Source organism: Stenella coeruleoalba (assembly GCF_951394435.1).
Source record: "Stenella coeruleoalba genome assembly, chromosome: 3".
Classification (NCBI taxonomy): domain Eukaryota; kingdom Metazoa; phylum Chordata; class Mammalia; order Artiodactyla; family Delphinidae; genus Stenella; species Stenella coeruleoalba.
The window spans coordinates 63,280,921-63,402,816 of NC_137148.1; the positions used below are offsets into that span (position 1 = coordinate 63,280,921).

General features: G+C 44.2%; 1 protein-coding gene across 1 annotated transcript; it reads right to left on the minus strand.

The window, feature by feature from the left end:
- Window positions 1-23,436: 23,436 nt before the first annotated feature.
- Window positions 23,437-110,507, minus strand: SERINC5 (serine incorporator 5). The gene is made up of 12 exons (XM_079916160.1): window positions 110,339-110,507; window positions 72,548-72,715; window positions 53,348-53,526; window positions 52,797-52,879; window positions 51,263-51,356; window positions 45,453-45,664; window positions 43,826-43,921; window positions 41,214-41,340; window positions 34,643-34,709; window positions 31,703-31,742; window positions 30,892-31,036; window positions 23,437-27,512 (listed from the first exon to the last, which is right to left on the minus strand). Exons 1-12 carry the CDS (start codon window positions 110,363-110,365, stop codon window positions 27,365-27,367), a joined length of 1,386 nt encoding a protein of 461 aa, XP_079772286.1. The 5' UTR covers window positions 110,366-110,507; the 3' UTR covers window positions 23,437-27,364.
- Window positions 110,508-121,896: the final 11,389 nt, after the last annotated feature.

Genomic DNA, 121,896 nt, shown 5'->3' on the forward strand with positions numbered 1-121,896 from the left:
CCCAGCTCAGTCCTTTGTAGTCAAGGGACTGAGATCCCCATTCCCTTGCTGGCTGTCCACCAGGGTACCCCTAGTTCCCAAAAGTCTCTCTCTGGGCCTTGCACATGGGCCCCTCAGCACCAGCAAAGAGGCAGCAAACACTCCTCACCCTTGGAAGATCTTCTCTGACTTGGCGTCCTCTGCACCTCTCTGACCAGCTCTGACTTCCTCTCCTGCTTGATTCCATTGGGCCCACCTGGCTAATCCAGGCTGATGTCCCTGTTTTAGGTCAGCTGATTAGTTACCTTAATTCACCTGCCGAGTCCCTTCCCAGCTGTACTAAATTGATGCTTGATTGACTAACCAGGGGATGGGAGAATGGCTCAGGGAAGGCAAAGGGATCTTTGCAATTCCACCTACCACACAAACCCTGGGAGGGCACCCGGGGAGGGATGCAGTGCGGCCACCCTGCATGGCCACTGAGACGTCACCTGCCCCCTCAGCCCACAGCCCCTGGAACACAAGACCTCCTTTCAAGGTCATGGTCCTCTTAAGGCTGACGCTTCGCTGCTACTCTCATGGCCATCTCAGGAAGGAACTTGCTATGCTCTGAACCACACTGGGATGGGAAGCTCTGGGGGGCCAAGGTGTCACTTCTGCCTGAACACACTGTACAAGCCACTTCCTCTTTGGGGTCTCCCAGGGCTCTTTCTAGTTCACAGGACATAGGACATCCCCCCCACCATAGGAACCCCCATTTCTGTACTGTCATGGCTTTCCTTCTTCCTCCCTTCCCCCATCCCAGAGGAATCTTTTCTCGTGTTTAAGTGAAATCATCCTCTCACCAAACCCCCCAAATCCCAGATGCTTTGGCTACATCCAGAGTCCTGTCCATTCAGGAGCGGCTTTAGGCTTTTAGAACCGGAGGTCCAGTCCTGCTTTCCTCTCTGTTACGTTCCTCACCTGGGGCCAAGGGGCTGGAAGATGGCTGCTTTAAAGTTCAAGTTGCCGGGGTAGGAGGCGAAGGGAGGGAGAGGGACGGCAAAGCAGGGAAATACTTGAGTTAATATTTCAAACATGTTTTCCCGCCACTCTCCTGACCTGGCCTGTTCTTTAAAATGCCCTTGGCATGCGGCCCATCACAGGAGTCCATCCTGGGGGACTAAGCTGGAGCCAGCGTCTCCCCAGCCAGGCTGTGCCAGGCCAGGAGGGGCTGTGGGCAGCTTTGAGGCCTGCACCTTCTTGTCTTTTTTGTTCACTCTTTGGAGCCTAATTCAGAGGTCACCTCTCTATGCGGCCTCTCCTTCCCTTCAGGTAAGTGTAAGCACTCCCTACTCTGGGCTCCCAAAGCTCTTTGACTTGTTTTTGACCACACGGCCAAGGGGTTTGGCCTGGGTTAAATCAAAACCAACCAAGCAGCAACCTCGGAGCAGACTCCCTCCACCGGGATTACAACTCTCAGCCCGTCTCTGCCTCAGAAATGCCACCACTGCTTCCTTTAGGGGCTCCTCATCCTCTTTGGTCCCCTGAGTGTCTCCCTGCCTCCCACCCTGGACTCCTGAGGCTCTGGCTGTCCCACTCGGCTCCCCCCAACACAATGCACAGCTGCAAGGGCTGCCCCTCACGATGGAGCAGAGGCTGGCATTCCAGACTCCAAGGATGCCATCATCATAGTTCAAACCAGACACACTCCTAGAAGGGCCTGCAGAGAGACCCACGGTGCCCATGGACACTGGAGCAGAACTGGGCTTCTGTGACAGCTCAGGCTCCAGGACCTAGAGATGGTTTCCAGGAGGGGGTAGCAAAAGGCCCTGCAAACCAACCAGGCCATCGCTCTCCCCACCCCACTCAACACCCATAGAGGCCTTCTCCAGAGCCAAGGGCTTCTTGGATATCTTTTCAAGGTCATGGCAACGCACTCCACAACCAAGAGGGCTTGTTCTCAGGATCAGATTGGAAGGGCAGAGAGATGAGGTCACAAGAACCTGCAGCCTCGATGAATGCAATGCTGTGCCCAGACCCACCTGGAAGGACCACATGAGGCTCAGCCTCTCACCCTAACCATGCCAGAAAGTCTACGGGCAGAAGTGAACAGGAAGGGAGGAAAGTTCTTCAGATCAACATGGTTTTACTGATCTTCTGACCAGCACTGGGCAAGGGCCAGTGGAATTTTTAAAAGGAACATAATCCTGGTCTTTGCCCTCAGGAAGCTTATGATTACTGAAGAGAACCAAGACTGTCACATAAGTAAATTAGGCCAGACACCGTTGGGGGACGGAACAAGGCCTTGACCAAGTCAAGTCTGTGTGTAATGGAAAGTGAGCTGAGCAAATAAGGAGAGAGAAGAGGTAGGGGGTAGGAGTTCCCACAGGTGGGGAATCCATTTGCTAGGGCTCCTGTAACAAAGTACTGTCAACTGGCTGCCTTAAACAACAGGCGTTTGAGGTCTCCCAGTTCTGGAGAATTGGGTTTGGAAATCAAGGATCCTTCCGAGGGCTTTGAGAAAAGGATCTATTCCAAGCCTCTCTCCCTGGCTTGTCAATGGCCATCTTCTACCTCTGTCTCTTCACATCATCTTCCCTCTATGCACATCTGTGTCCAAATTTCCCCTTTTTATAAGGACATGAGTCATATTGGATTAGGGCCCACCCTTATAACTTCATTTTAACTTGATGAACTCTGTAAAGATCCTATCTCTAATAGGGTCACATTCTGATGTACTTGAGGTTGGGACACCGATATGTCTTTTTTAGGGGACACAATTCAACCCAAAATAGATGGCTTCAGGGAGGACTTAAAAGACTCAAAAATTTGCCCATTTGAAGGATCAGGTCCCCCAGCACCGGTGAGAATTTTATGATTACTGAACAATCCCACAGGGAAGTACTTTCAGGATTTGGAACTGAAATCCTGTAGGAACATCAGGACCAGAGGACACCATGTTGGGCAGGCTTTCTTCACGCAGGTCCCGAGTCTGGGGGCAACAGAACCCTGGCCCCAGCTGTGTGCAACGGCTGAAGCCAAGCCTTTAGATTTTCCCACCAAAGGGGAAATCTTCTGGGATCCACATGAGGACCACAGTGGAGACTGGTTTACAGGGCAGCAAGCAGCCAGAGTAGGCCAAGGGGGAGGGAAGAACCTTTCTCCCTGTTTCCACCCCCGCATACAAACACAGGAAAAGTCAGACACCTCCTGCTGCCCACTTGGATGGTTTATGGGTCCAGGACACAGACAGGGTGGAGGAAGGAGGGCCACTGGGCCTGGGTCTTACATTCATGAAAGGGCTTTATTTTAGCCTTTCGATGTTATTTCCAAATGTCTGTTACGAGCTGAGTTGTATTCTCCAAAAATTCCTAACACCCAGGACTTCAGAATGTAACTGTATTTAGAAATAGGGTCTTTAAAGAAGTTAAGTTAAAATGAGGCCATCAGGGTGGGCCCTAATCTAATATGACTGGTGTCCTTATAAGAAAAGGACAACTGCACACAAACACACAAAGAGAAGACCACGTAACAACATGGAGAGCAGACGGCTAATCTACAAGCCAAACAGAGAGCCCTCAAAGAAGGCAACCCTGTAGACAGACACCTTGATCTCAGACTTCCAGCCTCCAAAACTGTGAGACAATTTCCGCTGTTTAAGCCACTAACTTAGTGGTACTTTGTTCCGGCAGCCCTTTCAAACTAATACAGTGTTAAATCTATATTCACATTGTCTGTGTTTTTAAACATTAACTTTTTTTTAAATGTTATTTCCAGTGTACTTTTCTTTTTTTAATTTATTCATTTTTATTTTTGGCTGCGTTGGGTCTTCATTGCTGCAGGCAGTCTTTCTCTAGTTGCGGCGAGCAGGGGCTTCTCATTGTGGTGGCTTCTCTCGTTGCAGAGCACGGGCTTTAGGCGCACGGGCTTCAGTAGTTGTGGCATGTGGGCTCAGTAGTTGTGGCTCATGGGCTCTAGAGCGCAGGCTCAGTAGTTGTGGCGCACGGGCTTAGTTGCTCCACAGCATGTGGGATCTTCCCGGACCACGGCTCGAACCCGTGTCCCCCGCATTGGCAGGTGGATTCTTTTTTTTTTTTAATAACATTTTTAAAAATTAATTTATTTTTGGCTGCGTTGGGTCTTCATTTCTGTGCGTGGGCTTTCTCTAGTTGTGGCAAGCGGGGGCCACTCTTCATCACAGTGCACGGGCCTCTCACCATCGCGGCCTCTCTTGTTGCGGAGCACAGGCTCCAGACACGCAGGCTCAGTAGTTGTGGCTCACGGGCGTAGTTGCTCCGTGGCATGTGGGATCCTCCCAGACCAGGGCTCAAACCCGTGTCCCCTGCATTAGCAGGCAGATTCTCAACCACTGTGCCACCAGGGAAGCCCCGCAGGTGGATTCTTATCCACTGCGCCACCAGGGAAGTCTTAAACATTAATTTTTTAAATGTAAATATATTTTTTAAACACTATAACATTTAACCTGTTTTTCCCCAGCATTTGTAATGTATTGGAAACTACCACCACCCCTCTTCAAAAAATGAAAGCGGCCCAGGAGTCTGTAGCTCTAGGCAGCCCCTGAGAGAATCCAGCAGCCCAAACAGCAACTCTCTGGAGATCTGGAAGGATGGTGTGTCTGGACACAGCCTTCATATCTGGCCCGAGAGCCAGCTGGCACTGCTAGGCTGAGGAGAGAGCTCTGAGCTTCCTCAGTAGCTGGCAGCATCCCCGCCTGCCTCCTCCCCACCACCCACAAACCATCTGGAAAATGAAAATAATGCCTCTGCTTCCTACCAGGCTCCAGAGACTGCGAGAGACAGGGAGAGATTATCCACTAAGCCCCCCACATTCCTGGAGAAGGTTGCCCTGGAATGGGCTCTTGCCCAGCCGCCTTCGCCCTCAATAGCAGAAGTAAGACGCTCATCAGGGCTCTCGCCAGCTGCCCTGGCCTGGCCTCTGGAACCGCTTCTGCTCGGAGGCCACCCGATTGAAGGCGAGGCTTCCCACCGGCTCCGCTCCTCAGGGGTATCCTCTTCCTACCCCGCCCCTCTTCCCCTGCAGCCTGTCTGAGATTCAGCCACCTGAGAGGTGACTCGGGCAGAGCTATGCAAAGGTAGCTGTGCTCTTGAGTCACCTGCAGATTTGTTAGGATGCAGAGTCTGATTCAGCAAATCTGCCCCAAGGCCCTGAGCTTCTGCCTTTCCCCCTGGTGATGCAGATGTCACTGGTCAGAGTGGAATAGCGCTAGACAATACAGCAGGAGGGAATTATAGTCTCCAACGCATTCTGGCAGAGGCCAGCACTCCCAGTCAAGAAGCTTGACCACTGTTAGGAGGGAAACGTGATGCTCTCCCCCGCAGCTCCGAGGGGGATGCAAATCCACACAGGCTTCTGCCCAGCCGCTTTTCCTCGCACTTCCAGGTGGGCACATAGCCCCCAAGTCAAAGCAGCGTTTCGCCAGCTGGCAGTCCAGCACCAGCAATTCATCTTTAAGTTAGGAACCTGGGAATCAATAGGCGGGTGCAGCTCAGTTTTGGGGTGTCCCTGAGAAACGATGCAGCCCCTCTCCAGATGGGCTTCTCTGCACCTTCCCTCCCTCCAGTGGGGGCTGGCCAGGCCCCAGGGTGGATTCGTTCTGGGTAATTGCACTATTCCTGGCAGGGCTTCCAGGCTCATGAAATTTATCTCTTGCCAAAGGCAGAGGATCAGCTGGCAACAGAGAGCACGGGCTGCAGCTAATCAGGTGCAATCGTTTTTTTAATGACATCTTTTTCCCTCTAATTATCAAGATCATGCAGCAACTCATTTTAGAAAATTTAGAAAACATTGAAAATAGAAGGAATAAGCCTGCAATTCTACAATTCTAAATTAATCCATTTTAACATTTTGAAAAATGTCCTTCCAGTTCTTTATGTGCTTAAATGTCATCGGCATGCAGTTACGCATTGGGCTCCCCAAATTCTTTGAAAGCGTTTTTTTTTTCAAATGATTAACATTTTATTATAGAAAAAGCATCCCAAATACAGGATTTTGTAAACACTTTAAAAGTAAATACAAAATAAAGAGGCAAAAAACCTATAAGCAGTTTGCCTTCAAGAAAAAATGTAATGTTCTCCCGCAGAGCTGATCCCACCCAGAGCATGAATGGGGCTCCAACCCCCATAAAGGCATCAGGTGTACTTTCTGAACTATGCCCAGTTTATCAATTTCAAAATGATGGCAAGAAGTGGCATTGAATAAATCACTAAGACAGTTGCTTAACTTTCTACTGATTATTACTCGATAAAAGCTTCCCATCACACTTTGACAATTTAAAGCCTGTGTTCTGATTGTTTTTACTTACAGAAGGGCTGGAACACTATCCATCCTTCCTGGGCTTATTCCACAGTATTTTTCATAGATAGACCTGTGTACATTAGGTATACAGAGATCAGAGAACTAAATTCCAAGAGAACAGAGATCACACTGTTCTCTTGGAATTTAGTTCAAAATAATATTGGCTATTGCATATCGTGCAGTAAATTCAGCTACTTTCTAGCTTCCTTACCTTTTTCTACTGTCATTCTTTTAATACCTTTTCTCCACTTTGGAGAAACCATTAAGTAATCTCACCAGAAAGAATGATTTTCAATAGCTGCATAATAGTTTCCCCAAATAGACCTTGAGCAAGTTGAAGGCAGACTTGTTTTTTTCCATATTCCTAGAATTTGACAAACAATAGGTACGCAACAACACTTTGTTGAATAAATGAAACTTTCCTGAGTTTACGTTTACCGCATAAAATTCTATACATTTTTGCTGTCTTACATTTACTTCTTTTAAGGTATCGATATGCTGAAATTTGGTAAATATAATTTCAATTCCACTTGAATCCCTGAAGGCTAGGTAAGAGTATTACAAAAAATATAAAGTGCACTTACCGTCTGCGAGCAGGGCCATCTAGAACTCTTCTATGGCTCTTTAACAAACCTTCAGTGGGATTCCTACCTCCACGGACAAATGGGGAAAATTCTAGAAAGGAGGGAAGTCTTTTTGATTGGGATGCTTAACAGATTATTCACAAAGTTAATTCAACATTGGAAGGATAGAAGATGTCAATTCCACACAAATGTAGAAGAAATCAACAGTCTGGCCTCATGAAAACCCATGCTGGGGAAGGTGGGGGCAGATGGGGGAGGAGTGTAGGGGCAGAGCAGAAAGCCATTTCTTGGCTGCAGCAAAATGCAAAATCAGGCCCCTTACCTTTGGCCCCTCCAGCACAGCACTCCGTCTTGTCTCTCCGCTACTTGGAGAAAAGCAAACTGTATTCAATCACCTTTTCAAATTCTAAAACCAGGCTTTCCTGTCAGAATCAGGCCCAGGAATTTTCCATTCCCTCTTGCACTGAGGGTATTTTACCTGGGTCTTAAGTCCATAACATTGAGAGCTTCTGAGAAAGGAACAGAAATGAAAATCCAGCCTCGTGTCCCTCTCCTCAACTGAACAGAGGGTGGGACAGGCCCAGTCAGTCCAGATCACCACCAGCCCAGAGGAAACTTCAGTCCATATTCCCTATTTCCTTCACTGGGATTTGCATGCTATGCCTCCCTCCAGGCAGTGAGAGGCAGCGCTCACCTGCTTTCTCCCCACCCCTGTGTGCAGCAGCTCCGTAACTGAATGCAGAAACCGGTGGCTCACCTCCAAGAGGATGCCATACACTTCTCCAAGGGCCCTGTAGCAGCCAGAGATCAGCTGGCATCCCGTCCTATTACATCTCACTCATTAACGAACATCTGCGGAGGCACGCCTGCTGTGGCCTGGAGGGGCATGCCATACACTAGAGGACTCAGGCTCATGGAGCCCATTGCTCCGTCCACCCCTCCGGCTCTGGTCACCCAAAATGGTGGAGCCCTTAACTACAATGACTAAGCATGTAAGAATTTACTAAAAGGGAAGATGGTGTAGGGAACTGCTTAAGCCAAGACTCAGGAGCAACACAGACCTGAGTTCCAGGCCTCCCACTGGCACTTATTCACTGTACAACCACAGGTGGGAAATCACCTTTCTGAGCCTCAGTTTCCTCATCTGCAAAATAGGATAATACTAGTACTTACCTCATAGAATTGATGGGAGTTTTAAATGAGGTAATGCAAGTAAAGCACTTAGTCTGGTACCTAGCGCATATTAAGTAGTCAACAATATCAGAAATGATGAAGGTGATGACGGTGATGATGATGTAAGTCCAACACAGAGAAAGAGACAGGCAGGTACTAACAGATAATTACATAGGGCTAACTGACCCCCCAATTTCAGTGATGTCTGTCTCTGCTTTTCCATCTGTCAACACACAACATAATTCATCCTTGAATTATATGCTCCCTGAGGATTTTGCTTAAAACAAATAGGGTGTATTAGTTTCCTGTGACTGCTGTTAGAAACAAAAACAAAACAGCCGTAGACTGGTGGCTTAGAACACAGAATTTTATTTTCTTGCAGTTCTGGAGGACAGAAATCTGAAATCAACATGTTTTCCATACTCTCGGGGACAATCCATTTCTTTCATCTTCCAGCTTCTGGTGACCATGAGCATTCCTTGGCTGTAGCTGTATCACTCCATCTCTGTCTAGACGTCACATCTCCTCTTCTGTGTCTGTTTTCTCCTCTGTGTGTCTCTTATAAGGACACTTGTTACCCACCTGGATAGTTCAGGATGACCTCCTCACTCAAGATCTGTACCTTCATTACTTCTGCAAAGGTCACATTCACAGGTTCTGGGGGATTAGGATATGGACATATTCTTTCAGCCCACTGCTCAGAAAAACTAAGAACATGAGCTTTAGAATCAAACTGACCTGGATTCAAATACCAGATCCACAACCACCAGCTAGTTGAGTCACCTTGATTAAATTATTTAACATCTTTGAGCTTCAGTTTTTGGAAACAATGCCAACTCCTCAGTGTTTTTTGTGAGAATTAAATAAGCTACTATGTAAACTCCCTCTGTAAATGGTACTGCCTCTCATTAATGGTAGGTTTACGTCACCAGGCTAAAAGCTTATAAGACCGGGCAACATCTTGCTTTGCTTCGTTCATGGGTCCTTCTAGCACAAGTCTGCAAGCAGTCCATCCTCAGTAAAGACAGGGTGAGAAATTGGCTGAACAAGCAACCCAGGCAACCAACATCACCAATGACATGTGATTCTACAGATGATAGGGAGTTGGGTTCATGTTCTCCACATCTGAAGGAGGCTGTTAGAGGAGTCCAACAGTCACTCGAACCTGAGCATTGCAGGGCCAAGATGGGTGGGCTTTAGGGAGAGAATAGGACCATTTGGCAGGCATGCAACTGGCCTCACTCATCTCTGTTGTTACCATTAAAAAAAAAATCCCTCCCCAGTGACATGATTCCTTGGAGTGGGGCAGGGGAAGCTACTCTGGAGAAGCCCCAGAATTTCATAAACAGAATTTCATAAACAATTCCTAGCAAGGAGCACTTTTCCAGACCAGAACTGGGAATTCACCTACTCATGTTCATTTCAACACATCTGAATAACCCAGGGTGCTTAGTTAATGCAGATTCCTACCCCCTCCCCGACCCCAGACTGGCTGAATAAAACTTTAGTGGAGTGGGGCTAGGAACTAAACATTTCAAACAAACCACTTAGGTAATTCTGATTCATTTGGAGAAAACCAGCCATGATAATCAAATTATAATCCAACCAACACATCCCTAAACATGGGCTTGATCTCCAAACGTTCTACCGAAGAACCATTATATGTCAAACTGGGAAGAGTAAAAGTTTGGGAGTCAAATAGGATTGAGATCCTAATGGAGGTGCTTCACATAACAGCTGTGGGACCCTGGGAAAATTATTTCTCTGGCTCTCAGCTCCCAGTTCTGTAAAGCAGACCAATATACCTCTCAGGGCTCTGGTGTTAATTAAATGAAAATTATGTAAGGTGCCAGTACACAGTAGGTTGAAGCAGAGACTGCTACTGTTCACCAATCCATTTCTTCTTCATTAATCTACAGCTAGACTATATCTCCAAGCACCCTGACAGCTAGACATGGCCATGTGACTAGCTGTCACCAAGGGAATGACTGTTAAGTGATGTGTCTTCCACTAGACAAAGGCTTGAGGGACAGATGCATCTCCCTCGTGTTCTTTCGTCTTGCACCAACTGGATGTAGGTGACGGCCCTAGGGAAGCGAGGAGCTACAATATGAAAGGAGATACAATATGGAAGGAGCCTGGGTCTCTGAATCACTGGGTAGAGGAAAGCTACCCACCAACCAGAATACCTGCCTTGGACTTTTTTTTTGCAAATGAGAACTAAGTCCCTATACTTCTGGAATCTATTTTTTACAACTAATGTATAGGTGGTCAGAAGATGTTCACCTTCTTTCTCGGCCTTCAAATAATAATTACACGTTACCCAGAACTGGTTCAAGAGTTTATCTCCACTCGGAATTTCTTCGTAGTAGGCAAATTCTAAAGACGGCCTCTCTGAGATTCCTGTCCCCCCACTCCCCCCACCCCATTATTCATTCAATTAAACATTAATCTAGAGACTTCTGTGAAGGAATTCTTCAGATATAATTAAAGTTCCAAGTCAACTGACCTCAAAATAAGGAGATTATCTGGGTGGGCCTGATCCAATCACAGGAGTCCTTTGAAGGACAGATACGGAAGTCAGAGAGATTGGAGTGTGAGAAGACTCCATATGCCCTTGCTGCTTTGGAGATAGAGCACCATTTGAGAAGGAACTGAGGGTGGCCCCTAGCTGGCAGGCAGCAAGAAAACAGAGACCTCAGACCTACAGCCACAAAGAACTGGATTCTGCCAATAACTTGAAAGAGCTTGGAAGCAGATTCTTCCCGGAGGCTGCAGATAAGAGCCCCGTCTAGCCAACGCTTGCTTTCTGGCCTTGTGATACCCTGAGAAAAGAACTTAGCCAAGCCCACCCAGACTTCTGACCTCCAGAACTGTGAATGAATTCAGTTGTGTTGTCTCAAACCACTAAATCTGTGATAATTTGTTACAGCTGCCACAGAAAACCAATACATTTTCTAAATCTGTTTCCTCACCTATGTCTTTAAGAATTCTGTGGGGTGGTGGTAGAAAGTAGGTTAGGTGATATCCAGGCATCCTTTTAACTTTACATTTGTTCAGGCCCATGTCTCCATTGTATATGAGGGAGCCCCATGGCCCTACGGCACTTGGAATCTGGTGTGAACATGGCACAGTCTGGGTATTAGTTGTAGCTTTATGAGCAGATGATCCACTCCCACTTCACCAGCCCCCAAATCCAAATCTTAAAAGTAGCACTGCTGTCAAAGAAAACAAAGTTGGGCAAAGTGATTCCAAAGCCTACTGTGCTGACCTTCAATCTCCCAGCAGATCTCCAAGCCTGATGAATGTGGAGGATCCAGCCTTTACCACTGTTCTCCAGCTCTGGGTGTCATGAACGGGGAAGGTGGCTTATTCTGATCACATCTCCTGGAACCCTCCTGGCCTGATGCATATATCTTATTTCCATGTCTCTTACCCTAAAACACCCTCCAAAAGCAGAAAGTGTTCCCGCACATATTATGCCCTTGACCAAGATGAATTTAAGAAGTTTTTTTTGAAGTAAAGGAGTTCAATACATACAAGTATCATCATGAGATACTGAATATACAAACGGACAATGGCCAGACTATATATAAAAATAGAACTCTGGGGAATTCCCTGGCAGTCCTGTGGTTAGGACTCAGCATTCTCACTGCAGGGGCCCTGGGTTCGATCCCTGGTCAGGGAACTAAGATCCCACAAACCGTGTGGTGTGGCAAAAAAAGACCCCAAAAAACAAACAAACAAAGGAACTCTGACACACAACATGCAGCAACCAGACCAGGAACCCAAACAACCCTTGTAGCAAATGACTCAAAATGGCCAGGACTTGATTAATAACTGATAGCTTCCCTAATTTTTGCCCCCACTTCCAATTTAGGACTAACCAGAGAAAGCTAAATAGTCACCTTCACCAATCACACAGGATGCCTGCATCTAGTTAGCCCGTTAGCCTGCAAACAGTTTCCTCATGGCAGCAGCTTCCAATAAGAGCATCACTGAAGTCTTCTCTTTTCTCCACTATAAAGCTTTCCCACTCCTTTGTTTTTTTGAGCCTGCCAAGCACTGTTGACGGTGGCTCACTCCCCTGCGATACGGCAAGATCTGGAGAGCCTTTGCTTGTTCTCTTTTAGGTAGTCTTCATTTATGTACTTATTTTTCAAGCAGATTTAGAGCTTTGAGACATAAAGTGACTTACTGATTGTTTTTAGTAGTGTTATGTTATTCACACTAATTCCAATAATAAAAGGAAAATTTCACAGTAGGCTACAGGAGTGTTTACTGGAAACTCAGGGTCAAGAGAGCATCTGGGCCACAGGAAGACCTAGAACCATAGTCTGGAAAAGCCATCAGAGCTCTCTATCTTGCATCTTATCTCAGAAAGTTTCCGCTACCTTATCTTGTTGCAAACAGAAATCTCTGCTTTTCTGGCCCACAGGGCAGAAAACGTGACCATGAACAGGGCCTGTGTTTAATGGTTCTTGTCCAGCCAAGGGGGAGTTATCTGCAGAGAGAACTCCCCTCCCCTCCCCTCCCCTCCCTTCCCCTCTTTTTTCTCTTCTCTTTTCTCTGTCTCGGTCCTAATTGCAAGCTCCAGGGTAAGGGACACAGACCAGGCCACTGGGTCTAGGGCCATCTTAGAACAGTTCACCAACTATTGTAATTCTATATTCTAGGATAAAATAATTCATCCTAGAATAGTCCCCAACCCCGAACCCAGGTGGTCAGTGGCTGTGGGTGGTCTTGTTTATGACCACTGCAATCAGGAATCCATCACTGTAACTGTTTGAGGGGAAGCGGGGGATGGGGACAGTTCCCAGAGAAAATGTACAGGGGCAGACAACCCAGTAGGGGTTCACTCCATTCCTGATGGCACAGGGAGAGAGTAGTTATGTGGTGCTAGATTCTGTGCCTCCCAGTATCACTAACTGACATGGTCTAGTCACTGATTTTCCTTGGGAAGAGATTCATCCATCCATTTAACAGACAGCAAGTGCACATACCCCAGCATTACGCTAGGTGCTAGGTGTACAATGGTGAAAAAACCCATCATCTCTGCCCTCATGGAGAGGAGGATATCACCACATAAATGGAAAATTAAAATACGGTGAAGAGTATTATGCTCAAATTATAACCCAAATCTGATCCGGGTGGGGCTGAGGAGGGAGCTGTTTCAAGAAATGCTTTCTTAAAGAATATGATATCTGGGGCTTCCCTGGTGGTGCAGTGGTTGAGAGTCTGCCTGCCGATGCAGGGGACATGGGTTCGTGCCCCGGTCCGGGAAGATCCCACATGCCGCGGAGCGGCTGGGCCCGTGAGCCATGGCTGCTGAGCCTGCGCGTCCGGAGTCTGTGCTCTGCAACAGGAGAGGCCACAACAGTGAGAGGCCCACATACCGCAAAAAAAAAAAAAAAAAAAGAATATGATATCTGAAAGGAAATCTTGAAAATTAGGGAGGTTGGTAGAAATAAAAGAAGGATGAATGTTCCAGGCAGAAGCAAGTTTCACTGTCAAGGAAGGGCATTTAGGAACACTGAAAGTAGTAATAGTAAGGCTGACACGAGGAGTGTTCGGGTGAGAGCACTGGGGAGGTAGACTAGAGAGGGGGTCAGAGACCAGGTCTAAAGGTGAAACCATGACCCTCAGATTGGGACTTGAAGCCACACTGCCGGGACTCAAACCTGGCCAAAACCCAGACTGGGACTTGAAGCCACATGCTGGGACTCAAACCTGGCCAAAACCCACAGTCTTCCAACTGATACTGCACACCCGGTTTCAGGACTTAATGAAGCTCAGGTTCCTGATGTCTCATTGCAGAAAGAATTCAGTGAGAGACAAAGTGATAGGTAAGAAGCAGATTTATTTAGAGAGAAACATACTCCACAGACAGAGTGTGGGTCATCTCAGAATGTGAGAAAGGCACGAGGGTAAGGAGATGTCAGTTTTTATACAAGTGGGTTATTTCCCAGGCTAATGAGTGGGAGGAGTATTCCAGCTATTTCAGGAAGGGGCGGGGATTTCCAGGAATTGGGCCAGGGCTCACTTTTTGATCCTTATGGTCGGCCTTGGAACTGTCATGGCGCCTGTGGGTGTGTCATTTAGCTTGCTGATGTGAGCATATACTGAAGCTCAAGTTCTAGTGGAAAAAGTCGACTTGTCTGCCATCTTGGACCCATTTGGTTCTAATCAGTTTATGTCATGTCCTCAGGCTATATTATTCTTTCAAAAGTTGTGCCCTGCCTCCTTCCCTCCTGTTTCAAAGGGACTTGAATGCCATAAATATATGACGAAGGCAATGGGCCCCCTTACACAGGAGTGACCTAGATTACTAGATTTACATTCCTGAAAGGTCACCACGGCTGGTAAAGGATTAGGTGTACCTGAAAATGGAGAGAGCCAGGTGGGCAACTTGTGCAGTAACCTTGGGGTTCTAAGGTGAACTAAGACAGAAGGCAAACTGATTCAAGAGATGTTACCACATGGATCAAGAAAAGGCCATGTAGTGGATGAGGTGGTGGGGGGAAGATACATAAATAAAGTTATTACTTGAAATAATGGAGGAAAGTTTGAGAGAGATTGATTCTATCACCATTTATTCGGCAGGATCACAGGCCGAATCATGAGCCTTCCTGCAACCTAATCTAAAGTTTGTTCAGTTCAGAGATTCTATCTGAGCAAGGAGGAGCTAATGAGTCAGTCACCTGTCAATGTGGTCTTGTGAGCTTTCTTGTCTCCAAGAGACAAAAAAGGAAGAGAAGAACACTTTAGGATTATAATTATGAAAATTCATTTAAATATACTGAAAAACCAAAGTGGTGGGGTAGAGGGGAGAACTGAAAATCTGATTTCATCTCAACCACCAAGTAGATTTGGGACAGAAACAACCAATTAGGCAGAAATCCAATTTGGATTACAAAAAGCTAGTTCATCAGTAAGATCAGTACTGACTGTAAAAATCAGAAGCAAATGAAGAGTCAATTAAGCACAAAAGCTTCGCTGTGATAATATGCAAAGAGATCCAAGCTGTACTAACTGTAAGTTTCCTGCCAAAGAGAAATATCATCTTCCCTGGTGGCAAGAGTGAGAATTTCATGACATCAGCCAGATAACCACAAAAGAATGTATCTTATAATACAAAATGCCTCTATGCCATCATGAGACTATGCTCTCCCCACCCAACTAACCAACATTCATCAGTTACTGAGGTATGTATTTAACGAACACATCCCATTTTACAGCCACACTCTTTCTGAGCTGACAGGTTGGATAGAGCGATACCTAAAACACAAGCTCTCCAACATACATTTTTTCCTTCTATGTTGTGAGATATTAAAACACTGTTTTACACACATCACCCTTCCTATATTAAAAACAAGTTATCCACTGCCTTTTCTGTCCAAATAAAATTTATAAATTTTAATCTGGCTATGAAAATTTTAATTAAAACTTAAAATTTTTAATTTGGTTTCAAAATAACTATATATTCATTATAGAAATTTTCGAAGAAGAAAATTAAAATCACCCTAATTCCAATACCCAGAACCAATCACTTCTGTAATTTAAGACACATTGACATCATGTATGACAGGAGAAAAAGTAAATTATAAGAATTTTTAAAAATATCCTTATTCCCCATTATAGTAGGTTGTATTATTGTTCAAAATATCAGCTGCCCCACCCTGGGGGAGGGTAATACTTCCCTGCCTCATTGCATCAGCCTTGGCTATGACTTGAGGCACCCCTCCTTGTGGGAAGATTAGATATCCCCACCCTGTGGATCTCAAGAGTAGCCATAGGACTTGCTTTGATCAATGCAGTGATAACAGAAGTGATGTGTACCACCTCTAGGAAGAAGCTTTGGGAGTCACCATGTGATTCTGCCATGTTCTCTCTTTCTTCCATGAGACCAGTGTAGGGGAGGAAAAATAATTTTCCCTTTACTCTTCTAAGTTCTTAGCTGAGACCTCTGTAATAAAACAGTTAACAAAAGACAAAGACATTTATTAGCATGCATACCTCATGTATACATGAGAGATACCCAAGGGAAAAATGGCTCCCCAAAGTGGCTTAGAACTCACTTAAATACCATCTTAATAGGGAAAGAAGAAAGAGGATGTAGGCCTTTTAGGGGAGAGTAATGATTTTTAGGAAAGATGAATGGACCTTTAGAAGAACAGATGGGAGTTTATGTTGAAGTCTGTCTGGGTGTGGTGTCAACTTCTAGTCTCCTCTGGTTGATGAAATTCCCAGGGAAGGGATCTATGACTACTGAGCTTCTTTTGGAGGATCTGTCTGTAGGCAGGCAAGGGGCATTCAGAGAAAGCTTCTCCCCACTTGCTATAGCTCAAAACAATCAGTATGCCAAAGTGGCATATTCTGTGGTGGCACGTTTTGCTACCCTTCATTCTATACCACATGTATACATGGGAGATACACTGGAAAAATTAGTAGTTCTCAGAAGTAGCTTAGAACTCAGGCTTATATACCATCTTTAGCTAAAGACAAGGGAAAAGTATGGGAGAAGCCAAGTATGAGGAGGTGACCAGGAGAAGCATGGTAAACTAGAGTGTTTTATTATGCAGATTTAAGTCAATGTCTTCTCCATTGATAAGGGTCCAAAGTTGTCCCCAGGTATTAATGTTTGTCCTTACCGGTAGAGAGGGGAGAAGGGATGCTTTTCTAAATTTATGTTCTGCTCTTAGGCAAATGGGGGAGGGCAAGAAAGTTTTCTTGTATCTTCTCAATTGCGTTCAGCTCAGAAGAATTCTTCTTCCAAAGTAGCATATTTTGGAGTGGCAAATTCACCCACCTTCATCAGCAATGTCCCAAATAGGGGCTGCTGTATCAGCCTGGCTCTCAGAGTGAAGAGAACTTGGAGCAGAGCTGCAGACAGCCCACAGCTGAAATGTAATGTGAGCGAGAACTGAACTTTAGTCATTGTAAACCAGAGAATTTTAGACTTGCTTGTTACCACAGCATATCTTAGCCTATACTGACTGACACACCCAAAGTATCAACTAAATTTTTCTTATGTCTGAAGACAGCTTTTATGCATTGAAAGAGTTTCAACTTACATTTTATATAAATTATATGTATTTTTAAAATAATTTTTAAGCCTTTAAACTCATGTCATTTTATTTACAAATTGATTAATTTTGTGTTAATATTATTAGTCAATTTTGTTTTTGATTAATGTCTCCTTGGCTTATAAATGTGATACATACACTCAAATGTTTATCACGTTTTAAAAATTAAGTCTTAGAAATTTCAAAGTACAATCTAATTTTAATACATTTGATTTTCTCAAGCCCTTCAAAAACCCAATAAAGATGATTCACATTAGTACAGACAAAACTCTCTAAACATTTAAAACACATGACACCTAAAAAGTTTAACCTTATGAACTTAATAAACTATAATAACTTAAACATTGGCTTTAAACTTAACTACCTGTATCTTCTTTTGAATTTTTATTAATATTATAAGTCTAATTCATCAGTCTCTTCACTCACTTTCTCACCTTAAAAGGCAGAAAAACGCATAACATACTATAATGATTACAAACCTTATTTCTAGATAATACTCATTGCTAGACATAACTTAGCTTGTCATCAGAGCGTCTTTAAAATTATTCTTGTCTTCTGGTAATAACAAGATATTCCAGACCTTTATATTTCCTGCCCTAACATGTGCAGTGTGCTTCTCTTTAGGGAGCCCTGCACCCTTCCTTGGTTTTCTGTCTGTAATGTAGATAGGATGGATCTGCAAAGCAGTCCCTGGAGTCCACAAAAGAAAAGCCAGAAATTCACGGTAGCCTTTGGCCTGACACTGAGATGCTGAACCAAAATCCCAGGTGTTTATGACACTGAGGTTCACTGTGCTACTCAAATGCAAGTCCTTACTGATATAATCCTTATGCAAATAGAAAAACCAAGAGAAAGCTCTATATGCTAAAAGGAAAAACTGATCTACAAAGGAAACCTTGGGAGGTGGAGAATGGTAAAGAGAAAAGGAGATGGCAAAGATGGGTGAGGTGAGGTGAGATTTGGCAACCTCTGTAAAAACAATTGCATTTAGTAAGGATTTTAAGAAAAGTTCGCCTTTTTCCTTCACGTGTAAAATGAGAATTAGAACAGTAACTTCCACAGGATCATTGTGAGAATTGTACCAGGCATACATCAAGTGCTCAGTGAATAAGAGCTATCATTATTATTTCAAGCTGGGGTTCCAGAACAGAATTCAAGTGGGGAACATTAAGAACACCCTAAGAAATCCAGAAGTCCATTCTCTCTCTCTGCCCCACCCCTTCTCTCTTTCACAACTACCCCTCTACACATCCATTTTAATCCTAGATCTTCCTGCAAATTGGCTTTCTCCCTGTGTTCTAACTAGTCACTAGCAACATCTTTTAAGTTTCCCAACTCCTTGTTTCAAGTCCAAATTTCCAGAGAGGCTGATTGCCCAACTTAAATGGGAAGTCCATTCCTCAATCAATTAACTGTAGCTATGACAATTATGTGGAAAGAAAATAGCTGCTCCTGCTACAGGCATGAGAACAGTTCCCAAAATGTGGAGAGGGAAACACAGAGCGGAGGTGCTGCTATGAAGACAAAACAGAGTGAACACTTTGGGTGCATTTTCTCTGAGCGTGCAAGCATGCATGTGTGTTCTAACCAAGTCCCTCTCCTTGACCAAATAGTCAGGCTCCTCTGAGCTCTCTTCTTGACTAGACCTCAACCTTAGTCTTCCACATCCAGCCTGTCCTTGCCAGGTGGCACAGCCTAGTCTTAGCAAAACTCCCCACCCTTGATATCTGACCAAGTTCTTCATCCCCTCTACCTTTGATGTATAAGTCCTTGTGTTACCCAAAAACTGGGTTCGCCTCTTCATGGGTGTTGAGCCAAAAGACACAACCAAGCCAAAGATTGAGAGAAGGAAGGATTGATTATTACTTGCAGCCAGTAAGGAGACCACCAGGGATCTTTCTCAAAGCAGTGTCTCCCTGAATAGCAAACTTGGGGAAGCTTTAAGCTAAGGGTTCCTGCATATTCATGAAAGGGCTTGTGAGGTATATGCATATTCATTAAGGGGTGTGAGCAGAGAATTCAGCATAGACTTGGAACAAACGTTGACAAGAGTCCAGGCCCTAGTTGACAGAAGTCATGAGGGTCAGAAAATGTCAACATTATCATCCCTTAGGTTCCAGTTAATCTGATGGTTGAGGACTCCAGGGGTTTGAATTCTGCAAAACAACTCAAGAACGTGCTTCAGGGTAATCTTTACCTTTCAAACAGAACTAGTAGTCTTTACAACTGATATATTGTCTCTGATAAAGTTAGGTTATCTCCTTGTCCTGGTAGTAACTGTCTTTACCTTCTTTTTTTCCCTTAATATCACTGACTACTGAGACCTATCCCTCTGCAAGGGCAAGCACTGTGGCCAGGCTTAGATCACAAAACGGCTGAGGCCTAAAATGGCTTCTTATGTTAATAAAGCTAAGTCTGGTTCTTCCTCTGGGGGCCCCCTACCCTACCTGCTTACACTTGGCCTACCTTTAGCAAGAATCTCTCCACCCCCTGAGGTCTCCTCTTATAATTTTCCATCTACTGGACCCCCTCCCTCTGCTTGTTGGTTATCAATCCCCACTGTCCTTGCATTGAGTTAGCCTGATCTCTCTGCCCTATTGCAAAACTCCTATTGAATGGACTTGAATAAAGTCTTACTGTGTTGTTGTTGTTGTCATTGTTTTTTGTTTTTTGTTTTTTTTTTTGGCCACACCATGGGGCATGCAGGATCTTAGTTCCCCGACCAGGAATTGAACCCAGGCTCCCGCAGTGAAAGCACCGAGTCCTAACAACTGGACTGCCAAGGAATTCCCAAGTATTACTGTTTTAACAAGTATGAGAATAATTTTCTCTTTAAGAGTTCACACAGGCAGGATTTGGATCACACTGTATATATGGTTTTCTAAATTACTTTTCATTTAACAACACATTGAAACACATTCAATGAAATATTTTTTCAACAACACTATTTTTTTAACTACTCATCATTTCTAAGATGCCACAAATAAAGTGTAGCCTCAAGGTCAAGATAAAGCCTCTTATTATGACCTCAAAGATTTAAGGAGGTGCGTCTCAAATCCTCCTGGCTAGTGCGTCTCCTAATCTCAGCTAGATAAAAGGGCTTCTGTAAGAATAAGGGTATTGTCACACAGCACTCTGACCTGTAGCCCAAAGCAGAGGGGAGTGTATCTGGAAAAGATTGGTGGGGATGGTTTTACCTAACATAGTGAATCCCAGTAAGAGTCACACAATGTTTTTAAGAGAATTGAACTAACAAAAGCACCACCAGCTTGTACCAATAGGGACAGGGACAGAGACGGTTCAAACTGAAGCCACTGGGCTCCCAACCACTTACGGGCAGGAAGCAGGCTGAGCAAACTATTCAGCTACAAATCAGGCCTTTTTTTTTTTTTTTGCGTTATGTGGGCCTCTCACTGTTGTGGCCTCTCCCATTGCGGAGCACAGGCTCCGGACGTGCAGGCTCAGCGGCCATGGCTCACAGGCCCAGCCGCTCTGCGGCATGTGGGATCTTCCCGGACCAGGGCACGAACCCGCGTCCCCTGCATCGGCAGGCGGACTCTCAACCACTGCACCACCAGGGAAGCCCCAGGCCTTTTTTTAAGGAAAAAGAAGGATGACCCAGAAGGTGGGGCTTAGAACTAAGTCAGGTCCTGTTGTGGATGATGCTTCCAGGGGTGGTTCCTTGGATGTCGTTCTGTGGGTGCAGAGACTGGAAAACTAAAAAGACAAGTTTTTTTGTTTATTTATTTATTTATTTATTGGCCACATTGGGTCTCCGTTGCTGCGCGCGGGCTTTCTCTAGTTGAGGCGAGTGGGGGCTGCTCTTTGTTGCGGTGTGTGGGCTTCTCATTGCAGTGGCTTCTCTTGTTACGGAGCACGGGCTCTAGGTGCTCAGGCTTCAGTAGTTGTGGCACACGGGCTCAGTAGTTGTGGCACACGGGCTCAGTAGTTGTGGCTCACGGGCTCTAGAGCGCAGGCTCAGTAGTTGTGGCACGCAGGCTTAGTTGCTCCACAGCACGTGGGATCTTCCCGGGCCAGGGATCAAACCCGTGTCCCCTGCATTGGCAGGCAGATTCTTAACCACTGCACCACCAGGGAAGTCCCAAAAGACAAGTTATTTGCCTCCCATGATCTTAAGGGCAATGTGAACAGGGACATGATAAATACAATAGACAATTCCTTTCAAAAGGTGGGGATGAGTGTATGTAAAAACCAGTAAAATCTGAACAAGGTTTGTAATTTAGTTGACAGTTAATACTGCCAAGTGCTGGTAGGTCAAGTAAGATGAGGACAATGGATTCAGCAACATGAAGGTTACCAATGACTTTGAAAAGCACTTTCTGAAAAAGGTATGTGTGAAAGCTTTACTGCAGGAGGTTCAATTCAAGAGTGAATAGAAGAAATGACAGAAGCATAGTTTTTGGATCTTCCTGAGTTCCTACACAAAAACAGTGCGAGAGGGTAACACAACCAAAAACCCCATGGAAAACACTTACAACAAAAAGCGGTGAACCTCAAAACACAAACGCCAGAAGACCTGAGCAATGTCAGCATTTATGTGGGAAGAAGTGGTAGAGGGTGGGGATTGGCAAATTCATAGAGGTAGAAAGTAGGATGGTGGGTGGTGGCTGCCAGGGGCTGGCGAGAGGGGAACGGAGAGTTGCTGTTCAATGGGTAGAGAGTTAGGCCTTTGCCAGAGGAAAAGGATCCTGGAGATTGGCCGCACAACAATGTAGATGTATGCCAACTCAAGGTTGGCACCTGCCACCTGCCTCTACAAGGATTAAATCACAAGCTGCTGGGACCGCTGACCTTCAACACCCCCTGAAAGGAGTTCAGGGTGGAGATCAGGAGTGAGGCACTCTGTGCTCCAGGAAGAACTGGCAGAACAGGCCTTCAGATAGTTAGATATTTGCAGGAGAAGATTATGAGCCCAATTCTTGCACCTCCTCATATCTAGAAAAGCACTAAAATCTTTCATGGTGACGCCTGCTCCTGATACACTGACATTCCCCCCCAACCCCCCGCCGCCACCTCTTCGGAACAGTTCCTCGGAGCTGTCTGAAATGCCGTCTCTTGGGCTATAGTCCCCATTTTGCTCCAGATAAAACATAACTCACAACTCTCACGTTGTGCTTTTTTTTTTTTCCAGTCGACATGTATATAACACTGCTGACTGCACACTGAAAAACAGTTAAGATAGTAAGTTTTATATTATGCGACACATACTATTAAAAAAATCAGGATACTAACCTCACATACAAATGAGAATTGGAAGTATCAAGATTAAATCCCATACAAAGATATTTTAATAAAAACAAAAGGATCATTCAATACGGCTAAAGAAAATTTAAAAGGCCTATGTAAATGAAAGATACAATCATACATCAGAAGACTTAATGTTGTTATCATGTCAATTCTTCCTGAATTGATCTAATGACTCAATGCCATCCCAAATCAAGGGAACTGGCAACTTAATTCCAAACTTCAGAGGGAAATGCAAAAGGCCTAGAATAGCCAGATCTTGAAAAAGAAGAACCATGTTGGAGAACTCACACTACCTTGTTTAAAGACTTACTCTAATTCTCATATTTAAGACAGAGTGTCATTATCGTAAAAATAAGAAAAAGGAAGCAGGCTGCAGGGGCTTTCAGAGAGAAAGAAGGCAAAAAGCCTGGGTTTTCCTGTTTGAATTTTCATTCTCTAGAACCAGAACAGACTCTATGAAGCTTAAGAGAGAGCAAATTAACACCTGAAGACATCTTTGGAAAACAGTACCTGGAAGACTTTAATTACAAATGCATTCAACAGAAGGGAGAAAAAAACAACAGTTTTCAATTTTATTAAAGTTAACAAGTTTTGAGTATTCTACCTAGGAAAAGACTGGTCAACTTCGGCTGCTTCATAGAAAAATTAGCATCCAAGATAACAAACATAAATCCATAGTTGCCTTCGTGACTTAAAGGAAAAACAATAACTATTTTAAAAGTTACCAAAACTCCAACCATATCTGAGAGCATTATAAATTTCAAACAGTAGATTTACCACACGTATTACATTTTCAAATTCTAACATAGCAAAACATAACCATATAATTTGGCTACATCTAATTATTTCAGAAAAGTTAAAAAAAAAGTAACAAAGTTATGACTATAAAACTTTTGTAGTTTTTTTTTTTGCAAAGTAAAAAAACCTTAAATCTTTAATAAAGGAAAACAAAACAATCCTTAAATTTCTTATAAATAGCTCTCAAGACATATATTACCCATCTGCTACAAGCTTTCTTTACCTGAGAGAATTTCCCAGGATCCTTCACCACAAAGGATTACCTTAAAGAATTCTTCTAAAAAAAAAAAAAGAATTCTTCCAACATTTTACTCACATAAATATGATTAAACACCTATAGAAGTGGATGTAGACAAATGCATTCTTAATCCACCCTTCCCCAAGTAAGTTTTTGCTGAAAGGATTTTGCTTTTAAAAAAAGAACACCTCTTTGGTAAAAGCCAAATATTTCCTCCTTTCAAAATGAACGCCTCTGCAAATGATTTACTGAGGAAGGGTGAAAAAAAGAAAAAAGAGCGAGAGGTCTTTAGAATGGCTAGCATCAATTCAAAAGATCTGTGTCCTGTGAAGCAGGTCTAACATTAGAGAACGCATTTCTGCCTAAAATGTAAAACTGGATTAAAATATCTGAGGCTTTACAAATATATTAAAGATGGCAGGAAACACAGTTAAGAACAAGGCCAAAGGGATTTAGTAAATTAAGGAGAATACCCTATAGAGAATGCCATGAATCCAGGGGCATTGGCACTGTACCTGATTAAGGAGGGCCCAGCGTGCTCTCTGGACACGTGGGGTCTTGGCCCAAGGTCACAACCTTCTTAGTATAACTAAAACCACCTTTCACTTCCAAGAGGGGTAGGACATGAATACATACCAAGACGAGATGCTCGTTAGAAAGGCAGTCAAAGGAGAAAAAAGGCCTAGGCAGCTTAAATGCACACAGGCTCTGGAATTCCCTTTGCAGGGTAACAGGAAGCACCAATGGTAGTAAACTTCTGGCCAAAATTAAGCACATAATCTTAAAAAGGCAGAAGGTGACAATTTGGGGGGGAATTAGCACTGCACAGAGGTCACCCATAATGAAGGCACCGCTGAGCAACTGGAAATAAACAATGGGGTGTGGGAGCCCCTCTGTTAGCCATTCTGATGGGCACCAGAACCCGAAATCCCCAATAACCCCACCCTCCATCAGTCCACATGCACATGGCCCATCTACTCTACAAAGGAGCTCCAAAGACCTCTGGAACAATTCTTTCAAGCCATTTCCCAAGAAACTGTGAGAACAAAAAAACCAACTAACCAGTATTAAAAAATTCAACCCAGTGAGGACAAAGTAGGGTTTCCAAAAGCCTTTGACAAAAAAGTCTCTGGTCTTCAGTCAGGTGACACATCTAGACATACACTGCAACACTCCCAGAAGAATCCCTTCCCCTACTTAAGTGTCTGTACTCATGAAAATGAGAGGGGAAAAAATTTCCTCATCGGATGAACGGCACAGAGGAAGCATACACAGTTTTAAAATATCTTCGGCTTTCATCACTAAAGGAGTCTGACCAGCAGCTTCTGGGAATGCACTTTTTAAATCATGTATAAAAAGTTGTAGGAAGCAGAAGTCTATTATTTTAAAAAGACTATCAGTGAATTTATCAAATGAACATCATCCTTAAGAGCAACTCAGAGCAATTGGCACAATGTTTCCAGTTTCTTAAAACACAATAGCACAAAAATGTAGGTTTTTTTAAACCCATGAATGTTGACTTATCACCTGAGTATTGTTTATTACAATTAATAATCATTAAAGTCAACTTATTTATATGCCCTCTGTCCTCAGAGAACACCTACATCTCTTGATCATTCAGATAAGCTTGCTTAAATTTTCAGTTGAGAATAAAATCAGAGTGACTGTAACTCTCCTTCTTGTGTCAGACCAACCTTCAGAAAGGAACATTATTAGTCTTAAGCAGCTGGAAAATGGGGGTTGGCTGTAGGAGAATTTGGGCGGCTAAGGAAGGAAGCTCCGAGGGCCTGGCCACTGGCAATGTCCTTTCCTCTGTGTCTCCCTGAGCTTCCTTCGGCACAGGAAGGGCCCAACGAAGGCCCGCTAAGGAACACAGGGCCTGGTCAGCTTGACCTTGACCTGCCAGAAGGGCCAGTTCTAAAGTCACACGGCTGGATGCCAGACCCCACTAGACCCCAGCAGGGAGAAGACACAACGAAACCAGTCACTGACGGCACCCCGGCTCCTGAGCTGCCTCTCCTTTCTGCTTACCCAGAGCCCGTGTCACTGCACCGGCCGCTGCGGTGGCCTCTGCCAGGATGCTGCGACACACACAACCCCACTCCCTCCACCTGTCCGACCCACAGAGCTCACACTCCCAGTGGCTTAAGCTCGGGCTACGCATAGCGGCCATTCATTTTGTGCCTACAGAAGATCTCTGGACCACTGAGCTCAAAGAGCTCCTGGTCTGAAAACAACTTGATAAAGTTTACAAAACAAGGCTCTCACACACACACACACAATGAGCGAACCTCCAACACTGTAAATAAGTTCTTGGAGGAATTCATCCATTGTTTGAGCCCCGCCCCCCAATCTTCTTGAAAGGAGGGCAAAGCAGTGAGTGGAAATGAAGAACTAGACTAATTTCTCAGGCCGGCATTTGGCACACTGGAGGCCAGCTTAGGTGGGACCCAATGCATACAGCAGGGCACAAAAAGTACAGGCCAAATCTTTTCATCCTCAGACCCTCTCTGCCTGGGTGCTGAGAGGATTCTTTCCATCCCGCATGAAATACTAAGAGGAGGGTGCCCACCGTCCTCCACCAGGGTCTCTGATGGACTTTCCACTGCGTAAACTCTTCCCTGGCTGAGAGTATCAGCACTGAAAATGGACGTCTTCTTGGGCAGCTGCCTAGAGTCATATCTTTCTTCAGTATCACCTTAAAAGTATGTATTCTGGAAATTTCTGCGGCTTTTGCTTATGGCTTAGTTAAATACCTCCCCCTCACCCACCCTTTCTTTTAAGTATATTTGGTCACTTGTACAACTTGTATAACTGGAGGCCTTACCTGGTCAGCCCTGTTTGAGGTGTGGCCTGCGGTTCTCACCTCAGCAAATCCACCCCCAAAATCATAATGGACATTAACGGTGTGGTCACATTACAGGTCTGGAAAACAAAAGTCCTTTTGCTTTTACAATTTCGAAGGCCTCAAGTGGAAGAGAAAACTGGCTGACTTTAGTAATGGGAAGAGGGGCGCAGCAGGCTTCAGTCAAGAAGCAACTTCCCAGGTAAGGTCCTAAAGTATCATGAATATCAATCCACAAACAAGAACTATAGCAAAGAAAACAACACGAATATTGTTCTCTAATCAGTGAGTAACACCACGTGTAAGAGTCATAGTATTGCAGTAACTCAGATCAGGTAGTGATAACCTGGTGGGGGATCACATGGGTGGTGATGACAAATTGTGCTTTTTCACATTACAACAAAGATGTTGAACCCAGAAAGGATGAGGGGAGCTCTGGGAAGGGCAAGGACAGAGTGAAGTCTGTGATTCCCAGCATCACAACTTCAAAGGGAAACGTTTGGGGGCTGGGAGGAAACAGCACAAGGGTGGAGTTAAAAGCAGATGCTTCCTCTTGTAGCCAATAAATAGCAGGGAACCAGGAGCAGGGGTCCCGCAGGCCGAGGTGTGGGAGAGGGGTCTGCGTTCTGTCAGGAGCTTAGGGCCCCAGATTCTGTCATGTCTTTCTATTTCAGGGATAGGAATAATAGGCCACACAAGGTAAGCTTTTCTCCCTGTGATAAAATGTCATGTCCCAAACTCTGTTTTGGTAAAAACATACAGAAGGAAAATACTTGCCTAACTACTATCCCAGTTTTTAGGGGTAAGACACATACAAAATATATCACTCAGGATCCACTCGGGTGAAAATTTCAATTTTCGGGGGACAAACTGGTAGCTTCTTTTCAAATTTCAGAATTAAAAAAGATAAGCAGGTGATTTTTTTTCCCCCCTGTTAAGTTTTTTTAGACCCACTCAAGCCAGCCAGGGGGAATGCCAGCTTGTCACAAAGTACCAGTCACTGCTCAGACTCCTGGTACGTTTGTTCAAAGGACGTCACTTCCAGCCTGCAGAACCTAGGAGATTGCTCAGATCCTCACACGGAGAAGTGCGGAGAGGGTCGACAGAGGGGAGCGACCAGCGTTCCCAGGTATAACAGCACACATATCCAGCAGGAAGCCATCTTGACCCAGAAGATGGACCAGCTCCCGCTGAAGAAGGTTTCAATGTTGGCACTTTCATAGCTGCGGAAACAAGAGACCCAGTTGTGATCAGTGCAGGGTGAGAACAGGTGGTGAGAAGGTCTCTTCCACCAAGTCTTGTCTCTCCCTGCTTCCACCACCTCCAGCCTTTCTTTTTTTCCCTGGCAACTCAATTCAGGTGTAATTCACACCCACTTAAAGTACACGATTTTTATTATATTCATAGACTTGTGTAACATCACCACAATCAATTTTAGAACATTCTCATCCCCCCAGAAAGAAACCCTGCACCCTTCAGCGGCCCTCTCATTTCCCTCCTCCTGCCAGCCCCTGCCATGCATTTATCCACTTTCTGTCCGTATGGCTTTGCCTATTCCGGACATGTCACCATGCATGGAATCATGTGGCCTCTTGTGACTGGCTTTTTCCGCTCAGCATACTGTTTTCAGGGTGTATCCATGTTGTAGTATGTAACAGTACTTTATTCCTTTCTGTTGCTGAGGAATATTCCACTGCGTGGATATAGCGCCTTTTGTTTATCCATGTGTCAGCTGATGGACATTTGGTTGTTTCCACTTTTCGGCTATTATGAATGATGCTATTATGAACATTTGTGTACAAGTTTTTACATGGACATATGTGGTTTTTTTTTCTCTTGGTTATATAACTAGGAGTGGAATTGCTGCATCATATAATAACTCTGTGTTCAACATTTTTGAGGAACTATTTTCCAAAGTGGCTGCACCATTTTACCTACCAGGAGTGAGAGGGGGTTCCAGTTTCTCCACATCCTTGACATGTTATTTTCTGCCTCCATCCTTTCTTAAACTTCCGAAGCCAAAATTTTCCAGGAATTCTCCAGGTATCACTGGGAAGCATTAGAGGCTCTAACACCCTCTTCTCCCTCAGGATGTTGGGGAAGAATCTCCTCAGGGAAGCCTTCCCCATCACTCTATTTGAAACCGCTGCCCCCAGCATCCGCGACCCCACTGGGTACTCCTCATTCCTCTTCTTCATTTTTCTCCCCAGTAGTCATCACTGTTTGACACGCTGTATTTGATGTGGATCACCGTCCATCTCCCCTATTAGAATATAGTCCCTACCACCCACAGCAGTGTGGCATGAAGGAGTCACTCACATGTTTGTTGTACAATGAGTCTTAATGTCTATCCTAAGTTATTCTAATGTCTATGTTAGGTATATCCTCAGGCACAACAAATTATGATGCAACAGAAACTTTGGATCGGTCAAAGAAATCTCCAAAAGGAATCAAAAAGAATCTCCATGTAGTGACAGGGAAAGTCAGGCCCATCATGTATTGCCCATCACGTAAGTTAAAAAACAACCCTCAAGGGGGAGAATATGTGTAATCACGTTTATGTTTTAAAAATTATATAGGCTAGGGCTTCCCTGGTGGCGCAGTGGTTGAGAGTCCGCCTGCCGATGCAGGGGACACGGGTTCGTGCCCTGGTCTGGGAAGATCCCACATGGCGCGGAGTGGCTGGGCCCGTGAGCCATGGCCGCTGAGCCTGCGCATCCGGAGCACAGGCTCCGCAACGGGAGAGGCCACAACAGTGAGAGGCCCGCATACCGCAAAAAAAAAAAAAAAAAAAAAAAAAAAATTATATAGGCTTATAAATACACAGAAAAGGAATGAAAGGATACATACCATATAGTTAGCAGTGGTTATGGGGTGGGGGGGTCCATTGTTACTTTTCACACTTTCACCTTTTTTTTGGCTATGCCACGCTGGCAAACCCACGCCCCCTGCTGTGGAAGCAGGGAGTCTTAACTACTGGACCACCAGGGAAGTCCATATGTTAGTTTTTTTTAAGAAGATGTTTCAAACTTTTGTAATGAAAGTGTAAAAAAAAAAAAAAAAAGACAAAGTACAAAGTAGAAAAAAAGAGTATCTTCTCTTTCTTAAAGGCAGAATTCCATGTTCTTCCTCCTCACTGTTACTATGTTCTCAAGACTGCCCACGTGCCATTAACCTCCCATTTTCTTAAAGCTGCAGTAAGTATCACCAACTGCCAGGCTTAAAAGCATGCCAACAGAGGGACTTCCCTGGTGGTCCAGTGGTTAAGACTCCACGCTCCCAATGCAGGGGGCCCGGGTTTGATCCCTGGTCAGGGAACAAAATCCCGCATGCTGCAACGGAAAGATCCCTCAACTAAGACCTGGCGCAGCCAAATAAATAAATAAATATTGTTTTAAAAAGCATGCTGACAGACTGTCAGGAACGCGGACTGTTTCTGTGAAGATGAGTACAGCAGCACTTGGAGAAGAAGTTAGTTGACTCCAAGAGATCTGATCTTCGGGCTGTAAAGAATAGGATGTTTTTAACAAACAACCCAATCCAAAAATGGGCAGAAGACCTAAATAGACATTTCTCCAAAGAAGATATACAGACTGCCAACAAACACATGAAAGAATGCTCAACATCATTAATCATTAGAGAAAGGCAAATCAAAACTACAATGAGATATCATATCACACCAGTCAGAACGGCCATCATCAAAAAATCTAGAAACAATAAATGCTGGAGAGGGTGTGGAGAAAAGGGAACACTCTTGCACTGCTGGTGGGAATGTGAATTGGTACAGTCACTATGGAGAACAGGATGGAGGTTCCTTAAAAAACTACAAATAGAACTACCATACGACCCAGCAATCCCACTACTGGGCATATACCCTGAGAAAACCATAATTCAAAAAGAGTCATGTACCAAAATGTTCATTGCAGCTCTATTTACAATAGCCAGGAGATGGAAACAACCTAAGTGTCCATCATTGGATGAATGCATAAAGAAGATGTGGCACATATATACAATGGAATATTACTCAGCCATAAAAAGAAACGAAATTGAGCTATTTGTAATGGGGTGGATGGACCCAGAGTCTGCCATACAGAGTGAAGTAAGTCAGAAAGAGAAAGACAAATACCGTATGCTAACACATATATATGGAATTTAAGGGGAAAAAAATGTCAAGAAGAACCTAGGGGTAAGACAGGAATAAAGACACAGACCTACTAGAGAATGGACTTGAGGATACGGGGAGGGGGAAGGGTAAGCTGGGACGAAGTGAGAGAGTGGCATGGACATATATACGCTACCAAACATAAAATGGATAGCTAGTGGGAAGCAGCGGCATAGCACAGGGAGATCAGCTCGGTGCTTTGTGACCACCTAGAGGGGTGGGATAGGGAGGGTGGGAGGGAGGGAGACGCAAGAGGGAAGAGATATGGGAACATATGTATATGTATAACTGATTCACTTTGTTATAAAGCAGAAACTAACACACCATTGTAAAGCAATTATACTCCAATAAAGATGTAAAAAAAAAAAAGGATAGGATGTTTTTAAAAGACTTTTTTTTTTAACAACTTCTAAAACATCTAAGACAACGGAGCCACTCACTTGAACCAGTTGGTGACGGTCATCATCACATAGAGGGAAGCCAAGAAGAATACGAAGTGGAAATAGGCATAGCTGTAGACAGTGCTTCTCTTCTCATCATAAATGACCCTCGGGCCCTCTTTCACATTCTGCTGCTCTTCTGTGTCTGTGAACCACAAAGCGAGCACAAGCCCAGTGAGTGAACACACGCATGTTGACCATTTTCGCAAAGCCACACTCGCTAGTTTCCATCCCAGGGGCTGTTGAGTAGAAAAGCTGTCAAAAATCATTTGTACCCTCAGGCAATTTCATCTATGCCATAAGCCCCAAATGCCCACCTCACCCCAAAACCTTCTACAACAGGATGAGTTACCTAATGTCGGTCACGTTTAGTTTAACAGAAGAGAGCCCTTAAACACACAAAACGTATTATAAGCTCAGAAGAAAATGAGAGGGCAGAGCAAGAGTTCTCAAGCCCCTGGGATGCTCTAATTCAAGAAGAAAAGTAAGCTGAACGAAAGAAAATTTCCAAATTATCATTCGTTTAAAAAATGCACCTCCCGCTCCTTGAAATCTCACTGGGTAATGTAACTTATATAAACGCGACCCAAAATATAGACTGTTCTTCGCTTGCCAGAATATCAACACAAACGAATCCCAGCAACCCTTTGGGAAGCATGCGTAAAGTGTAACACATAACGATAAACCAGCTCTGGAATAAAAACGTCCTCTCACCACTCAAGTTATTTGTGCCTGAATCCCAAATGCCTACAGACTAGAGCTACAGGTCTGCAGGGCCGCACGGAGCGCAGAAGGAAAGCTGTCTACTTACCCTCTCCACCAGAGCCGAAGCAAAAACAACACCGGGCTACCTGCGAGGGCAAAACCAACAGTCAGGCGGCTTGCTTTCTGCTTTTCTATCTCCACACTGGTTAAGAACTAAAGGCCACCTATGTGCCAAACCTCCTCCATCTGAACTATATCCCAAGCCCCGAACTGCACGCTTCACTCCTTCGAAAGGTTCTGATCACGTGTGTTCTTCCAAGACGCTCTGGGGGCTAGTGACAGGAAATCAGGACATGGAGGTGAGCCACCCAGATCCCGTTCCAAGGTGCTCCCTTAGTGCTTGCTCAGCTACTGCGAGGCTCTAGAAGGCAGCTCCAGGCTTTGCCCCAGCTGTGGGTTGCCCCACCCTCGAGGGAGCCTATCCTGGGCAACCCACACAGAATGACTGCTCACGGCAGGGCGGTAAAGGCGCAGCCACTGACCCCTGGGGGACAGCTCTGATGGGTCGTGTATCTGCTCCGAGTGCCCGGGGGGTGAGTAGTGGCTCTGTCCAGCCTGCAGTGCCCTTCGACCTCATCCTCTGCCCCATGCTGCCCCCTTCCCTCCTTCCACATGTGTTGATCCCTAATAAACACCCGCATATCAGGCTCTGCCTCGGTGGCTGCTTCTGGAAAACTCAACCTGGAACACAAAGTGAGTGAGACAAGGTCGCCACACTCATGGCGCGCACTCCTGGTGCTTTGCTCTACTTGCTACTTGATGAGATCCTCTTCAGCGCCTGGGGCTGGGATCATTATCCTGTTTACACGTGAGGAAACTGGGGTCCCGCAGGCTGAATAACTGGCCTGAAGTCACAAAATTAGGTGACAGACCTGGGAGAGGAACACAGTGAACCCCAATAAGCAGCACATGGTATCTAGGAGATGGTGGGGCTGACAGACTCAGAAAGGGTAAAACAACTAAGGGATCTGGGGCCAGGAGGCCTGCCCACATTTCCTATGAAAATCGGGCTCTGAGCTGGCTGCCTCATGGGGGCAGGGGTGCTGGGGACAGCGATGGATGGGATGCTTTCCTTTAACAGTCCTTGGTTCCTTCCAAATGTCATGCCATGTTTCTGACCTACTCAAAACAATAAACAATTTAAAAAAAAAATCAGGTTACGAAAAATTACTCCATGATTCCAGAAGTACTCCGGTAAACAGAGTAAGAAATGCTACACACGCCAGGACAGTCTGCGAAGTGCTGGGTCCTCAGCACCTTCCGGCTAACAACAGTTTCACGACAAAGAACACAGAGCCAGGGGCAAGGACGTGGGAGCTTGAGCCTTCGTCCCATTTATACATCTCAAAGCCAAGCCCTTTTTCCTTCGTGCATCAAGGAAACTTGTCATAGAGGGATTGGCTCTGACAGAATCTTGGATCAAGTGATACCGTCTAAGATTCACTAATTCATTCAATGGGGCCAAGACATCGTATGCTGGGGTCCCAGTTCTTTTGAAGCTTAAGTTATAAGAAATGACTAACTCTCTCTTTCAAAGGTATATCCTGTGAAATGTGAAGCAAGGAGTTAGCAAACCAACTTCCATCCTGTGTGCTCTCCAGTTCAGAGGGAAACGCTGGGGCTCTTTCCTTGGAATGCGAAGAAAAACATCCTCTCTTAAATCTAACTCGGAGACTTGCTGTTCTTTGCACTTTAACTGTGTACACAATGGGGATATTGAAGCCAGAGAGGTCCAACCTCAGCAGGGGGTGACCCAGTCAGCGGTGTGAACAACCACTTGCCTTCTAGAGGCCATTCTCTTCTGGAGAATAGGCAGTAACCCATTCAAACTCAGCACAGTTTTCTCCTTCTTCAAGAGACAGAAAGAGCTGGTGAATGATACTGGCAGACTGACAACCCCTCATAATGGTCCACTATCTCCAGGTCAGGTGCAGGGAGGGCCATCCCCAGAGACCCACTGCAGAACAAAGTGCGCATATCTGGACAGACGCCAGGGCTCTTCCTCCATGCAGCCGGGGTTGGACGCCAGGCAGAATCAGCAGAGAGCAGCTGAATCTCGGGCAGTGGTGGTTAGGAACACAGCATAGACTCTGGAACCAGAGGGCACGGTTTACACGCTGGCAAATCAAAAGTTTCAAGGACTTAACTTTTCTGTTTTTCCCCCTTCTGTGAAATGGAGATAAAACGCTCCTTGGGTTTCTTTGAAGATTAAGTGAAGTCACAGATGTAGCGCTTAGAACACAGCTAGTCTTAGCCATCATCGGAACCTCCTGTTCGTTCCATCCTTGGGGTCAGGGCTGAGTCTCTTCCTGGCTGCCTCCATCTGATCAGACCTTTTGTGACCTTGGTGGATGTTCCACTGAGGGCCCCAGAAAAAAGGCGTTTGCACAAGAAAGAAAATGACATTCTGCTGACCGACAGGCAAATGCTGACCAGCCTGGTTCTTCGGACGCCGACTGTTCACCATTCTTCTTCGCCCCATGGGATGGCCCGCCTGCTGGCGCTGCTGCAGTTAACAAGCTCACGTACAGGCAGTGCCCAGCAGGGCGGCACAGAGCGCAGGCGCGTTCCTCCCCTCTCCTTCCCACAGCTACCCTATGACCTCATGGCCGTGCTGTGTACGGAGAGCGCAGACAGGTAAAGACGAGGGGGATGGGCTAGAAGTTAAGACAACCCGCACACATTCTGTTACAACAGAGGAAACGAGCAAAGAGCAGCCCAACGAGCTACCCAGGCCTCTGGTGGGAGCGGGGCGGCCGAATGCCACACCAGAGGCCAAATTTGTTGGAGGAAGATCAAGGATTTATTTTAATCCTGTAGTATATTCAGGACATTTCTTTTCCTGGGCGAAAATTGTATTCCTTCCTGAGGAGAAAAATGGGATCGTGGAATACAGACCACTAAGGATGCAAATAAACACATAAAAAGCCTTCTGAAAAATGGGTCTTCTGAGATGAAGCAGGGCCAGAAAAGGAAATAAGCTTACTTCCAGGTCAGGAGCTGCGTACCGCCCCTGCAGAGCATCCGAACTTGATCTGGTCGTCGATGTCAAACTAAGAGATAAACAAAAAAGGTCAGCAAGGCCTATTGACGTGTTATATCACATAGAAGGAGAGCAGAGTTTCCTGGCGGAGGCTCCAGTGAGAGGCTCACTCTAACCTACAGTCCTGCTTAAATGCAAGTTGTCTATTTTAACAACCCACTTTATTCCAAAATTGCCTGACCTGTTCGATGGCTGATGTTTTTTTCCCATGTTGCATGAGATCATTTTATGCAAAGAGAAGTTTATAGGTTAAAAAAGATAAAAGTCGTTTTTTGATCCTATTATCTTGTTTTTCACTATTGGTTTCCGCTTCTCCTCCCTCAAATGCCAATAATTTTCAGATTTCATTTTTATCTTTCCCCTCCCTTTGACTAGTCTCACTTAGAAGGGATCAAAAGCAATGAAAGAAGCCAGAAATGGCAACAAAACGCAAAGGCACGAAAAGCAAAGGTCATCACTATTTTCTGTGATAATCAGCCTTTGGCAGAGCAAGGTTTTCTGTTTGGAAATTCAGCACAGAGTAGTTATCAGTGTGATTAAAAAACATTCTTCCTGCCACTCTCCCCATGCCTAGAGAGGTAAAATGTTATAAAATTTGGCTTACAGGGGTAAAAAAAAAAAAAAAAAAAGTATTTATTTTTCCTGGGGGAAAAAAAGGACCATTTTAAGCAAATAGAAAAATATTCAATATATATGAATAATCTTTACAGATTGATTTAGCAAATATTTACCGAAGGTGTGCCATGTGCCAGGCCCTGTTCTAAGCACTGGGGACTCGGTGAAACACACAACAATCCCTGCCCTCCTGCAGCAAATGCGCTAGCCTGGGGGCGGAGGGGCTAGTGGAGAGGCAGGAATTAGCAGACCCATTTCAACCGAATAAACTGCAAGACGCAGCACTACCTTCTCTGCTCATTCTCATCCTCTCTCCCAAGGAGAGAAGAGATCAGTGAGATGCAAATAAACAATAAAAAGTTTTCCTCATAAAAAGGTCCTCTGGGATCCAAGAGCATTGCTTCTTTTGTGGTCCACTCAAGTCCAATGGCATCACTTTCACGTCTGCTTTGAACAGATGGATGTTAATGGAGGCCCGCTCCACTCCCACCTCCTGACTTTGAACCTGGTCTGAGGAAGGATAGAAACAATTCCCAATGGCTGTGCACCCAAGAGACACATACACCTTGCTCCTGCACTCAAGGCATGCTCCATTTTGTGCATATGAATTATGATTTCACACAGTACATCGTTTCCATGGAGGAAAATGTAACTTAACTTTAGGAAGAGATCAATATCTGGAATTTTCATCTGAAAGATGATATTTATTCTTTAAAAAAGTTCAAATAAATATTCCATTTCATAAATTCTTGGGAATAAAATGGTTTCAGAAAAGCAAAGCTTTTGATCCTGGCACCTCTGCCACTTTGCTTCCATCATCAGAGAGCACTTTAAAAGGGGAAGCTTTTGTCCTTCTAAAAATACCTATAATCAGTTCATCATTAGTGACATGTGACTTCTATAAGTAGATGTTACCATAAAATAAGGTCTTTATTCAATCATGGCCTTTACCCACAAAACACTCTTCTTAAAATTACTGAGAAAATATTGTTTTTACAAACTCTTTAAAAGCCTAGGAAATTCTTATTGTCTGCACTCTGGCTATTACTAAGACCCATCTGGTCGGCACAAGACAACAATTCCCGGATTATCCATAACCTCTTCCCTTCCAGGGCTAAGGCCTGAGTGACTTTAACCCAGTACTTCCTGTGGGGGTGGGAGGAGCCTGACAGCATTTGGTTGGGACAATGCTTCAGTGGACAGAGAAGGTCTAATCACCTTATTTGTTTACTATCTCGAGCACTCTCTCACCAAAAGCCAGGGGCATCTTGCAGTTGTTGTGACAACCAAAAAAGAAAAACGCCTCCCTGCTACCCCCAACCCCTCCCAACCTCTGTCATGCCCAGAATCTCTTCCATATTGGAAGAATGATTTGCAATGCAGGTGCCCCTCCACATCTGCTTCAGCGGTTCGGGAACTGGCCAAACTCCACTAGGTCACAGAAAATCTCTAGACAACGCGTCCAGACTTTCCTATCGAAGACCACAGATTCTGCCCCCGACAAACTTACAGGGCCCTTGAGAGATCCCGTGACTGTTCTCAGACTTGGTATAATCAAGTTCAGTTATGTTCCCAGTGGAAACCAGAGATGGTGAAAAGGGGTCCTCAACATGTTCCTGATGCAGAGACATGAAAACTTCTAGCTGGCAGGTTAGGCAGTAACAGGATTCCCAAAAGGTACTCCCCCCACCCCCTTCTTAAATAAAAGCAGTAGGTCCAGAACACACCAAAAGAATAGATAACCCTCCTTGATTTGCCAACTTTTCTCCATTTAAACCAATCTCTCCAGTGCCATCTTACCAATCTTGCACCTATTTCCATATGGTCTGCTATAGTGCTGTGAAATGTCCCATTTGGAACTAGCAAGTTGTTTGACCTTTACTAAAGATTCTTAGTTTTTCCAATTTTGTTCTCAAATTCCTAAGACAGCTGAAAAAAGAGTTATTTTTTTCTCTTAAGCATAGCTAAAACTGAAATAGCCGGGGAACATTTTACAGCACAAATGCCTCCTAATAATGCAATTATGCAAGTCATCCAGCTGATTGTTCCACCTAAGTGAAGGACCTTACTCCAAGTCTTCCCAGGGCGTGGGTGGGGGGTGGGGGGGGTGTGGAGAATGACTATGAACCTGTCTCTCCCAATACGCCAGCAAAGGAGATGTAAGGAAAGGTTTCCTGAACTGGGGGAGAAATATAGGAGCAGTCTCCACATCTCAATTTTCCTTATGTGTACAATGAGGGAATTGAACTTTTCTTTTGTTGGGGGGGTGGGGGTGGGGTGCACAGCCTGTGGGATCTTAACTTCCCAACCAGGGATGAAACCCGGGCTGTCGGCAATGAAAGGACAGAGTCCTAACCACTGGGCCGTCAGAGAATTCCCAAGAGGGAATTGAACTTCATCGACTCCATGATCCTGTCTCATCTGACAGTTTGTGAACTTGAATCCAACAGAATAACAATTTCAATCAAAATCTAGAGACCAAGGAGGGACTTAAGGAATAGCTGGGGGAGGCCAGGGCCTATGACAGCAAGGATCCAGGCCTAAGGGGGTACAGGGGCACCCGCTTATAGAAAGAGCCATCAGGGGACTCCTGACGGGGTCCGGGCTGTGACATTTCTTTACAGCATAATGCCTGGGTACAGTAGAAGAGGCTTTGGGAGAAAGGGCAGCCTCAGTTGGAAAGCTGGCGAGTGAGTTTTGGCTGAGCCCTTCTTCCAAGCTAAGACAGCTAAGAGTAAAACATCCTCATAGTGAGTGCCCAGAAGCAGGACTTGGGACAGAGAGCCAGAAAGTGAGACTGGAGGCCATCATGAGAGCCTCCTAAAGAAGTGTCTGAGAGCGAGAGAGTGTGTCGGGGGTGAGGAGACTCCAGTTGGGTGAGAACATAGCACAGCGAGCCTCTAAGATCTTACCAAAACAAGTTAACCCCAATCCCAAGCAATCCTGGACTTCCATTGAAAACAGGTGATTTCTTCTCCCTTCAACGCACACACCACCCAATCTTCTGGCTTCCTACAGAGTCTATGGAGAATTCTAGATATTCCTGCAATCATCTTCAAATGACAGTTTTCGCCCAGGCAGCGCAGCCTCCTTCTGTAGTATCTTGCAATCTCTCAATCCTCTGAGTCTAGGAAAGTCAAGATTTGAAACACTCCTAATTGGGTCACCTCTCACACCTCCCTGTTCAAGGCCCTCCTAGGCTGAACTCAGTACCCCTTGAGCTCCAAGATGCTTGGTATAAAGTTCTCAAAGCCCATTCCTCCTGGAGCTGTGGTGGGTAATCAGAGCAAACATCAGTCACTCAGACACCCTCACCCCACCCTGTGCAGCACTTCACTGACCCCTGAGGAATCACCTGGCATCACCAGTGTGTCCGCGCCATGTGTTACACCAATACCCTGGAGCTGCCTGGCTACTCCTCATCTCCACTCGGTGTGGCTGCTGTTTTCTGTCTCCTCGTTCCTTTGCACACTATGGTTTTGCAGTTTGATCACCAGCATTCAAAAACGTTTGTTGGGCTTCCCTGGTGGCGCAGTGGTTGGGAGTCCACCTGCCGATGCAGGGGACACGGGTTCGCGCCCCAGTCTGGGAAGATCCCACATGCCGCGGAGCGGCTGGGCCCGTGAGCCATGGCCACTGAGCCTGCGCATCCGGAGCCTGTGCTCCGCAGCGGGAGAGGCCACAACAGTGAGAGGCCCGCATACCGCAAAAAAAAAAAAAAAAAAAAAAAAGTTTGTTACTGGCATTTAGACAGATGTTAAGTAGCAGCTGTCAGCTTTGAAATTTGTTATCTTTTGGGAATATCAGATTAGACCTTACCAACCTCCACTAAAGTGCCTCTAAATTCCAAAAGGAGCAATGTTTCATTCATCATTTCTCACTCAAGGGTGGCAGTGAAAATCTAACAGGGTGGAAATTCCACACCACAAACCAACACCACTGGTGGCAGTTCCATCAGCACATTAAATAGCATTTTTGCCATCTTTTCCATTGATGGGCTTATAGCAAATCTATGCCCTATTTTTATCTAAGGGCACAAACATTTTTTATCATGCAGGATTAGGCATTCAGCAACTCAAAAAACACATGATTTTATTGTATCCAATATCTTTACAGCCTTTTTTTTTCTGATAGCACAAACAAAAGAAACACTAGCTCATTGTAAAAAAAAAAAAAAAAAAAAATTTTTTTTTTTTTTTTTTTAGAAAAAAACAGAAAAAAGTTATCCCTAATACCACCACTCTTACAAGCTTGGTTTATCTCCTTGCAGGAGTTTTTCTACATGTGTAAATACAACTATATTTTATTTTAAAATGGAATATTCTACACTTATAGTATAGTAACCTACTTTCTCCTCACTGGATTTACCAATATTTTTTTACATACCAATGCAGAAAAAAATGTGAGTGACAAATTGCAAAATTAGCCATGTTGCTGACACTTCTCCCCAAAGCCCAACAATAACAGACTCAGGAAGGAAAAACTTAAGAAAGGAAGGGCCGAGAATCAGCATTAAAATGTGGGTGGCCTTTATGGCTTTCCTGAAAACATTCATTGATGAGGGCCCGAATCAGTGAACAAGTATGGAATTAATAACGGTGCAAGGCCAGAAACCGGTCACCACAGTCCCTTCTGCTGCATCATGGAAAGGCTGTCACCACATCACAGACAGGCTGAGAGCTTGCACGCGTTTGAAAGCTTGATGCATGACTGTGAACACGTACTTTATAAAACTCAGTTCTCTTGTCTACGTCTGTCATCTGTCTATGTCTGTTGGTCTCTCTCTATGGCATTAGGGGGTGTTAGAAGCTCTAAGAGAAAAAGCCAACATGCTCAGAGAGACATTCTATTTATACAAGCTATCACCACCAGGATAGTACAGTTTTGGCCAGAGGAAGATTACCATGTGCCTGTGACTAGCAGAAATTTTTAGACACTGAAATATAACAAACGAGGGACTTCCCTGGTGGTCCGGTGAGTAAGACTCCATGCTCTCAATGCAGGGAGCCCAGGTTCGATCCCTGGTTGGGGAACTAGATCCCGCATGCATGCCACAACTAAGAGCCCACATGCCGCAATGAAGATCCCGTGTGCCGCAACCAGGACCCGGCATAACCAAAATAAATAAATAAATAAATATACATATATATATTTTTTTTTAATAAAAATAAAGAAGAAATATAACAAACGAAATGTAAAACACAGGAGTAAAACCTAAACATGAAAGGGTTACTGTCAAAGGGAAGCTTGATCATCAGTGAAATATGTACCTGAAGTAAGAAACTTATCATTCCTACTCTTTACTTTTCTCCTTCTCGTATCTTCTACAGATTTTGAAGGTGGAATAAACCTCACCCCAAGCATCTGCAACACAGCCTGTTTATGTATCACACTTACTTTTGGAAGAATGACTTCGCCTCCTTAATAGCAATGTGGGTTTTAGCATAAAAGAAAAGGGATGTTTCCTGTCTTTCCTGGACCAAGCACAAAATGACTGTGCATGGAGTACTTTGTACTCTTTCCATCAACAAGAGAACAAACGATATTTCCGCTGGAGTAGAAAGTTGCCAAAACATTCTGGCACATTCCACCTCTTCCTCACTTTGTGCCCCCTTACCCTCCAAAAATGCTTATGCAAGTAGTACTCAACCGTCTGTTAAAGCATTGCAACGTACCATATATATTTATTTTATTTACCACATAGAAATACAAGTTAGGCAAATGAAGTCCAAACACCTAGATTTCATGCTGTAATACCACCTTTTTACTTCAGGCTACATTTTCCCTCTTCCTCAGATGGTATTTGTTTGGCTGCCTCACACTGCTAAAATGTATTTAAATTCTCCTCTTTTACTTTTAAAGTCTGCAAAGATGGCCTTAGGTAACTCCTGAAACTTACCAGGAATACAAGATGCATGCACACAACAGAGTGGTACCCAGTCCAGCAACCAAGTTTTTGTCTCTGTACAGGTCCTGACCAAAGTCAGGCACGCAGATGGTGACATTCTTCCCATGTTGATCTAGAACTTGTGAAGAAAAGGGAAAGGAATCAGAGCCACATTAGAAAAGCCCGCTGTTACTCAGGGATGCAGTCACTTTGAGAAAATTCATGCAGTGCAGAACAGTGAGACTCAGCACTGGAAGCTTCTCCTCTACTGTCCCACTCGACTCAGACTAGATTGTTACTACTGTGAAGCACCCTCTGCCACCTAGGAAGCCTCTCGGAGCAAGACCCTCGGGTTCCAGTTTAGTGCTAAAGGGATCTTCAGTCCCAGGACTTGCTAAGAGTCGTGCTATTTTTCAGTACTATTGAAACGATAGTAAAGAGTAAACTTAGGTCATTTTTCAGTTGATTGGGCAGTTGATTGGCAGGTAGCGTGCAGCTAACTGAGAGCATCCTCCATGTCTATCCTCCCTGGAGGAGTGTCAAGACTATTACATCAAACAGGAACCTGCAGGAACTGCTATCTGGCCGACAGCCTCCACCCAGATGAGAAGTCATTTTACTGTTGGTAACAGGACAGTCATGACATCTTACGGCTGTAACCTGGGAACCTCCTCAAGTGGTCTAGAGCTTTAAAAAATTGTGAGAGGCTACATAACAAAGATTTGTATCATATTACCATCACTAGTCGTTTACTTTTTATCTATCACAGAGTCTTCAATTTTGAACACCCAAGCTGGGTCTGTTCGCCAACTCTGCCCAAAAATAAGGAACATAAACATAAAATAACAGGCTAGAAACCATTTTACAAACATGCACATTCTAAGAGTTTAAAGTTGGACTAAAATTATTGCTGGTGCTCCCACTTGAAACTGTAAACTGTGTGTGCTGTGGTTTAAGGAATCTTTATTCTTAGGCCAATGAAAATTTTCTTTACAAAACTGACCAAAATATGAACTTTGCTATTTAAGTAGCACCACCCAAAATTAAAAATAAAAGTTTTTTTCTGTATTTAAGTGATACCTGCCATTAAAAAGAAAAATGTTGTAACCAAAAACCCCGTTAAGTTAAAAACAGAGATTAATACATAAATAGTCAAAACACTCATAAAAGTCTTAAATAGAGTAGACTTAAATAAACTTAGAGTCAAGAGAGATTTAAAAAAAATATATCCAGGATAGACTATACTTAATATAAGATGTACAATTATATTTGCATTGTACTATAAATAGCTATAAAGGCAAGACCCATATGTAGTACATGTATATGCTAAAAGTTTCAAATTATCTTTGCATTTGCTTTCTAAATTTAAAAAAGGAAAACAACTTCAATTTTCTATTCTAGAGAAAAGAGAGTACATGTATTTCACCTGATGTATATAAGATAAAATGTACCCAAACATTCTCACATGTATATGAGTATACATTTATATACACATTTACATATCACAAAAGTGATAAAGATGATGAAATATAATGAGTTTGGAAATCAACACAAGAAAATCTGGTCCTTTACTGGGAAAGCTTATAATATAATAGTGCTTTTATAGTTCTCAAATATTCATTGCAACCACTCTACAAGAATAATAGGGCACCCTTTATATAGCACCTACTACATGCCAGGAACTGTACTTATACTTACATACACACACATACTCATTGAAATCTTAAAAACCACCCTATAAAAGAAGAATTTTATTTAATTATCTTCTTAAAATAATAATTAAAATTCTTATTTTAGGGGCTTCCCTGGTGGCACAATGGTTAAGAATCCACCTGCTAATGCAGGGGACACAGGATCGAGCCCCGGTCCGGGAGGATCCCACATGTCACGGAGCAACTAAGTCTGTGCGCCACAACTACTGAGCCTGTGCTCTAGAGCCCACGAGCCACAACTACTGAGCCTGAGCACCACAACTACTGAAGCCCGCGCGCCTAGAGCCTGTGCTCCGCAACAAGAGAAGCCACCACAGTGAGAAGCCCACGCACCACAAGAAAGAGCAGCCCCTGCTCCTGCAACTAGAGAAAGCCCCACATGCAGCAACAAAGACCAGATGCAACCAAAAAAAAAAAAAAAATCTTATTTTAAAGGCGAGATATCTAGGGAGAGAAAAGTGACTTCATACAAGTTACTTAAGTGGCAGAACAACTCCCATGCTCTTTCTACTCTCTGTTACAGTCAGAGAAATGATCACCTAAATAAAATTAATAACCATCTAAAAATAATAATAAAAAAATAGAGCAAAAAATTTTTTCTTGAATATTTTTGATTATTTCTTGAACATTTGAGTATTTCTGAGCAGGAAAATGCAGATTAGGCCTCAAAGCAAACTCAACAGCCCTCCTTAGTTCATGTCTTTCCTGAACAGCAGGAAGACTCAGGAGAAGGAAGTTTCATGTTCATATCCCATGTTGAGGACCTCATTTAATGAAGAAGTCTAGATCATCTCTCTATTTTGATGTGTCGTATCCCTGATACTTAAACGATAGCTCACAGAGACATAGTGCTCACTCCACAAATGACAACATTCATCCTGCAAGCACAGGCTCCCTAACAAGCTGGCTTACCTACTTCTACAGGTTTGCTGGACAGAGCTGAGAACGTGAGATACGTGACGTAGCAGCTGATGAGACCCGACTGCAGTAACCCAGAGTGCGGTTGTCCTGGAGAATGAGAAGAGACAGTGTTTTAAATCAATGATGAGAAAGCATATGTGCCTTAAAAAAACAGGTCTCCCCCAAATGATATCCCTCCAACTTGGAGCCCCACCCTTCAGGGTAAGAAGAGGTACGTAATGTGTTTCTCAGATGACGCCAAAACATTTGGGGAGGGGGCGGGGCGGGGAGTGATACACTGAACCTAACTGCTGTTTTAGAGATGACAAGTTCTACGGAGTTCTCCCCCAACACCCTATTTTGATAATAACTACAGCTGTACTGAAACATATTGCCTGGTCTCCGTGAGGTTCATAACATTAGTTCTTAAATCACAAAACCTCCAAAGAAAATTTACCATCGTTATTTGTGAGATCACATAGTTTAGTGGGGTAAATAAATGATGGATTTTATAGGGAGGGCCTGGATTCCAGATGGGGAGAAAGCTCGTATCTGTCAATGGACAAAAAATCCTTTGGGAATACCAGAGCTGGTCCAAACCAAAGAAGAAGGCTATGGGACTGAGCATTCACTGGGAAAAGGGTTTCAATGTTACAATATTTAAATTAAACTGTTCGGATGGTTGAGAGTAACCAAGATGTGATAAAAGGGATTTATCCTTTTTTTGGTGAAATTTTCAACCACCTGCAGACATAAAAGGATTTAGTTTCACCCAGTCTTCCATTTGATTAAATTTATTCCCAGAGTTATAATTATTAAATTATAATGACCCATAAAGGTAAAAAATAGGCCCTTTCATAATGTTGCTCTTTGGCATGGGAATAAGACTCACCTTAACAATTAATGGCATTAAACCAAATATTTCAAAATATTATAACTATTTCAAAAAGTAGGATTTAACCCAAAGCACATTTTAATCTGAATACTAATGCTTTAGGAAATTCTTAATTGATCAATTAAAGGAACTGGTGGAGTAATAACCATCTCAATTTCAATAATGAACTTCCATCATCTCTTCCTTTTAGCTTTGAAACAACCATGAGCAAGATCAGGCTCACAGGTTTCTGTTGGCTTCGCAGAGGAAGGATTGGGGTGTGAGAACGGTTAGCTCCCGGAGCTAGCTGCTGGCAGAGCCAGGATCGGATTTCCTGCTTCCTGACTCTGGGACCACGCTGTCCTCAATTTGTGGTCCACAGGGGTCTTAAGTGAAAGATGAGCCCCAGAACAGCTCCTTCCGTAGCCCTCTCACTCATTCAAGTTTTACACAGAGTTCACAGGGAAGAGCTAAATATCCAGTAAAGGTGTTTTCCATTGAAAGGCTCCTTGTAGTGCATTATGTAATGGCAACATCTATCTCCTTATTTATTGGCTTCATTACACTCAAATCTTGGACACAAGGCATGCGTGACTATCACATTCGCCCCAATGTGGGGCATGAAGGGGACACTGGGGTCCCACCTTTCCTATTGCTGATCCACCCATGGTAAATTAAGGAATGACCATAATTTCCAAAAAGGGAGGGGTGTTGCTCAAAGACATTTATAATATGAATAAGAATGGAAAAAAAAACTGTGCTTACGATCTTGGACACAGGGTGAGATGGCTACCACTGAAATAAGCAGACACAGGCCTCCGTTTACCCCCAGAAGAATTTTATTTTCCAGGCAACCATCTTTCTGTGTATAAAACACTGCCATCAAAATCAAGCCTCCCGTGGCGATGGAGTACATGATGAGAGTCACCAGGGACAGAGAGGCGTACCACAGCTTGTTGCTAGCTGTGCCTGCGGTCCTGTTTCTCCAGGAAGTGGAGAAGAGGAAGGGGAGAGAAGACAGGTCAATTGATTCTCCGACAGCATCTATCATCCCTCAGGCATTATTCACTAATGCTATCAGGCCCCAGCCCATAGTAATGAGTTATCCAAAGGCCTATCATTTTACCCACTAGAAGCTAGAAGGTACAGGTAAATATGCAAAAAGTTCTTGGCTCAAGGATAGAATTTTTTCTAAACACTGATAAAATTCCATCTTTGACTCAAGTGTATTCATCAGCTAAAATGAATACACCACAGACTTTATTCTAGCTTCCCCGTTCTGGATGTCAATTACCCTGGGACAGGTTTTGGCAGTATTAAAAAGTGGCTCTTTGCTGGAGTTGGAGTTTTCCCCATAAACACAGAGCCTGGAGGTGCCAGTCTCTTAGCCAAGTGCTGCCAGCAGCTCCTGCTGACACTCATCTTCCCTTTAGGGAGAGAGAAGCAAATGAACTTCACCCGGAGAAAGACTGGCTGACCTCAGCTCTTCTGTCTCTGCACTGAAAAGGAGAATCTGTACTAGTTCTGCTTCTCCCAAACAATGCCAGGTATGATTAAGAAGTTTGACATTAGAAAAAGTGAAGACAGGAATTCCCTGGTGGTCCAGTGGTTAGGACTCAGTGCTCTCACTGCCAGGGGTCCAGGTTCAATTCCTGGTTGGGGAACTAAGATCCCGCAAGCCACGCAGCACGGCCAAAAAAAAGAAAAGAAAAGGGGGGGGGGGTGGAGAATAAAATCAGCCGGGAAAAGAGTAGAAATTTTAATGGGATTTACAATAAAGAATCTAAAAGAGGAGGTTAATGTGCTCTCTGATTTATGTAAACATTAATAAAGGGATGGGAGAAATAAGTAGTGATTTAACAATCTACAGAAACTGTTCAGAACAAAGAAAAGAGGGCTTATTGATGCTAAATGAAGAGGACAGAACAACAGGGGGATGGACTGAATCACTGTCATCTGCCTTAGGATTCAATTGCCCTTTGTAACCACACTCTCACAAACCTTCACAGAGAAAGCAACATACTTACTATCTTCACAAAGCTGGAGAGTGTTCAAGCAACCCAGCTAAAATGTTTCAATTATGAAGTTACTGCAGCCCGGAGACAAAGAAAACAGGGAGGAAAGGCCAAAATGACAATGACCATCATATTCCTGAAACGGAGCCAGGTGCTCCGATGACCACAGTTATTCTAACAGGGAAGGCACACAAAGCAAATGAAGAGAAAATGAAACTAGAGAAAGGAAGGAGCCAAATGGTAATCGACGACAGGGAGAGAAAATGGATTAAGTAGAAAAAGGTGAACACTGCTGACCAGTGTGTAGGTGGGGTCCAGCTGTTTCCTCACTAGTCTTTTGGGCTATGTTATTACTATAAGAAGGACTTTCTTAACAGTTAATTTATGCTTAGATTCCCAAGGTTAAATCTTCAACCCTAACCTCTCCTCTCAACTCCAGGCTCCTATTATCCAACTGTTAATGTCTTCGCTTGGAGGTCTAATCTGCATGTCAAACTTGGCAGGTCCAGATTAACTTCCCAATATTCAAACCTCCATCCCCAAACATGCTCTTCTGTGATCTTCCCAACCTCAGAACATGGCAATTCCATTCTTCCCATTAGGGGTGGGGGTGGGGGTGGGGGGAGATTAAAGAACTGCAGTTGCTCTTGACTGCTGTCTTTTTCTCTCCCTGCTCCTCTCCTCTCCCCACCACCATGCCATCCCCAGCAGCAAATTCCACTGCTTCCAACTTCAGACTATATCAGAATCTGACTGCTGCTACCATGTGGTTTGCACTCTTCCCTCACCACTGGGGTCCAGCCACAGTGGATGTCCCTGTGCCCCTTAAAGAAGCCAGCACGATCCTGCCTTAGGCTCTCCCCAACTTCCTTCGTCTCCCTCACACCTCGTCATGAAAGCCTTTCCCTGCTCTGCTCACCCCAACTCCCACACCCTTTCTTTTTCTCCAGAGCACTTTTCACCATTAAACCTAGTACGTATTTGCTTGATTATAAGTTGATTATCTATCGCCCCTCTCCCCAGGAGAATGTAAGCTCCACAGAGCAGGACACGGTTGCATTCACTGCTGCTCTCCTACTGTCGAGTGCCCGGCAAATAATAGGTGCTTAATGAATATTGGTGCAAGGACTGCCAACTGTCAGAGGATAACTGGAGGCAGCAATGGTGGCAGAGTGGCTGTGATTCCTGCTGCTCCAGACTCAGTTGGTCCTCCCAATGACATCTGCTATAGACACCCCAAATAAGTGCTGTGACTTATTATCTTTATACTCTTGGTGCCCGGCACACAGTTAATAGTCCAAAAATTTTGAATCAGTGCTCAATAAGAAGCCCTTGGATGGAGATTAGAAAAAGACCGGGCAGTGGGGAGGAGTGTATGGACACAGAAGCAAGCAGGTTATCAGGTTAGGAAAGATGTCTGGGCTCAGGCTTCGGGTGAGGGTTAGGAGTAAACAAAACCCAACAACAACATTAATTTAAAATCCATAAAATCTAATAAATAAATAAATAAAATCTAGAAAATGGGTCTTTATTAGAAACAACTAAATAGGGCTTCCCTGGTGGCGCAGTAGTTAAGAATCTGCCTGCCAATGCAGGGGACGTGGGTTCAAGTCCTGGTCCGGGAAGATCCCACGTGCCGCGGAGCAACTAAGCCCGTGCGCCACAACTACTGAGCCTATGCTGTAGAGTCCGTGAGCCACAACTGCTGCGCCTGTGTGCCCAGAGCCCGTGCTCCACAACAAGAGAAGCCACCGCAATGAGAAGCCCGCGCACCGCAACGAAGAGTAGCCCCCGCTCACCGCAACTAAAGACCCAATGCAGCCAAAAAAAAATAAAAATAAATTAATTAATTAAAAAAAATGCAACTCCCTCCAAAAAAGAAACACCTAAATATACTGTTTACTTTTTGTTATTTCAGTTTTAATATAGAACTGATGCTTCGAATTATAAAAATTGACCTAGAAAGTGTCAAAAACAAGACAACAGGCTTAGAAAGGAGTCGCTTATGCTAAGCCCCACACCACCAAACCAACACAACTTAGAGTTTCAGCTCTCCCAGAAACGGAATCTTAAACCAGTCAATCAGGAATCCCCTGATTAGCACTAGTTATGTCACCTAACTGGTAGATGCCTGCCATCCCCTGAAGGGAAGTTACCTCACAATAACCAACCTGCTTTTTTGCCTAATATAACTTCCTTGTCCCTGCTCTCTGCTGCCTATGAACGTCTTTTATTTTGTACAGCTCCTCGGAGCTCCTTTCTATCTGCCAGATTGGAGGGCACCCAATTTGAATCAATTTTTGCTCGGACAAACTCTTAAACTAAATTAGATGAATTTACATAAAAATAACAATACTTGTACATTTCCTAGCTTAATCCTAATTTTAGGCAGACCAACCAGCTGTGAGTATGTGGACAAAAGAGATTTTATTGGGACACTGGCCTCAAAGCCGGGACAACAGCAACATCAATCGTTGCAAAGCTCTTAAGCCATTCCTATTGGGTGGTTTCTGGAAAGTTTTTAAAGCAATCAAACTCTTCCAAAATGCCCGTTAAAACTTGGCATCGATAATTAGTCCCAGAAAATGGCTTCAGAATCAATCAAAACATTAAAGTCAGAGTAAAAAAGCACAAGTATTCTCAAGGAAGCATACTATTTAATGGGCAAGTCAGGCACTCAGTATCAAAGATATTAGTATTTTATCATAAGTTCCTTACTCGAAGTTTATTTGTAAAAATTTTAGAAAAAAGTGTGATGTATTCCTTTTGTCAAATAAAAAATTCAGAATGAAAGTACATAAGAATCACCAGGGAATTCCCTGGTAGTCCAGTGGTTAGGATTCCACGTTTTTACTGCCAAGGGCCCAGGTTTGATCCCTGGTCTGGGAACTAAAATTCCACAAGCCACATGGTACAGCGCCCCCGCCCCCCCCCCCCCCGGAAAAAAGAATTATCATCGATGGAAAGAATGGTATTTAATCAATTAAAATGCATTTCCAACTTACTGTGCATATTTCTTCTGTATAACTGAGAACAGGGTCACATAAAACTATAGTCAACCATTTGACTTATCTTTAGGAAAACTTTGCTGCCTCGAAACAAGATCTAGTAGAAGCCCCAAACATACTAGGTTTCAGGGATGACTCAAAATGCAGGACAGCATGCAATAATAAACTTATATATGTATTCAGACCTAGAAATCTGTATTATCATACAGATTAAGATTTGAGGGGAGTTCCACAGCAGTCCAGTGGTTACGGCTCTGCACTTCCAATGCACGGGGCACGGGCTCAATGCCGGGTCAGGGAGCTAAGATTCCCACATGCCGCGCAGCGCGGCCCCCGCCCCCCCTCCCCAAAAATAAAGATTTGAAAAAATACCAAAACACGCCTGTAGCGCTACCTGTATGACTATTCAATGTGCTGCAAACATTTTTAAATTGGTATTTGGGTGCTTACTCCAATATTTACCAAATAATAAAATGTTTAACCTATCTTTTCACTCAGGCATCTCATGATTCGATTTTCAAAAAAACAAGACCAAAACAAAACAACTACTACTACTACCAAGCTGAGGAATATAATCAGGATGAAAAGTGTTTTGAGAGAATTTGGACAGTATATTTTGTTTTGTCCAAAATAAAAAATAAAATTCACATTCATATAGAACTTTCAGATACCCGCCCAAACAGTACAAAATAACATGATGCCTACAAAATCTACAAAATTACAAAAGCCTTACTGGATATAGCAGGCAGTTATTTTCATTCATATTTTATAAGTAAAGTAAGACAGAGCACTTCAGTGCTTTGCCCAGAGTCACAAAGAGAGTCAACCTGGCCTTAGCACCGAAGGAGCTGGACCCCTGTTTAGCTGTCACTTCCTCAATGTGGCTCAGCAAGAAATAAAACGAGCCATTAATAGTTTGGCATTCCCCATGTATTCTAGGATGTGAACTCTATTTTCAAGGCACTTAAAAAGGGTATTTTTTTTAAAGTCGGGAAGGCTTTCTAAGGTAGAACAACAGATCTTCCTAATGAAGGGGTCCTTCCCCTCTTAGGCAGTTGAGAAGGAACAAAAATTTTTTTAAAAAGAAAAGCACTATTTCATTGAATATTCTTTGCAGAAAATGAACCTCCAGCTCCAAAGTACTTTTTTCTTTTTAATCTCCTATGGATGGGAGCCTAAGATAAAGCCTACCCAAATTTTCAGCCACTAACGCAAGCACGGAGCAGGGGCTGTGAGGCGCCAGCAGTGGGGTTGAGTGTGGCTAAGTCTTAGAGCCCAAATGAGAGGGTGCAGGGAAAAGAGAGCCAAAGAGTGAAAAGCAATGAAGTGGAAAAAGGAAAAGTAGAAAGGCGAGAAAAACAGTATGGGAGAGGAGTAAATGAAGAGGTCCAAAGAGCAGGAGGGAAGGGAGAGAACAAGCAAAAATTGTTTTTGGTGTAAGCAGGCTGCTAATCGCTGGCAATACAACTCGGGGTAGAGCTCCTGTCATCATGGGCACTTTCTCTGAGTCAGAGAGTGAGTTCACGTGGAAGCTCTCCATAAAAGCACATACCAGTTCTTGTTCCATTTATGTGCAAACTCCACAAGTAAGAGGAGCTGGATGCCTATGAACAGGAAGCCTCCGACGGCTCCCACATAGCGCCAGGCTGCAAAAGAAGACCGTCCGAAAGGAGATGAGGTGACCGTCCCAAGTGTTTAACTCAAATGAGAGTAATGACTACAGTTAATTTTTACTGCAGGCTCCCTGTACCAGTAACACATTTAATTCCCACACAACCCTACAAGGTGGGTACTGCTATTACACCCACTTTACAGATGAGAAAAACTGAGAGTCTACACGTAAGCTGATAAGGTCCCATAGCCAGTAAAGGGTGGGGCTGGGATGTCAACACAGGCAATCTGGCACCACAGCATCCAAGCTTCACCTCCATGCTATAAATAAATGCCAGATATCCTAACAGATGCAGTAATTCATAAAATCAACAATGACCCTCAATTTAAAAGTAAAATCACACAATGCCAGAAAAACCAAGGATTCAAATTTCACCGGATAGAGACCCACCAATGTCCAGTGAGGAAATGAGGTTCACATGGGGGGCCACGGACTCAGGTTCTACTTCTGGCTCGGCCACAGAGAAGCCCAAACCTTGGATAAGCGCATCACATCTCTGGGTTGTCTATAATACAACTGAGCTGGGCTAGAGGATGGACAGCTAGGTCCCATCCCATTCTAAGTATATTACTCTAATATATACAAGGACCTCTGTGGAGAATAGAAAACTAGTTACCAGTATTTTAGGTAAAAAGACAACTTGGATACAACTTCCTTAAGGAGTACATAAAACCGGTATGACCCTAAGAAACTAGCTGGAGCCTGATATGTGGCTATTTGAGGGACTATGGCTGTTCCTTATTCACAATGTGAGTATTTTTACTATCTTAATAAGGAAAGTGAATCCATTTGGGTCTGAACAGTGTTCTGAACCTCTAAAACTCAGGCTTTTTTTCTCCTCCCTACCTCATATGAAGAAGGGCCCCTTGTTTCAGCTATGATTGAATGCATTATATTAAATAACTTTGGTAGGGTCTATCGATAAGGGATATAATTCAGTGTTGTACAGTTTCACATAAGGCAAGTTTAGAAATGGTCTGGAGGATGCCTTTCTTACCCCATTATAGCTACAGCAAATTTAAAGCTGCTGAGAAGCCTTGGGTTTGTGTGCAGTGCTCAGAAAGAACAAGGTCTCCCTGGGTCTGGCTGACATGCTAAACTAGTTTTCAAACAAGTTTTAAGTGCTTCATTTTCCCTTCAGGCTAATAACCTTAATTTCAATTCTTCAACCGGTAGAGTAACTAAAGGTCCTCTCACCCCTCCCAGGGAGGGAGAAGTGGAGGTGTGGGGTGGGGAGGGAGGAAGTACAGAGGGTGGGTGAAGTGTGGGCAGCTGAGGCAGGATTTTTTTTTTTTTAAGCTACAAGAAAGTTAGTAACCTACAATATCAAAGGCACCCTGGACTACGCTTTCAAACAGTTTTACAAAGTGAATAAAAACACAATAAATAGATACCCCCAATGCCCCATTTGTACCATTTAGAAAGGTCTCCTGATCTGGAATGAAGAAGGCTCCTGAGCACATGGCCCCCAACAGCAGAAGTTTAAAGAACCAAAAGCTGGAGGGGAAGAAAAAACAAAAAAGGAAATGTATTTAAATGATATTCAAGGAAGGACAAAAGACCTCTTAGAGGTAAGCGTGTCAATTCATGATTCTGTTCTCTCCAAATGGAGGGGAAGTAATTAAGTGACTGGAGACTGCCTTTTCCCATAATTAGACAGACTTCGGTGTGGCCTCTGATTGTGCAAGACCATTTTGTTGCAGGGGTGGAAGTGATCTGGGGGAAGCTCCTGGTACAAGAAATAAACTCTTATCTCCAATGCATTTCTCATTATGGTACCAGGTGTTACAAATAGGATTCCAGTTCTTAGGCCACTGTGTGGTAAGTATAAGTTCCACCTTCCCTAAAATCGGTGTCAACAATTTCAACTAGAGGAAAGCAGTCAGAGGGTCTGAAGAGTGAAAGAGGTCCTGGAATGTTGCTCTGAATATAAGGAAGGGTGAAAGGATACCCACAAAGACTCACCCATTGTGAATATAGGCTCTACAACTTTTACTGTTGTTGATTTTCAAGGTCAGGAGGCAGAATATAAAGAAGAAACAGGCCATTCCAAAACAGACTCTATATACCGCAGAATACCCCACCAGCTTCTCACAGGTGTCGCCAGCTTTAATGCCTTTACAGATATCTTCGAAAAAAGGGATCTGAAGAAAAAGAGAAAAAGTAATTTGTTAAAACTAGGAATAGAAGGGCTGCCAATGGAGTGTTCTTTCAGCCTACAAGTCAAAATCCAATGTGAAATACACCATGTGCAGAGAGAAATTAAGACTGAGAAGAAAGTCTCTCTTCCAAAGACCTCTTTCTTTCTCTGAATCTTTCTTAAAAATACAGTGCTCATAACATACCACTCCACCTCCACTTACTCCTAAGGAATTCTGAAATCCAGCATCAGAGTTTTAAAAAATGATACTTATAATACACAGGTATATTTTTCTTTATTCATCCATTCATTTTTGCTGCGCCAGTCTTAGTCGCGGCATGCGGAATCTATCATGCGGAATCTATCATTGCGGCCTGCAGATGTCTTAGTTGCGGCCTGTGGGATCTAGTTCCCCAACCAGGGATCGAACCCAGGCCTCCTGCATTGGGAGCTCGGAGACTTACCCACTGGACCACCAGGGAAGTCCCACGGGTAGATTTTTCTTGAAATGCATAAATATGGAGAATAATTGCACATATGCCATTATTTATATAGGATAAGCTCCTGACCTGGAAATGAAATCAGTGGGTCAAGTAGTATCTACATTTTAAAATTTCAAGAGATAAAGTCAAATCACACTTTTAAAGGCTGCCTTTACATCGTACCAGTAACATTTGAGACTGCTCACATTCCCAACCTGAGCACCAAATTTAAAGGTTAAAAACCACTATCTTGTTTTAATGTCCGTCTTCCTCATTACTAGTAAGGTTCACATCTTTTCTTAAATTTATGGCCATTTGTATTATTCTCTGTGAATTGGCAGTTAATTGGATTTTTTTTCTTGATCCACTGGAGCTCTTTATTTACGGACCTTAATCTTCTGATAAATGTTGATAATGGTTTATTCTAGTACAATTAGAAGGTTTTAATGTAAAACCCACTTACATTATCAGAATAATTAAAACCTTACATTATGAGAACAAGCAGCACGTTTCTATTAATGTCAGAAAATAAAGATTTAGTCAGTGTTAAAAAGAAAACTTGCTTCTTACCAACATCAAAGCTGAACACTCTTTAGAACAGAAAATAAGTTGAAAATCACATTACAGCCTTTACTCACAAGACAGAAAAAAAAAAAAAAAAACAGGAAAAAAAATGACATAAAACTAGAGGTAAAACTGAAGCATGATAATTTAGTTTCTTCTCCAGAAAATATCCTAAAGAAACAACAACAGTGGAGGTTATTAAGATTTCCGTAAACAGAAGGAAGACTACACTTAATTGCAGTTCATCTTCCTCCACTAGGGTTCCCTCCCTCAGAAAAGGGCTGCAATCATTACTACACCTGAATCTCAAACATGCTTTTCCAAACAAAGCATGTTTTTCAAAATTAGTGTCTCAGGCAAAAAAGCATTAATACTGAGACCCTATTAGGATAGCTCCATTTCCATGAATAGCTATAAAAGATTTCATGGGACTTCCCTGGCAGTCCAGGGGTTATGCTCCCCACTTCCACTGCAGGGGACACGGGTCTGATCCCTGGTCGAGGAACTAAGATCCTGCATGCTACGTGGCACAGCCAAAAAAACAAAAAGATTTCATAAAGAAATGCCAAATATTTTGCAGTCAGCAAGTTCCTGCAACTCCAATTTCTTTTTGATCAGAGCAAGAAATAAATGCATAAAGAGAGACACTACTATATTTTTGAGCAAGCCAGGTAAAATACTAAGCCTAATGAAATACAGAATGTCTAGTTAAATTTAAATTTTGGATGAATAATAACTAATTTTTTAATATAACAACACTTGGGACATACTTAGACTAAATATTGCATGGGACATATTTATGCTAAAAAAGCATTCCTTGGCAAGAGATGAAGCTCAAAAGAAGGCAGGGTCTTGGTGGGAAGGGCCAGGTGTATGCCATGCTAAGGAGTCTGGCTCCCACCCTGTAAGGGAAACAACTATTTAAGCTGGAATGCCTTTGGCTGCAGAGTGGAGAACATATGGGAAAGGGACAGGTTTGAGGCAGGAGGATAAATTAGAGGGCCACTGGATTAACAGTCCAGATAACAATTGAAGAAGGTAAACTACTAGCAGAGAAAACAGAAATTCTGTGGCTAGAAGTCATAGTTGGCAGGACTGTGAAGGATGGGGGGAGGGTTCTCTTCTGCTTTATTAAAGCTGTTTGGGGTGGTGGGGGAATAGGGTTGGCAGAGGATGAAGAGTGGAACTGAAAAGAACAGATCGGGAGTTTGCTTTTAACATATAGGGTTGGAAGCGCCTTGAAGCATCCCAGTGAGAACGGCTGGTCTGGAAATTGCTTCAGTATAGCGATAAGGATACAGGATACAGGAAGTGCCCTCACACAGGTAATGAGAAGTCAGGAAGGGCCTTCTGAAGGACCTTGAACTTTTAGCAGTGTTTCACAGTGAGTGAGCAAACTCACATGGTTAAGATCCTCATATACTGAAGTGATGGGGGATGCCACACAAGTGAACGTTTCAGAGCCTCTAGCAGGAAACAAAAGCTGCACCCGTATGAGTGGTACCGATAATAAGGAGGTAACATTGCATTAAATCTGTAAAAGGAGGCGCCATGCCACCTCACTTACTCCTGTTTTGTTCATATGGGATTTACTGTTCTGTAATATTCATGGAACTCTTCTTTTCCCTCCCTTCCGTGTCCCACTCTATCAGCAAAGCTAATCCCTGCTGCACACCACCGCCCTCACTTCCACTGTAACACGTGCATGGCAGCATCCCTTTCGTCTACACCAGCCCATCTTTCCCGATTAGACTCTTCTCCACCTCCCTACCCCACACCCACTTCTCTCTTCTTCTCAGATCAGTTCAAGAAGAACGTTACTGCCAGCAGGCCTGAACGCCTACCCTACCATCCCCCACAAATCCCCCCTCCCCTAAAACCCTTGTTTACCGCCAGAGGCCCTTAGGCTCATCAAAGGGTGAGTATGTGGCACTGCATACTTCATCCAAAATATCAGTAGGCAAACAACCCCCTGCTCCAAATACTAAGACCTGCTTTATGCTCTGTGGGTGACTTAGTCATTTAGCCTTCAGTACGTGGTGAATATTTTTAGGCAAAGAATCTCCGAGTTGAACAAGCTGGCAAGATTTAGTGAGGGGAATCTGCTCTGATTAAATATTTGCTGTTCCAAGCTCCATCCCGGTTTTAGAAAAAGAAAACATTCATTACACACAGATTCCACACCATGGGGTAGAGGGGACAGGCCTGCTAAGGGTGTTACCTCTTATGTCTGGTTCTGGGCATCCAAGGACGCTGCATCTGTGTTGGTTCTGTACAGACCCAAGGGCAACGGTTTCCCCACAAGCCTCAAGCAACCAAACTCAGAGCCACAAATTATCAGGAAAAATAAAAAGCTCACATGGACTTCCAACCCTGAGAATTAAATCGGTGAGTCGTAAAAAGTGCTCGTCACAGTTCCTAATCCATAGTAGCCATTAAGTAAACTTCCTTAACTCTAAGGTACTATTTTATAAAAGAACTTCTCGGGGAGGGAGTTAGGCACATTACACGAACCCCTGATTGGCTGATGCATACTGATTTAAACATGGGGGGACATGAACATCTTAGAACTCAGTAGATGCTCTATTCACTTTACAAAGGATTCATATTGAAAGTTACAGTTGGACCCCCATATCTGCCAGTTCTGCATCTGTGGATTCAACTAACCACAAATGGAAAATATTTTTAAAAATTTTTTTATTTTTCAGGGAGTTCCAAAAAGTGAAACTTGAATTTGTCATGTACCAGTAACTATCTACATAGTATTAGATATTATAAATAATCTAGCGATGATTTAAAGAATATAAGAGGATGTGCCTAAGTAATATACAATGTCATTTTATATAAGGTACTTGAGCATTGGTGGATTTTGGTATCCGATAGCGTCCTGGAACCAATCCCCCACAGATACCAACAGACAACCGTACCGGGTAACTTTCAATAAGATGAATCCTTCCCTGGCACATATATAGACATACATGAGAGATATCGTGGGTTCAGTTCCAGACCACTGCAATAAAGCAAATGTCTCAATAAAGCGAGTCACACAAATCTTTTGGTTTCCCAGTGCATATAAAAATTATGTTTACACTACACTGCAGTCTATTTAGTGTGCAATGGCACTATGTGTTTTTCTTTAAAAAAAAAAAAGCAGTGTATAGACCTTAATTAAAGAATATTTTATTGCTAAAAGAACACTAACCATCATCTGAGCCTTCAGTGAGTCATGGCAGTAACATCAAAGATCACTGATCACATAATAATGAAAAAGTCTGAAATATCGTGAGAATTACCAAAGTGTGACACAGAGACATGAAGTGAACAATGCTGTTGAGAAAATGGCACCAACAGACTTGCTAGATGCAGCATTCCCACAAACCTTTAATTTGCAAAAAACGCAGTATTTGCAGAAGTGCCATAAAGGACAACAAAACAAGGTATGCCTGTATAAGAATTGAGTTCTAAAAAACAGTGCTCACTACCTATCTTTCAGAGACCTAGTTGCCACCCAAAAGAAAACACGTCTGAACTCCCAAATCAGGGAAGACATTTTGAAACATCAACACAAGTATTAAGCTCAAAGAGATGGAAGCTAGAAAATCCCTGTAACTCATCTATATAGAAGAGAGGCTAGCTATGCCTCCAAAACAATTTCAATCTCAGGTAGATAAATATAAACAAACAATAGAAGAGCTACAGAAAGGCTTACAGGTCTAGTTGGCCAGGGGCCCACATGCTGCAAACTTAGAAATAAAGTATAGAATTTGGGAGTGTTTCTTACAGAAATGAAGAGGAAAAGGAGCGGCGTGTTCCTATAATATTAAAATATTATTTGGGAGAGATGAGAACATGGCATATTAGCAAAGCGAATGAGTCTTACATTTCATTACATCAAATTTTTAGGGCAATGAATGAAACCAAGCTGCAGAGAAAGCTTTGGGCAGCTGAGCAGGAGTGATACCATAAAACCTAGAAGAACCACATCTGTAGGTTCTGTTTAGCATCTCTTACTTGAAATGAATTTCAGAATCGAGACCCTCTCTCCTTTTTGATATTCCACTTATTTTCATACTTTCTAAGACAATTTCTTTTTGTCTGTGGAAAAACTCCAGTGTCCATGAGAGTGATGCCTGTCTGTTACCCACCCACGGACAGGAGCTGTGAAACAGGGAACATTAAGATCCGCTTCCATCCTCCCCTCAGTGGCCTCTAGCAACCAAGGCTCATTTCTCTGTAAATTATTACCTTTGAGGCCCTTTTTTTGGGGGGGGGGCTATTTTTAAAAACAGTAACAATCTCACATCTCTTTTGTTCGGGTTTCTAGACGTTTTTACAAGAAAAGTCTACGTTGTGCCATTATTAAAAGCCATAAGGGGAACTAAAATTTCACCGAGCCTGGTTTTATTTGACCCCGCCACCTCTGCCATCAGGAACTTGACATCCCCAAATAGTAACTCCCCAGAATCTCGGAAGCATGCAAGACAGAGACGGCACTGGTGCTCACAGCTTCTCCTCCACCATGAGCATTTCGTCAGGATCAAACCACCCCAAATATGATTAGACAGTTAGAAAACAACTCCAACCAAACTCTAAATAATAAGCTTTCAACCCAAACAAGACAACTTGCAGAGAACTGACTAATAATGATGGCACGAAGGGCTCTTCCTCAGGAGGGAAGCAGGCGACAGCTAACGTCGATCTGCTCAGGGAATTAAGGTAACATGAAGGCAGAATGTACGAGCAAGAATCACGCCAGTTACTAATCTTGAAGGAGAGATAAGAGTTAATCCCAGCGAAAACTCATATAAATCTTCAATTAGGCAATGGCAGTGGGGATTGGGGCTGTGGAATAGACAGGTCCCGTGTGCTGATTTGATGGGGCCTAGGAAGAAAGGCAGAGGAACCCAGAACTAAGATTCCCAGTTCCTAGCTTGGCAGTTGGTTGGATGGCGGCCCAGCAGTGGATAGGAATCACAGAAGAGCGGTTTCAGGATGGAGGGGCAGTCATTCACTTAACGACAGGCGGCCAGTATCCGGGGGAAATGTGGGCAGATGGCTAAGCAAGGGTGCAGTGCTCCAGAAAGACAGCAGGACTAGAGAGAAGGACTTGGTAGTGACCAGCAGAGATGGCAAAGGAGGCACTCAGTGGAGTAAATAAACTCACCTGGAGAGGAATGTGGGTAGAGGAGGGGGAGGGAGACAGGTGGGAACAGCCCAGAATGCTGGGGAATGCAAACATTTGGGGACTGGGAAGAAGGGGAAAAAAAACAAGGAAGAAACTGAAAAGGTACAGAACCAGAGAGAAGTTGAGGGAGGCTTTCAAGAAGCAGAGTGTGTCAAATACCACCAATGCGATGACAGCGCAGATTGGATTTGCCAACAGTCATCTGGGGCAGTGATCAGAATATTCTCTAGAGCAGATGGGGGCAGAAGCCAGACTGATGGCTGAAGGCTGAGCAGAGGAGACAGTCAGGAGGGCTGGGTAGCAGGCAGAAGTGAACCCAGCAGCCCTTTCACCCCTGCTTTCAAGAAATCTAACTGCAAACATAAGAGTCCAAGCATCATTCTAAAATATATTTATTTACAATTATACAAGCAATACATAATTATATTCTTGTTGCCAAAGATAATGTAAATTATAACAGATACAGATAACTGAATCCCCTTGCCCATCATTACTCCAACCCTAACCTGACTGCTTCCCAGAGGGAATCACTGTCACACTTTCATGTGTATCCTTTTAGGCCCTTTGCTGTGTTATTCCCCTCTCATTACGTCTCACAGATTGTTGCATGTTCAACACATAAATCTATTTTCATCCTTTTTAACTACTATACAGAAATCCACAACCCAGACCAATCATAATTTAGTTTCTGTGACGCTAGTGGCAGACATTTACATTGTTTCTGAGTTTTCACTCTTATAAACAATGTACAATGGTTAGTTCCCATATTGTGCATGTCTCTCTCTGCACATGTAGAGCATTTAGGAGGACTGACATCCACAAGATGAATACTGAGTCATAAAACTGGTTAAATTTTAACCGACACTGCCAAACTCTCCCCAGGGAGGGTTTCTGAAAACCCTAGGGTTGGGGGGAACAGGGAGAGCAGGAGAGAGACACAGAGATGCCCACAGAGCCCCCTACACACCCATCTCGGAGCGAGGAAAGTCTCTGCTGCTCCCCCCTAGGGTCAGCACCTCAGTAAGCACTGCCCCCCATAATCAAGAGAAAAGGGGTGGAAACAGGGGGCCCTCTGAGTCCAGAAAACAAATCCACACCTAACCTCAGAGACAAAACTGCAGCTATGGCGGCCTGGACTTTGTTTTAGATGGCAAATACGGTTATTGGCCCACACTCCCTCCCACAGAACGCAGGGTCTGATAGAGAACTCTGTGCCCCCTGAGAGGAACAAGGCCCACTGACAGTTCTCTCTTGAACACAGAGATGCTAAAGTTTCTATTAAGAGGACTGAATGTCTAAACAGGCAGAGCTTTCTAGTCAGACCACTCATCAGTGGGAAGATGTGCTTACGGCCTAAGTGAGCACCAAATCAGCTAGCTTCCTCCTGAACTTGTGAACCCGGAATAGAGTGGTGACATATCAAATGCAAATCCAACTATGCTCATGGCTGTTTTCTGTAAATAATTATTAAAAGCCCAGTGAAAATAGAGTTTACGTGTGTATTCTCCATCCCACACGATATATTATATAACTATACCTAAGCGTCACAGCACAGGGTTTGCTCATTCCCTGACTCATTCATATCTACTATGTACAGGTACTGTTCTAGGATATGGAGATTCAAGCAGCGAATAAAATAGGTTAAAAGATCCATGCTAACAAGGAGCTCCCTTTCTAGTGACATGCTGTACACACAAAGCCTGTGTGCTCTGCTTCATGGATATTTCAGGCATTTTCATGGTTTAATTTCAACTATCCGTGATTTTGCCTTAGGTGGGACACAAGAACCTAATCTCCTCCAAAAGACTGAATCCTACCAAACCTATACCCTCAAGGCTCTGAGAGCCCCTAGTCACTTGTTCCCCAATCCTAGTTCTGAGAACCCGGCCAGGCAGACATTTCAGTTTCTGGTCCAGCATCCTTCCCATTTTACACTGGACCAGGAATTGGGGGCCCCCAGGAGCAAAGCACTGGGGTACCCACACACTCATTCTCTCCATCCCCACTTCTTCCCAGTCACCAAAATGCTTGGCTTGGCTACCTAAGAAGAAGGGCTGATTATTATTATTATTATTATTTTTAATTATTATTATTATTATTTTTTAACCTGTGAATGATTTACCACGTATTTCAAAAGGCCAGGAAGAGTAAGACATCATACTGTTGAACGTGTCACACTGACTGTATCCCTACATTGTTCTTGCCTAGTCAACCCAGTACATACGAGCTCACACAGCCCAGTATTTGCAACTTAATCAGGAGCTCCGGTACCCTCAGCACAAAGTTGAGGCCATTCAAGTTTCCCCTTCAGGGAGAAGGGGAGAATAACTGCATATGACAGGCACAGGGCCACTGAGGTCTACCACAGGCCAGTGAAGCAAAGGGCAGAGTGTGGGTCAAATCCAGCTAGCTCCTGTTCATGTAGATAGAGAACAGAGCCACGCTCGTTTGCTGGCATTTTGTTTTGGCTGCAGAGTTGAGTAGTTGCTAAAGACCACAAGGCCCTCACAGCTGAAATGTTTACTAGCTGGCTCTTTACAGGAAAAGTTCCCCCGGCCCAGGACTAGGAAGCAGAGCTGAGGAGCTGTGCTGAGCTGCTGCTGAAGCATGAATTAGCATCTCAAAGGCAAATGACAACTGGTGATGACTTACTCTACGGATCGTAAGTCAAAGGAACAGCGGAGACGCGACTGGAGGAACTTGTGCTTTGAGAGAATTAAATCGGACGTCTCCCGTATGTCATTTTCAGAGCTGCAGCTTAAGGATTTTAATTTATCTGCCTGCAAAAAAAAAAAGCTTTGTGGAGGAGGTGGTGGAGGACATGCCTGCGAGTTCAATGCTTTTTTTTTTCTGCAGGTCAGAAGCCCGCATAGTAGGAAAAAACCTCACATCTGTTACACAAACATGGCGTGTAGAACCAAAAATAAAACCCACACTGATGAAAGCCGGCATGTAGAGAGATAATTTTAGACTTAATTTTAAGACTGTATAAACAGCTTCACTGAAATTTAAAAACCACACCCCCCAAATACCCAACCCCCCTTGCGATTAAGCTCAACCCTGCTTTAGAGGGCAACACACTCCAGTCCCTTTTACAAACCTCCTACCTCACCTCGGCTCCCAGTCTCCTATGAGGACGGCTCCCAGTCTCTCATGAGGACGGGGAAAAAGCACTCCTGAGTTCTAACGTCACCCCAAAGGTCAACAGAAGGGACAGCTGACACCACCGTCTCCAACAGTTGCTAACGGAATTCAGATTTTTTTTTTTTTTTTGCGGTACGCGGGCCTCTCGCTGCTGTGGCCTCTCCGGTTGCAGAGCACAGGCTCCAGACGCGCAGGCTCAGCGGCCATGGCTCGTGGGCCCAGCCGCTCCGCGGCACGTGGGATCTCCCGGACCGGGACACGAACCCGTGTCCGCTGCATCGGCAGGCGGACTCTCAACCACTGCGCCACCAGGGAAGCCCCAGATTATTTTTAACTATGCAGCCTAACGCTGGGGGCACCTTCTTTATACACTTTCCACCTGAGGCCCAGTTCTCTAAGGACAACTGTATGTTACTCACACCCACACCCCCTGCACCTGCCACACTGCTTGGTACTTACATAGGCAGGAAAGAAAGGAGGGAGGGAGGGAGGGAGGGAGGGAGGAAGGAATCAATTACATGACTTAAAAGATATTTTAAAACATGAACTCAGATTACAGTTTAACCAAGTAACACGATCACCCTTTTAAACTCTGTTATCAAGTATCAAGACTCAACTATTCACAATATTTATATTTCCTGCTCCCAGCGATCTGAGGCTACTGTTGTTTGTGTATTGTGCTATTTGTTCCCTCTGGCTCCAACTTTATAACAGAGCTGTTTCCAACCATAAGCTCTTGTCTGTCCCATTTATCTGCAGAGAGCTGCGTGGTCCCGTCTATGGACAGTTGCTTAACAGGTGCTTTTGATGGTCACAGAAAAAAGGATCAGGAAAACTTCAGTTCTCACATCTTATCATTGTACCCCTCCTACAGTTGGATGGATCCTGAAACAGAGATCCTGTTAACATCCGATGCTCCCCCAAAGCTTCTGGGTAACAGATCCTCCAGACCAAGGACAATAACTATTGTTTCTTGTTTTCTGGCTCCTGGTAAGCTCATTATTACTGGACTAGGATCAAACCTCTTTGTCTTTGGTTCAGACTCAAAAAGGCTCTCAGCAGGGTTTACATTAGTTCAAATCACTGCCTGTAGAACCAGACTATTTCCCACAATCACTCTCCCCGCATTCACTGAGCGCAGGAGGTTGGGGCCTGAGCCATGAGAGAAGCGAGGGATGGGAGGGCTGCAGGGACTGTTTTCTCCAGGTGGTGTTATGCCTGGATGAACTTGAGACCTAAGATAAAACTGTTTGGAAACATGTGTCCCCAGGGTCACCCCAATTTAGAGAGGAGGGGACCCACAAGATTTAAGAGGTGGAACCTCACTGCCAGCACACCCCAGGGAAACTCTGATCAGGCCACAGTGAGAATCTTTCCTCTGTGTTCTACAAAGAACTTGAAGTTCAGTGGCCCAGGCCCACCTTTAACCTCAGAAACACACTCGCTGATACACTGGACACATATAAGGTACAACAGTACAAAGAACTCAGCTGCTGTTCAGAACGAGGACTTTTGAAAAGCATTCTATCTCAGCTGGATTAAAAAAAAAAATACTCCAGACTCAAATAACTGGGTCAGCAATATTTTTTTTGGCGCTAATTCAACACTTGTTCTAACACAAAAGCATAAAATGCCAGCTGAGAATGGAGAGTTCTACTTCCTAGAACTTCAATGCACGATAGCAACACCTGATGCTATGTCTCAGGTACACAGTTCTCCTAACATTCAACCAGTAAAGACCAAGATCAAAACAGGAGCCAGACTTTCCAGCTTCAGCGTGAACACCTGTCATTCTATGCTGCGACAAACTACATGGTGTTCAGGATCAAACTGGAATATTTTTCGTTGCTGCTGTTTGTTTACTTTGAAAAGACGGTGACACCAAACACAGCTTGAAGGCAGGTTCTATTTCACATGCAACGCCCATGAATAAATTGGATGGATTTGTGGTTGCCCCTATTTTCTATTTCAGACTAACCATCATCCCTTGAGCCCAGCTTCTGGCTTTACAAAGGGAAGGAGGCACGTGGGGAAGATAAGCTAAGAAAGCCACTGAGGGCCCGAGGTGGTACTATTTCCAGAGGAAATACTTCTCCCTCACCACCAAGTCCAGAAGAAAGACCAGGAATCAAGAGGAAGGATAAGTTTGCTAAGCCTTCTTCTGCTACTTCTGTGAACATCTGAGCAACAGCCGACCCCAGTCGTACAGGCCAGAGAGGCACCCCTGGTCGGGGACCAGCAGTCCTGGGTCCTTTTCCCAGCTCTACCTGGTGTCACGGCCTTGGACAAGCCACCTCACTGCCCTGCGCCACATCCTCTCATCTGTCAAATGAGGGGGGTGGTTAGGGTTATAACAAGATTCTTCCACTTTAAAATAATGTTTTATCCAAATTATACTCTAAAAAGAGAGCAATATTTTCTCTACATGACACTTAACATCGCATAGTATCTGCTGTCTCTTCACTGGGCAGAACACTTATGAATGGGAGCTGCATCCTTTTTTCCATTTCTTATCTGTTTAACTAGATCCTTTAACTAGTAACTTTGTTTCATGTATTTTTTTTTTAACCCCCTGTGACTGGCACGGGAACGGGAATGGGAGGGCTTTCCCAAAACCAATACTTACTATAATGCTTTCATATTCCTCATACTATAGGTTAAAAAAAAGTAGAGTAGCTCGTTACCAAATTTCAGCATCTCTAACATGTTGGATCAAAGCTCTGTCAACTCTCTGTCAACTCTAAGAACCACCCAAGTATGGTTAAATGTCACTGTGAACTGACCACAGGGTGTACTCAGGAAAGCATTTTGAAATCTAAGTCGTCTCTAAGGAAAGTAGCTTCTGTGTTCATCTACAGTTGCTACACTGTGGGAACTCCAGAATTTGAAAATGGAGTATCATCTGGGAGACATACAAGTACAAACAGCAACCTCATGGGGTCACCCATGGGGTTAGTTCTCTGGAGAAAGAAGTCTGAGGGGAAGTGAACGTGTGAAGCTAGGGACATGGGGACAACCCAAGTCTAAATAAGACAATTGGAACAGGACATCAAGGAGCCTGGTGGGGTCGAATCAGGACTGCCTGAATGCTGAGTAGAAACCCAACCCTTTTATGACCTGCGTGGGGCAAGTATGTCGTCAGCACTGGACCTAGAAAAAAGGGGGAGAATGGATCTGTCCCCAGCACTGTCCTGAGAAAAGTGTGCCTCAACCAGCAGATAAACATTAGGAATAACCAAAGCCGGAAATGAAAGCACGGCTCAGGGAAAGCAGGCAGAGGAGAAGGGCTCAGGCCAGGAGGTGACCACTACACTCGGCACGGCAAGGGGAAAAGGATGACCAGATGTGGATATGGCCTCGGAACGAGCCTGGCTATAAACAGTCCTCCTTTATTCCATTTTCATCCATCTACTTCCACGTAATCTATGTTAATACAGCTAATATACATGAATTTCCCATTACCACATCTCCTTCTCCTTCTAATGAACAGTGAAAATGACTGAGAAATACAGACCAAAGCTCATTTATATATCACCTCTAGGGAATGTGTTGAGAGAGAACTGGATTTTCTGAATAAATAGAGAAAAGTCCTTTAAGCCCGTCCTGCTACCTCTGTTCCAGGGGCCTAAATCCACAGTTGGCAGCCTCAACATGCATCCCTGTCCCCCTTCCCTGGCAAATTATGGACTTCATGATAACTGCAGAAATCGCGAGTAGAATACCTACTTAAGATTTTTTTAAAGGGGTGGGGGGAGGTGATGACTGTAACTTGGGAATGTAACTGAAGGAGGGGCAGATTTAGATCCAATCAGGGTCCCACCTCCACTTAGTCCTGAAACTGAGTGGTCCATTGAGTTCAGTGGACCAAAGTGACCAGAACAATTTCTAAATAGTCACTTGGATAAAAATGCCAGATTCCAGCGTGCCAAGGGTAGACGAGTCACGGCAGAGACAGGCTTCTTGGGCCCCGGCCTGGGGCTGTGCGTGAAGATCTGCAAAGACCACTCGAGCACATTCAGCAACCTCCCTACCCCTCACCGTCTGGGGTGGGTAAGAAGCCTGGTGTCCGTTCTGACATTTACAGCCTTTTCAGAAACTCACGAACTCAAAGAGTTTAAGCTATTTCAGGAGTTTCAAATCCAAATGCTATTCTTGGGGGGCAAGAAGTAAGGGGAAATGTATGGGACCTGATGTAAGTAAACATCCAGTGATGGGGCCTGTGGCGAGCTACAGCATGCTAGCCCCTTCTTGCCAAATGCAAGAAGCAGGCGGCCAAGTGCACATTAAAAAAAGAAAACTCTGCTGGCCTAACAAGAGCCTGTAAGCCAACTTAACAATGGCTGAGCTAGGAGATTTCCAGGCGCACCTGAAGTCTCTGGGTGTATCACTGGCTAGTGGGGGAGGCTGGGGCATCAGGGGTTCTACCAACAAGAACGGGTTTTCATTAAGTCCAGGGAGAGAATGGAATTCAGAAGCTGCTTTTAAGACACTGAGGAGACTGCAGCCCTCAGCCCCCCTCACCTCTGGGCCCTGTCAGCTCTCATCCAACCCTCCTCTGAGGCCCACTCTACCCTGCAACAATTATCACCCTGTGCTGAAAAGAACGGAAAAGCTCTTCTCATCCAATTATGGGAATGGTTCAATTTCCACATTCTTACTCACTCAGAGGAAAACTGATCCAAACCCACCAGCAGAAAATAATGTATAAAGCAAACCATGTCTCCAAAAGAGATTCAGTAAGAGTACAAACAAAACGTTAACACCTTTTAAAACGACTGAAGGAGGCTTCCCTGGTGGCGCAGTGGTTGAGAGTCCGCCTGCCGATGCAGGGGACACAGGTTCGTGCCCCGGTCCGGGAGGATCCCACATGCCGCGGAGCGGCTGGGCCCGTGAGCCATGGCTGCTGCGCCTGCGTGTCCGGAGCCTGTGCTCTGCAATGGGAGAGGCCACAACAGTGAGAGGCCCGAGTATGGCAACAAAAAAACAAACAAACAACTGAAGGAACAAAAAAAGATTGCTACCAAAAACAAACATCATAGGAGATTCTCCTCTCAATACAAGGAATGATTCTTCAAGATTTAAATTGCAAGCAAAGAAACACACTAAAACAACAACATAAACGCGTCTTCCACGATGTGGGAGGTATGTTTTGGTTCTGGAAGAAAAAAAACGCAGAGGTTCAGGTACTACCTACCACCCATGTCAATGCCTCAGAGCAGCCTGGGCACCAAGTGGAATGCGGGATGGAGAAAATGGATTCTTCCACTCAGGAACCTTTAGGGCTCTTCTTCCCTCGGCCTGGCACACAGCTCACAGGAAAGAAGCCCTGAGGGCCACATAGATGCCCTGTCCTCCCTTTTCCAATGCAGGCTTAGTCTTAGGGGCTCCTGTCCCACAGGAAACAAGAAGAGCCTTCCTTTCTCCTCCCTCCCCAAATGCCCGCGCAGCTTCCTAGGACGCCCAAACTCAAAGTGTCATCATTGGTCTCCACACAGAAGTTCCACCTTGATTTAGTGGTGCCGGTCAGGAGGCTTAAATCTCTCGCCCATTTTGTGGTTGCTGTTCTACATTCTAAAATGGATTTTTAATCCCCACAAGCATCAAATATCTCAAGACTGTTCCTGCGTGAATTACATGGTCACTGACAAGAATGACCTGCAATAAAATGGCTGGTATGTTTTGAGATGGGAAAAATGCTCCAGGAGAAGACAGAAATCGCATCCCATTCAACCAGCACAGCAGAGCCGAAGTTCTCACGGGAAAGAGGAGTTTCCCCGAGAGAGATGAGGCGGGACGAAGTCTGGCCCAGCAGCTCTTTGCAGTTCCCTCTCGCTCAAACTACAACACAGGCCGCATTGGGAAGCCAAGGCAAAAACTGAAAACAACTGAAAAGGTGCTGCCTTGTGTTCAAAATCCACACACCCGATGGAGCCCTGGCCACTGCGCAGGAAGGCAAGGATGCCGGGTAGGAGGCAACTGCGCTCTCCCATCTGGGCTGTTACAAGGATACGTGCTTCCCCTCTTCCTGTCACACCCTTAACCATTTCCCCAGGCCAACGAGGAGGGAGGAGGAAGGACTGCAGCAGAAGCCCAGTGTGCATCCCCCAAGGGACCTTCCAGCGCTTGCCCCCAAGCACCGCCTGAGGGTGAGGCCAGCCTCTATTCTATAGGCCCAGAAACAAGCTGACTTGGTGACCAGCTGGCTGGCCCCCTGTGAGGCCTTAGAGATGGGAAAGTGTTGGTTTCACCCACAGGGGCCTCATTCCCTGTTCAGGAAGCCCAGCCAAACCATTTTCAAATCAGTACCTTCAGGGAACAGGCAGAGAAACATTTACAAGAGCCTCTGTGAGGCCTCGGGGTTGCTCCTTCCCTCTCTCCCTCCCTTCCTCCTTCCCTCTCTCCCTCCCTTCCTCCTTCCCTCTCCTCTGACCCCAAGTCACACTGCACACACACCACTGCTGGGCTCACCCCCTGAGTATCTCGGCCTGTTTCTATGACAACAGCCTCCTACTCAAGAATCTCTAATGGCTTCCCACTTGCCACAAGACCACGGCCAAATGCCTCACCTTAGCACTGAGATTCCTGTAAGTCATTCTACCTCCCCATGTTTCCTCCCTTCTACACATGTGTTGTCCTTATTCTACCTACAGAGCCTAGTCGCTAAGAACTCAGTCAGCCTGAATTCAAATCCCAACTCCACCACTTAGAGCTGGAGACCTTGGGCAAGGTACTTAAATGACTCAGTACCTCAGTTTCCTCATCTGTAGAGCAGGGATAATACTGCTCAGGTGAGTACAGTGGTCATGAACTGAGATGATAATGTAAAATGCCTAGAATAAAACCTGGTACACGGTATCACCCAACAGATATTAGCAATTGAAATATTCATTATTATCACACAAGTCACTTCTTCCACGAAGCCCTCCCTAGCAACACCAGTCAACACCTTCTGTTTCTCTTCTTTCTTTTCTTTTTTTTTTAAATCTTCTGTTTCTTAAACGTTCTATGAACAGTCAGATACTGACTGGAGTTGTTAGGGACTGTTCCATGAGGCAGGTTACTTGGATGGTAATCAAATGTTAAAATTATCATCATGAAAGTCATATCCTAAAATAGGTCCTGTGGTTCCCAAATTATCTTTACCTCCAGTAACAATGTTTCTGATGGGTTCATCTCTAAGAGGTACTATACATTTGTAGTTTCAGATTATGTTTCTGGGATCCAAAGCCTAATTCCACGGAGACTGAAAGCTTCTTAAGAGCACCATGGACACACTGGCAGCTCCTATCACAGTGACACACTGGGGCCTTTTTTTTTTTTTTAATTTTTCCTTCCTTCCTTCCTTCCTTCCTTCCTCCCTCCCTCCCTCCCTCCCTCCTTCCTTCCTTCTTTATTTATGGCTGTGTTGGGTCTTCGTTGCTGCATGTGGGCTTTCTGTAGTTGCGGCGAGTGGCGGCTACTCTTCGTCACCATGTGCGGGCTTCTCATTGTCGTGGCTTCTCTTGTTGCGGAGCACGGGCTCTAGGCATGCGATCTTCAGTAGTTGTGGTACGTGGGCTCAGCAGTTGTGGCTCGCGGGCTCTAGAGCGCAGGATCAGTAGTTATGGAACACGGGCTTAGTTGCTCCACGGCATGTGGGATCGTCCCAGACCAGGGCTCGAACCCGTGTCCCCTGCATTGGCAGGCGGATTCTTAACCATTTCGCCACCAGGGAAGCCCCACACTGGGTCCTTAAGCCAATGCTTGTTCATTTAAAAAGAGAGTATTAAGTTACCTGAAAAGCTAAGGTAAGAAGTGGGAGATTAAACAGACCTTCAGAATAAGAGTTAAAATCTACCCTTTCAAGTATTCCTCCTCTCAAACTTCTTGTCACAAACATTTAAGATTAAACCAAGTTAAGAAGAAGAGAAGAGTGGAAAACACCACCGAGATGGAGTAGGACCTGGTGTAGATGAACAAGGCAGCCTTAGCCCTTGGTCTCCCTGCCTCCAAACTTCCACAGCACTTCACGCATGCTCTCATAAGACACAACTTCTACCTGGTTTTAAGCCTCAGAAGACTTCATACCTGTCTCTGGGTTAGAAGCTCCTTTTCTCTCAAGTTTGAATGACCCATGGCTCCCATGCAGGGCCTTACTGAACAGAGATCCACTGTTTAAAGCAATCAGAGGAGAATCTAAACTTCACAAGTTTTCACATTAGTTCCAGTATATTCCAGATCATACCACCACAGTTATAAAAGCATTACCCAACAGAAAGCTTCAAAGGGACTACTTTAACGGATAAGAATATAACAAGTGCTTCTAAAAACATGATTGTTCTGAAGCCCTTGAGTGCATTTAAAATAGTCTGCAGTTTCAGCATAAGGTTGGGGAGAACAAACAGTTCCTCAGGAGTTGCTCCTGGCGATGCCATCTCCAGGCTTCCAGTAGGGCACTGCCCTGACCTTGCCCCCCCCCCCCCCACTCTGCTGGCCCCAGGAAGCTGCAGTGCTCAGCACTAAGGCTGCGGGGCAAATGGGGTCTGGCTGGCGAGCCTTTCTTCTCCCGCTTTCCCTCCGAGGAGAGCTGCCCCCAGAGAACACACCTGCAGCTCTTCCCAGCAAACTGTGCCCCTGCAGAGGAAGTGCTCCCTGGCTCAGGTGGGGTCCCCAGATGGGTTGTCTAACTCATTTTGGGGTTCAGTAGTAGGAAGACCACTTCCTTGCAGATTCGAGCCACAATGTCTTACATCAACTTCTGGGGGGATAAAGGCAATGTTTGGCATCTACCCGCTGAAACTGTAGTCTTTTTTGTCAATTTGTTCAAAACCTCAGAGCGGAAGGATGGTGTTATTTATTGGGCTCCCTCAGAACCCCCAACACTTCCCCCCATAATCAGGCCTACTACGAGGAAATTCCAGAAAAAAGGCCCTATATGTGTCTCTATCAGCATCATGTACCAGGGATACCTTTGTAGACACTGCCCAGGAAATGGCTGGAAGCAAATCCATCCCTCACCCCTGGAGACACCCACCCCACAAGTGACATGTCCAGAAAAGTAAAACTTGCCCAATAGCCCACTCCTCATTACCTGTGGGATTACGTAGGCTTTACCATACTGGCTACATTAAGTGTTTATATATAACAGCTGCTACCAGAGACACTGGCAGACAGCCTTAGGACAAGGGAAGAGTACAAAGGTCTGTAAGAAAAGACTACACATCTAATCAGGAACGGCCATCAACAAGGCTAAGATGGGACTTCCCTGGCGGTCCAGTGGCTAAGACTCCGTGCTTCCACTGCAGGGGGCGTGGGTTTGATCCCTGGTTAGGGAACCAAGATCAGGGAACCAAGATCCTGCATGCCATATGGCATGGCCAAAAAGGAAAAAAGACAAAAAAAAAAAACCCAAAATGAAGCCAAGACAACACACACAATCTTCTGCACCAAAAGCATCAGATGGCATCTGTCCTTCTACTAAAGATAGAGATGGTGAAGGGTTCGCCCACTTGGAAGGAAAGCACTGAAGAGGCTTCAGGGAAGTTTAGGGAGAGCGGGTATAACCCTAAACCACCCTGGGGTGGGTGGGCCCCATCCTCTAAACTGAATGTTTCCCACACACCCTCATCAACCATTCATCAGCAGTAGGAAGAGGTGAAGGGGTGACTTACATGCTCCCTCATCCCGTTGGCCACGGTGTTGGACATCATGATGCAGCAGATGATGACGACCAGGATGAAGTAGAGCGCGTACATGAAGCGGGTGCTCCGGGACTGGCGGATCTTGGGGCAGCAGCCGCAGCAGTAGGAGCAGCCAGCATTCCCACAGCAGCAGGCCAACTAGGAAAGGAACACAAAACATCCTCTCGGAGCCTCTCCTTCACAAACCTGCTTACCCCAGACCTCTGCAGGTGAGCTACCGTTCTTCCAAGGCGTCCTGCCCATAGGACATGTGTGAACAGTTGAGTGCGTGAACAAAGTTTTCGCCAGAATTGGTCTGACATTGTCTTTAATAAACATGATGGCTTGGGAGATGCCCAATACTTAAACAGAAAAGGCACACTTCACCTGAAGCACTGTCATCACTCTTAGACAAAAACCAATTGGTGAAGAGCAAGAAGCCAAGAACTAGAAAAAGGACTAAGTGAAGTGGGAAGGACGGGAATACCAAGAAGTTGGGCCCAAGAAAGGGACCTGTCAAAATCCATGAGCCAAAGAATGAACTGCATGGGCGGGGGGGGGGGCGGTAGGCTTTAGGCTAATGAGTGGGGCAGGATTGGGCTTTACTGGTCAATGCAACAGGACATAATTTTATTTGAGAATATTAAATAAAATAGGGGATTAAGTTTTCAGGTTTGGGTCTGGTGTTAATTTTTTTCTTCTTCTTAAAGAGCTTGTTTTTTTAGAGTAGTTTTAGGTTCACGATAAAACTGAGGGGAAGGCACAGAGATTTTCCATATGCCCCCCACTCCTACACATGTATAGCCTCCCCCGTTATCAATATCAGTCACCAGAACGGTACATTTTGGGTTCACTCTCGGTGTCATGTATTGAACAGGTTTAGATAAATGTATAATGACATATATGCAACATTATGTAGCAGAGTATTTTCACTGCCCTAAAAGGAAACTAGATCTTTAGTAAGCCTGGGTTTGGGCCCTGGCTCTGCCACCTACCAGCTATGAGCGTTTTCAAGGCTCAGACTCCTCATTTTTTTTTGCGGTACGCGGGCCTCTCACTGCTGCGGCCTCTCCCGTTGCGGAGCACAGGCTCCGGACGGGCAGGCTCAGCGGCCATGGCTCACGGGCCCAGCCGCTCTGCGGCATGTGGGATCTTCCCGGACCGGGGCACGAACCCGTGTCCCCTGCATTGGCAGGTGGACTCTCAACCACTGCGCCACCAGGGAAGCCCCAGACTCCTCATTTTTTAAAGTGAGGGTGCTAACAGTACTTAGTGTACTTGGTGGTCTCTTGGACAACCTAATCAGACACACCTGGTGTTAGGGAGGGATATCCGTTTAGCAAATAGGAAATAATACAAAAGAGATTACCATAAACCACGAATAACAACCAAATCTACATGTATTAACACTATACATAAAACCTAACAATGCAATCTCTTGATAGTTATTTAGCAGGAAGTTCAGAGCTTTGCATGGCTTCAAAACAAGCATCAATTAGAAGGCTACACTATAAACATCACTTACAGTAAGAAGAGACCACAGGTGTAAGACCACAACAGGTTATAATCATAATGACGTTAGGACAGATCTTAGAAACATACACATTTCCCAAGATATTTCATCTACTTCATGGAACCGCCATTGTTGGAGCCCTTTGTCATTCTGTACTATTTCATTACTTAAAATTTCTTAATGTACTCTCTCCATCTTACCTTCAGTTTTCTAAGCCATTTTTCTCAAGACTCTTCTTGCCTCAGAAGGCTGGGACTGCTCTGCAAGACAAGCTATTCTATCGGGCTGAGCTAACAGATCACACGAGTGGGATCCTAACACTGCTGCCTGTGTGGTGTTCTTACAGGCCACCTTCCTTTACAGTTCACTCATCCATATTCTCTGTCCCTGATTTTACTGATCCCTTTCCACTCATATGCCCCAGTTTTTCTTTCCTCTCCCTCCCCGGCTCCCTCTTCTCCGCTCCCACTGGCTTAGATGGCTTCTGGCCCAGACCCGCCTCCCTCCTCCTCTGCCTGCCAAATTCTTTCCAAACTGCCTCATTCAACGGTTGCTAACTCTTTAAGCTCTATGGTCTTAGATAACCAGTTTTACTGTATTTCAAATGTGATCAAATATTTATCCTATCTGGAAAAAGAAATACTTAGAAGCAGTTGATACATCCTATGAGAGAACTTACCCATAGCAGAATCAACATTTACACTTACTATCTCCACAGAGGGGAAAAATGAGCACATACAGACATAATGTCAGCCTAATGGGTCATTTAAAGACAAATAGTGACAGAGGAATGTGATCATGGAAAACGTGAAGAGAAAATCACATTGGTTTAATCCTACTCTGTCATTAAAGTCATGTGTCATTGTATGGATCTAATTTTTTAAACTCTCCTTATTTTTCACTTTCACCCTACATGTGGTGCTATGATATTTATGTGTGTATACATATATATAGACAAGTGTACATACATACACACATGCCTAATATTAGAATCAAAGAGCACTTCTCTACTAGCCTAAAAGTTATTTATGAAAGCAAACTATGCCAATCACCAATACCATAGTACAAGTGCATTATCTTAAGCTAAACGCTGATACGGAAGTGGAAATTCAAAACAGCATCCACACAAGCAATGTTATGTTAGCAGCGAGGAAAATCTCACAGCCCTGCTGACTTACTACTTCTTTCCGGAAGAGCATAATTTAGAATAAAATGGGTTTACCTTTTATTCCTTGCCACTTACAGCTTTATTACTGTGAACATGTCACTCCCCTACTCTTCACCCTCAAAACTGGAGAAAGCAACTCCTGGCCAACCTAACTTCAGGGGCTGTCACAAGCTTGGAGAGAAGTGCCTCTGTCTTGTTACCCCCGACTCCAGAGGACCTAAACATTTTACTGAACAAGTCAAGGTATAAAAAACAAAGGTAGAATGGACAATACCAAGAGTGAACCCTAATGTAAACTATGGACTTTAAATAATAATGATGTGTCCATGTAGGTTCACTGGTTGTAACAAATGTACCACTCTGGAGAGGGACGTGAATAATGCGTAAAGCTGTGCGTGTGTAGGCGCAGAGGGTATACGGGAAATCTCTGTACCTTCCTCTCAATTTTGCTGTGAACCTAAAATATCTCTTAAAAATAAAGTCTATCAAAAAACAAACAACAACATATGAACAAAACAGTGCCCATCAATGGCTCAATAAATGTTGAATGAATAATATATGATAAAGTCCTAACAGCAACACTCCTCAAACAAAAGGGCTGGCAATCCCACTCCACAGGGCCAAGGGCACAAGTCATGTGCTGCACTCTGAATTTCTCACACCCACATTGTATCACAAAGAGTTCATTATTAAGGGCTTTAATTTATAGATACTGCACACAATCTTTTTCCACAAGAAATCAGTAGACATTCAAGAGGGACTCAGGACAATCTTTTGGGAGGGCGATGCTTACAATTCTTCTAGAAGTTCATCCTGTAGGTATACTTACACAAGAGCACAGAGATTTAGGTATAGGTTGTTCATTAAAAGCATAAAAACGGGGACTTCCCTGGTGGCGCAGTGGTTAAGAATCCGCCTGCCAATGCAGGGGACACGGGTTCGATCCCTGATCTGGGAAGATCCCACATGCCGCAGAGCAACTAAGCCCGTGCACCACAACTACTGAGCCTGCACTCTAGAGGCCACGAGCCACAACTACTGAGCCCATGTGCCACAACTACTGAAGCCTACACGCCTAGAGCCCATGCTCCGCAACAAGAGAAGCCACCGCAAAGAGAAGCCTGTGCACCGCATTGAAGAGTAGCCCCTGCTCACCGCAACTAGAGAAAGCCCGTGTGCAGCAATGAAGACCCAACGTAGCCAAAGATAAATAAAATTAAGAAAAAAAGCATAAAAAAGGTATTATTCTCCAGCTACACAGGGGCAGAATAAATGAATTATGGACTATCCATACAATAGGACATAGTTTAAAAGAATAAGTCAGTGTTATGGGCTGAACTGTGTCCCTGCCCCCGCCCCTCCAGTCGTATGTTGGAAATCCTAACCCCCTGTATCTCCAAACATGACTTTATTTAGACAGATGGCCTTTAAAGAGGTAGTTAAGATTCAATAAGGTCACTGGGGTGGACCCTAATCCAATATGACTGGTGTCCTTGTAAGAAGAAGAGATTAGGACACAGAGACACACGGAAAGAAGACCATGTGAAGACATAGGGAGAAGACAGCCATCTACAAGTTAAGGAGAGAAGCCTCCTTAATCTCGGACTTCTAGCTCCCAGATCTGTGAGAAATTAAATTTCTGTTGTTTACACTACTTGGTCTGTGGTACTTGGGTTATGACAGCTCCAGCAAACGAAGACAGCCAGTATGCCCGGATATTTTATACGTACGCATATCCGTACGTGGGAAATATGTGTGTGGACACAAAGACCGCTAACATCGATCACCTGGGCCTAGATGAGTGGGCCTAGATGTGCGGAGGAAACTAAGACAGCCACGTCTCAGTCTCACTGTTTTGCTCTCCCGTCTGGGTTTTTACCATGTGCATGTATTACTCTCGTGATTAGAAAAAGAAAACGGACTATTTAAGAAAAGTAACTAAGTTTCAAGATAATGATACAGAAATATTTGCAGTGTGGTATTGACGTGTGTGTTTTCTTTCTTTCTGAAGAAACTTTCCCTCCCCCAAATATACTGAAAGAGAAAAATTTCAAAGAGCCGTTCACACCCTCTATCTAACTTCCTTTGCAATAGCAACAGCATGAATAGCAAAGGCTTTTCTAAATAGAAGGTGCTTTGTCCTTGCCGGGGCAGAGTCCAAATGAAAGGATTAGCCAGCCTCTTGCTGCTACCTGGAGCTGGGCCTCCCCCTTAGTGTTAGTTTTCTTCTCCTGTCTAAGGTGCGTGCCCTCGTGCTCGCGTGCGTGTGCACACACACACTACCAAAACCACAGTAAATAAATACACACTCTCCTTGTCCTCCCACTGGCCTTGGGCTGACAGTTCTTCTAAGGACTGATGCCAGGCACGTGAGGAAGTGATCACAGAAGCGAAACATGAGCTAGGGCTGGTAGTAACTTCCGGGTTCTTTTGTTAAACTAAAAAGCACAATTCCTTTATTACCTAGAATTCCCTGCTGACAACACCACCAATTGGAAATAGCAAAGAATCAGGAAGAAAGCCAAAGAGACGTCATAGAATCAGCACAAACACATGCTCATGTATCTTGTGAGAGTTCCCCTCTTCCTCCCTCAGGTCTTTTTTTCACAGTTCCAACAGGCTTGCTTAAGTCCACTGGTGGGAAGAGTACAGGTCTGAGAACCAGAAGGCCTGGATTCTAACTCTGTGCAGCTCTGGGTCTTGGTTTTCCTCACTTGCACATTGAAGGAGCCTAGGCAGATGACAGAGGATAGGTAAACAGGTTTCATCTGACGCTCAACTCATTGGCAGTGGTGGTCCTGAGGTAGGTTTTAAGGCTGAATGTCTCAATCCACAGGGAAAATGCAAGGACCAATGAGCACCATGTGCATGGTGACACCCATGCTACAGTCTGTTCATCCCTGTGAGAGGTGATCTGATTGATCCCTACCATCCACAAGTTCTTAGATGTTGAAAAATGACCTGCAAGAGGCAAGCACACTGGGTTAAACCCAAAGCAAGAAGAGAGAGAGAAAAATCGATCAGAAAGAGAAGAATTAAAAAGTGGAGCAGTCAAAAGCTCTTCAAGCAGGCGCGGGTTCTATGAGCATCACCCCATTGCTTCCTGGGCTACATTCTGCGATGTTCAGCTCCCACGGCAGTGAGATAACTCACATTCATCATAATGACTCAGGCACCCCATTAACTCGGGTTCCCTTCGTTCCACTTAGGAAGGCAAACGAGTTGCATAGGACACTTCTGTCGCAAGAATCACCGCAAACACAGATCACATTTTTTTCAGTTCCAATGCTTTAGTTTGGGGGAATGTAAATCCCTCAGCAAAGTGGAAAACGTTCATTCATTCAGACTTATTCCTTGAGAGCTCTGGACAGCCTAGTTGGCTTTAGCACGTCAAAACTAAGTTGAAACTGCAAAAGGAAAGACTGCTTCAAATCTGACACGGACCTTCATTCAGTCCCTTTTCCTGACTTGGAAATGCAGGAGCCCTAGCAGAACTGAGGAAAGACCTAAGAGATTTTTTGTTAACTACAATAATTACAATATTGTCCCTTAATAAATGGCGAGGAGGCGGGGCAGCAGTAAGGAAGTTCCTAAAAAACTGAAGTTGTTGGGGGCTTCCCTGGTGGCGCAGTGGCTAAGAGTCCACCTGCCGATGCAGGGGACACGGGTTCGTGCACCGGTCCGGGAAGATCCCACATGCCGCGGAGCGGCTAGGCCCGTGAGCCATGGCCGCTAAGCCTGCGCGTCCAGAGCCTGTGCTCCGCAACGGGAGAGGCTACAACGGTGAGAGGCCCGCGTACTGCAAAAAAAAAAAAAAAAAAAAAAAAAAAAAAACTGAAGTTGTTGAAGCTGCTGGAAGCAGAACCCAGGTGTTCCTGTGCAAGCTGTGGGGGGGGAGGGCGTTAATACCAAAGAAAGAGAAGAAAAACACACAAGACATAAAACCAGGTTCAGAATATTTTATTAAAGTGAACGGTGCTATCTTTTAATTTCCATTTCCACATCTCTTGGTAACACACAATACTACTCATGCCATGTCACAGCCCACTTTCCTTCCTTCTCCTTTGAGGTTTTAGGATTATCTATGAATCACCAGCGGTCAGCAGAGAGGTAAGGAACAATTGATTCTACTTTGATAGCAGTATTTATTTAAATTCTGGACTACATAACCAATATTTTGCACCTCATTCTCCTCACTAGATGCTCAGAAACAGCTTCCCACTGAGCTTATACAGATCTTTTCCTCCACTACAGTCAGGAGGCAGAGGCAGTGGTAAATAGCAACTCTTGCCACCGTGGTGCCACGTGCTGCCCTTTACCGGTAGCTATACGAGAGAATGATGCGACTTGAAAGCTGGGAGAACAAGAACACACAATTCCTCTGCTCAATAAAGGCGTATCTTACTGCACAAGAAATACAGGTGGCAGGTAGTCGCTAATTCACAAAAGGATTGTGTTTTAGAAACCTCAACACATATTATACATGTGTTAGTAAGTTGGTTTGTTTGGAGCTTACAGTGGATTTCTCCCACACAAAAGAATATAGGGGAACCTAGTAAAGCTTACTTAATCCATAATAATATTAGCTAACACTTATTAATCCCTTGCTCTTTGCAAGGTACTACAACTTATCATGAGCTATTATATCAACCCCACCGGACAGAGCTGGTGAGTGGTAGAGCCAGGATTTGAATCTGTAGGCTCTTTGCCATTCTGCTCTATTCACTGCTGGCATATACAGAGGGTGCACTGGACAGACAACACTGGCCTGAAACCTTGGTTTCCTACAGAAGGGAAATTGGCTGTGTGGGAAGGAAGCAGCAAGTGAGGAAGCAGTTTTTCTCTCCTGCTCTCAGGGGTACAGTAAGCATTCAACAGCTATCTGAAGAAGGCATCTCCCTCTGTGTGCCCCTCCTCTCTCCTGGCAACCTCTGGCTGCAGTGGACCTGGATGCCCTCTATTAGCGCCCTGCCAGAGCAGCTCAACCACTCCCATTACCAAGTTCCCCCCTCTCTCACCCCCAAGCCCTAGCCCACGTTAAAAGCCCTACTACCCCTAATCCTATGGAAAATAACCAGGCCATTCATTCACTCAACTAATGGTTAGTATACTACATACCCAGTTGTGCAATGTTAATTCCTGAGAATGCAGCAATAAACAACAGACCTTGTTTCTACCCGTGAAATGACCCTATGGGGCATTCCCCCAAACCCTCTGCTTCAGCTCCTCTCTGAAGTACCTAGATAACAGCATCTAATGCACATTCCTGAGTTGCTTGGCAGATGTGAAAACCTCCACCAAATGAAAGACGTGAACTACCTGATGACCATGAGCACATAGCCCCCAGACCTACTGGTGCCTAAGGACTGGTAGTGTTAACCCCTGTGACACTGCCCTGTTACCTCACCATCAGCCAATCAGAGAACTGTGCACAAGCTGATCACATACCCTGTGACCCTCTTCCCTCATCTGGCCTTAAAAATGCTTTGCTGAAACCTTCGGGGAGTTCAGGGTTTTGGAGGGGGCACGAGCCACCCGTCTCCTTGCGTGGCCCTGCAACAAACCTTTCTCTGCTCCAAACTCCGATGTTAGGGTTTGTTTGTCCTCACTCTGTGTTGCGCACACGAACTTGCGTTAACATAACAAGTTGTTTAGAAGAAAGGAACCTGGATGCTCCTTTCTGTACTGGAAGGAGTACTGATCACTGACATAATGGTGCATTCATATCACTGAATCCAATGCACCCACTGAAATGATTATACAGGAAAAGTTACGGCCATGGAAAGATGTCCACACTGCATTAACTGAAAATAGATAATAACACAACAGTATAGAGCATGATAGCATTTGGGGTAAAATTATAACACGATACAGATCTGCAATAACAACAACAAAAAACAATCTAAAAGGATATACCAGTATGTCAATGGTAGTTAACAGAATTGTGGGATTATGAGTGACTACGCTTTTCTGTATTTTCTGAACTCTTTGTAACCAGCACATATCTTGTAATTAGAAAAACACTTCAAGTTTCTCTTTTGGAAGAAAACAAAACATTTCTCTTCTACCTTACAGGTAGTAAGCACTCAAGCATTTGCTAAACGAATCAGCCAGCGAGTAAATGAGATCTACTTCTGCTACGTGATTGGTAGAAAACAGCCAGAGTGAACTATCACTGTAACTGAGGCATAAAACTAGAAAATTCTACTGTGCTGTTTTGTTTGTTTTCTTTTTTGTGGTACGCAGGCCTCTCACTGTTGTGGCCTCTCCCATTGCGGAGCACAGGCTCCGGACGCGCAGGCTCAGCGGCTATGGCTCACGGGCCCAGCCGTTCCGCGGCATGTGGGATCTTCCCGGACCGGGGCACGAACCCGTGTGCCCTGCATCGGCAGGCGAACTCTCAACCACGGTGCCACCAGGGAAGCCCTGTGCTGTATTTTTAAGTATGGTTAAGACGGTGAATTTTGTTTTTACCTCAATTTAAAAATTTTTTAACCCTTATAAAGTTTTTTTGAGTTTAATTGCTATAAATAAACCTCTACTTGGTAGAATTTGAAGCAAATGAAAATGAAATAGGAAAAATTAAATGGCTACCTAAGAGTGCAAGTTGAACAAGAAGCTGTGTATTTGCCTGGCCCAGAAATTGGCTCTTGTGTTTCCTTCATTTCAGGTTCTTAAGTTTTTCCCTTTTGAGTTCAGAGAATCACTTAAAGCTCCAAGATTTTCACAATCTTTTCCATAACTGTCACGACACGATTCTGGAGGGTTGTCGGAAAGGAGTTTGGGACAGGAGGTTTCTCACACAGGTTTCAACATTCTAGAACGTGCTGGTTTCAACAGCATTTCCATGAAAAGCATTGTCAAGGGTCAGTGTCCTTCCTTCATGAGCACTGAGTACCCACAGCCACTGGGACCGAATCTGAAACAGGCAAAGGACAGGTCATCAACACCCACCAAGCCAGCACTGGCTTTTGGGTCACAACGAATCTGGACACAACCGTTCCCCTTGTTGGGAGTCTCTTTCTCACGAGGTTAGGGTTACTTACAGAATGCTGATTGAGTTCTCTGTTCTCAGACAGCAGTTGGATTCTTTGAGTCATTCCCTCACACCACCCTCCGCTTATGCATCTTCTAAAAAATACCACACTCGATATACTTTAGTAAGTTGGTGGAGAGAACCTATAAGGTTTAAGGTTAAAAGGTAAACTAACTGTTTTCTGTTGAACTGCCAGAAAGCAGAAACACTCGTGGGAGACAGATCATTTAGAGCAAAGTTTGTCAAACTCTTTGGGGCACCATTGGGAGCCCCATAATTCTTTGGGGGGGGGGGTTGCTGTCCTGTGCACTGTGGCACAGGACAGCAGCATCCTTGGCCTCTCCCCACTACATGCCAGAAGCAACCCCCCCTCTTCTCCCTCACAAGTGGAGACGATCAGAAATGTCTCAGACAAATGCCCTCCCCCGTTCTCGATGGAGCCAGGCTGTCTGGGTTCACACCCAAGCTCCTGTCTGGGTTCACACCCAAGCTCCAATGCAGCCTGGTTAAGCGGCCTTGGGCCAATTCTTTACCTCTCCAGGTTTCAATTATCTCATTGTTAAATGGGAATAAAAATACCTACTTCACAGGGTTGTTGTGAGGATTAAATGAGTCAGTTCAGGAAAAGCTCTCAGCGCAGAGCCTAATACAGGGTATCCATCCACTTTCCCAAGAAAGCCACCTGTACTTATCATCTACATCATCAATAGTCATGTCCCTCCTCCCCAGAGAGGCCCCCCTCCTCAGTCCATCAGGTAGATATGGAAAGAGGTAAAGATGGGAGGGGGATGGGATCAAATCATTACTACCTCACTTATAACAATGCTTTCATTTTTCTGCCCTAATGTGAGTGATAAATGCATCTGTTGAAGGAAAATACTTTCAGAAATAAAACTTCTGAGATCTAAACCCAGGAAAGCATCCTAGCAACTTGGGGAAAAGTTGTCATGTGTGTGGAAGCACTTCCCACATGCCCTCTTTATTTCCACTGAGGAACAAGCAAGGCAATCAGAACATTCATTTGCACCCACTGAAGCCACAAATACCTGCCGCAGAACAGTTCTGAGAAAGATGAGTTAAGCAAGTTCCAGAAAAAAAATGCTGTAGGAAAACAAAACCTTGAAATTCAAAATGGAAAAGTGTAGGACAATGGGAAGAAAAGTGCTCATTAGGTTTAAACCATTTTTAAAAGTCAGTTTTAAGGCTTCTCATCAAAATGAGAGAGGGGGGCAAAATCCTGCTTGTTCCACTTCATAATAGCTTATCAACAAACAGTTAATGAAACACAAAGCCCAAAATGTGCCTGATTGTGTCGTGGAGATTACGCCGCAATGAAGAAATGTGCCAAGCCCTTTCTAAGAGGTCCTTTACGCCAGCCCAATCCCCAGACGCTGCCAATCCTGGTGATGGAGGCCACAGAGCCAACTAGATCCAAGTGTGCTCTGGGAAGGAGAACAGAAATGGGCTCATTTCACAGACAGTTCCAGCAGGCATGACCTCAGAGCTCAGGTGGGCCAGCAGTTTCAAGGGGTTAGCAGTGCACTCCTTTCCCTACCAAGTGAAATCCCATGTGCAACTCCAATGTATAAAACATATGGGTGCACTAAAACACTACAGATGTTCTTATATATACATGCAACACATATTTATCAAATGCTGACTAGTGACCAGGCACTGTTCTAGGAGCTAGGAGTACAGTCGCTGCCCTCATGAAGCTTACATTCTAGTCGATTTATATCAAACACGGCATCCCCCAAATTCCACCCAAACTGGGACATGTCGCAGCACCTAGGTTGAAAACCTCTGATCCAGTCCAGTCCCCTTATTTTCCTGATATGAAATCGGAGGCCCAGAAAGGTTAGGTTATTTGACTGAAGGACAAATCTAGTGGTGGGCATCAGTGGACCAGCAAAAAACACAGCATTTGAGACAATTCAGCAGTCTGGAGGCAGGACGAGCTAAAAACTCAGCCCGTGGGTCCCACACTTCTGCATCCATAGCGCAATCAACTCACAGACACGCAAACCCACTAAAACGTGGCACCATAAGTAGTTTAAACAACGCTCTGTCGACTCTAGCAAGAAGGCAGTAAGTGTCTAAGTGTCTAGTACAGTTTGAAAGGTTTCCATCACAACACAGTTAAAGTGATGGCTCACGATGAGTCAGCCCTGGGGTGGCCACAAAACTGAGCTCTCTGGAAGCTACGGGCTGTGGCTGCTAAGTGCCCAAGCCCCTGAGGCGCCTCCCTCCCTACTTCTGAGAAGCAGGCAAGTCCCTCCCCGCATCCCTCACACAACCGCAGGGTCAACTGCTGGTCGCTCTCCCTCCCCGCCGCCGTAGGAAGAGGCCACTGCTCAAGACACCTCCGACCCCTGACAAGTGACAAGCTGGCTATCTCTGAAGGTGAGACTAGCTGCAGTGGTTCTGTGCAAGGACAGACTCACACACGCCTCCTGCCCTAGATTTTCCAGCAGTCAGGACTTCATATAATCCTATTCTTTAGGATTCCCAGAATGCCTGATAGAAGGTGACGTTTTAAACCTGTTTTCACATAAACGAATAGAAAAACTGGAAAAGAGAGATGCCAGACAAAGGCCTCTGGCTTGGAAAACCCGTTCCCGTACGCGCCAGCCCTCAGGGGCGGGGAAGGGAGAGAGAAAGGGCCGCAGTGGCTCTCACGGGGACCCTCCTACAGGGACGCCCTCACCCGTCTCTCCACATGAAAGCCTGGTGGCCACATGAAAGGTCCTGGTCCCGCAGCCTTTTCTCAGAGCTGGAGTAACAGCTGCACTGTTTTCCTACAGCTGAGAAAACACCTTCTCACAGTTGAGATTGCCGTTCCTCAGTCCCTCAAAGATTCAGGAAGCCTTCTTCCCAGCCCCCCTCTCCTTCCATCCCCGAAGTTTACCTCCTCCCTCATACTTGTAGCTTGAAGAGGAAGGAATGAATAGGTGTGTACCCTTCCCCCAGGCAAATATCCACAGTTAACTGCCTTTTTTGGTTGAAGAGCTGCCCAGGGGCCCAGTGGATCTTATCAGCAACCCGCCTACCCTCTTCTGAACCTGGGTCTCGTGACAAGGCCAGCTGGCACCAAACCCTAGGTGTCAGGGTTTGTGAGGTTGCTTTTATTCAGCGACAGGCAGCTTTCATCACACCGGCCGGCAGAGAACTCTCACACATGTGCAACTCCCCCCTGCGACCGCGCCCCCATCCTGAGAAGCTTCCTGTTAATGTTCTTAAAATACCTCTGCAAAAGGAACCGAGGCCACACACGAAGGAGTGCATGAATCATATTTTTTTCTATCAAAATATCAACAGAAATGAAAATATTCTTATATAGCCCCCCCCCGCCGCCGCAACCTTCACCTTCATATTTTTAATCCATCAGAGCACTGGCTATGCCAGCAAGGAGGGCAGAGGGGAGTCTAAGGGATGTTCTCCCAGGGGCATTCTTTTCAATGACAGAAGTCACTTCCCAAGTTGGGAGTGGTGTTCCCTCTGCCACTTAAAACTACAAAGATAGAGCCCTTCTACTGGCCCTACACTGTGGAAGAACAGTACCCCGGCATCAAAACCAAATGCCACGGATCAAAAAGCCAGGCTGACACACATACTCAATGAACTGTTATTGGGCTGCAAGGTAAATAGGCCCAAGGGGTAGGCGGTTCAGGAAATGGACCTGAATTACTGTGATTTGTTCAGTCACACCCGGTGTTTCTCAAGCCAGCTGGGTGGAGTGGATAGGGGGTAGACAGATTAGAGGGTTCCCTGCAGGAGTCTGGTCTGTCTCGCCCCTCCTTCCTTCCCCCAGGGAAATCCAAGGGTCAAGGGGCCCAAGTGGGGCAAATGCCAGGTTGGGGCCAGGGCAGGACTGACGGAGGGTGCCTCACAGAGAGAGAGGGAATCAGCCAGCACAAGGCCCGAGCGCCTGCACAGGAAGCTGGGGCGATGGGGGCAGCAATGAAGTCGAAGTCGCGAAGAAACCTTCCTGGCCCCTGACTTGGTGGTGGCAGGAGGGGGAGGCCCAGGAAGCCAAGAGCTGCTGGAGTGACAAGAGCGCATCTGGTGGGGATGTGGTGAGAGCACAGGGCTATGGACAAGAGCCTGGATGAGGGGATGGACAGAGGAAGTGCAGGAAGGCCCCCAAACAGACGGGCCCAGAGTAGACTAAGGCACAGACTGCTTCACAGCAAGAGCAGAGAGCGCTCGGCAAATTCTGAGGTGCCCGAGCTCGAGGTGCCAAGTGTGGCTCCTGGGCCAGCAGTGTGGGCATCGCTGGGAGCCCGTCAGGTCCCAGCCCCCAACTACCACTCAGAACTGGAACCTGCACTTATTCAATAATAAGCTCCCAGGTGATCTGTGGCTCCTCAATGCTGTACCCAAGCTCAGGGAACTAGGGTGAGGGCTTTGCTTCTGCAGCGGCAGGGCCTCCTCTTCCACGGATCTGGAACAAGCCAATGGCAGGTGCGGGTGTGTGTTTAAGGAAGACATTTCACACCCCTCACAGGAAGCTCCCGAGCTCTCCACTCAGGAGGACTCTTCAGGGATGGCAAATAGGGAACGCACGTTTCCAGGGGGATCAAACACTGCTTCAATATGACAAGATAAGGGGATTCCGACAGACATGTATGCGGTCCCTGAAAAAGATGTCGTTAAATAATTTAATATGGGAAAATGCTCATGGACACATCCCTGGGAAAAGACAGAGTAAACACACTAAAATATTAACCAGAGCTGTGATTTTTAAATCATCTTTGTGTTCTTTACCTTGTCCTGATTTTTCCAGGTTTTCAACATTAGGATGAATTTCATAACAAGTTCTTTTAATTAAAAGAAAATTATGCAAAATTTTAATCAGTGAAGAATAAAAGAGTAGAAGTCTTCCGACCCAGAAAAAAGTACAAAGCCCATTTAATTTGCTACCTTCCACATATGCTATGACTTGCTATCTAGCTGTCTATTTTATTTATAAAATTCATTCTAGGAATTCCCTGGCAGTCCAATGGTTAGGCCTCCGCGCTTCCACTGCAGGGGGCACAGGTTTGGTCCCTGGTCGGGAAACTAAAATCCCGCACGCTGCGCAGTATGGTGAGAAAAAAAGCAAAAAAAAAGAAAAATTCATTCTCTTGGGGTACATTAAAAAAACAAGACAACCTTGGCAAAATCAAAGAATATCAGAAGGGAAGAAATACCGTAAGCAGTTCATGCAGCTCAATATCAAAAAAACAAACAACCCAATCCAAAAGTGAGCAGAAGACCTAAACAAACATTTCTCCAAAGAAGACATACAGATTGCCAACAGACACGTGAAAGAATGCTCAACATCACTAATTATTAGAGAAATGCAAATCAAAACTAAATGAGGGGAAAAAAAAAAAAAAAACACTAAATGAGGGGGCTTCCCTGGTGGCGCAGTGGTTGAGAATCTGCCTGCCAATGCAGGGGACACGACACCAGTCAGAATGGCCATCATCAAAAAATCTAGAAACAATAAATGCTGGAGAGGGTGTGGAGAAAAGGGAACCCTCCTGCACTGTTGCTGGGAATGTAAATTGATACAGCCACTATGGAGAACAGTATGGCGGTTCCTTAAAAAACTAAAAATAGAATTACCATATGACCCAGCAATCCCACCACTGGGCATATACCCTGAGAAAACTATAATTCAAAAAGAGTCATGTACCACAATGTTCACTGCAGCTCTATTTACAATAGCCAGGACATGGAAGCAACCTAAGTGTCCATCGACAGATGAAAGGATAAAGAAGATGTGGCACATATATACAATGGAATATTACTCAGCCATAAAAAGAAACAAAATTGAATTATTTGTAGTGAGGTGGATTGACCTAGAGACTGTCATACAGAATGAAGTCAGAAAGAGAAAAATAAATACCGTATGCTAACACGTATATATGGAATCTAAAAAAAAAAAAAAAATGTTCTGAAGAACCTAGGGGCAGGACAGGAATAAAGACACAGATGTAGAGAATGGACTTGAGGACGGGGGAAGGGGATGGGTAAGCTGGGACGAAGTGAGAGAGTGGCATGGTCTTATATACACTACCAAATATAAAACAGATAGCTAGTGGGAAGCAGCTGCATAGCACAGGGAGATCAGCTCGGTGCTTTGTGACCACTTAGAGGGGTGGGACAGGGAAGGTGGGAGGGAGACGCAAGAAGGAGGAGATACGGGGATATATGTATATGTATAGCTGATTCACTTTGTTATGTTATAAAGCAGAAACTAATACACCATTGCAAAGCAATTATACTCTAATAAAAGTGTTAAAAAAATGACATAAAATTCAAAAAAAACAATCCAAAGAATTATATGCTGTTCTGCCATCAAAACACCGAAAATTAAAACTGGGAATGTCTTAAAAAAAAAAAGACTGGGAGTGTCTTAAGCAACCAGGGAGATCTTTCTACCCAGTACTCATTATAAATAATAGTTACCTACCATTTCTTAAACACTTCTTCTGTATCAAGGTACTACACTAAGGTGTTTTCAAGACATTCTTTGATTTAATCTTTTTTTTGGCCGCAAGGCATGCGGGATCTTAGTTCCCTAACCAGGGATTGAACCCGTGCCCCCTGCAGTGGAAGTGGAGTCCTAACCACTGCACCGCCAGGGAATTCCCTGATTTAATCTTCAGAAGAGCCCTATGATTTAAGTATCACAATCCCCATTTTACAGATAAGGAAACCTCAATCTCTGATTGCAAAGCCCATCAGGATTTCGAAAACTGTTGTTACATTACCACATCCCCAGGAGACCTGGAGTACACTGTTTTAAAGCCTCCTCCACCTGCCCCCATACAGAAACATAAAATCAAGAAAGATCCAAAAGCACCTAAATGCACACAAGACCTGAGGCAGTCCGAAGGGCCCATTAGATATGCATCGTCCTCACTGGCCCTCACTCAGCACCATTCCAAAGGCTTGCTGTAGTATAATACAGCCAAGGCCTTCAGCATCAAGTATCATTCTGAAAGATATTTGGCAGTGTTTATTCTTCTTATAAGTTGTGGTAGCAGTAGTAATAATAATTTTTTTAATAATAGACAATTGTATTGTGTATTCTCTAGGTGCCAGGTAGGGCCCTAAATTCCTAACATAGTTTCATTTCATCCTCACAATCCTGTGAGGCAGATAATGATTTACCAGTTTTTCACTGGTATTTTTGCCATCTTCTCACAAATGAGAAAGTATTACTTAACTTTTTGGCATGAAAATGTACCACTTTTAGAATCAGAGAAAAAATTTATAAGTTATGCTGACTTTGAAAGAGTGATGTGAAGACAAAAGAAGAAGCAGAGGAAAGGAGAAAAGAGAGAAAAAGGAAAAAAGAATGTCGATTCCATTTTTTTCACAAACGAGAAAACTGATGTGGACAGAAGTGAGGCAACTTTCCTAAGGTCCTGAGATGTGGACTCAGTCAGCCAGGTCCTAACACTCAAACCCAAACCTTTATGCTGCCATCTCTAGGATGGAGCAGCCACCAAGAGCTACTGACATACACTCAGGATAAAATTACAGTCTACAGAGAGGGATGATGTTTAAAAGTTTCTAGCAATTATTTTGGACTCTAGCTTTAAAAACAGACACTAAGCATAAAACAGAGTGAAACTGAGTTTGGCACTTTGCAGCAAGCCTAAAATCTGAACTACAATCCAAATCTCCTTTTATCATCCGCCTTCTTCTTTCAACTATTACGTTAAGGAAAAAAAATTCAGGTTGCCTACATTCTCAATCATTATGATACGGCACAAAATGTCCATTTCTAAACTGTCCCATGATTCACATTTTTCCCATTGCTAACATGAGAACACCTCCCACGCTTTCTAATAGAAATGAAAAGATCATTCTGAACTCTTCCAAACGAATTATACAACAACAAGATACTTAAGCAAAAGACAGAAAACAAAAATTACACTTAGGCTTAAAGTAAATTTCATGGTAAGTTCAGAAGACTCCCTTTCCCTCAAAATATCACATAGAAACTTCTTTTTTTAATTTAACTTCTTGGGATCATCTCTTCAGAGACTGCATAAAACAAAATAGTTTTTCAACCAACCTCTGAAGTTATCAAATAACTGAAAAGTGATCAATATGAACAAACAAGAATTTGAAGTCACCTACATTAAACATTCACAGTTTAAGACAACACTAGGCAAGAGTAAAAGTAAACAAACAACAGAAACTTGCTCCTTTGTAGGTAGGAATCCCTTGGCCAGTGGAGCAATGCAAACAGACTTGTTCCCCCGTATCAAGGCGATAATGATGACATCTTTCAGGAGGACATGAGATCAGCCATGTAAAGTGCTCAGCCCACGTGCCTGGCACATAGTAAGTGTTCAACATTAGCTTGTATTAAATGCTCATCCCATCAATACAAGGTTACTTATCAGCTCTGCACCTCAATCACCTCATCTACAAAATAGAGGTAACAGTAGTTCCAACATCATAGGATTGTTAGGACAGAAAATGTAGTAAAGCACTTAGAACAACAATGTTAGTTACCAATATTATTCTTAGCGCCCTCAAAAAAGAAGCTGAGAGGCTTACGGGGCGGGGGGGGGGGGGGGGGGGGTCTGAACCCAGTAGCTCCAAAGTAGCTAGCATCTCATTTCCTCAAACGCAAAGCTGGAGCTGACGCTTAGGGAGATTTACCCGGCTGCCAGCTCTCTTCCCACGGCACAAGGAACAAGGGGACAAGGAACCTGTGGAAGCTTGTTCCCAAAGGACAAGGAACCTACGGGCTCCCTTCTTCCTGGCAGTTCCACCTGCTCCAGCAATGTGCAGCTTCAGCATCCTCAGCCCCATCACCCAAACCTCACATCTAACCAAAAAGTTATTCCCCTTTGCATTTCTGTTTGCCGACTTTTTCCAAAAGGATTTTGTTGGGGGGTGGGAGGGGGGTGTTTTGTAACTATGTAAACAAACAACAACAACAAAGGCAACTGCTCCCATTTCTGCAGCACTCACTCCCAAATGCTAGGATGGACTCTTACGTGTGGATAGTTTCTTCCAACCTGTGAGATACTTACTTTTGTTATTATCCCCACTGCGGCAATGAGAAACTTGGGCTCAAGAAGATAAGTTGCCCAAGGTCACAGCTCATTAAGGGTGAGGACAGGGCCCAAACCCAGGTGTGATTTAAAGTCAGCATTCTTAACTGCCTCACCAAACTAAATGTGGAAAAGAAGAAAGGAAAGAGGGATTAGCACCTTCGAAAAACAATAACTGCTTTGGAAAATCCAATCAAAATTCATTTTCTAATGAAGTTATTGCTTAATAAATGAAAATATTACATAAAGAGCTGGCTAGTGCTGCAGACAGCAAGGAAGCGTACTTTAGCCCTAACAACTCCATGACTCAGAAGCACAGTTTAACAGTGATATAGGGACGACTCCAGTTTCCACTGACACCGTATCTATACTTTGTGATTTGTATAAACAAAACCATCTTTCATGCCTCCCAACATCTACCACAGCCCTGTGAAACCTACAGATAGAAATCTGAAAATATTTAATCTCATGACCACACGAAGAAATGAGCCAACCATCTAAGACTGACTGGTCACCAGTCCCCAAACTGCAACCTCCAGCTCACTGACCAACAGTCCCACTGTGTCTAAATCCCAGATGGATAATTCCTCCAATGTAGGATCAATTTTTAAAAATTAATAGAATTGAGAGCCCAGAAATAAACACTAACATTTATGGTCAATTAATTTCTGACAAGTGGGCCAAGTTAATGCACTGGAGGAAAAAAACAGTATTTTCAATAAACAGTGCTAGAGCTATTGATAGATACCCAAATGCAAAAGAATAAAGCTGGACCCATTCCTTATACCATACACAAAAATTAACTCAAAAAATGGACCAAAGAGCTAAACGTATGAGCTAAAACTATGAAACTCTTAGAAGAAAACACAGGACTAAATCTCCATGACCTTGGGTTGGACAAAGCACTTTTTAGACACAAGATACAGCACAAGCCAGGAAAGAAAAAACTGATACATTGGACTACATCAAAATTTTTTAAATTTTATGTTGCAAATGAGGCCATCAAGAAAATGAAAAGATAACTCACAGAATGAGAAAACATTTGCAAATCACATATCTTACAGAGCTGGTATCTAGAATATAAAAAGAACTCTTAATATTCAATTTTGAAAACACCCAACTTAGAAATGAGCAAAGGATCTGAACAGACATTTCTCCAAAGAAGATATGAATAGACAATAAGCACCTGAAAAGATGCTCAACATCATTAGTTATTAGGAAAATGCAAATCAAAACCAAAATGAGATACTTCACAAACTAGGGTGGATATAATTTTAAAAAAAGAAAAAAACAGACAATAATAAGCATTGGTGAGGATATGGATAAATTAGAACCCACATACACTGCTGGTAGGAATATAAGATGCAGCAGCCTCTTTGGAAAATGATTTATTTAAAACAGCCATAAAGTGGAAACAACCTAAACAACCATCAACTGAAAAATGGATGAGTTAAATGTGGTATACGGCATAAAAAGGAATGAAGTACTGACACATACTACAACATGGATGAACCTTGAAAACATGCTAGGTGAAAGAAGTCAGTCATGAAAGCCACATATTGTACAATTCCATTCACATGCAATGTTCAGAACAGGCAAATCCATAGAGTCAGAAAGTAAATTAACAGTTGTCAGGGATCTGAGGAAGTTTGGGGAGAAACTGGGAACAACTGCTAATGGTCACAGAGGTGATAAAAATGTCCTAATATTAGACTGTAGTGATGGTTGTACAACTTTGTGAATATACTAAAACCCACTGAATTTTTACACTTTAAATGGATGAGCTAGGGACCTCCCTGGTGGTCCAGTGGTTAAGACTCTGGGCTCCCAATGAAGGGGGCCCGGGTTCAATCCCTTGTCAGGGAACTAGATCCCACATGCCACAACTAAGAGTCAGCACCCCACAACTAAAAGATCCTGCACACCGCAACTAAGACCCAGTGCAGCCAAATAAATAGATACATAAATATTTTAAAAAATAAATAAATGGATGAGCTATATGGTATGTGAACTATATCTCAAAACTAACTTTTAAAATTTTATAAAGAATTTCTTTAATTAAAAAAACCTAATATAGTCATTTTTATAAGACAAATAAGGAAGTATCCAAAAAAAGAAAAAAGAGGAAACCTAAAATAATAATTTTAAAAGGCTGGACATTTCTGCTCAAGAGAGAAGTAATAAACGCTTGGGCATTGCTCCAACTCACTTTAAGGATAAGAATAAAACTATGAGGTTTTTTTGAACACCTGTTAATTTAAACAGGAATAAAGTGTCCCCAAGGGCAAATTCCCAGCACTTTGGAGCTGAAATTGTTCCATGTGATTCTTAAATTATTGGTCAGCTATAAAATGCTTTGTAAAGTTTACATTAAGTATTTCACGGATCTTTCAACATTGAGTTTTCTTAAGAGACTGCACATTGGAAATGGCTGATTCTCAGTACTGGAGGCTCCCATTCCTCTAACAATTTTCTTGTATCAAAAACAGCCCTTTCAATACTTCCTAGTAACCCACAGCCGGCAGCAGCACCCCGACAAAGACTGATCTGACAGCTTAACCATAATCTTGGCACCCACTTTTGTGGGTGGCACACTTTTTTTTTTCTAGTTCTATTCACTTCAGTACACTTTAGTCAAGAAAAGCCTGCATTTACATATGTAACTTGTGGGTAATGCAGATAATAATAAATCATACCACACACCCTTATCAGCGGCGCAACCAAGCTGATAATCTCAGTTTCCTGTCTCTCTGGACTCAGTCTTCTTGTCACCAGAATTGGCTCTTAATTATTCAACTGTACTGTCTGTGGACTACCCACAAAAAAAGCTCACAAAATGCATACCGGAAATATATCTAAATGAACTCTCTCACCTTAAAGCATGCTTTTCCTTCTCCTATCAAACACATAACTTTATCTAACTAGCTTAGCTTAAGCACTCAATCTTAATATGACACTTCTGAGCAACACTGAAAGTAAACTACATCCAAAATACAACCTGCTGTCTGTATGTCAAGTTTTGAATGCATGTTATATAAGTCAAGGTGGTGCTGTGGTAGAATCATCTACCTTGCTTATCTGTGCCCTTTTTCATTTCCGTATGTACCACTGGAAGTAGGATTCAGTCCATTTTGCAGTTCTAAACTCCATGGAAAAATTATCAAGGCCAAACCACCAAGTGGTTCTTATCTGGGCAGCACCATCCTCCCTCTTTGGGCTTGTGGGTTGTTGCTTATAAAGGTGGAGACTGTTTTCACAAAGACTAGTGAGTGCTACTGATATCTAACTGGCTTAGCTTAGGCACTAAATCTTAATGTTATCAAGCATACTAAATACCAGCTCAGGACTCCCTCAAGAGAAAGAACTGCTTCACCCAAAATTCCAACAGCACTGCCCCGGGGACCCACTAGTTAAAGATCGTTCCTCCCAAAAGCCACAACTCACTTGATTAGTTATAGCTTTTTCTTTAACTCTTCTAATAAAAGCCCTATAGAATAGATACTTTTTTTTGATCAGGAGCTCCCTCCCTACTTTCTCTTAGTACCTCAAGCATTTTTATTACTCTCAGAGTCTTAGAAAGATCGGGAAGGGGGAATGGAAGGACAGTGCTGAGTGGAGGAGAAGAGGGGCATCTCTCTAAAATCTGGGAATTTGGTCAGGTCAGACTCACAATGAAGGGGAAATGGGATAAGTATCAGCCTCTTCCAGCGCTCTGTGCCCTGCTTTCTTTCTGCCATGTCACAGCAGGAAAATGAAGTCAGAGACTCAGCTCTGCTGCACCTCTAGCTTCCAAGAAAATACAATCCCATGACAACCCTCATCCCTCTCCTCCCCCCATCATAAGGAAATAATTTACTGCTTCATGCTTTTCAAAGCCTGCAGCCAGAAGCCACTGCTGGGTATAACAATTTGCATAGAGCGCCTCATTGGTTAACCAGCTCAATCTAAATGGCCTAATACCCCTTACTCAGCAACCTGCAACTTTCACAAACTACACGGCTTGGTAAGAAATAAAAAAGCACATTCTAAAAAACTGCTTTCTGCTAAAGCCCATGATCCACAGATGAAGCAGAACTTCCTGGAAAAAAGAAATTCAAACAGCTGCTTGGGAGTTTAAGAGAAGAGAGAGGACAAAAGGTTTAAACTGATTTGACTGCAGCAAAATACAGTGGAAAAAAACCAATGTGAGATTTCAACCATAAGATTATGTTTAAAATCTGCAGCCATGAGCTCTCTGTTGAACTGCAGATGTCTTCAGAAAAAGCCCAACACTCACCCATTCTCCCTCTTGTCATTTACCAAATGTCCACTGTGTACAGGCCACGGGGGCACACCAAAGGCCGGGGTAGCAGGCCAGGGTGGCAGTCCCTGCTGCACGCTGATTAGCTGTGTGAATCTGGAAGAGGGCCTGAGCTCTGCAGGCCTGTCTCTTCAATAACATGAGAGGGTGGACATGCCACTCCCTTAAGGATTCATCTAGCTCCAGAAGATGACGGTGTAACTAACCAGATTCTCACAGTCCATCAGGTACCTGAGAATGGTAACCCACCAAAGGAGTGACAGGCATCACTCACATCAGAAATCTCATGGTCAGCAGTGAGACTTTCTCTGGCTTGCTGCCAACCAAAAACTGCCCATGATGGTTCTAATTTCAAACTGCCCGACCATTATCCTTAAAAACTATTTAGGAGTGCTAGAAGTTCCAATAATTTGGCTTCCGACTGAAACTTCTCATACCCAGAGGTACAATTCCCCTCTGTCAGCATGTCCCAATTTTCAGTTTACGGTTTGGGTAGACAGTGAGGATTTTCGTAACCAGGAGAGCTGCGTCAACCCAACTGTGGTCCTCTATTCCCCAGGAGCCACAGCCCATTCCCACCTTCAATGCTGCCTCTTCTATACAAAACCACTGCAACTCTCTCCAAGTTCCGGGACAGCAAGTCATTTCAGCCTGGGGAGGCTGGCAGGAAGAGGAACTCAACCAGAGCTCCCCAAAATGAAGTAGAGCTGTTTCCAAAGATAGGAAGAGTTCCTATCTCTGAAGTTGTTCACTTACTATAGTACAAGAAATCTGAGCACAACTGGGTGGGAGGAGCAGAAGACCCTTCCAGCCACTTCCAGTACCAACTTTCTGGGAGTTGGTCCAAAGAGAAGCAGCGGGCCCAGCTCCTCCCTCACGCAGCTAACAGGCATACGAATTGGTCAGCCTTTCTGAAGGTTTGCAACGTCCAGGGCTTCTGACATATGCATTTTATAGTTGGTTCTGCTATACTTGCTCTGAAAATACAAATTTGTTCCAACAGGATTGATATGGAAGGAGTTCAGAGCATCTCACCCCAGGATATGCCACTTTGGCATATTGATTATTTTGAGTTAAGGCACCTGAGAAACAGGTGCAAGAAGCAGGTGCAAGAAGGGCACTCTGGGGGCTTCCCCAGTGGCACAGTGGTAGAGTCCGCCTGCCGATGCAGGGGACACGGGTTCGTGCCCTGGTCCGGGAAGATCCCACATGCCGCAGAGCGGCTGGGCCCGTGAGCCATGGCCGCTGAGCCTGCACGTCCGGAGCCTGTGCTCCGCAACGGGAGAGGCCACAATAGTGAGAGGCCCGCGTACCGCAAAAAATAAAAAAAATAAAAAAATAAAATAAAATAAAAGAAGGGCACTCTGACCTTCATGTTTCTTCCTGAAAGCAGAAGATGACATTCCCACGTGAGAGGTGCCCTCCCTGTACCAGAAGGAAGACATTCTTAACAAGGACAAGAAGTTGAGATGGAGAGAATTCTACACAAAGAGACCTTATTAAAATAATTTTTATCTTCCTTTCACCTCCCCACATAATTTAGTCATTTTTCTACAACTGCCTCTCTTTGTTCAATCTAATATAAAAGTAGGTTTCACTATTTCTTCGTTCTTCATTTCCTTATGAGGGCTCCCAGATCAAATAAAACTTGTGTTAAATGAATGTGTATGTTTTTCTCCTGTTAATCTTCGTCAGTTTAATTTTCAGATCCAGCCAGAGACCCTAAAAGGGTCAAGAAAAACTTTTTCCTCCCCTACCATGTTAGGGGACAATAAGGGCAAAACAGGACGAGCAGTTTTGTCTGTGAGAAACATATACTGAAGGCAGAACACTGTGCCCAGCTGAACTGAGCTACATAGAACATATGAAACACACACTCCTCCACTCCACCTGCATTATGAGTCACTCAAAAGCACATCTGGTGTTAACAACTTTCCATCCAATTTCAGATAACCCTCCATCCACCACTTCACAACAACTCACAGCTGCAACTTTTCCGACACCTGCTTCCACAAGCAAATTTCAGGTCTTTTTCAAGGTCAAGTGCCAAATTTTCATAGTATTACATATCTCTTAACCATTTAACATCTGTAGAACTGTAATATCATTTTTACCAGGTTCCCTTTTGTGTGTGTGTGTGTGTGTGTGTGTGTGTGTGTGTGTGCGCGCGCGCGTCACTGACAAAACTTTCAATGCTGTGCTCCAACCCCATTTTCCCCACAAGGCCTGTGGTTTTTGCTGTTCCATTTTGCATAGTGTGATTTTTAGGAATGCATATTCATGTTGTGTTACAGAAGGACTATTTCCAGAGCTCTAACCTAAAGGGGCATGGGACTAAAGAAAGATTACATAAGAGTTACTTAAGTTTTTTCTTTTTTTTTAATGTACTAAACATTTAATAAAGGGTAAACAGTGAAATAAATGTCCACGTGATCAATTAAATGTGATACTGCCATTAAAATGTTCTCATTCTTGCGATATGTGGAAATGTCCATAATGTTGTGTGAAAGTAGCTAGGATATAAAACAGTACATAAAGCATGATCTAATATTCATTTATTTATTTATTCATTCATTCATTCTGCATGGCTTGTGGGATTTTTAGTTCCCTGACCAAGGACTGAACCCAGGCCATCAGCAGTGAGAGTACGGAGTCCTAACCACTGGACTGACAGAGAATTCCAAGTCTAACAAGGGTTTGTTCTCTCTAGGATTATAAATGATATTCATTTTCTTCTTTATACTTTTCTGCATTTCCCAAATTTTCTATGATAACTATATATTATTTTTATAAAGCAGAAAGTACTGTTTGTTACTTATCATTTGCTAAAAAGAGTCTAGTAAACTGACCCACTCTTATCCTTTCTTCAAGATGCTATAATACATACTATAATCTTTACAAAATTTTAAGGAATAAAAAGGTAATAAAGAAGATAGAATACTGAAAAACATTTAATTAATGCCCATCCTACCCCTCCTCCCAAAAAAAGGTAAGAAAGAACAAAGAACAGACGAGGAAATGGAAATGACCAACAATATATAGCCTGAAGTTCAAGCATGAATAATTACATTAAATGTAAATGATCTAAACATCCAATTAAAAGGCAGAGACTGTCAGAAGGGATCAAAAAGCAAGTCCCAACTACATGTTGTTTATAAGAGCATTTTTAAATCTAAGACACAGATGAGTTGAAAGTTAAAAGGGTAGTATGGCCATCAGACAAAGACATGAATACAAAGAGCATTACCAGAGATAAAAAGGATCATTTTATAAAAGGATCAATTCATTAAGGAGACATAAGAATCCCAAATGTGTGTATACATAATAGAGCTTCAAAATATACTAAACAGGGGCTTCCCTGGTGGCACAGTGGTTAAGAGTCCGCCTGCCGATGCAGGGGACACGGGTTCATGCCCCGGTCTGGGAGGATCCCACATGCCATGGAGTGGCTGGGCCCGTGAGCCATGGCCGCTAGGCCTGCGCGTCTGGAGCCTGTGCTCTGCAACCAGAGAGGCCACAGCGGTGAGAGTCCCGTGTACCGCAAAAAAAAAAAAAAATTCTACTTGAAAATATACTAAACAAAAACTGACATAACTAGTGGCAGAAAGAGACAAAAACACAATCATATTTGAAAAATTTAACACCCTTCTCCCAGTAATTGACAGAATTAGACCCCTCTATCAGTAAAGATAGAGAAGATTTGCACAACACTAGCAACCAACTTGAACGCTATACCCAACCTGCTGGTAGTATGGAAAAATGAGCAGGCAGCAAAGAGACTAGGAGAGGAAAAACAGTTTACACGATACGCATTTCCATCTTCCTGCCTTTAAGTCAACCCCCTCAACACTCTGGCCTTACTTGTAAGGCTGTCATTTGGTCAAGCCACGATGGGCACAGTAACTACACAAGAACTGTAGAAAACATGTTCTTTTCAAGAGCACATGGAACATTCATCAAAATGTATCATTTTCTGAGCCATCAAAAGGAAATACATATATACAGAATATGTTCTCTTATCACCACAAGCATAAACTAGAAATCAATAGCAAAAATACGCCTGGAAAATCCTCAAATACTTGGAAAATAACAACACACTTCTAAATAACCAACAGGTCAAAGAAGAAATCACAAGGGAAATTAGAAAAAGTTTTGAATTGAATGATAATGAAAACAAAGCATATCAAAATGTGTGGGATGTAAAATGATTTTAAATATTCCCTTGAGAGGAAAGAAAATATTTAAAATAAGGGTTTACGGGGCTTCCCTGGTGGCACAGTGGTTGAGAGTCCGCCTGCCGGTGCAGGGTACGCGGGTTTGTGCCCCGGTCTGGGAGGATCCCACGTGCTGCGGAGCGACTGGGCCCGTGAGCCGTGGCCGCTGGGCCTGCGCGTACGTAGCCTGTGCTCCACGGCGGGAGGGGACGCAGCAATGAGAGGCCCGCATGCCGCGAAAAAATAAAAATAAAAAAATAAGGGTTTACGTTTCTACCTTTAAAAAAATCCATAAAATAATTTAAAATAAATAATAATAGATTAAGTAAACAAAAAAGAGGAAAAGAGCAGAAATCAATGAAATAGAGAATAACTAACAATAAAAAACTTGTTTCTTTCACAAGATTAATCAGATTGATAAACTCCTAGAGTCATTAAAAAAAGAATAAAGAACACAAATTACTAATATCAGGAATGACTGAAGAGACGTATTAAGCACATTTTTTTTTTTAGAATATAAGTTATCTCGATACAGACCACTAACAGATTCCTACAAAAGACTTGCATTTAGAAAATCCACTACGTTAACCCCAATGGTGTTGAAAAATCAGGCAGGGGATGACATGATTAGGACTATACTTTGGTAGAAGGATCAACCTGCTGGTAGTATGGAAAAAGGAGCAGGCAGCGAAGAGACTAGGAGAGGAAAACCAGTTTGCACGATAACGTATTTCCATCTTCCTCCCTTTAAGTCAACCCCCTCAACACTCTGGCCTTACTTGTGAGGCTGTCATTTAGTCAAGCCTCGATGGGCAGGAAGCACAGCACTCACTAGCGTTATTACACTAGTTCCTCCTAGCTTGTGCTCCACAGGGATAGTTCTCTCATTCAGCCTACATTCCCACCTTCTTCTATGGGTCTTCCAGTACTGAAGAATCTGGAAAATGTAACCACATTTCTCAGACTCCTTTGCTCTTGGGGACCTGACAATTAGCAACACTCACAATATTTGGAAGGTGAAAACAAGGTGGGGGCCATCCTCCTGCTGCAGTGTCTGCTTCCCAGCAAGGTCCTAGGACAATGGCCAGACTTGGGGCTCCCATGTTAAGCCGCCAGCTGTGTGGGTGTCAAGAGGCGGGGGGCAGCAGCCTGGGCTTTCAGACTTCTGGATTACTGCTGGAGTGGTGTGCCCTTAAATCCAAGAGTTCAAAGGCGGCCCCCTGACTCTTGCTCCTCTAGCTCTTTCATTTCTTCAACAGTTAATTCCCTACATTAAATTGTTCGGCTTAAAATACCCAGAGAGGTCTCAGTTTCCTGCATTGAACCCTGACACACCTGCATCACCAACTTACAGATAACAAAGAGTCTTAATATTGTCTTGTTTTCATCCCTTCCAACAATCATATAAGGGAGGCAAGACACAAATTTCCCCCGTTTGATGAACAAAGAAACCAAGGCTCAGAAAACTTAAAAACTGGGAACGGTAGTGAGCTCCCCAACACTGGAGAGGCTCAAACACACCAGAGGTACATTTAGGAGGGGCAATTTTACAAGACGTCTAAGCTTCAGATGGGGAATTAAAAGGGATGCCTTTTAAAGCCTCTTCCAAAAGTTTCTGATTCCACGATCTGCCTCATCAATCACCACACAAATAGCCAAACCTGGGCTAAGGATCATAGCATTAGGCGACTCAGCCCTCCGTTAACTTACTGAGATACAATGCAAGAAACAAAACACTGGAAAATAAATCCCGTAAAGACCTCATGAGCTTTGTTTCAAAGAGCAACTGGCTAGTTTATAAAAAACGATATTTAAACAAACATTAGCCTGATTTTCCATCTCTCCTAGTTATCTCTGCCTAAATAAGATTTAAGCGGTTGTGTGTATGTGTTTTTCCTACTTTTGTTTAGACTAGACAGTTTTCATGAGGGGGAAAATGCTGTCTAATCACTATATTTTGTAACCTTACTTCAAACCGAAATTGTTTCAAAATTTATTCTGTGATAAGAACCCACCCTAAGTTTTTCCATAACAGCTGCTTTCCTTAAACATCAGCTCAACTTTAATCTCACAAGGCAAACTACAGAAGAAAAGCCAAAAGTAAAGTCCTATTTCCTTCAAAATTCAAACAGATGTTTTAATGTAATCAAACAAATCCATTGTTTGAATTTCCTACCCACACACACTACACTGACTCCCAGATTATGTTCTAAAATCTTCTAAAATATCATTAATACACAAGCTAGAAAATAAGAGGATGCCCCCCCCCCCCAGAAATGTTTAAAATTCATTTTAACAAGGGTTGCAAAGGTTCACTTTGGACTACTTGAAAAACCTGATCGTTAGGGACAATCAAGGTGGTCTAGATGAGTAACTTGATCCATTGGATGCTTGCTCTCAGCATCCCATCGCAATCGCAAATTCAACTAACAACAGCAGTATGTAATGACAATTCACTAACAATGCTGGTTGGCTCAGGACGCTGAAAGTACACAAGATCTTTATCTATAATTACCATTATAATTAAAGATACAGAAAGCACTTTAGTCAAAGGGTAAAATGGAATTTGTGTCCAATGGCTAGTTCTGCAGACATACCATGTTACACTAGGACTTCCTTTTTAATGTTAAATTATCATAGGTGAACAGGCCACATACTGCTCTCCTGCCCTGAATACAAGTAGACAATGCCATCGTTATTGCTCTGTCCTTTCTAAAGGCTTCTAAAAGGCTATTTACATTAAAACACCTGGGAAACTGAAAAGTAAGCTTCTGAGTCTCACAGTTAACTCACTCCCAGATATTCAATATCTCTGGGAAATTGACAGGTGATATTCATAGAGAAAACGGGGGTGGGAAGCAAGCAGTGGGCAAGGGGGTGTTACCTTTTATCTCATTAGCAGAGAGATGAATCAGAGGCTGCCCTCTACTCTCTACAGATGGGCCCTCCCAGTAAAGCAATCCCACTCAGACCTGCCGCAGCCCAAAGCTATTTTGCCAGCCTGCCCAGGTCAGCTCTAAAGCCACCCAAGAAAACAAATCTGAATGAGCAACCTTCATGCTGACTCTCCACCTACAACGGCAAGGTCAGTGACAAACTTCTTTCCAACAACGTGAACTTGGCTAACTACACAGACGCATCTCCAAACCACTCTTTCTGTATCAGCAACAGTTCACTGTCAGCCGAATCACCACCACCTTTGTCAGTATGGTAGAGCAATGATGTGGCCATTTTACTGCAACTTGCCCGCATTTTATAAAACGCATAGAAAAATAAAACTGCCAATACTAGTGATAAGCACAGGACTCAAATTTAATGCAACTGAAACAAAGAAGGGCACCTTTATAGAGCAAGAAAACAGAGACAGAAAACACCATCTAGACAGATGGTATCCACATAAGTGACTGTAAAAAGACCAAAGTTAAAGATGATGTTGAAAATGGTTATTGTCGATGGTATCTAAAGGAGGTGTAGCTGGGATTTTCTTCATTATTTTTAATCTTTTGGGAATTGAAACACGCACACACACTCGTATTAACACATAAGCCTATTAACTGACTTTCACATATTTACGTTTACTTAATACCTCTGGAAAAACTGCCATGTTTGAAGGCAGAGGACTGCACTACTTTCTGGGTATAAATAAGCCCAGAAAACATGGCTGCAAATGAGTGGCTGGTGCACTTGAAAAACTCCTGTAATTCAGCAGAGTTGAATCAAACATAGCACCTACAACATAATCCCAACTCCACAAAGTAAAATCATATATATTAAATGTGAGTGACTGTTATAAAATATCAAAATACGGTTCTCTCTGGGTGATATGTATTTCACAAATGCCCCAAACTCTTCAAAAAAGCATCAGTCATGCAAAGAATGAACTTTTGTGCCTAGATCCCTTCCAAGGGTGGAAGCAACACGTGATATAATGAGGACCTAACATTTCCAATCACTATAAACAAAGAGCTGTAGGGAAAAAGTTTTGTAACCAAAAGCACACAACAGGGGGTTCAGCTAGGTCACACAGTACATGCTCTGTCTAGGAGAGAGGAAATGCACCCACACAGTAACCAGGAAACAACTCCAGTGCATCAGATGACCACATACTAGGTGGTGTGGACAGGTTTTGTGTGCAAGTTCTGAGAACTCTTAAAGCAAGAGGAAGGTCACTTCTTAGGAAAATGCTTCCTGAGCTTGGCCTTAAAAGCAGAGATTTGGGTTTTATAGAGAAGGAAGGACATCTCAGGGAAATTAGTACTTTTATGTGGTATGTAATTTACTTTTTAAAGAAGTCTTCATGGATTTTGTGTGTGTGTGTGTGTGTGTGTGTGTGTGTGTGTGTTTTAAGCTACAGTCTAGAGGTGATCAGATGCCCTGATGAGGAAGACCCATTCCAGCTAACACTTAACAAAAGCCAACCTCTAAATGCCTCCTGCGTGGGCTTCAGTTACTTCTAACACCAATGACCCCAGGCTTTGTTAACCAGCGTAATGATGAGACATGGTGAAAACTGCAAGAACTCTCGACATACAGCAACTCTGCTCAAACCCCTGCACGAAGGACTTGACCAAACTTTAACAGGCTTCTAGTAGCCTGAGGCTGCATCCCTGGGATGACCTAGCCGCCTTTTGCCTTTTTGAGTTCTTGTCTGGAAAAGTTCAGGGCTGTAAAAAGAAATTTACTGTTTGTTCTAGCCAGCACCTAAGATAGGCCCTAACCTCCCTTTTTTTTTTTTTTTTTTTTTTCATTTATTTTTGGCTGCGTTGGGTCTTCATTGCTGTGTGCAGGCTTTCTCTAGTTGCGGTGCGCGGGCTTCTCATTGCGGTGGCTTCTCTTGTTGCGGAGCACGGACTCTAGGCGTGCGGGCTTCAGTAGTTGTGGCTTGCGGGCTCTAGAGTGCAGGCTCAGTAGTTGTGGCTCGCGGGCTCTAGAGAGCAGGCTCGGTAGTTGTGGCGCACGGGCTTAGTTGCTCCGCGGCATGTGGGATTTTCCCAGACCAGGGCTCAAACCCGTGTCCCCTGCATTGGCAGGCAGATTCTTAACCACTGCACCACTAGGGAAGTCCCTAACCTCCCTTTCTTAAGAGCATTTACTAAATAGGGCTAATAATTGTGAATCCTTCCTCTGCCCATGAGGAGAAGGACAGATAGGACACATTTCCTACAAGTCTGGAGTGTCTTTCTCAAGGACTTAAATGCCATTCCTTTGAAATGTAATCAATCAGGAAGGATAGGGTCTATCTCCTAGTCTCGGTGGAAGGACAGAATCTAACCTGCCAGCTATCAGACCCAGCTGGCCTCATCACCCATACTGCAAACAAACTCTGGAACGTCTCACTTCCCTAACTCTATTGGGCCTCCACTCACTCCTCCCTATTCCCTCATCGTCCCTTGAAAACTCCCAGTGATCTGTGCTAATCAGGATGGAGCTCAGGTCTTTCTGTCAGTAAGTGGTTACTGAACAAAATCTGTTTTCATTGCTTTAACTAACGTCCAGCTTTATTTATCTTTGACAGTGGACAGCCCCTGGTGGCATTCTGTGGCTTTGTCAATCAATTAATATAAAAGACGTTAGAAATTTGCTTTCGTTGGGGAAAATCTCAGGGATCAAGTAATACAATCTGGCTGGAAACACCCTGGCGTAGGCATTCCCACCCTTATATGAGCCGGCTACAAGGACAAGGAGTGTTCTGCCTGAGAGTGGTACCGTGGGCTTGATCCATCCATGAGGTCCTGCGCTTCAGCAGTCTTGGTCAAGTTCTTCCTTCTAGAAGGTTGTCACATCTGCCTCAGGGGAACATGCAAGTTCCGTGTCAGTGCACCAAGAAGGGCAAAGAGCTGGAACTTCGTGAAGCCGCAGATCAGGCTGTGTAACTGTGTTGGGCCTGCCTGCCAATAAATGCCCGCACAAGTGACAGAATTTGGTCTGAGACTTGCTGTCTTTATAACCTGGACCAGACTGTGAGGAAGAAGCTAAACCCCACCCACTGGTAACTCCTGGCAACCACCAATATCTACCAAGACAGCCTCACAGCTATGCATTCAAAGCTGCCTTAGGGCCATTATAAGCAACAACAATGGGCAACAGTTCCTCATGATTTATTCATACTGTATTTAGAATAATAAGGAATAACAGTTTCCCAGTTAGGAGCTCCAACTTGAGTCAGGTGGACCAGTGTTGAAGGCCTGGCTCCACCACCATGTAAATATCAGTCAAGTTAATTTATCTCTCTGCACTTCAGTTGCCTCACCTGCAAAAGGAGGCCAATTAGAACATTCCCCGACCCCGTAGGGTTGCTGTGGAGAATGAGTGATATAACGTAGGTAAAAACAGCACACTTGTGAGCATGAAATAAGCTTCAGCTATTGTTACTATTATCATTAATGCTTATACTTGCCTGGAGTAAACCCTGCCAAGCCTTACTCTCAAATTGCCTTGACGGGGTGTCTAGATCTTCCAATTACACATCTCATTTCACCTCTGACAGGGTGTCCTGTCACTTTCTGTAATGAGCTTCCCCCACACTTCCAATCCCCAGCTAGCCCTTAAGTTCCAGGAGAGCAAGGATGCGCTTTGTTAATCACCCAATGCCCAGGGGCCTTACCACAGTGCTGGGTACCCAGAAGGTGTCGACTGACCACTGTCCTGTGACCTCTGCTTCCATTAGCATCGATCAGCCAACAGCCTAAGCAAAAGCTAAGTATATCAGGGTCAATGCAAAGATAAAATGACCCGGAGACTGTCCAGGTAGAGGTGGATAATGGTCACTAAGACTTTGGGGGTTCCTTACTCTGTGCCAAACCCTATACTAGAGACATTATCCCATGTAATACTCATAATAACCCTAGGAGGTATTATCACACCCATTCAACCTCGGAGGAAAACTGAGGTTAATTGAGGGTAAGTGACATGCACAGTCACACCACCTCTCCGTGTCCAGATTTCCCAATTCAAACCCAGACCTGAGTCCAAAGCCCAGGCTCTTTTCTGGGTTACACATTGTTTCTGACAATATCAGTTAAAGTCCCCCAAATTTCTATCTCCAACCTCAAACTTCTCCCAACTTAAAAATCCAACCGACGACTTACCATCTCCATTTAATTTATAATAGGCATCTCAAATGTAACAGAGCCAGAAGAAAACTATGGGTTTTCCTTGCCAAATGTCTTCCTCCCTTCAAGCCTTCTACCTCACCTCAGTGAGGCACTATCACCTATGCAGTTGCTTGGGTCATAAACTGAATCTCTCTCATTCCCACACCCCACTTCTAACCCATGTAAAAGTCCAGCTCTACCTCTACAATATGCCCAGAAGCCAATGACGCCCCACCGTAAGCACCACGACGCCCTAAATTAAGGTACCACACACTCTCCCCTCCTTGGCCTAGGGCAACAGCAGGTTGCCAGGATTCAAGCTTCATCAAGAAGAATTCGGGCTCACGGCGGAAGCCCAGACCACTGCTCACACGCAGGAGGAGGCAGCTTAAAAGTATTCACCGGGGAGCTTCCCTGGTGGCGCAGTGGTTGAGAGTCCGCCTGCTGATGCAGGGGATATGGGTTTGTGCCCCGGTCCGGGAAGATCCCACATGCTGCGGAGCGGCTGGGCCCGTGAGCCATGGCCGCTGAGCCTGCGCATCCGGAGCCTGTGCTCCGCAATGGGAGAGGCCACAGCAGTGAGAGGCCCGCGTACCGCAAAAAAAAAAAAAAAAAAAGTATTCACCGGGTGGCCAGCTCTGACTGCTCTCCCTCCATGCCAGTCCCTGAGAGTCAAGTCTTCACAGCACCCAAGGTGACCACTTCTGTTCCTCCAACACCTTGGAAGACCCCCTACCCAGGCCCTGACGTGGGTGCCTCTCCTCCTTTATCAGTCGCAATTCCCAGGGCACCTTCTCAGACAGACTTCCCCAGCAACCCTACCCAAAGCCACTCTGCCACCAGGACCTGTGGCAGTACCAGCACTTGCTGGTACTGGGTTCGCTGCTTTCATGCTTATGAAATGCTGCCCCACCCCAGTCACTGAGGGCATAGATGACGTTTGCCTGGCTCACTGCCATATCTCCAGCTCTTGGCACACAGGAGGTACTGTGATATGATCAGAAATATTTATTCGGTCTTCCATCCCGGTGTGGGAGGCCCAGAAGACTTGGGATTGGCAGCTGGAGTGTGCGGGGGAGGGGAGGGGGAGGAGGGCGGACCCCTAACCTGTGGGATAGTAACTCCAGGTAGTGTCAGAATTGAATTGTTGTACAGCCAGTTACTATCTGGGGAGCTGGGGAACTGGCTGGTGCGGGGGTAAAAACAAAACAAAAAACCCGTACATTGATGTCATAAGTGATGTAGGTAAAAACAATGCACAGGTGCTCAAAATTTTTTTTCAAAGGATTCACAGACTTAGATATCTTCTGACAGTGCTGCACTTTTTTTAAATGCAAACTTAACAGCCCCATTCATACGAAATTATAGTGTCATCACCCCCTCCCTGTGTTGAGAGCCACCACAGTGAAGCCTCAAGCAGTCCCTAGAAAGCAGAAGTTAATTTTCCTGTGATGACGGCCAGGATTTGGTTCTTTCCAAAGTCCTGAGAGGGGGATTTCAGAAACAAGTCACAAGGACTTCCCTGATGGCACAGTGGTTAACAATCCACCTGCCAATGCAGGGGACATGGGTTCGAGCCCTGGTCCGAGAAGATCCCACATGCCGCAGAGCAACTAAGCCCGTGCGCCACAACTACTGAGCCCGCGTGCTGCAACTACTGAAGCCTGTGCTTCACAACAAGAGAAGCCACTGCAATGAGAAGCCCGCGCACCTCAGTGAAGAGTAGGCCTCGCTCACAAAACTAGAGAAAGCCCGTGTGCAGCAACGAAGACCCAACGCAGCCAAAAAATAAATAAATAATTTTTAAAAGTTCTCACTTTAAAACAAACAAAAAGAAACAAGTCATGAAACCCTGCCAAAATATCAACCATACCAATAATTCTTTTATAAGACCCACTTGAGTACTGGCAATAATTTTCAGAACCCTAAATCACCTGCTGGGAGCCACAGAAAACCTCAAGGGACTGGAGAACAGGTGCCCTGAAATATCTGTAACGTAATCACTACATAATGAAGTGTCACATCAAATTAGAACTATCTCAAAATAACAACAATGGACGATTTGCAAAGCTTTGTTGAGATTTGGAATATTCTGAAAACAGCCTTTTCCCAACCACTTTGGTCTCCAAAGCCCTGAGAAGGTATTAAATGTCCTCCTGTCGCCTTGCCTGACTCAGGGCAAGGCATTCCACCTCAAGTTAAAAACCTCAATTTCCTCATCTCTGCAAAGGCCAGCTTGAATGCATGCCAAGTACAGTATTAGACCTCAAAAACCAAGTGATAACTTCACACGGCCACTGCAAAGAGGACGGATTATCTACCGGTGTAATCGGCGGGTTAGAGAAACCCACAGCTTAACCCCTGCATCAGTTACGGGCTGGCCTCTGATTGTCGCAAGGCTGAATGTATTAAGAAGCAAAAAGCCCGGTATGCCCTCCGGAGTTAGACTCATTTGAGAAAACGCACCATTAAAAACTGTACAGAAATGCCGATAATCAACACGGCTAGGAAGGAGGGAGCGCGACGTGCGGAAGGCTTTACCTACTTCTTTTTTTTTCTAACTCTGCAGGAAGGAGTGAAATCAACATTAAAGGTTAAAAACTACTACTAATTCTGCCCTGCTGCACTACTAACCGGTAGAAGACGCCCATCCCAAGCGGACACAGGTGTTTTAAGATCTCATGAGTTAAACAGGCGAGAGTTACAAACAGGCTCGGGCAAGTTCAGCTGAAAGGAGGGATGGCTTCAGGCTCGCGCTCTACCCAGTCAGCCGCGTTTGGGTCCAGCCAGGGTTGGGTCGGGAGACTCAGGAAGCAGGGCTGAGTCTTCCCAGCGCCCAGACCTGAGCACAGCGGTTTGGAAAGCAGTCTTCCAGACTTTCTCGAAGAAAAAGAGCCAATGCTCCAGAGCCTGGCGAGATGTCAAGCGCAACTCGTCTGGGCCACATACGACCCGTTCAGGGCATGGAAAAGGAGTGGCTGCCCAAACCCACGTCTTCTCCTGGGTTCATCGGGTTGGCAGAGCCAGGTGGCCTATGGAGCTGAGCACCACACACTTGTGTCCTGGGGAGGAGGCGACACGCTCCTGAAACAGTCGGGATCCTCCGCCCGAACCCTGCCCGCCCCGCCCTAAGCGAAGTTCCTAAGGCCGAACGGGAAGACCTCGGGGTAGCCTCTAGGGCTTCCCCGTGTCCCTCTGGCCCGCCTGCCGCGGCACACGGTTTTCCCCGAAGGCCGAGCGCCGCGCTCCGGCCCGGAGCACTCACCCAGGCGGCGCAGGGTCACCCACCCCACTTTCGGCGGCGGAGCTGGGACGTGCACCCAGAGAAGCACGCGTTGCCTCGGTTCCTGGCCCGGTCTCCCGACCTGTCTCTCCCCGCTCACCTGGCCCGCACAGCACTGCGCTGACATCGTGGCGGCCGACCACCACCAGCGCGCTTGCCGGCTCCCAGCTTCCCTCTGGCCCTCCTGGCTCCCTCCGGCCTCAAGCGTCCCTCTGCGAACCCGCTCACGGCTCCACGCGGCGTAGCCCCAGCTGAACGCGATGCACTGAGGCCTTGGTAAAAACAACTGCCGCCAAACCCCGCCCCGCCACCCCAGGCCCCGCCCCACTCGCTCGCTCCAGCCGCGGCGGCCGCCCGCAGCCCCGCCCCGTGCCCGCCCCTTCCCGGGCGCACCGCCTCCGAGCCCGCCAGCTCCCGGCTCTCGCTTCCGCTGGCGTCAGGCGGTGGGCGGTGGTCATCACTTCCCGGTGCAGTGCTGGACTGCGAAGGCTGTTCTCCAACGCGCCGGCCAGGTATTACCGGGCTCCTGCGACGGCCTGGCGGCGCTCGGTCCCCGACCCAGGAGGGCGCGGCGCCCCTAGTCCCCGGCTGTGGTGGAAGAGCTGATTGCTGACTCCAATATACCTTGGAGCCTTTAGTGAGCGATTCTGAGTGTCCTGCACTGCACAGGCGCAATAGGGGTGGCCGGGTGCTGGTCTGTGCTGCGCCTCGCGCCAAACTGGGTTATCCACGGGATCCCAGTTCCAGAAATCCCTTTATCTCCCTCATCTGCCAAGAAAACTTCTCAACTTTTGGGAAAGTACCCTCGACCGAAGCTTCGAATCCCTGGGCTTGGCTGTTCTGCCCTGACGTTACCATGGCACTTGGGGGATCCTGGGAGAACCCTTTCTGTGCTTCCCTGGATATTGATCTATTTTCTAATCTCTCCTCCACCACCCGCGTAAGAGCGCATCCTAGCCCAGGGACTTGGTTTGCATCCCTACTTCCTCTCGCCCAGCTCCACTAAAAAAGGGTTCCCTATATTTGTTTGTTACATGCAGAAGGCAGAGAGGGTGCCCCTAGTTTATCTCCCTACCCAAATCTTCTCTCCTCGCGGCCACTTCCCCAAGAAGAGGAATTTCTGTTACTACAAACTTTGTGCCAAGGCCTTTTTACTCCTTAAAATAAGCATTACTGTGTATATTTTAGAAATGAGGCAACTGAAGCCCACACAGGTTAAATAACTTGCCCTAAGCTTAACAGCAAAGCTGAAGAAGCAATACTGGGACTGGAATCCACGTGTCTGATCCCCTCGGGCATGATACAAAGCTTGACCTTAAGCCTTTGGCAAAGTAGTGTCTTTGAGAGCAGTTTAGGAGGTGGAGACTAAGAGGAAAGTCGCATGGAAACCAATCCTTGGATTAGGAGCAGCACAAGATCTAGAATTGAGGCAGGCTGGGAACTGGGATCCTCTACAAGAGTGCTTGCACCTGGACAAACGTCTCCTTGAGCAATAGGATACAAAAAATTATAAGTGACTAAAAATAACTGCACACATGCACAGTTGAGGCAAAGCTGAGCAATAGGAAACAAAAAGACCAGGAACAAACTACAAGTTGTTGAGGTGCCAGGAGCTAAAGCATGGTACTGTGCATGATCTGTCCACTGCACCACCAAAGAGGTGGACAGACCACGTAATGTATGCCTCCTGCCAAACCCACCCATCCATCCCTGTTGTTACCCCATTTAAGGACCCAAGCAGCTTCACTCCGAGAGCTGGCAAGGGTACCTGTTTCTTTCTTTCTTTCTTTCTTTTTTTTTTTTTGTGGTACGCGGGCCTCTCACTGTTGCGGTCTCTCCCGTTGTGGAGCACCGGCTCCGGACGCGCAGGCTCAGCGGCCATGGCTCACGGGCCCAGCTGCTCCGCGGCATGTGGGATCTTCCCGTACTGGGGCACGAAGCCGTGTCCCCTGCATCGGCAGGCGGGCTCTCAACCACTGCGCCACCAGGGAAGCCCAGGGGTACCTGTTTCTTGCTTTTGCTACCTGATGCTGCAGCTCCAGCCCCAATAAAGCCTTGCCTGAAATTCTCCTCTGACCTCTTACCAACTTCTATTGATTAAAGAGTCCAAGGGCCCGGGTGAGTAACAGAAGCTCCTAGAATCGCAGCTGCCAGCGTTTAGAGGAAGAGAAATAATGGACCAGGCCCTATTCAGAACCATGGAAAGTAATGAGAATTGGCTCTAACTAAAATTTTTTAAATAACAGTATTAAAAAGAAAAACAAAAGGGCTTCCCTGGTGGCGCAGTGGTTGAGAGTCCGCCTGCCGATGCAGGGGACACAGGTTCGTGCCCCGGTCTGGGAAGATCCCACATGCCACGGAGCGGCTGGGCCCGTGAGCCATGGCCGCTGGGCCTGCGCGTCCAGAGCCTGTGCTCCACAACGGGAGAGGCCGCAACAGTGAGAGGCCCGCGTACCGCAAAAAAAAAAAAAAGCATAAGCAGTATCAGACCAGTGCAGCCACCTGCTTGGTGGCAGCCTATGATTCACGAGAAGCCAAGGATCTCACCAAGACTGTCTAGTTAGGTTCACTGTTGGCTGGCGTGGTCACTCTGACCCCATTTCTTGCCCTGGGAGATTACTTGCGTGCCGGGAGATTCCTATACCCTGGGAAGAGCCAGGCAGCTTCTGGGGAGGGGGAAGATGTGAAATCTACCTACGTTTGAGCCTGCTGGGACTGCAAGGTCTCCTCACCTTTTAGGAGGAGCTCAGGAAGATGAGATCCCTCATCAGGCACCACTGGGTTACAGGCAGAGCTGGTAGTAGGATCCAGGCCTCCTGAATCCTAAACTCATTTTTTCCAAATGGATGCCAACGTGGGAGGATTCTGTGACAATATTACCATCAGCCTGGCAAAGAGAGAATATGACTTAATAACTGGAGGATTTGTAGACTGTGCCCAAGGTACCCAAAAAGCATAGTAGAAGCCTGAGCCTCTGGAGCCATAAAGTTGTAAATTTTAACTCCACCAAGAACTCGCTGGGTGACCTCTGAGCCTCAGTTTCATCATCTGCAAAACGGGGACTAATAGTGCATTAAACTCACCCCTACAGACCATGTGGTACAGGGCCTGGCCTTCATAAGCACTGACTAAATAGTAGCCCTGACTGGTATTAACAAACGAGTTAAAAAGACAATAACAAGTAATCTATGCAGGCTGATTCCTCCTCCCTGCTGGAAAATCTCAAACGAATATGACTATCATTGACCAAAAGAAAAACGTACAATGTAAAGTGAGTTGAGTTGTATTCAGAGAACTTACTGTGGATCATAGCCCAGGAGACAGCCTCTCAGATAACTCCAAATTGGGGAATTGCTCCAAAGAGATAAAGGAAGAGCCAGGATATATGTGAATTTTTTGCTGGAAAAAAAAAAACATGTAGTCAAACATAAAAGTATTACTGCTAATCACAAAGAACAGACATCTCAAGTTAATTATTTTAATACTTTTCTATGAATGGGAAGATACAAGAATCTGGGGTTCTTGAAATTTTTCCGTAGATGTGCTTCTTAACTATATAGGGGCCAGGACGTTTTTCCTTAGATACGCATCTTAACTATCTAGGGGCAAAATGCAGAATGCTTCCTGTTTTTCTCCATCCTGAAGTCCCCTCAGGACGCGTTGTTGGTGGGTGACAGTGGCTAATGGCTTGATCCCTGTAGAAATGGAATGACTGGCAACATTTTTTTCTTTATGCTAGGTCTGAAGGTTTACTCCTTTCCTGGCTCTGAGGGCTTCACACTTACTATTTAAGGTCTGGTCCATAGCATCCTTTGCATCTGTGGTCAGTTAGAGAGAATAGAGGTAATGTCAGTAGACATAACATAAAACAGTGGCACCTTAATTTTATTTTAAGTACTCTGCAGGCCTTTTCAAGAAAGACAGTTGTATGCTGTTCCTAACAGGAAGGTAATTTTACAGTCCATCCCTTTTGATGTGGATTTTTCAGGAACAAGCAGTAATAGACCTGTTTCAATAGACTGTAGCTCTTGGCAGACCATGTGAAATATTCTCCCCACAAAAATGTTCTTAAATTAACTAAATTAGCTCCTTTTATACGATTTAATTATACACATATATTTATGACATATTATAAATAACCAGCTTATAATTTGCTTTTTTCCCCTCCTGAATTTAAAGATTTTTTTTGATTTTTCCTTTTTAGGAAGGAGAAGCCACTGTTGAGCTTAAAGACACCACTCACTGAACTGAAAACAATAGTTATATACATATGTTATTAAAGAAGAAAAGTCATACATTTGCTTTTTTCTAACTTTGAATTTAGAAAACTTCATTACAAATTTAATTTCCAGTTCAAGAAATGGCTTAAAAGCCAATAAAATTAATTATTCTAATTCCCTAAAATTTTCTCAACTTTGAAAAAAAAAAAACCTAGTGATGTGTTATTGGTATTTAAATATAAAAGAAGAAATTTCTCCAATCTTCACTCATAAAGCTCTAGGGATCTCAATCTAGTATTGAAAGTTTAATTAATTTCAGTTACAAGTAAACAACAAAGTATTCATTTAGAAACAAATAGCTATAAATTTGGGACCCAGGCAAAAAACAATCGGCGTGCTATAGTGCCCCCACCCCACTCCTTATGGTAATTGCATTCTCCTTTATTTCCATTAAATTAATATATGTACAATGTATTTTAAATGTCACAAATACTACAAAACATAAAATAAGAAGTAGCATCTCCCTTCTCCACATCCTTTCTTTCAGTCCCTTCCCCAGAGGCAACCACTTTCAATTACTTTAGCAGTTTTTCCTTATTACCTCCATATTTTTTTAACATTTTTTTTTATTATTATTATTTTTCATGCCACACGGCATGAGGGATCTTAGTTCCCCAACCAGGGGTCAAACCCATGCCCCCTGCAGTGGAAGCACGGAGTCTTAACCACTGGACTGCCAGGGAAGTCCCAACTCCATATTTTTAAATAATATTTTTTTTTTTTTTTTTTTTTTTTTGCGGTACGTGGGCCTCTCACTGTTGTGGCCTCTCCCGTTGCAGAGCACAGGCTCCGGACGCACAGGCTCAGTGGCCATGGCTCACGGGTCCAGCCGCTCCGCGGCATGTGGGATCTTCCCAGACCGGGGCACGAACCTGTGTCCCCCGCATCGGCAGGTGGACTCTCAACCACTGCGCCACCAGGGAAGCCCTAAATAATATTTTTATGCGGTTATTTCCTGATCTGTTGACTATATTTATTGTGTATTATCTTTTATGTTCCATGTGGGCTGAAAGCTTAACCCACTGAGCACTTCTATCTGCTATCTTGCCAATCTAATTCTATCACTTTTCATAAAATAATGTGTAATTAATTTCATAAACTAATATGTAACTCTGGCTAGTAAAAATTATTCATTGCATAGCCACATAGTGTATAATAATAGCATTTCTTTCTTGTCTCTTTTTATTTTTCATTCCCATCTCCCTTTCCTGGAGAGGCAGTATATTTAGTGGTTAGGGTTAGAGACTCTGGAGCCAGACCCTGCGATCAGACCTTTGCTTTTGTCGCTTATTAGGTCTGTGATTTTAAGCAAGTGACTTCTCTCTGTACTTCAGTTCCTTCCTCTTTAAATGCTGAGGATTAATAAAAGTATACAGATTAAAGCACTTAAATAGCACCTAGCATGTATTAAGTGTCTGGAGTTGTGTTTGACTCGCATGGTTTTCTTTCTACCTAATCTTGATTTTTCTCCATTTGTCCATCTGATCTGTCATAATTCTTTTCTCCCAGATAAGCAACCATGTCAGATAATCTATCAATTCCATTTTCCCCAAGAGTCCTTTCTTTCTCACAGACATCTCCAAGCTACTGCAATCTGGATTCCTCCAGGCTGCTACTGATGGCTGCCATCCTGGCATTCCCCTTGCTACTCCCTTCCCGGATATCTGGCTTCCTGGAGTCCTCTTTCTTGATTTTCTCCCTTGCTTTGGTGAATACATCAACACTTTGGGACTCCAAACCCCTTCTTTTAACCCTATATTGACCTTCCTTGACCTGCTTAACTTAAAATAAAAGTTATTCATCTTTATTTTTAACTCTAATCATTCTATTGTACCCTCATCCTACCTTTGATTCCATTACCTCCTGTCTCCTCGACTTTCTCTCTTCCAAACATTTTAAGCCTTTGCTTTCTATTGAATCATTCTCAAGCTCCAAACATGGTCAGATTTCTCCTAAATTAAACAACAAACGAAAACCTCATTTCAACTCAGCGACCACCCTTTCCTCTTTTCTTCATCTTAAAACTTCTTGAAAACAAAATTTGGTGCTCCACTCTCCTGAACTCTCTCTGGCCTGGCTTCTGTCCCTCTAGGCCACCGAAGCTGCAGCTTCTGAGGTCACTGGGGCCCCCAGCTCCTGTTCCTAAGCCTCCTATTTGCTTTAACTCCTGCTTAAAATCATTTTCTTTCTATCTCTTTATCCAAACACAGAAAGAAAATTGAATATTACTCCACTAATTCCCGTTTAGAGGATTTTTTAAAGAAATGTGCTTTTATTTTTCCAAATTCAACTAATGACAACAAATAAGCTAACAATGTGTTACCTGGTCAAGATTTTTAGGGTAAATGCTTTGGAAAACCAGAGAAATCTTTTGTAATCATCCTCAGTTATTTTGTACTTAGAGAAAACTAATGATTCTTCAGCACTCAAATGGGTGCTTTAAAAGTTTTGTCTCAGTATTTTAAAGATTCTTCCTTTAATCCATTTCACATTATTAATTTGCTTGGAAAGTCCTTGGAGTGTAAATAATACAAAGGAATATACTCCTGTATAACACCCCAGGGAACCCGAAATCCAAGTTAATGAAGAGGGTAGAGCGTCGTTCAACAGGTTTTTCAGCATTACTCAACCCTTCTGGGAACAAATTAATATTTTTAAAGTCCTCTTGAACTAAGGGCCTAGTCTTCATATCAGTGGAAAGAATATATATGTATATTCTTCATATATAATATGTATATATTTCCCACACACCCCCCATCTCTGAGATGTATCATTTACACTCAGATTTTAAGTTACCTCTTTCTAAGAAAACTCAGTAGGAATGTTTAGAGAGGCTTTGCGTCTCTAACTTAATTAAACTATATAGTTGTCTTTGAGTAGATTTTTGAAAGGTTCCAATTTCTTCTCTTAGAGATAAATATTTGGGTAGATCAGGCAAATAATTATTACAATCACTATTCAATCGTATTATGAACTTTAATGAACACTTCCGAAAACAACTCATTTCTGTTCTTCTGCATACCAAGGAAAATTATTCTGACTTCTTTGGTTTTAAAACTCAATCCAGAAAACTTTCCATTTGCTGATTTCAAGTAAACACATTCAGAAAAGCTTGAGGTTGGAGGTTGGGGTTTGGGGGGCTGGGAGGGGGACAAAAAAGAGAGCAGGCATCCTTTTCAGTTTTCCTGGTTAATCCATTCTAATTAATTTCCTGAGCAGAAGAACAAGAGGTGAGCCCATTTCTTCAAATAAGAGTACTTTGTGTTGTCTTATCTTTTTAACGTGTATTTAAAGGAACTACTCCTGCTGGTTTGTTTTAAATTTGCTTCATAAGATGCATCCTTTGAAGTAAGAGATCCTTGGAGGTGATTGGTTTTAAAAGAATCATGGCCAGTTAAATGCCTGTGAAGCCATATAGTTTCATGAAAATCAATAAAAGGCTTTCATTGAGGGTTTCACTTGAAAGGTGTTTACATTGTTCTGTGAAGACTGGAAAAGCAAAAGAAGCTTCCTGAGGTTCCACAGAAAGACAATCCAGCTTCTTTATTCATAATAGGATTTCAGTTACAGAAGAACATTTTAGATTCAACAGTAGGCGAATTTTAAATGGCTGAGAAAAATTGTAAGAAAAACTTCAAAGAACATTTCATTTTTGTTTCCCTCTTTAATGCGAAAGGAAGGGAAATACACCCAGTGAAGAAAGTTAATAACTCTGAAGCCCAAATGAAAAGTTTTAAAAAACAGCTGCTTTAAGGGGGAAAAAATGAATGCATTTATTGAACTGACATCATCAATCAACAATTTTCAGTATTTTTCTGTGTTTTCTCCCATGCTGATTCTAACAGGTTGAAAGCAAGATTAAACACTCCTATTCCTTTGCTTTATATAAAAGCAGTGGGCTTCTATTCCATAATTGGACTACATTTTTTGAAGAAGCAAATGGAGCCTTAGGCACATTCATTTCTGTCCCACCCCTCAAAGTATGAAATCCAAATGGGAGTGTGTGGCTCAGTAAACTGAGGCAGGGAACAAGCACCAATTTTTATTTATGTATTTATTTTGCTGGGACATAGGGGCAATTAGTAGAAATGCAGAGTTAAGGCCACATTGTAGACTTGAAGCTGGAGAGGTAGAGACAAGGGAAGGAGGAAAGCAGAAGACTGTCCATTTAGCAGAGAAAAGTCTCGACTAAAGTCTCCCCCAAGGAAAACCTTAGATACGAATTTGTGAAAGGCCTGTGCTGTACGTAGTCAGTCTCCAGATTTACCTTCTAGCCCCGGAAAGGTTAATAGTGATGACTTCATACCTTTATCATGAGATAACTTGGGGAGATTTTCCCTTTTAGAAGTACTAGGTTTCCTGCTGCTGTTATTTTTAAATTCCTCTGGAACACAGAGACTTTTGGAAAAGTAGGAGACAGAGTAGAATGTTTTCGCTTCTACCCTAAGAATAGGTGTGAGGTTCAGTGATTGGGAGAAAAAAATACCAGTAGATGTAAAGCCTTTTGGTTTTTATGTCTTTAAGAATGCCAGATGCTGACCCTACCTATATGTCCACTGCAACCATATGCATGGTGGCGATCAGCTCGGACCCTGCTCCATAGGTGATGTTGTCACCATCTTTCCTCAAGCCCTGCTCCATGGGAATCTCCAAGAGGTGACAATACCTTAACCCTGTCACCTGAAAAAAATGCACAACCAAAAAGTTGAAAATTATGTCTTATTTGGCAGACCAAACTGAGGACTTAAGCCGGGGACACAGCCTCTCAGATAGCTTTAAGGGACTACTCAGAAGAGGTAAGGGAGGAGCCAGGATATATAGGCGTTTTTGCAAGAAAGACCAGGTAGTCACAACATCAGAAGATTACTGTTAGTTGAAGAAAAGCAGCCATCTCAAGTTAGCGCATTTAGCGCTTTTCTATGTATGGGAAGATGCAAGAGTCTGGGCTCACCGAAATCATTCCTTTGGTATACACCTCAGCTATCTGGGGCCAGTATCCCCAGGATATTTGTCATCCTGAGTCTCCTCAGGGTGCACCATCCGGAGTGACTGCAGCAGCTGACTGCTAGATGGCAGGCATCCTGTTTCTATCCTGAGTTCCCTCAGGGCTCACTCTTGGGGCCCTGTAATGTCATGGCTTGATGGCTGTATGTGATGGCTTTGATGGCTGCAACATCCTTTGTTTACTGATATGGCAGGCAACATTTTTTCATGGATAACCTAATCAGAGTTCTCTAACTTTGGGGGTCAGTTACACAGGGAGTGCTCGGGGGCAAACAGGCCTTTGAACAGCTGTTGGAAGTTGGATGGAAGCAAAATGTTAAGGTATAAACTCCTGGGCTTCTCTTTTACCATAGTTGATACTGGGGCCCCTGGGTTTCAGGCAAGTGCCTGAGCCAAGAACTACCAGCTCTTATGTGATGGGAGGCAGGGGCAAGGGAAACCCATCATGTCCCATTGATTTCCAAGCTTAAACATAGTGCCTTATTTCCACTCTTATGTCCAAATCAGGACAAGGGGTCACAGGGCACCTCAAGATGAGGACAGCTCATACAGTGAGGCTTGTCTTATATTTTTGGTCTGGTGAAATAACTTTAAAACAAAAGGGAAGAGGTTTGGGGTTCAAAGGGGCAGATTTAGTGATAGAATTTATCTCCCCTCTTTCACAATATCTACCCTTGTGTTTTCTGTAAATTCAGTTTTATTAGATTCCATATATAAGTGAGAGCATACAGAATTTTTCTTCTGTCAGATTTATTTCACATAGCATAACACCGTCAAGTTCCATCCATGTTGTCACAAATGGCAGGATTTCCCTTTTTATGGCCGAATAATATTCTATTATATATCTCACAGCTTCTTTATCCATTCATCCATTGATAGACACTCAGGTTTTTTCCATGTCTTGACTATTATAAATAATGCTGTGATGAATATGAGGGTGCTGGTATCTCTTCCATATAGTGATTTCACTTCCTTCAGATATATACTCAGAAGTAGACTTGCTGAATCATATGGTAGATCTATTTTTAATTTTTTTTAGGAACCTCCATAACGTTTTCCACAGTGACTGTACCAATTTACATTCTCACTAACAGTGTAGGAGTGTTCCCTTTTCTCCACGTCCTCGCCAGCACTTGTTCTCTTGTCCTTTTCATAAGAGCCATTCTAGCAAGTGTGACAAGATATCTCACTGTGGTTTTGATTTGCATTTCCCTGATAATTAGTGATGTTGAGCTTTTCATGTACCTGTTAGCCGTTCAAATATCTTCTTTGGAAACATATGTATTCTGGTCCATTGCCCATTTTTAATCAAATTATTTAATTTTTTACTATTGAGTTTGAATTCCTTATATATTTCAGATACTAATCTCTTATCAGATGTATGTTTTGCAAATATTTTCTTCCAGTCCATAGGTTGCCTTTTGATTTTGTTGGTAGTTTATTTTGCTGTGCAGAGCTTTTTAGTTTAATATAGGCCCATTTGTTTTTTGTCTGTTTGCTTGTCTGTTTGCCTTTGTTGTTTGTGCTTTAAGTGTCATATCCAAGAAATCATTGCCAAGACCAAAGTCAAGGAGATTTTTCCCTGTTTTCTTCTAGGAGTTTTATGATTTCAGGTCTTTTTATAATTAATTAATTAATTTATAATTAAGAATTCAACTATTTTTTAAAAAAAATATTTATTTATTTATTTTGGCTGCACTGGGTCTTAGTTGCAGCACGTGGGATCTTCGTTGAAGTATGCAGGATCTTTAGTTGTGGCATGCGGACTTCTTAGTTGTGGCACGTGGGCTTCTTAGTTGTGGTGTGTGGACTGTTAGTTATGGCATGTATGCGGGATCTAGTTCCCCGACCAGGGATCAAACCCAGGCCCCCTGCACTGGGAGCACAGAGTCTTACCCACCGGACCACCAGGGAAGTCCCAAGTCTTATATTTATGTCTTTAATCAATCTTGAGTTATCTTAGTGGTGTAAGATAGGTATCTTACATTTATTCCTTTAAAATGATAGTAAAGGAATAAAAGGAACGAGTTCCCCACATTAAAGCAAATAAAAGTGGATGAGAGATATGGACAGTTTCTGAAAGATAGAAAGCTGGAAGAGGAAAATGGTGGTGCATGAGGCTGGGTGGGGAAGCTGCTACCTACAGTACAAGCCACAAGCCAGCGAGATGCTCCCAGGGAGGGCACTAGTTTGACAAAAAGAACCCTGGAGAGGCCCTTTAGAGACAAGAGAGGGCCAGGGTGAAACTCCAGGAAAAAGCAAGAAAATTAATAGAAATTCCTAAATAGCAGTAAATTACTCCCATCATCACCCCCACCCAACCTCCTGTGGATAAAATATTTTGGAACAGCATTCTCCCTACCCCTACTCCCCC

What these genes read in the sequence shown, in the direction of transcription:
- SERINC5 (XM_079916160.1), bottom strand. Translation starts at nt 110,365, where the DNA reads ATGTCAGCGCAGTGCTGTGCGGGCCAG. An exon ending in TCAGGAGACCTTTCTAAATG is followed by an intron (nt 51,357 to 52,796) that starts GTACAAATGGGG and finishes CTTCTTTTGCAG; the next exon opens with CCTGGCGCTATGTGGGAGCC. An exon ending in ACCGTCACCAACTGGTTCAA is followed by an intron (nt 27,513 to 30,891) that starts GTGAGTGGCTCC and finishes TTGTTTCCGCAG; the next exon opens with CTATGAAAGTGCCAACATTG.